This window comes from Homo sapiens, chromosome 2 (genome assembly GCF_000001405.40).
Source record: "Homo sapiens chromosome 2, GRCh38.p14 Primary Assembly".
Classification (NCBI taxonomy): domain Eukaryota; kingdom Metazoa; phylum Chordata; class Mammalia; order Primates; family Hominidae; genus Homo; species Homo sapiens.
Window position 1 is genome coordinate 130,329,346 of NC_000002.12, and position 123,360 is coordinate 130,452,705.

General features: G+C 45.5%; 3 protein-coding genes, 1 long non-coding RNA gene, 1 other non-coding gene and 3 pseudogenes across 33 annotated transcripts, besides 13 other annotated features; 4 read left to right on the top strand and 4 right to left on the bottom strand.

Annotated features, from left to right (window-relative positions):
* Nucleotides 3,050-3,600: an enhancer, noted in NCBI's record as "H3K4me1 hESC enhancer chr2:131089968-131090518 (GRCh37/hg19 assembly coordinates)". NCBI's record gives its function as "activates a minimal SCP1, AML or CMV promoter by ChIP-STARR-seq in primed H9 embryonic stem cells {active_cell/tissue: H9 hESC(primed)}" and the evidence as "EXISTENCE:reporter gene assay evidence [ECO:0000049][PMID:30033119]".
* Nucleotides 7,582-7,641: an enhancer, noted in NCBI's record as "active region_16525". NCBI's record gives its function as "activates an Ori minimal core promoter by ATAC-STARR-seq in GM12878 lymphoblastoid cells {active_cell/tissue: GM12878}" and the evidence as "EXISTENCE:reporter gene assay evidence [ECO:0000049][PMID:35858748]".
* On the bottom strand, nt 7,783-7,854 carry TRE-TTC1-1 (tRNA-Glu (anticodon TTC) 1-1). The gene has a single exon. It is a non-coding gene; the product is annotated as a tRNA-Glu (tRNA).
* On the bottom strand, nt 8,588-13,336 carry VMA22 (vacuolar ATPase assembly factor VMA22). Of its 5 annotated transcripts, none has more exons than NR_104471.1 (6): nt 12,789-13,336; nt 12,496-12,599; nt 12,322-12,404; nt 11,563-11,694; nt 10,215-10,417; nt 8,588-9,887 (listed from the first exon to the last, which is right to left on the bottom strand). NR_104471.1 is itself a non-coding variant. In NM_001321118.1 (5 exons), the coding sequence occupies exons 1-5, from the start codon at nt 12,882-12,884 to the stop codon at nt 9,775-9,777; spliced, it is 528 nt and encodes a 175-aa protein (NP_001308047.1). In that variant the 5' UTR covers nt 12,885-13,336; the 3' UTR covers nt 8,588-9,774. The 5 variants fall into 5 exon arrangements, 3 of the variants coding, with proteins under 3 accessions (NP_001308047.1, NP_001308048.2, NP_115733.2); NR_135548.2 differs by having other exon boundaries at nt 12,670-12,819; NM_001321118.1 differs by lacking the exon at nt 10,215-10,417.
* Nucleotides 12,735-13,284: an enhancer, noted in NCBI's record as "active region_16526". NCBI's record gives its function as "activates an Ori minimal core promoter by ATAC-STARR-seq in GM12878 lymphoblastoid cells {active_cell/tissue: GM12878}" and the evidence as "EXISTENCE:reporter gene assay evidence [ECO:0000049][PMID:35858748]".
* Nucleotides 13,415-13,584: an enhancer, noted in NCBI's record as "active region_16527". NCBI's record gives its function as "activates an Ori minimal core promoter by ATAC-STARR-seq in GM12878 lymphoblastoid cells {active_cell/tissue: GM12878}" and the evidence as "EXISTENCE:reporter gene assay evidence [ECO:0000049][PMID:35858748]".
* On the top strand, nt 13,552-18,622 carry IMP4 (IMP U3 small nucleolar ribonucleoprotein 4). Of its 16 annotated transcripts, none has more exons than NM_001320307.2 (9): nt 13,552-13,617; nt 13,741-13,849; nt 15,284-15,380; nt 16,031-16,140; nt 16,222-16,354; nt 16,434-16,588; nt 16,673-16,767; nt 16,856-16,929; nt 17,011-18,622. In NM_001320307.2, exons 3-9 carry the CDS (start codon nt 15,350-15,352, stop codon nt 17,121-17,123), a joined length of 711 nt encoding a protein of 236 aa, NP_001307236.1. In that variant the 5' UTR covers nt 13,552-13,617; nt 13,741-13,849; nt 15,284-15,349; the 3' UTR covers nt 17,124-18,622. The 16 variants fall into 16 exon arrangements, with proteins under 16 accessions (NP_001307236.1, NP_001307239.1, NP_001307240.1 ...); NM_001320310.2 differs by having other exon boundaries at nt 15,284-15,367; NM_001320311.2 differs by having other exon boundaries at nt 15,284-15,367; nt 16,231-16,354.
* Nucleotides 26,291-26,960: a silencer, noted in NCBI's record as "silent region_11956". NCBI's record gives its function as "represses an Ori minimal core promoter by ATAC-STARR-seq in GM12878 lymphoblastoid cells {active_cell/tissue: GM12878}" and the evidence as "EXISTENCE:reporter gene assay evidence [ECO:0000049][PMID:35858748]".
* Nucleotides 26,711-46,060, top strand: PTPN18 (protein tyrosine phosphatase non-receptor type 18). 6 transcript variants are annotated; one of them, XM_006712417.2, is made up of 16 exons: nt 26,711-26,855; nt 29,522-29,630; nt 29,888-29,964; nt 30,052-30,147; nt 30,263-30,301; nt 39,788-39,856; nt 40,420-40,482; nt 40,703-40,845; nt 41,212-41,278; nt 41,360-41,437; nt 41,530-41,619; nt 41,854-41,942; nt 42,912-43,138; nt 43,528-43,602; nt 43,812-43,875; nt 45,321-46,060. In XM_006712417.2, exons 1-16 carry the CDS (start codon nt 26,763-26,765, stop codon nt 45,334-45,336), a joined length of 1,395 nt encoding a protein of 464 aa, XP_006712480.1. In that variant the 5' UTR covers nt 26,711-26,762; the 3' UTR covers nt 45,337-46,060. The 6 variants fall into 6 exon arrangements, with proteins under 6 accessions (XP_006712480.1, NP_055184.2, XP_006712479.1 ...); NM_014369.4 differs by having other exon boundaries at nt 43,812-46,060; XM_006712416.5 differs by lacking the exons at nt 29,522-29,630; nt 29,888-29,964; nt 30,052-30,147; nt 30,263-30,301.
* Nucleotides 27,101-27,150: a silencer, noted in NCBI's record as "silent region_11957". NCBI's record gives its function as "represses an Ori minimal core promoter by ATAC-STARR-seq in GM12878 lymphoblastoid cells {active_cell/tissue: GM12878}" and the evidence as "EXISTENCE:reporter gene assay evidence [ECO:0000049][PMID:35858748]".
* Nucleotides 42,485-43,112: an enhancer, noted in NCBI's record as "H3K27ac-H3K4me1 hESC enhancer chr2:131129403-131130030 (GRCh37/hg19 assembly coordinates)". NCBI's record gives its function as "activates a minimal SCP1, AML or CMV promoter by ChIP-STARR-seq in naive H9 embryonic stem cells {active_cell/tissue: H9 hESC(naive)}" and the evidence as "EXISTENCE:reporter gene assay evidence [ECO:0000049][PMID:30033119]".
* Nucleotides 42,485-43,588: a biological region, named in NCBI's record as "H3K27ac-H3K4me1 hESC enhancer GRCh37_chr2:131129403-131130030".
* Nucleotides 42,839-43,588: a silencer, noted in NCBI's record as "silent region_11958". NCBI's record gives its function as "represses an Ori minimal core promoter by ATAC-STARR-seq in GM12878 lymphoblastoid cells {active_cell/tissue: GM12878}" and the evidence as "EXISTENCE:reporter gene assay evidence [ECO:0000049][PMID:35858748]".
* Nucleotides 46,061-55,393: 9,333 nt separating the features above from the next.
* On the top strand, nt 55,394-64,384 carry LOC105373618 (uncharacterized). Its single transcript, XR_923330.4, has 2 exons — nt 55,394-62,967; nt 64,270-64,384. It is a non-coding gene; the product is annotated as an uncharacterized LOC105373618 (long non-coding RNA).
* Nucleotides 56,229-56,328: an enhancer, noted in NCBI's record as "active region_16528". NCBI's record gives its function as "activates an Ori minimal core promoter by ATAC-STARR-seq in GM12878 lymphoblastoid cells {active_cell/tissue: GM12878}" and the evidence as "EXISTENCE:reporter gene assay evidence [ECO:0000049][PMID:35858748]".
* Nucleotides 59,409-59,468: a silencer, noted in NCBI's record as "silent region_11959". NCBI's record gives its function as "represses an Ori minimal core promoter by ATAC-STARR-seq in GM12878 lymphoblastoid cells {active_cell/tissue: GM12878}" and the evidence as "EXISTENCE:reporter gene assay evidence [ECO:0000049][PMID:35858748]".
* Nucleotides 62,021-62,090: a silencer, noted in NCBI's record as "silent region_11960". NCBI's record gives its function as "represses an Ori minimal core promoter by ATAC-STARR-seq in GM12878 lymphoblastoid cells {active_cell/tissue: GM12878}" and the evidence as "EXISTENCE:reporter gene assay evidence [ECO:0000049][PMID:35858748]".
* A 23,020-nt stretch (nt 64,385-87,404) lies between the features above and the next one.
* On the bottom strand, nt 87,405-99,201 carry FAR2P2 (fatty acyl-CoA reductase 2 pseudogene 2; annotated as a pseudogene). 3 transcript variants are annotated; one of them, NR_046258.1, is made up of 6 exons: nt 98,359-99,201; nt 96,821-96,918; nt 96,569-96,693; nt 95,746-95,813; nt 89,726-89,900; nt 87,405-88,953 (listed from the first exon to the last, which is right to left on the bottom strand). The product of NR_046258.1 is annotated as a fatty acyl-CoA reductase 2 pseudogene 2, transcript variant 1 (transcript). The 3 variants fall into 3 exon arrangements; NR_046259.1 differs by lacking the exon at nt 96,821-96,918; NR_046260.1 differs by lacking the exons at nt 96,569-96,693; nt 96,821-96,918.
* On the top strand, nt 98,386-99,880 carry KLF2P2 (Kruppel like factor 2 pseudogene 2; annotated as a pseudogene).
* On the bottom strand, nt 106,317-112,336 carry CYP4F62P (cytochrome P450 family 4 subfamily F member 62, pseudogene; annotated as a pseudogene). The gene is made up of 5 exons (NR_103761.1): nt 111,318-112,336; nt 110,646-110,926; nt 109,940-110,133; nt 108,642-108,839; nt 106,317-107,036 (listed from the first exon to the last, which is right to left on the bottom strand). The product of NR_103761.1 is annotated as a cytochrome P450 family 4 subfamily F member 62, pseudogene (transcript).
* Nucleotides 119,125-119,624: an enhancer, noted in NCBI's record as "H3K4me1 hESC enhancer chr2:131206043-131206542 (GRCh37/hg19 assembly coordinates)". NCBI's record gives its function as "activates a minimal SCP1, AML or CMV promoter by ChIP-STARR-seq in primed H9 embryonic stem cells {active_cell/tissue: H9 hESC(primed)}" and the evidence as "EXISTENCE:reporter gene assay evidence [ECO:0000049][PMID:30033119]".

Here is a 123,360-nt window from a genome sequence, read left to right on the forward strand (position 1 = left end):
CAAAGGTACCAACTCTCCAAATCATGTCCACTACTCAGTATTATTTTTTCAATCCAAAGTCTTTATTCCGACATATTTTATTAAAACATGACACATTAAAATTAAGAAATATGCTTATAACTAAATGGATGTGGTTTTCAAAGTGACTGTAGAATTTTTTATTCTAACAAGCAGTGTATGAGGGTTATAGTTTCTCCACATCTTTTACGGTACTTCTTATGGTCTGCCTTTTTTATTGTCCATTTTAAAATGTTATAACCATTTAAATTCTGATTGTAACTGAATTACAACTCTCTACTCTTAGATTTAAACATTTTATATGCAGTTAATTTGAAGCACAATTACTGCATCTTAAGTTTCCATTGATGTACATAAAATTATGATTTACCAACAACCAAATAATATTTTATTATAAAAGATAAATGGTAATATCAAGAGATAATGGATATCCTTCAACAATTTTAGCTTGCAAATTAAAAATGCTTCCCAAGAGCTAAGGGCACAATTTTTATTCGCATCTAGTAGAGTCACCAACCATAAAATCATTTCTTTCAACTTTATGACTGACATTTCTCAAATAAGCTGTTCTAAATCCTGATTGTTCTTTTTTTAAATATGCATGCTGCAAGGTTGCTAATTTGCAATAGGTGTCATCATGACAATAGACTGACAAAGTATCTCACACCCTTGAATTATACTAACTCAAGAATGGATGGGAAAGCATTGCCAAAGAGAGACTAATGCTTCCATTCTTCAATGAAACTAGTAATACATCCCTATCAAGAAGAGAGTTATCTCACTTCCAGTTTCTTTCTTCCCCTCAAGAACAACTTGAATCTCTTTGGCATCCAAAGTCTCAGAGGCCAATAAAGCCTCTGCTAGATTCTTACACTCTTTTGCATGAGTGTTCAAGATATGTTTTGCTCATTCATATGAGTCCTGAAATAGAAAAGCAGATACATAAAAAGCAGAAAATGTGGGCTGGGTGCGGTGGCTCATGCTTGTAATCCCAGTACTTTGGGAGACTGAGGCAGGTGGATCGCTTGACCCTCAGGAGTAGGAGACCAGCCTGGGCAACATGGCAAAACCCCATCTGTACAAAAAATACAAAAACAAATTAGCCAGGCATGGTATCACACTCTTGTTGTCCCAGCTACTCAGGAGGCTGAGGCAGGAGGATCACTCAAACCCGGAAGACAGAGGTTGCAGCGAGCCGAGATTGTGCCACTGCACTCTAGTCCAAGTGACAGAGGGCAGACCCTGTCTCAAAAAAATGGAGGAAGGAAGGAAGGAAGGAGAAAGAAAGGAAAGAGAGAAAGAAAGATGAAAGATAAAAAAAGGAAGGAAAGGAAAGAGAAAGAAAGAAATGTAGGGGAAACAAAACCCAAACTCAATGGGTAAAGCTATAGAAACTTTATATATCCTTAAAAATGTGAAATCTATAGATTTAAATTTATAAAAGCTTGGTTTTGTAGTGTAAATAATTTGTGCATCATAAATAGTAAGGAAAAGAGAATATGCTTTCTAGAAAGGCAGAGACCTCATCTTCTGACAGTCCCTAAACCTTTCCATTATACAAACTTTCATATACTTAACTAGTCTAAAGCATTCCTTTGACCTCCTCAAATTAAAACCTGGCTCTCTCCTGCCAAGACTACCTTTCCTAAATCCTCTCAAGTGTTATTTCTTCACTTGAGGGTGAAGCAGTGAGCTCTTCGTACCCATCACCACTTCCAGACCGTTACTAACCCATCCTCTTGTAGAAAGCAGTCTTCCTGTGAAGAGACCAAACCATTCAACCAAAGTTCTATCCAACCCCCTTTGTTGTGCCATCTAACAAATACCCTAATTAAATTCTTCATTCACTAGGGACTCTGGCACTTAGCTCAGTATTCCTCTTCATTCCAAGACCTCCCTGAAAGGATCAGTAACTTCAACATCGAGATGGAACACATAACCAACATAACCAGCCTCTCCACTGAGCTACAGACCCACATATTCTACCTTGAAATCTTTAACCAAGATAGCTAAAATTCAACATGTATAAAACTAAACTCATGAAGCTGGGTACAGGGGCACACACCTGTAGTCCCAGCTACTCAGGAGGCTGAGGTGGAGGATGGTATCCTTTCAGCCTTGGAATTCAAGTCCAGCGTGGAAAGCATAGCAAGATCCTATCTCCAAAAAACAAAAACGAAAAAACTACGCACTTCCAGTCCAGTTTAGTCTCCAGTTTCTGCAGTGAAAGGCACAAACAGTTGCATGAGGCAGAAATCTGGAAAACAGCTTTAATTGCTCTTTCACCCCTCACATCCAAAACATTGCAAAGACACACTAATTCCACTACATCAGTATCTCTTGAACTCACCCACATTTCTTCATTTCTACTTTCACCAACCTAACCCAACCATCACTGCTCTGCGAGGCCAGAGTCCAGGGGTTCTCATTCCGGAATCAACTGTGTGACCTCCTTGTTGGGGGTCTCGGACAGGGCAGGAAGAAGGTGTTCCCTCCCCTTTGATTTATTTTTTATTTTTTATTTTTGTTTTTGTTTTTTTGTTTTTTTTGTTTTTGAGACGGAGTCTCGCTTTGTCTCCCAGGCTGGAGTGCAGTGGCGCAATCTTGGCTCACTGCAAGCTCCACCTCCCCGATTCAAGCGATTCTCCTGCCTCAGCCTCCCGAGTAACTGGGACTATAGGCGCCCGCCACCACGCCCAGCTAATTTTTTGTATTTTTAGTAGAGACGGGGGTTCACCATGTTGGCCAGGATGGTCTCGATCTCCTGACCTCGTGATCCACCCGCCTCGGCCTCCCAAAGTGCTGGGATTACAGGTGTGAGCCACCGCGCCCGGCCTTCATTTTTTATTAAGCACTGTGCCAGCGGTCTCCGTGGGTGTGAGCCCTTGTACTGCACGGGGTTCGAGGGACAAACTGCGACAGCATCAAGGCAGACAACACCACAGCAGTCTACAAATACTATCAAGGACTCGCGGGATGCGGTGGATCCCGGAAGAGGCTGCTGGCGCACCGACCCCGTGAGCCACCAGGCCCTGGGCCGTCCTGGCAGTGCGGTCTCCCGCCGTAAGGTGGAATGGGCCGTAGAGAGTGATTGTGTTGCCAGCCATGTGTCCGCGTTGCCTGACATGGAGCCACTCAGCCGGCTCCATGGCACCTGGAGGAGAGCCACACCCCCTCCTCACTCCTTGCCCGCTTCTGTGGAGTTTTTTGACAACCAGAAGTAGCCAATTAATTTGAGCTGCCCGAAGCACTTGATACCTTGGTTTAGGAGAAACTCTGGATGACTCAAAGTTTCACAATTTAGGAATGAGATTCACCAGACACCCGTTAGACGGCAAAACGTAGCTGTGCCCCGGACTGGTGCTGCCACCTGGTGGGGCCAGTCTGTAAGCAAGGGCGGCCTAGTGGCCGTCATTGTAGCCCACCAAACCACCCTGCTTGCTGGGCCCGCTGCTTCAATAGGTTTTATTATTATTTAGGTAACATTATTCAGATTAGGAAATGACTGATATTGAAAAGATAAGACATGAGTGACGCTGAAACATTTTACTCACAGTTCCCGAGAGAGCACGTGTTATGGGGTGGGGAGGGGTTTGATTAGCTCAGAGTGAGAGAGTCCAGTGGTTGCAAGTATGAACTTAATCGGGTGCCCAAGAAGGGAAACTGACCTCTAGCCAGGGCCTCAAAAGTGGGTCAAGGCAGCATTTTTAAAACTTTGTTATAGGAATCCACTGTTTTTGCAGTTTGTCCCTCCACGTGCTCTGTCTTGGGTTGAACAGTGTCTCCCCATCAAAAAGAAAAAAAATATCGTGTCTACCCACAACCTCAGAAGATGATTTAATTTGGGAATAGAATCTTGCAGATGTAATTAAGTTAAGGTGATTTGTACTGGATTAGAGTAGGCTCTTTTTTCTGTGTGTGTTTTTTTTTTTTTTTTTTTTTTTTTGTCTGTTTGTTTTGTTTTGTTTTGTTTGTTTGGAGATGGAGTTTCACTTTTGTTGCCCAGGCTAGAGTGCAGTAGCGCTCTCTCGGCCCACAGCAACCTCCGCCTCCTGGGTTCAAGTGATTCTTCTGCCTTAGCCTCCCAAGTAGCTGGGATTACAGGCATGCGCCACCATGCCCAGGTAATTTTGTATTTTCGGTAGAGACGGGGTTTCTCCATGTTGGTCAGGCTGGTCTCCAACTCCCAACCTCAGGTGATCCACCTGCCTCGCTCTCCCAAATTGCTGGGATTATAGGCGTGAGCCACCACACCCAGCTTAGAGTAGGTTCTATATCCAGTGACTGCTGTTCTTGCAGGAGAAGGAGAGGACACGTGGATACATATGGAGAAGAAGGCCACGTGAAGGATGGGGCCAGAGATCAGAGCGATGTAGCTACAACTCAAGGAGTGCCAGGGACAATCAGAACCACCAGAAGCTAGGACAAGCAGAGAAGCGTTCTTCCCTAGAGCCTTCAGAGGACACACAGGTCTGCCAGCACCTGGATTCCAGACTTCTGACTTTCATAACTGTGAGAGGATAAATTATGAAGTTTGTGTTAAATTACTGTGGCAGCCTAGGAAACCAATACAGACACTGGTGCCAGGAAGTAGGATGTTTCTGTAACAAATAACTAAAACGTGGAAGGAGCTTTGGAATCAGGGAGAGGCTGGAAGAAGTTTGAGGCACGTGATAGAAAAAGCCTAGAATCCATTAAGGAAACAGTTGATGGAGATGTGGACAGTAACTCTAATGAAAGCTCAGAAGGAAGTGAGAAGAGCTGTAGAGAAGCTTCTATCCTCTTAGCAGGGGTCCCCAACCCCCAGGCCAAGGACTGGTACAGGTCCCTGGCTGTTAGGAACCAGGCCACACAGCAGGAGGTGAGCGGCCAGTGATCCAGCATTACCGCCTGAGCTCCGCCTCCTGTCATACCAGCGGGGCATTAGATTCTCATAGGAGCATGAACCCTATTGGGAACTGTGCATGCTGGGGATCGAAGCTGTGCAGTCCTTATGAGAATCTAACTAATGCCTGATGATCTAAGGTGGAACAGCTTCATCCTGAAGCCATCCCATAATCCTCCCAGCCCCCCAGCCCCTGTCCCTGGTGCCAAAAAGGTTGAGGACTGATGCTCTTAGAGAATACATATATTGTCATGAACAGAATGTTAGTAGAAACCTAATGTTAAAGGTGCCTCTGGTGAGGTCTTAGAAAGAAATGAGGAACATATTCTTTGACAGCTGAGTAAAAGAGATCTTTGTTATAAAGTGGTAGAGAACTTGACTAAATTGTGTTCTGTTGTTATGTGGAAAGTAGACATGATAAATAATAAGCTTGGATATTAAACGCTTGGATATTTAGTTGAGGGAAGTGTTGAAGGTACAACCTGCTTGCTGCTAATAGGAACTGTGAGAGGAAAAAGTTACATCGAGCAAAGAACAGTCAAGCAGAAAGGAGCTGGCACTTAATGATTTAGGGGCTCTCGGGATGTCCAGATTACAAAGACTACAAAAATTAGGAAACTCACTGTTAGAAAGTGTACTCTGGAAAGAGGACCAAGGGTGTGGCTGGATAACATTTTGCTAAAGAGATTGGACATGTGACTCATGGAACCACTCCACCACCTCAGCAGAAGCCAGAAATAGAGATGGGGTTACCAAGGAAAGATCTGTGGAGGGCCCCTTTGTCTGTTGGCTGAAACCCCATGAATTATGCAGGAGACAAAGGTTTTGAGATTCTGATAGCAGTAGAAACATGGCAGCCTGGAATCTAAGGGACAGAGATGGAATGGAATAAAGGAAGGCCATGGGGCTTCCAAAATTCCACAGGCAGGCAACTGGCTGATGGAGGCATTCTGCTGCAGAAATGTTTTATCTCCCATCTTGTAATTTTCTGTTGAAAGCCAAACATGCATAAGGTGAGAGGAACTGAGGTAAATAGGCTTTTAGTGTGAAGTTTTATATTTATCTGACTAAGGAGGGAGGCTGTGTTTCTTGTTTGCTGTAGCTGTAAATGTCAGAGGCTAAAATTTCCTCTAGTGTCCTTGTTTTTGCATCCCCTGTTGCCTTTGGGTTTCCCTAGAGACTGCTTCTTACATAAATTCTGGGCCTTGCAGTTCTTTCAGCTGCAATCCCTTGTTAATATATAGGAGCCCTAAGTGATGTGGCAGTAAGATGTGGGGACAGCAGGGAGTGGTCTATAAACCCATGATCAGGGCCCAGTCTTGTTGTGAACCAGTGGTCCCTAGGCTGTGCCACTCACAAGTGCTTCTCAGCTTTTTTTTAATGTGAGTTGGAAGACTAAAGCAGACTGGAGGTGGATATTTTCCTTCCCTTGGGTTGGGTAGGCTCTGGTAGTTGCTCTGACTTTAAGCCTTTGTTAAAGAGGACAGGACGTTATGTGTGCATTTCAAAGTGGTTACACTTTCCTCCCCTTGCCAGAAGCTCCAGCAGATTTTTCTCTGATTTTCACCCAAGAACAAGATAGAATTCCTGGAGCTAAAACCCATGAGACTGTGGGGGCCCCTTAAGGCTATGTCCCCAGCATCTTTTCTCTCTTATGCTTACATGCCCAGGCTCTAGCAGTTAGTCAGTTACCCTTTAAGTTTTCCTACAGGTTGCTGGCTGCAGCAGCAGCTTCTGTGCCTGGCAAGCTGTAGCTCTGTATTTGCCTTTCCTTCTCATTTTCAGGGGAGTGGTTTGCCACGTGACCTCAATTTTCTGAGGAATCGAAGAGTTGTTGATTTTCCAGTTCGTTCAGCTTTTTTCTTGTTGTAAGGATGGAAGTGATGATTTTGAAGCTCTTTATGTGCCAGAACAAAAATTTTCATTGGTATGCTTACTAGTGATAATTATAAAAAACAAAGGTATGAATGAATGAATGAATGAGTGTGGCAGTAATTGCTGAAGACATGACCTCAGCCTTACATACAATCTCCCTGGATTAATTGAGCAAGCCAAAAAACAATGTCTTTTTTAGTTAAGAGGTCTGACTCTGTAGCCCAGGTTGGAGGGTACTGGCATGACCTCGGCTCACTGCAGCCTCAACCTCCTGGGCTCAGGCGATCCTCCAGCCTCAGCCTCCTTAGTAGCTGGGACTGAAGCTGCCGCCTCACCCAGCTGGGTTCTCCTTTCCACCGGACATGTGTTTGTGTGCTGGCACGAAGGCATCATTGAAGTTTGAAGTTGGTTTTCTGCTGGGGGAGTGGAGTCAAGCCCGGACTGTCCCAGTGAGAAAACGGGAACCCTGACTACTGGACAAAACAAAGCAGCAGCAAGAGAGAAAGGTAAATTTTTCCAGAGTGCTATGCTCCCAGTAGACTTCCTAGGACTTCCTATCCCTGCCTTGCAGAGGCAGCTCACGGACCCGAGGTGGCTCCTGCCAACCTGAGCAAGTGCGCTGGAGCGTGATGGAGGCCAGTGGGGATCTGCCTTCTGCTGGGGGTTCCACAGCAACACATTTTGAATATTTTCAATGTTATCGGGCATTTCACTACTTCTAATATTCACATCTGCGATGTATATAGCATCTAATATACTCAGTAAGCTATTGATGGTCAAAACAACTAGCTAATGTCATGATGAAAATGGTCACTGCCATCAAAACACACAGCGATGGGGCCCGGATCTCCCTGGGCCTGTTTCTCCAAGTTCAAGTGAAGAGGAAATACCCAATCTGGCCTGGAGCGTTCTAGTGGCGAAAAGTCAAAGTTCTTCTGGCGAACATTTTCAAGTTGAAAGAAAAAAATATACACCCGCAAAAAAAAAAAAAAAAGCCACTTTTGTTCCCATACCGGGAGTCGAACCCGGGCCACCTGGGTGAAAACCAGGAATCCTAACCGCTAGACCATATGGGAACTGCTGAAAGGTGACGCCACCGTGTCTGTATACGTGACATGCGTCAGCTTCACCGCCAGCGCCTCCCAACTACCACTGCGCAGCACTGAGCTCCTGCTGTCCCTGTAGAAACTCGTATGACTGCAGCCGTGCCAGACTCGCTGCATGAACCCAGTCTCTCGACTTAGCCCTGGTGGGACAAGCCACTTCCCCACAGAAGCCAGAATCCCCTTTCCTGGCGGTCTCCCCAAGAGCTGGAGTTAGGGCAGAAGGTCAGGGCAGCAAGTTAAGGATGCTTTGCTAAAGATTTGCTGTCTTCATCCAACCCTATTTGCAGAGCCCATGGCCTCGCCCTGATAGGAGGATGGCCACCTGTGAGTCCAGCCCCAAGCCAGCAGTGGGAGGCACGTGCCCACCCCAGTGTCCGCCCACAATCAGCAGCGAAGGGCGTGCTCCACGGGGTCGCACCTCCTCCTGGAAGAATTTGTGGCCCCAGCAAAATTGACTTATTTTTTTCCTTACTTTGGCTTCAGAATCTCACTAACTGGAACCTTGTGGATAGGATCTTTGTTACAAAAGGCAACCTTTGGTGAGGTTTGGGGGCAGATACCCGTTTTTCCTGCAGTCACAGGGGTTCCATTTGAGTTCCCCCATTAGTCTTTTCCCTGGCAACTCAAGGTCAACAGGGCCAATAAACGACCCCTCAACCCAACGCGAATCTGCCATACAGGGATTATGTTAAAGTTCAAGAAGTAAAACAATGTGGTACTGGTGTATTGACAGTAATGTCCACGAAACAGAATGAAAACCCCCAAATTACATTAGGTTTACACTGGGAGTTAGCAAAACAAAAGGGCAGCATTAACCGACATACAGCACGTGGGAGGATGGTGGAAAAGCTGGACATGACTCACTGGACATTTCAACTGAAACCACAGAGGTTCTTGAAAATGCTGGAGAATTCCCTGATTGCCTTATCAGTTACAAACCCAAATTCAGAATCATGTGACAGCTGGATACATTCAACTGTACGTACAAATAATGATCAAAAAACACAAAAGTTGGGTAGTGGTTACCATAGCTTTTACTGTAGTTATTCATTAAGCTATTCAACTGTTCTGTGCAGTTTGATGTTTTATTTTACAATAAAAAGTCAAAAAAAATAAGCAAAAAGATAAACTGGAAAATAAGACTTACATCTCATATATATGGACAAAGGACCAATTACCTCCAAACATAAACAGCTCCTAGAAATTACTGCAAAGATCAACAACCCAGTAGAAAAATGAATGAAGTTCCCAGAACAGAAAACACAAGTGGCCCTTCAAAAAAATGAAGAGAGGCTCAGCCTCTTATGGTAAGACAAAGAGACAGGATTTTAAAAACCTAGGCCTCTTCCTAGAGTTCCCTTAAATATCTAGGCCAGATCATTTTTACTTCCTGGCTTAGACCCTGCCAAGGGCTGCCCAGCTACTCAGGTGTTTGTGTCCTTGTGGACTCAAGTCATATTGTCCTGATCTTTTGGCTGAGTACGGTTTTCTCCTCCAGCAAAGACAATTTGGAGGATGTACTAAGCATGAAGCGCTACTTCCTGGCCCCCATCTCTCTTCGCACAGTGTTCCATCATCCAGCCATGAAAGCACAGCTGAGTGATCCAAGAGGCAGTTCCAATTGTTGACTAACGTGTACCTGCCTATGTGAGTGTGTCCTATGGGAACTCAGGCCTTAGAATGGTTTCAAAGTAGTGGCTTTCAAAATTACTGTTTGCCTCTTCAAACTTCACACCTAAGGAAAATGGAAACATGCAGAGCAGGGACACAGAAGGGGCATTAGCTGGCGTGGGGTAGGGGCAAGAGCTAATTGTGAAGGAAGAAGGCCTGAGATCACGTAGCCATGTCGGAGAACAGCTGTGCTCGCTGCCCTGCCTCTTTGCGCGCATGTCAGGCAGCCCCAGGCTCCAGCTGCTTGAGTTTCTCTTGGAGTCCCCGGAGCTGGCTTCGACCCCAGTCAATGCGGTTCTGGAGGCTGGCTATGTCTGCGGCCAGCTGCAGGCCTGGAGGAAAGGAGAGAAGGTCACCATGGTATCTGTAGTGTAACACACGACCCAGGAGGATCTGGATATCCCCAGAAATTGGAAAGGCTTCAGGCCTCTCTGCCCCCCACACTTGTCCCAAAACATTCCAGGTACGGCCCTGCATTGGCTGCTCCAGAACCTCTGAGGCCTTACACCTCCTTCAGGTCTTTGCTAAAATGTCACCTCCTTAGACTTCCTGGACCCATTATATCACCCACCAGGAACTAAAAATTCACAGATAGTAATACCATTTCATGCCCTCATTTCCTTCCTTCCCCCATTATTACAGCATCTCTCTGCCCTCACCTGCTCTCCCTCCACTTCTTTTCTCTGTTAGTCCACACTCTGGATCCACCTCTAGATGGCTTTTGCTGATGTCTCTGCTGGAACAGCTGCTGCCCAGTCCTCCGGGCAGCTCTCGTCTTCGGCCTCCTGTTCAGCAGCAGGGCTGACCACACATTGGATCACTCGCTCCAGGAAACACTTTCTCTTCTTGGCCTCCAGGACACCTGCCCCCAGGTGTTGCTCCTCAGTTTCCTTGACTGGCTTCTCCCCTCTTCTCCCTCACCTCCCGTCCATACTCCCCAGGCCCTCTGCTGATCTCATCCTATCTCAGCTTTAAACCAGTGTTTGTGTCAAAAACTTTGGAATTTAAACACCAGTGCTATGCAGTGGACTCCCAAATCTCTCTCCAGCCCAGGCCTCTCCCAAACTCCAGATACATGTGCCCAAGTGCCCACTCAGACTCTCCAGCAGGGCGTCGGTGGATACCACACAGACCACACCAACTCCTGCCTTCTGGAATCCTCTCAGCTGCCCACAGCAGGTGAGGGTCGCTCCATCCTCCCAGGGGTTCTGGGTGGAGACCGCAGGCTCTCCTGGACTCCTTTCCTTCCCTTACTCCCATATCTTATCTGTCAGCAAATTCTGGGGCTTCTATTCTTAAAACCTGTGCAGGTTCCCACCACTTACCTCCTCCTCCAGTGACGCTATCTGCTTCTCACACTGGCTGCTCCCTGACACCTACTTCCTCCCTCTGCTCTGTGTCCCCGCCCAGCACCCAAGCATTCCTGTGACCCTGTACAGCCAGTTGCACCATCCTCTGCTCAGAGCCTCTCTGTGGGTCCCACAGTCTTCATCAGGGCTTACATCACCTGACTCCACTCTAGGCCACCGGCCTCGGCACATACCAGATATATCTGGCTTCAGGGCTTTTGTCCTGGCTGGTTCCTCCATCTAGAGCACTGTTCCCCAAAATCACCCACAAAGCTTTTCCTTCACCTCCTCAGAGAGACCTCCCCTGGCCCACTCCTGTCCCACTCCATTATGTGTTTTTCATAACAATTTTCACAGCCTGACTTATGTTAAGGGCCTACTTATTTGCACGTTGCCTTTGTCTGCTTCTAAACATTACATGAAAAGTGTTTGTCTCTTTTGTTCCCTGCTGTATCCCCAGCAGCTAGCATGAACCCGAATGCTGCCAACAACCAGTAAATGCTTTTGGAAAAAATAATGGGTGTACAACGGAAGTTTGGATGGAGGAAAACCTGCAAAGCCTTTCACAGACTAACCCCAGCCATGGCAGCAGTGCTCAAGTGTTCCCTGTGGATAGAGGGTCTGAGGGCCACAGAGCCAAACAACACGGTCCACTCACCATCCCGGAAGCTTGCTTGAGCCTGACGTAGACTGTGAGGAACTAGGATTCCAAACCAGTTCAGGGGGTCCTGAGGGGCCTCAGAGGACTCCGGTTCTGGGGTCTTAGTGGGGCCCTTGCGCCTCCGCAGACCTGAGGAAAGAAAGGTTGGAGGAGGCTGGGATCTTACTCCCTGACCTTTATCATCTTGGTGACAATGTTGAGCTTGATCTGAGCTCATGATTCTATAAAACACTGTTGGTTGGAAAATTCCAACTTTGGGGTTCCAGGAAACAGCTTACCACAAAACACAGCCTTTCCCCTTGTGATTCAGATGAGACTGTTTGTCCACTCTTTCCCGTGACTCCTGTAAGACCCACTGATGACCCTGTTTGCCTGTGACACTGATCTTACCCATTGTACCTGAACATGCCAACAGACCAGACATAGACGTTCCAACTCCCCATTCTTTGTCTCAGGATGATTAACTGGGATTAGAAGTTTGTCCCTCTGAAACTAGCTAGACACACAGATAAATATTTTCTGTTCAGCTGACTGAAATGTATGTGATTGTAAATCTATTCCCAGTGTAAAGCAACTCACCAACAATTTCTCTACTTCCTATAAAAGTCTAAGGCAAAACCACCCTACAAAAACATTCTGTTCTTCTGCTCTGGGATGCTCTCTCTTATCGCAAAAACCTAATTTAAATCATCTCCATAATTTGCATTTTGTCTTTGACACTGGGAAGGGGTTCTGCAGAAGGAAGAGGGGGCTCACCTGCTTCGCGAGGCCCCACCTCCTCTGGGGCGTGGACACCAGCTCTCACCACCTTGAACTTCTGGAGTCCCTCCTGGGCCTCGCTGAAGGACGAGAAGGGAGGATGGAGCTTTGGCAGCCCGGGCCTAGAACGCGCCCGCCCGCCCACCCAGCCCAGCATGGAAGCTTCCTCACCTGGCGTGGAGGCAGACCTGGGGCTCCATGTGGGAAGCATACTGCAGGGGCCCTACCGACTTGGCGCCCATCGCGTAGCGAGCCTTGGCGAGCGAGAGCCAGCCCTGCAGGGAGAGGAAAGCGGTGAGACTCAGTTTACGCCCGTGTACCCTCCTGCCCGCCCCAGGCGCCTACCTCCTCCACCCGGGCGTTCAACACCGTTCGTTTCCCCTCCAGCTCCTCCAGGTCCCCAAGCAGCTGCAGGACCAGCGAATCCAGCTCCGCTCGCAGGTCAAGCGCCGCCATGGACACACCTCCAGATCTGGAGCCACCTTCTTCCTTGTCACCCTCCGCAGTTTGGCAGGACAGCCAATAGGCACACGAGATCCTCCATCAAGGGGCGTTCCCATCTGGGGATCCCCACGCCGGCAGCACCAAGGCCTCTGGGTCAGCTTCTTTAAGGGCAAGCGCCCTTAGAGAAGCAGCACGGAAGCAACCAATCAACTGGTTTCTCCAATTAGCCCCCAAGTGGATCAGCCTGCTGAACTGTCGGCTAGGGTTATAGGTGGTTCTGAGTCCTTCCGGAAGCTGCCGAATCTTAGAAGTCGCGCCACTGTTGTGGCGATGGAAGAAGGCGAAGCTCTACAGAAACCATTTTGGTTGAGGGAAGAGTGGTTTTAAAGTTAATTTGGAAAGGAGCCGGCAAGCAACCTTCAGTCGGTGTGCGGTTTTTACAGTTGAACTGTTTCCAGCCGCTAATTATGATTGTTTTAGCGGTTCGTCATCTGAAAACTGCATTCTGCACGGCGGTGGTGGGGGGAGGACGAGGATGGAGAAGCCTGGGCGGACATATTTATTAGCTGCGGTCCTAAGTCACGTGTGACATTCTGTATCCAGTCTATCGGTTATCCCAAGGAGAACGCCCTGCCGGAATGGCCAATCGCCTTGAGATGTCCCCGCCCTATTCGCCATCTTAACATAGGGCATTCCCCACAGCTGCAGGCACCAGTGAAGCGTCTAAGGGACCATCTTGGTTGAGGGCGGAAGTGAGGACTGTGTCGCGCTGGAGGAGCCCACAGATTCTCCCGGACCCACGTGGAAGCGGCACTCAAGATGGTAGGAGAATGAGCTCCTGTTTCGGAGGTCCGGGGCGCGTGAAGTGCTGGGGATGTGGCTCTGGGGACTTGGAGGCTCAGCGGCTCCGGGGCTCCGGGGTTCCGGGGCTCGGGAGCGAGTAGTGAGTGACTGGGCCTGCTGTTCCCACAGCTGCGCCGCGAGGCCCGCCTGCGCCGCGAGTACCTGTACCGCAAGGCCCGGGAGGAGGCGCAGCGCTCAGCCCAGGAGAGGAAGGAGCGGCTGCGGCGCGCGCTGGAAGGTAAGGCATCGGCCCCGCGGGCGTCTGCGTGGTAAACCACCCCGGCACGCATTTGTGTTCGAATATCCGAGCGTCTTTCCAAATGCTTGCCGGCCGTTTTCCTTGCCCATTGGGTTCTCCTGTTGGTTTTGAGAGTGTTTCTTCCGTGTGATGGTATTAATTACTTGTCACTGACGTTGCAGTACCCGGGTTTTGCAGCTTGCCCGCTGTGTGCAGTGTGTCAAGTTCGTCCCAAGTTTTAAAGACTTTATCTTGTCCTGTAGAAATTCTCTTTAGAGCGGTGGCTCACTGCTGTAATCCCAGCACTTTGGGAGGCCGAGGCGGGCGGATCATGAGGTCAGGAGTTCGAGCCTGACCAACATGGTGAAATCTCGTCTCTACTAAACATACAAAAATTAGCCGGCCGTGGTGGCACGCGCCTGTAATCCCAGCTACTCAGGAGGCTGAGGCAGGAGAATCGCTTGAACCCGGGAGGCGGAGGTTGCAGTGAGCCGAGATCCTGCCACTGCACTCCAGCCTGGGCAAAAAAGCAAGACTCCGTCTCAAAAAAAAAAAAAAAAAGAAATTCTCTCTAAAGACTATCTGGATAGCGCTGGTGCTGCAGACTGCGCTGCCCATCCTCCCTGCAGGAGTTCCTCTGAGCTCCGTGGGGAACAGTGCTGGCCCCGAGTGCGCACCTGGAGCGCTGTGCTCTGCGGTAGGCAGCCTGTGGTCCAGGGCCCGCTGAAGCCATGCCTTCGAAGCGCTGTGGGCATCGTGACCAACGGTTTTGCTGTCTGAGAGCTTAAAGGTCTCTGGTCCACCATCATACGTACAGAACAGTCTATATTTCTTTTCAAAAGTAATTTTTAAGGCCGAGCGCTGTGGCTCACGCCTGTAATCCCAGCACTTTGGGAGGCCGAAGCGGGTGGATCACGAGGTCAGGAGATCGAGACCATCCTGGCTAACACGGTGAAACCCCGTCTCTACTAAAAATATAAAAAATTAGCCGGGCGCCGTGGCGGGCTCCTGTAGTCCCAGCTACTCGCCAGCCTGAGGCAGGAGAATGGCGTGAACCCAGGAAGCGGAGCTTGCAGTGAGCCGAGATGGCACCACTGCACTGCTCTGCCTGGGTGACAGAGCGAGACTCCGTCTCAAAAAAAAAAAAAATCGATGTTTAGATTTCTACCTGATTATAAAAGCAATACAGTACATTAAGATATTTTAGAAAGTCCTCAAGTCATGAGACTAAAGAAAATGAAGTCCTAGTAACCACTGTTTATGGGGGTTGGCCTGTAGAAAGTTTTGTCACCTCTATCCATGCTTTATCCAAGCTCAGAAAGGGCTGAGGTATTTTTATTTCAAGCATGTGCAGGCTAATAAGCTGTGGTGTATTGGATGAGCTGAGGTCTCCATGCTTGTGACTCACTCAGCCCCTCTCTCTTCCCTCTGCAGAAAACCGCCTGATTCCCACTGAGTTACGCCGAGAGGCTCTGGCCTTACAGGGGTCCCTGGAGTTTGATGATGCTGGAGGTGAAGGTAACTATACAAGGTAGCCCTCCCCAACACTGAGCTGGCAGGTCTCCAGTCCTTCCTCAGACACACCGGGCACCATCCCATCAGAGGAAACTGCTCCTGGAACTGTCCCCCATGCCCTTGTCACTGCACAGATGGCATTGCAGGGCTCTCCCTGAGTGTGCCCTGTCCCACTTACATGGCACACATGGGAGTGCCTCACTGACTCTGCACCTGGCTTGTTAATTACCTCCCCCACTGGAGTGCCTGCTGGGGAAAGACAGTGTCCCTCACACATTATTGGTGCCCATACGTTTATTCACTGCATTATTCAAGAAACAAGAAAGGAATCCCAAACATTATAGATATTTGTTACGAGGGAAAAGAGTTTGTCACCGTTGGCCTTAGCAGAGTGTGGATTTCGTTGTGTAATGGAGTAGCTGCTTAGCCCCATGTGACTAATATAGCTTAAGCAAACTACAATTAAACAAAAGATTCTGTTTCTCAGCCACGCTTGTGCTCAGCAGCCAGAGTAGTTGGAGGCTGCCCTCTTGCCCGGTGTGCATGTGGAGCATTCCTATTGTTGAAGGCTTCGGCAGACAGCGACATCCAGGCGGTCTTGGCTGCCCCGAAGTTAGCATTTCATTCCCAAGACTGTCATGTTCTTGCCCCTCGTGCTCCTGACAGGTGTGACCAGCCACGTGGATGATGAATACCGATGGGCAGGAGTCGAGGATCCCAAGGTTATGATCACTACCTCCCGAGACCCCAGTTCCCGCCTCAAGATGTTTGCAAAGGTACTGGTGAGCAGGGAGTGAGGGAGAGACACCCAGGACACACAGCCCCAGTCCTGACTGTACACTGCCATCCACGCCCAGGAGCTGAAGCTGGTGTTCCCGGGCGCCCAGCGAATGAACCGAGGTCGACATGAAGTGGGGGCACTGGTGCGAGCCTGCAAAGCCAACGGCGTCACCGATCTGCTGGTCGTTCACGAGCATCGGGGCACACCTGGTAAGGCCGGAGGGAGGGAGTCGGGGTGGGAGCCGTCTGAGGGCAGACGGGGTCTCTGACAGCCACCTTTCCCCGCCAGTGGGGCTCATCGTCAGCCACCTGCCCTTTGGTCCTACTGCCTACTTCACGCTGTGCAATGTGGTCATGCGGCATGACATCCCAGACCTGGGCACCATGTCGGAGGCCAAGCCCCACCTCATCACACACGGCTTCTCCTCCCGCCTGGGCAAGCGGGTGAGTCTGGGGGCCTTCAGGCTGGGGCTGCGGGCCAGGCCAGGCATTTGCCACTCTGTTTCCCTCTCTTTCCTTGTGCCCCAGGTCTCTGACATCCTCCGATACCTATTTCCCGTGCCCAAAGATGACAGCCACCGGGTCATCACCTTCGCAAACCAGGACGACTACATATCATTCCGGTGGGTCCACGGGCCATGCCCCAGGAAAGCATCCCCACCCTGTGTACCTCGTGCTGCTTGCCGTTGACCCACAGCTGTTCCCTCCCAGGCACCATGTGTATAAGAAGACAGACCACCGCAACGTGGAGCTCACTGAGGTCGGGCCCCGCTTTGAGCTGAAGCGTGAGTTTGAGGCTGAATCCCGTGTCTGGGGTGGGGAGGGGAGGCTGGCTGTGCCGGGGCTGATGCCATCCCTGCCTGCAGTGTACATGATCCGTCTGGGCACGCTGGAGCAGGAGGCCACAGCAGACGTGGAGTGGCGCTGGCACCCTTACACCAATACCGCACGCAAGAGAGTCTTCCTGAGCACCGAGTGAGCACACTCACCACTCAGTCAGGACATGGACTTGGAACTCAGGATGGGGCTGTCATAGACAGACCCACCAGTAGGAACTGTCACAGAATGGCCTGCTGAACTGGGATGTGGAACTGTGGCGGGTGGAGAGGTCTGAATAAACCGTCTGTGTCATGGCCCCGCCTGCCTCTGAGTGGTCAGGCCAAGTCTGCAGGGCAAAGCCCATGGGATCCCTTTGGGTGGGGACCTGATGGCTGTGGGACGTGCTTGGGCCTGGAGTCAGTGTGGGGGTTAACAGAGAGAGAGATTTGATGCTAACGTCCCCTCAAGAGTGAGGGTCATATGAGCTCTTCAGCAGGCAGATGTGGGTAGCAGGGCCAGCCTGTGTCAGGGGCAGCCCACCAAGTTAACTCACTGAGTGGAAGCCGCCAGTGTGCCAACGCGGAGGGGACAGGCCACACCCAGTGCTCAGCAGCTGATTCCTCATGTAAGTGGCATCATGTGGTATTTGTTTTGTGTCTGGCTTATTTCTATTAACATAATGTTCTCCAGGTTCCTCCATGTTATTGCAAATGATAGGATTTCTTTCCTTGTAAAAAATAACATGCCACATTTTCTTACCAATCCGTCCACCAATAGACACTTAGGTCGTTTTCATAGTTTGGCAGTTGTGGAAATGCTGCAGTAAACATGGGAGTATAGCTATCTTTTGAAGATAATGATTTCATCTCTTTTTTATATGTATACCCAGAAGTGGGATTGCTGCATCAAATGGTGGTTCTATTTTTAATTTTTTGAGGAACCGCCATACTGTTTTCCATAAAGGCTGTACTAATTTCCATTCTCACCAACAGTTCACTAGGGTTCCCTTTTCTCCACATTGTTGCCAACATTCTTTATCTTGTGTTTTTTAATAACAGCTATCCTAACAGGTATGAGGTGATCTCTCTCATTGCGGTTTTGATTTGCATTTCCCTAACGGTTGGTGATACTGAGCATTTTTGCATACACCGGGTCATTTGTTCTTTGTTGTTGACTTGAGTCCCTTATATAGTTTGGATACTGCTGTGGCCTGAATGTTTGTGTCCCCCAAAAATTCGTATATTGAACTCTCATCCCTAAGGTCAACAGTTTAGGGAAGCGATTAGGTCCTGAGGACTCTGCCCTCTTGCATAGAATTAGTGCTCTTATAAAAGATGCCCGAGGGAGCTCTTTTGCCCCTCCTGCCATGTGAGGACACAGCTAGAAGCTACCATCTGTGAACCAGGAAGCCCCCCTCACCAGACACTGAATCTGCTGGAGCCACCATCTTGGACTTCCCAGCCTCCAGAGCTGTGAGAAATAAATGCCTGTTGTTTAAGCTACCCAGTCTGTGGTATTTTGTTAGAACAGCCCAAGTTGAGACAGATAGTAACCCTTTACCAGATACATGGTTTGCAAATAGTTTTTCCCACTCTGTAGATATAGCCATTGAGAAGCTCCTCAAGATAGACATTAAATACAAAGAAGCATGGTGTGAAACGCCATGTGTGATATGCTGTCAGTGTGCAAAAGAGGCAGGGAGGGCCCTGCACTTGCATGTATGTGCTGCATCATCCCCAGAAGGCTGAACTCCTTGCTGGTGCACTGGGTACCCAGGGAGGAGGGAGGTTCTTTACTGTAATGTTAGCAGGTGAACATTGTATCCACTTGACCACGAAGAACTGCCCTCTTGAGTTCTCTGCCCATTTTTTGGGGGGGTACAGGCGGACACTTGGAAGACATCCTTATGATAAAAAAGCATACAGAAGGCCTGGTGCAGTCACTCACACCTGTAATAATCCCAGCGCTTTGGGAGGTCAAGGCAAGGAGGTTCACTTGAAGTCAGGAGTTTGAGACCAGCCTGGGCAATACAGGGAGAGCTCATCTCTACAAAACATTTTTAAAAACACACACAAGTGCACATGGTGAAAAGTAAACCATCATCCTCCTTCCACCCCAAAGAACCCATCCCTAGTCTCCAGAGGTCATCAGTATTGACTTTTTAAAGAAGCTGGACTGATATCTTTTATTCATGGTATCCATAAGTTTGTTGACTGTTAATTATATTTTAACCTGAAAGGGATCATGTTGTGCACACTACTCTGAACCTTGCATCTTACCCTTTAATGACAAATGGATGCCACAGGGCTCCAAGGCTGTCTAGTACACATGGATCTGCCTCCTTCCTTGTGGCTACATTGTTGGGTGGCTTCCTGTTTTTACCCCCACAAATACTGCTTCGAGAGCATCATTGAACATACTTCTGTGCATATTTATGCAAGTGTATCTGATGCATACATCCCTACAAGAGGAATTCGGGCGTGGTGGCTCACACCTGTAATCCCAGCACTTCGGGAGGCTGAGGCGGGCGGATCACCTGAGGTCCGGAATTCAAGACCAGCCTGGCCAACATAGTGAAACCCCATCTCTACTAAAAATACAAAAAATTGACCTGGCATGGTGGCGGGTGCCTGTAATCCCAGCAGCTCAGGAGGCTGAGGCAGGAGAATCGCTTGAACCCGGGAAGTAGAGGTTGCAGTGAGCCAAGATCACGCCATTGCACTCCAGCCTGGGCAACAAGAGCAAGACTCCGTCTCAATAAAAAGAAAACACTAAAATAAAATGATAGTAGAGGTTGTGTCTCTCCACAGGCACCATCACAAGATGTGAGCACCTGCTCCCCAGGTGAGCCCTGGGCATCATCAGAGGTTTTAACCTCTGTCACGCACTAGGTGCAAAATGTTTCCCCAATTGCATTTGCATTTCTTTAGTTACTCTGGAGGTTGTGCCTCTTTTCAAATACTTACTGGCCTTGTGTGTTATGTATTTTCTGTGATGGGTCTGCTCTCCTTATAGATGCATTTGTTCACCTCTAGATTGATTGTTTTAAATCTTGTTAGTTGTGGAAAATTTGAAACATACAAGAGCAGAGAAGATGGTATAGTGAGTCGCTGAGCCGGTTTTGATGTGAGCCAGTCTTCATAGCTCACCCACTCCCTGTATCCACTCCACCAGTTTTTAAAGTAGATCTCAGACATCAGAGCATTTCATCCATATGTATTTCCATGTATATCTCTAAAAGATAAGGACTCAACAACAACAAAAAAATTATTACACATAAAATTATCAATGATCATTCCTTTATATCATCAGATATCCACTTAATGTTCAGCTTGCCTTGATTAGAGTGTGCTTGTTTCGACTAAGATCGACATCAGGTCCATTCATTGCAAATAATTGACAAGTCTTTTAAAAACAGCTTTATTGCGATAGTCAACATATTACACAATTCACAGCGCAGGTTGAACTCACAGCCTTGTGCGCCCGTCCCTGTGCATCAATGATTTTTTAAAAATCATATTCATAGGGCTGTGTAACCATCACCACAATCTAATTTTGGAACATTTTTTGTCCCCCTCTGCCCCCACTGCCCCGGAGAGAAACCCCATACGCATTAGCTGTCACTCTAATCCCCTCCCTCCCACCAGGCCCCAGCCCCTCTGGCAACCACTAGTCTACTTTTGGCCAGACTCTGCTGAGACATTAGAACAGGATTTATTTATTTATTTTATTTTATTTTATTTTTGAGACGGAGTCTCGCTCTGTCGCCCAGGCTGGAGTGCAGTGGTGCAACCTCGGCTCACTGCAAGCTCCGCCTCCCGGGTTCACGCCATTCTCCTGCCTCAGCCTCCCGAGTAGCTGGGACTACAGGTGCCTGCCACCACACCTGGCTCATTTTTTGTATTTTTAGTAGAGACGGGGTTTCACCGTGTTAGCCAGGATGGTCTCGATCTCCTGACCTCATGATCTGCCCACCTCGGCCTCCCAAAGTGCTGAGATTACAGGCGTGAGCCACTGTGCCCAGCCTTAGAACAGGATTTTTTTTTTTTAATTAATACTTTTGGTCTCTATAGATTTGCTGTTTCTGAACATTTCATGTAAATGGAATAATACGTCTTTTCTGACTGGCTTCTTCCACTTAGCATAATGTTTTCTAAGCTTATTCACAGTGTAATTTATTTATGTCAGCACTTCATTTCTTTTCATTGCCAAATAATATTCCATGTATGTCCCTATACATGGGGTATTATTATATGCCACATTTGATCCATCAGTTGATGAAATTTAGGTTGTTTGCCACATTTGGGCCATTGTGAACAATGCTGCTATGAGCATTTGTGTGTTAAGTCTTGAGTCTCTCTATAAGATTGTCTGTTTCTTTGCAGTTTACTCAGTTAGGAAACTGGTTTGTCTTAATAGACCTTTCACCGTCTGGATGTTGCTGATCTTAACACTGTGGTGTCATTTAACATTTTTGTCTGCCGTTGTGTTTTCTCTGAATTAATATTGAGATCTAGAGGCTCAATCAGATATACCTGCAAATTTTTTTAGCAGTAATACTTGATGAGGGTGTTATGTTCTTTCATTAGGAATCTCAGTGCCTGCCTGGGAGTCGTTTTTGTGATGTCAGTAGGCAGTATTATTGCATAGCTCCATTAATTTATTAGGGGTTCAAACTTGGTGCCTATTTCTCAAGAAATTAATATGGAAGCTTTTTGCATTACAGTTTCAAATTCATTAAACTGGTGTGTGTAAGTACTTAGTGTAGTTTTTTTCTTTTTTTTTTTTTTTTGAGATGGAGTCTCGTTCTGTTGCCCAGGCTGGAGTGCAGTGGCGCAATCGCTGCTCACTCCGCCTCCGGGGTTCAAGCGATTCTCCTGCCTCCGCCTCCCAAGTAGCTGGGACTACAGGCGCCCGCCACCATGCCTGGCTAATTTTTTGTATTTTTAGTAGAGATGAGGTTTCACCATGTTAGCCAGGATGGTCTCGATCTCCTGACCTCGTGATCCACCCACCTCGGCTTCCCAAAGTACTAGGATTACAGGCATGAGCCACCACGCCTGGCCTAGTTAGTGTATTTTAACTAGCTACCTTATTAAATTTTCTCATAAGTCCTTACAGTTTTTCATAAGAGTTTCTAAAACTTTGTAGCTGATTATGCTATATGCCAGTTAGCATTTCTGATGGGCCCCTCCCTCCTTTCTCCTTGCCACCCTGCATTGCCTAGGACTTCAGAACACCCTGGTCAGCAGCAGCAGTGAGGGTGCCCCCTCATTATAGGAATCCTTCCAGAGGTGTTTACACTCACCCAAGCATGGATGCACACTCATTTCTCTCTGGTGTTATAATTGATGGGCAGACAGCAATGCACACGGATCCATGCATCCCTTTGGTTGTCCTGGGAACTGCACTCAGCCATGACACATGGGCTGTGCAATCAGGGCCCACAGACACGGCCCTCATCTGTGCAGGACCCTGGCCGGCATTTGCTGACAATAACATGGCCAGTTGGTCTTTTCTAAATAAAGCACCGCATACAGAGGAAGTATGCTGAAGCTGGGCTAGCATCAGGTGTAGAAACTGCAGGCTGAGGAGGCAGCAGCCTGACCCGGCCTGTCAGTCATGGAAGTCCCAGAGTGCTGCCAGCGTTGCTGTTAGAGCACTTGTCTGCCCGAGTTTATTTCCTCCAGGGGCACATCGGGGGCCTGCTCTGGGCCATGCAGATGCCCAGGCTCTGCCCTGGAGTAGTGGGGGAAAAGTTGGTATGAGCATTTTAAAGATGGGGAAGAGGGCTTTCCCCTCTATTCCTAGTGGTTTCCCCTCCTTTCTGAAGCAGAATTGCAGGACAGCTCCCGAGGGCAGCAGGTCAGCCTCCACAAAGAGCTGGGGGTTGTGGGGTTTGGTGGTAGCGCTGAGAAGGGGTAGGGTGGCTTTCTCTTTGGCCTCTTTCTCTTTGGCTTTCTCTTTCCACCGCGCTGAGCTGCTGACCCTTTCCCATGGAGCGATCAGGAGGAGTCTTTGATTCAGAACACTGAAACCTGGCACGCCTGAGGAGAGTTAGAGGAGACAGGAACAAAAGCTCTCCCAGAGGACTTAGAGCTCTCAGGCATCGGACGGGAGGGGGACACAGCCACATGCTTCCTCTTGCACTGAAGAGGGTTGCCTTTTTCCTGTTTGCTAAATGCCAGACTTGTGGATGGACCAACAGGACAACTTGCCCAGCTTGAAGGTTTTTAACAGAATGAAGCAATGGGAAAATGTTTTCAAATTTATGCCCCCCCTTCCACTTTTGTTTTAACTTAGAGGAGGGAGTAAGGAGGTGGGCGTGGCAATATCAGAAAGGGAAACTAGCAGTGTAATAATAATATTAATAGTACCAAGTGTATACTGCAAGCCAAGTGCTGTTCTATCTAAATGCTTTATATACAATGATTTCCTTAAATTCTCACAATAAAGCAACAAGAAGAGACACAGTCCTACAGAGGAGGAAATTGAGACATAGAAATTAAATGACTTGCCCAAGGTCATACTGAGAAAGTCATGGTGCCAGAATTCTAACTCAAACATTTTGGTTCCAGTCTTCTGCCCTTTTTTTATTTTTATTTATTGATTTTTTTTTTTTGAGGCGGAGTCTTGCTCTGTCGCCCAGGCTGGAGTGCAGTGGCACAATCTCGGCTCACTGCAAGCTCCGCCTCCCGGGTTCAAGCCATTCTCCTGCCTCAGCCTCCCGAGCAGCTGGGACTACAGGTGCCCGCCACCACGCCCGGCTAATTTTTTGTACTTTTAATAGAGAACGGGGTTTCACTGTGTTAGCCAGGATGGTCTCTGCCCTTTTTTAACTAAGCAAAAAAGGAAGCTGGAGAAGAACTGTACCCTGGAGATGCCAGCAGTCTCCAAGGAGCTCCCCGCAAGCATCCCAGAGGAAGGGGTGTCTGCCAGGGGTCTCCACTGTAGTTTCTCTTTTCCCCTTTGCAGGCTCAGAGCAGGCTGAACTCACAGCCTTGTGCACCTGTCCCTGTGCATCTTCCTCTACCTTGTCCTCTTGGCTCTGTTGAGCGGCCCATGTAGCCACACTGACTGGTGGGCAGGTGACAGACTGGCACATGGCACGTGGGCTTTGGTACACTTGGGGTCTCTGTAGCAGTGCCAGCAGCTCCCACTGTGCAAGACTGCTGCTGGCAGCGTGAACAGGAGGGCCACCAGCAGCAGTGAGTCTCATTGCAAGAACACAGCTGGCAGTCCTCCGGGAGAGAAAAGCCGGGGTGGGCCAGGGCCTCTGGAAGATGTGGGGTCTTCCCATCCCCCACACCTAGCCTGAGCTGAACAGAGGGCAAGCTAAGAGTTTGGATGTTTGGAGAGACATGAGGAACGGTCAGGTGTCAGGAGGACAGGTGGGTTAAACAACAAGGTGGGGCTTGGAGTGAGGGTGAACACGAGGACAGAAAGACACTCAAGGCAGCTGGAAGTACAAATGGCAGACTACAGCCTCAGCCACTTAATGTTCACAGGCCACAAGGCAGCATCTGGCTAGTCACTCAGATCCTCTAATAGACAAACCACCAAACACACACACACACACACACACACACACACACCCTGGCTGGACAGACTTCCAGATGGACAGAATCCCAGGGAAACACCCAGCTGGACAAACAGACAGATTACTGACAGATGGGTAGACCCTCAGCCAGACATCCAAATAGGCCTGTGGCCAGAGAGACACCTGGGCCCCCCAGCCAGGCAAAGGTCAGAATCCCTCAAGGACAGGTGCCCTCCCCAAAATGGACAGAGACATTACCCCAGAGGAGAGAACACCCCACCCACCTAGTCAACCAGACCTTCAGCTGGACGACATGCCCTCCACCAGTCAGACAGACCTCAGCCTATGAGGACAGGCCCTCAACAGGATCCCTGCTGCTGGACAGAGATCCTCTAGCCCATAAAGACTGCCCTGAATAACCATGTGTGCTCAGGGGCTCACATTTTCCCAGAAAATGTCTTTATTTTCTGAAAGCTTACTGATGCTTCTGTATTCTACCTCCCTGGATCTCCATGGCCATCCACAAACCCTCAATGATTATACTGAGAGTCACTATCATGCACTGAGCAGAGCTCTCAATGACTTCCCAGACTCTTCGGACCCTTCAATTACTAACACTCCAAATCCCAATGGCCCCACAATTACTTTCACTTCTTGTCCCAAGTATCCACTGGCCTCCCAATGACTGTCATTAATATCTACTGACACCCCCCCCCCCATGAACATCCAAGGGACCCCGACTGGCTTCCAATGAATTCCCTATCACCACCATCCTAAACAATTACCTCCCTGAGAATGCTCAAAGATGAAACTGATAAATGATGAACATGAATCTCACAGTGACCCCTGCGGACCCCACGATAAATCAAACAGCCCTAGCTGCTGATCCCCACAGAGCCACTTTGATCGCTCCATCACTTCAGCCAAGGTCAGCAAACGACAGCCTGTAGGCCACACACACACACTAGAATAATTCATGACACATGAACATTACATGAAATTCTGATTTCTTTGTCCATAAATGGTTTCTTTGGGACACAGCCACACTATATTGTCTGCTTTCATGCTGCCACAGCTGAGTTAAGCAGCTGGGGCAGCGATAGCAAAGCCAAAACCACTTCCTACCGGGACCTTTAAGAAAGTGTGCCCTTAAATACTCTGATAGCCCCTAGTGAATTAAATTGACCACCTGACATCATGCCCCTGTTGACCCTTCAGAGACTCAGGCACACATCCAGGCCCCAATGCTACCTTTCAACCCCTCAACGACCTCAAACTGGTGTCCACTGACGCCCCTTCCAGTGACACCCCTCTTAATTCTTCCGACCTCGGCGAGAAGGGGGCTAACCTAGGCCTGTCCTTGAAGAGACCCAGGTGCCAGTCCATTCTCTCCAGCCTCCCCTCGGTGATCCCGGAAGCTGGAACGGCGGCTCTCCTCTGACCTCTGCACACTTTCTGAAGATGGGAGTGTCAGGGCAGGCAAAAAAGAGAAGCTCTTCGTTCCCCAGAACCCACTTCCAGTGCCTCAGTTCTGTTTCCCAGCAGGCTTGTGCAGGTCGAGATGCTCACACAGGACTGACCCTGGTGCCCCAGCGCATCCGGGAAAAAGGAACCACAAATTCCTCGGGAAATACACAGAGAAGATCCCGCTGCCACTTGGCCTTTCCCACGGCGTGGCTGCCCCTCCCCGGCCTCCCTTGGGCCCGGCTGGAGCGCACAGCGCGGGACGCCCCCGACCCGGGGTCCTCTGGCACGAGGGGCAGCCTGATCTCGGCGACCGTCTCCACCCAAGGCTGCTGCCCGCCCCAGCTCGGACTCCGCGCGGCCTGGCTCCCAGGGGACGGGCGGGAGGGCCCGGCGAGACCGCTCGGCCGTCCACCCAGAGCCGGCACCCGGAGGTCGGCCCCTGGGCGCGGATCCCGATCTGAGGGCGGGTCCCAAGCGGCAGGGAGCGAACCTGGGACCGTGCCACCCCCCCACCAGTGGGCGCGGCAGCCGAAAAAAAGGGGAAGCGCCGGCGCTGGACTCTGCTCAGGGCAGCCCGCGAGGACCTAGGGCTCCGGCCACAGCGGCCCGAGCGCCCGGGGTGGGGCTACGCGGGCTCAGAACACGGTGGCTGGGGCGCCCTGCCCGCCGCTGCGCGCTTCCATTGGCTGCCGAGGCAAGGGCGGGGACTCAGTCACCGGCCTCCGCCTCCCGCGGCGTCCACACTCGCCGCGCGCGCGGCGGCCGGGCTGGACCTTGCTGGCCCGCGGCGCCATGAGCCGCAGCCTGGACTCGGCGCGGAGCTTCCTGGAGCGGCTGGAAGCGCGGGGCGGCCGGGAGGGGGCAGTCCTCGCCGGCGAGTTCAGCGTGAGTGGCACACGGGGTCCGCGAGCGGCGCGCCCCGGCCCTGGCCCTGCGTACGCCTGTCCTCCGCGCACGGCGGGCTCTGCCTTTCTGTCTCGGTGTCCCCGGTGTCTCCCCGCCTCGGGGGGTCTCTCCGTGTTTCTCTCCCCAGCACTTCTCTGTCGCTCTTGCTGTCTCCGTCTTCACTCTCTGCCCCCCGGCCCCGGAGCGCGACGTCCACGGCCAGGCCGGGACGGACCGTGCACACCCTCGTTCCCGGTGTCCTCGTCGCGCTCCCGGAACAACCTGGCTGCGGGCGGGACAGGTGGGGCGGGCGCCGCAGGGGAGGGCGGGCGGCCCTGCTGCGCTGGACAGCCCCGGCCCCGCCGCTTCTGGCGACCTGACTGTCCCCTGTGACCACAGGAAGGAAGGGGCTGCAGCAGGGCGAAGAGGAACACGGAGGCTGTGGCGTGGTGAGGGTGTGAACGCCGGGCTCGAATCCGCGTCCGGGCCCGAATCCGCTTCCCGTCCCGAATCCGCGTCCCGGCCATCCGCGTGTGGTCCAGGCGGTCTACCTGGCCCCTCTGACCTCGGCTTCTCCCTTGGTGAAATGGGGACATGAATGACCAAACTGGTCTAAGGATTAAATGATGTGGGTGAAAAGCACTTAGTACATATTGGGCGCACACTTCGTAGGGGCGTTCGTCACTGCCTATAAAGATTCTAAACGTGGGCCAGGTGCGGTGGCTCACACCTGTAATCCCAGCACTTTGGGAGGCCGAGGTGGGAGGATCGCTTGAGCTCAGGAGTTCGAGACCAGCCTGGGCAACACAGCGAAACCCCGTCTCTACTAAAAATACAAAAATCAACTGGGCATGGGCGCATGCCTGTAATCCCAGCTACTAGGGAGCAGAGACAGGGGACTCGCTTGAACCTGGGAGGCAGAGGTTGCAGTGAGCTGAGATGGTTCCACTGCACAGCTGAGATGGTGCCACTGCACTCCAGCCTGGGCCACAGAGTGAGATCCCATCTCAAACAAAACAAAACCAAACAAAAAATCTAAACGTTACAATACAGGTAGTGCAAGCCCAGCATTAGGAAGGCTCACGCAGAATGCTAGGCACTGTACATTACAGTTGATGACGTGTTTAAAGTGTAATCGCTTATGTACCAGACATAGAAACATACCATACAAACGCATAAACTGATATATGGTGACATGTATCAAGTTTAGAAATATGACAAATATATAAAAGTATTATAAATGACCGTTTATACAATAAACATTGCATAACTGCATAAAACAATACAACAAATGAATATAACAAAGATTATAATTTATAAAATGACCAAAGTTATTTGATAAATTCATAAGTAGATATAAAATATGTAACAGATGGCCGGGCACGGTGGCTCACGCCTATAATCCCAGCACTTTGGGAGGCCGAGGCGGGCGGATCACGAGGTCAGGAGATCCACACCATCCTGGCTAACACGGTGAAACCCCGTCTCTACTAAACACACAAAAAATTAGCTGGGCGTGGTGGCGGGCGCCTGTAGTCCCAGCTACTCGGGTGGCTGAGGCAGGAGAATGGCGTGAACCCGGGAGGCGGAGCTTGCAGTGAGCCGAGATCGCGCCACTGCAGTCCAGCCTGGGCAACAGAGCGAGACTCCATCTCAAAAAAAAAAAAAAAAAAAGTAACAGATAATTATAAACCTAAGTAATTTACACACATGTAGAAACATTGTATATAAGAAACTAAGAAATGCATAATAAATGTAAAATATATAATTATACAATATAAGAATGTGTGTAACAAATGTAAACATAATACCCATGTGATATATGACATCATGCGACTGGGTGGGTTCTGAACCGTGTACAGTGCGGAGGGCCTCACATGCGGAAGGCTGGGTGGCGAGGGCACCCCTGCTCCCCAAGCCTGCCTCCCGCATGTGCAGGAATCACTGCGCTCTTCTAGGTGTTCCCACTACACAAGGGCATCATGAGGGCTTAAATGACCCAATGGACACAAGTAAAGCACTTAGAATAGTGGCTGGCACACAGTGGTGGCATGGGTGTTACTTATTATCATTGAGATTACGAATACCTGACGATGATGGTAATACACGATTCACTAATTATTATTATAATCTCCCAGTAACACAGTGCCTATAGTATCTTGTACATAATATGTTATCCATTATAATGCCTATGCATTCATTGTACATTGTCTTATATGTTTAGCTACATAGCCCATAATATATTTCATTACAGTTATTGCTTACAAGACAATGTCACAGATTGAGTGTGCAGGGGGTGGGTGCCGAGAGGGTCTGAGTTCAACCCTCACCGTGTGACTTCCTGGTTGGGACCTTCCACAAGTCGCTGAACCACGTGGTGCATAAACTTTCCCGCCTGCACAATGGGGACGTCAATAATAGTACCCACGTCGTAGGAACCTGTGATGATTACATGCCCTTAGCACAGAGAGTGGCACAGAGAAGGTGCCCTGGGTCACTATTTCGGTATCATTATTATTAGGCAGGCCCAGTGCCATCAGGGTCTGCACTCACCTCCCCAGGCCACTGGCTTTGTATCCTGCAAGCGTGCCTAGGTGGCCTGGGACTCTGACCTGGCTCCTCTCCTGTCTTCTCCCCTCCCTGACCCACTCATAATGCTCTACCAGGACATCCAGGCCTGCTCGGCCGCCTGGAAGGCTGACGGCGTGTGCTCCACCGTGGCCGGCAGTCGGCCAGAGAACGTGAGGAAGAACCGCTACAAAGACGTGCTGCCTTGTAAGTCGGGGCTTCCGTAGGGAGTCGGTGCAGCCTTGCACGCCCTGCCACGTCCAGGCGTCAGTGTGCACTGGAGTCACCCACTGTGCTCTCCTCCCAGAGCCTCACCCTCTGCACTGCTCAGCAGCCCACAAGGGCACCTTGGTGGGATCTCTGCATGTGTGTGGTCCCCTGCTGGCTTTCAGCTAGGGGGCTGTCAGAGGCTCCGTCACCCTATCCTACCCAAACTCCACGTTTCTCACCTTATCTGCTGACAGATGATCAGACGCGAGTAATCCTCTCCCTGCTCCAGGAAGAGGGACACAGCGACTACATTAATGGCAACTTCATCCGGGTGAGGGTTGGGGTCACGGAAGGAGGTGGACTGGGAGTGGCCAGGGGTGGGCCGCAGAATCTCAGTCGTGAATTCGGCCTTCACCAGGGCGTGGATGGAAGCCTGGCCTACATTGCCACGCAAGGACCCTTGCCTCACACCCTGCTAGACTTCTGGAGACTGGTCTGGGAGTTTGGGGTCAAGGTCAGCACTTGGGGGTGCGGCACAATGGTGGGGTCAACATCTAAGTACCCCCTCGGCAGTTTCCCTGGCCCCCTCACCCAAATCACCTTCCTCTCCCCTGACCCTCCTTGTCTAGGTGATCCTGATGGCCTGTCGAGAGATAGAGAATGGGCGGGTAGGTGCCCTCTGCCCCCAGGTTTCATGTCCTTGTGGGAGGAGGGAGGAGGGATCTTGCTAGCTCCTCCTTGACCCCAGGACCCGAGGGTCCAGCTCTTGGAGTGACCTTATTGTAGCTCTGTGGGAAGCCCCATTGTTCCTCTAAGTTTTTGTTGATATGTTATTCATCCCCCAGTGTTGGCAACCCCTCTCCTGCTGGGCTTCCCAGCCATTTCACACCTTAGACCATAAGGCCCTATTCTGACTGCTTCCCCTGTAGGCTCTGATCTCTCTTTCCACCTCTCTTCCCTTTATTCACTCCACTCTAACAACTCTGGTCTCTGCTGTTCCCATGTTCCAGGGATGGCTCTGCCTCAGGGTCTGTGCCTTGGCTATTCCTTCAGCCTAGGACATCCTTCCCTGTGGCTTGCTCTATCACCTCCTTCAGGTCTTTGCTCAAATGGTAATTCCTCAATGAGACCTTCCGGGGTGGGTCTTCACACCATTTTAAACTCTCAGCACTTCCATTCTCCCTCCCTTGTCCTACTTTTCCTTCTTTCTTCACAGTTCTTATGAACTCCTAACACACTGGATAATCTACAAATGTATTATGTACATTGTTTATGCTTAATCTCCCTGATTTAGAAGGTAAGATCCACAAGGCCAGGGATTTTTGTTTTGCCTGTTAACATAAATTAGTTACTAAATAAATAAATGCATGTCAATATTGAAGGCTGAAGGCACATAGCTTCATGTGGTTTCTACATTCTTGCCTACTCCATGGATGGGGTAGGGGTTCCCTGGGGTGACTAGCTGATGGTGGAGGCTGTATGATCTGTAGTCTTGTCTCTTTCTCATTCCTGATTTTGGTAATTTGTGTTCTCTCTCTCTCTCTGTCTCATCTCTCTATTTCGCTATCTCTTTTTTCATGCTCCTGCCTGTTTTTTGTAAACAGTGTATTAGAACACAGCCACACTCATTTATTTACATATTGTGTATGCCTGCTTTTATGCTACAGTGGCAGAGTTGAGTAGTTGCAAGTTGAATAAATTATATGGCCTGTAAATTCTAAAGTATTTATCTGACCCTTTATAAAAATGTCAGCCAATCTTTGGACTAGAAGTTTATCATTTTATTATTTTTTCAAAGAACCTGCTTTGGTTGTATTCATTTGTATTCATTTTCTCTATTGATTTTTTCATTTTCCACTTTTTTTTTTTTTGAGACAGAGTCTTGCTCTGTTGCCCAGACTGGAGTGCAGTGGTGCAATCTTAGCTCACTGCAACCTCTGCCTCCCAAGTTCAAGCAATTCTCCTGCCCCAGACTCCTGAGTAGCTAGGAATACAGACACATGCCACCACGCCCAACTAATTCATTTTCTACTTTAATTTCAAGTGTACTTGAAAACAATGTGTATTCTGCTTTGGTTGGCTGGAGTGTCCTGTAAATACCAATTAGGTCAACTGACAGACTTTTTAAAAAGACACTTTTATATCTTTACTGTATATTTTATATCTTTACTGATTTATTTTCTCTAAATGTATGGATTGCTTAGAGAGGAGTGTTGAAATTACCAACTGTTCAATAAGTATTAATTAGGTCAAGTTTGTCAACAGCACTATTCAAGTCTTATTTCTGACAATTTTTTTTGTCTGCTTGCCCTATTATTTGCTGAAAGAGGAATGTTGAAATCTGCTTTAACTATTCTTTCAGTTTTACTTTTCATGTTTTAAAACTTTATGATTGAGTACATATACATTTAGGATTATGTCTTCCTAATGATTGGATCCCTTTCTAATATGTAATGACTCTTTATTTGTTAATATTTTTTTCTGAAGTGTACTTTGATATTAATACAGCCATTTAAATTTCTTTCTTTTCTTTCTCTTTCTTTCTTTCTTTCTTTCTTTCTTTCTTTCTTTCTTTCTTTCTTTCTTTCCTTTCTTTCCTTTCTTTCCTTTCTTTCTTTCTGTTTTTTTGAGATGCAGTTTCCCTCGTCACCCAGGCTGGAGTTCAATGGCGCGATCTTGGCTCACTGCAACCTTTGCCTCCCAGGTTCAAGCGATTCTCCTGCCTCAGCCTCTCGAGTAGCTGGGATTGCAGGTGCCTGCCACCACGCCCAGCTAATTTTTGTATTTTTAGTAGAGATGGGGTTTCACCATGTTGGCCAGGCTGGTCTCAAACTCCTGCCCTCAGGTGATCCACCCGCCTCAGCCTCCCAAAGTCCTGAGATTACAGGCATGAGCCACCGCCCTCGGCCTTAAATTTCTTTAGAGTTTGCATATGTCTTTTCCCATTCTTTTACTTTGTATCTATGTTCATCTTTATTTTTTAGTGTGTTTCTTGTAGGTGGTGTATTGTAGGGACTTTTTTTTTTTAAGACAGAGGGGAATGGAGTGGTGCAATCATAGTTCACTGTAACCTCAAAATCCTGGGCTCAAATGATCATGCTAGCGCAGCCTCCCTGAGGAGTTGGGACTACAGGCATACACCACCGTGCCTGATTAATTGTTTTTTATTTCTTGTAGAGATTAAGTCTCACGTATAATCCAGGCTGGTCTCGAACTCCTGGCCTCAAGCTGTCCTTCCACCTCGGCCTCCCAAAGTGCTAAGATTACAGGCATGAGCCACTGCATCTAGCCAGGACTTACTTTTAAATCTAATCTGACAGTCTCTGCCTTTAATTGGAATATTCAGCCTTTAATGTAATTATCAATAATGTTGGGTTTAAACCTACCATCTTGCTATTTGTTTTCTATTTGCTCTGTTTGTTCTTTTCTTCTTTTTTTCTCTTTCAGAGTGAGAATTTTTTATTAATCTATTGCATAGTAATTATTCCCTTATTAGCTATACATCTTTATTTTAAATATTTAGTTGTGGCTTTAGGGTTTACAATATATATCTTTAACTTATAGTCTATAGTCAAATAATATTCTACATTTCATGTAAAATGTCAGAACTTTACTGTAGTATATTTCGATTACCCCTTTCCATGCTTTGTGCTATTGTTACTATATATTATAGTTCTATATATAAAATATACTCCACAGTACACTGCTATTATAGTTGTTTTAGAATATCTTTTTAAACAGCTTTATTGATATACAATTCAGTCATTTAAAGTGTACAGTTCCATCATTTTTCTATATTCCTGAGCTATGCAACTATTACCACAGTAAGATTTTTGTTTTTGTTTTTGTTTTTGTTTTTGAGACGGAGCCTCGCTCTGTCCTCCAGGCTGGAGTGCAATGGCGCGATCTCAGCTCGCTGCAACCTCCGCCTCCCGGGTCCACGCCATTCTCCTGCCTCAGCCTCCCGAGTAGCTAGGACTACAGGCGCCTGCCACCACGCCCGGCTAATTTTTTGTATTTTTAGTAGAGACGGGGTTTCACCGTGTTAGCCAGGATGGTCTCAATCTCCTGACCTCGTGATCCGCCCACCTCAGCCTCCCAAAGTGCTGGGATTACAGGCATGAGCCACCGTGCCCGGCCTACCACAATAAGTTTTTGAACATTTTCATCATTCCATAAAAAAATCCAGGCCAGACATGGTGGCTCATGCCTGTAATCCCAGCACTTTGGGAGGCTGAGACTGGTGGATCACGAGGTCAGGAGATCAAGACCATCCTGGCCAACATAGTGAAACCCCGTCTCTACTAAAAATACAAACATTAGCTGGGCATGGTGGCATGTGCCTGTAATCCCAGCAACTCGGGAGGCTGAGGCAGAAGAATAGCTTGAACCAGGGAGTTGGAGGTTGCAGTGAGCTGAGATTGTGCCACTACACTGCAGCCTGGCCACAGAGCAAGACTGTCTCTCAAAAAAAAAGAAAAAGAAAAGAAATCCTATATCCATTAGCAGTCACTCCCCATTTCCCAGCAACCTCTACAGCCCCAGACAATCCCTAATCTATTTTTGCCTTTATACATTTGCTTACTTTGGACATTTCATATAATTGAATCACATAATATGTAGCCTTTTTTTGCTTAGCATTTTTGTTTTGTTTTGTTTTGTTTGCTGAATACTATTCCATTGAATGGATCTACCACATTTTACTTATTGGTTGACAGAAATTGGGTTCTTTCTACTTTTTGGCTATTATGAACAGTGCTGCTATCAACACTGATATACAAGTCTCTGTGTAGATGTGGGTTTTCATGTCTCTTGGGTATTGCTGGGAATTGCTGGGCTATATGGAAACTCTATTTTTAACATTTTGAGGAAGTGCCAAACTGTTTTCCACAGTGGCAGCATCATTTTACATTTCCACGGCAATGTTTGAGGGTCCCCATTTCTTCTCCCTGATGCTTGTTACTGTCTTTTTTTTTTTTTTAATTATAGCCATCCTAGGGGTTGTGAAGTGGTATGCCATTGTGTCTTTCTTTAAATTATGTGGTAAAATATACATAACATAAAATTTGCCAGTTTATAGGTGCTGTGAGGAATGTTAAAAATAATTTTGCCATTTAAACCATTTCAAGTGTACAATTCAATTGAATTAAGTACATTCACAATGGATTAACCATTCCTACTGTCTATTTTCAGAACATGTTCATCATCCCAAACAGAAATTCTGTATTCATTAAACAATAACTCCCCATTCCCCCATTTCCAGGTAACCTCTATTCTCCTTTCTGTCCCTATGAATTTGCCTATTCTAGGTACCTCATGCAAGTGGAATCAGGAATACACTAATATACAATACTTGTCCTTTTTTCAAGGTTCATCCATGTTGCAGTGTGTATCAGAATTTCACTGTTTTCAAGGCCAAATAATATTTCATTGTATGTATATATCACATTTTGTTTATCCATTCGCCTGTTGGACATCTGGGTTGTTTGTACCTTTTGACTATTGTAAATAAGGCGGCTACAAACATTGGTATACAGGCTGGACACAGTGGCTCACGCCTGTAATCCCAGCACTTTGGGAGGCCGAAGCAGGCAGATCACGAGGTCAGGAGATCGAGACCAGCCTGGCTAACACGATGAAATCCCACCTCTACTAAAAATACAAAAAATTAGCCAGGCGTGGTGGCAGCCGCCTGTAGTCCCAGCTACTCGGGAGGCTGAGGCAAGAGAATGGTGTGAACCCATGAGGCGGAGCTTGCAGTGAGCCGAGATCGCACCACCGCACTCCAGCCTGGGCGACAGAGCGAGACTCCGTCTCAAAACAACAACAACAACAACAACAAAAAATTGGTATACTAGTATCTGTTTGAATCCCTGTTTTCAGTTCCCTGGGTATACACCTAGCATGGAATTGCTGGATCATATGATAACGCTATGTTCAACATTTTGTTTTCCACAGTGGCTGTACCATTTTACGTTCCCATCAGCAGAGAGAGAGAGAGGGAGGGAGGGACATGTGTAGTTTAATGACAGGGATATGGTCTGCATTGTTAAGACTATCTTGTCATTGTGTAAACATCATAGAGTATACTTACACAAACATAGATAGTATATACATTTTTTATTTATATATTTTTCATATGGAAAACCAAATGTCCCAGCACCATTACTGAGTATCAATCATTTCCCCAACTTAATATGCAGTGTCAATATCAAGTGCCATGTATCAGGTTTCTACATATGCTCCATTATAATCTATGGCACCACCATTGTATATGTGGTCTGTTGTTAACCAAAACATCATTATGTGGCATATGACAATGACATATATGCCATCCTAATGAGTGGGAAGTGGTACCTCATTGTGGTTTTGGTTTTCATGTGCTTATTCGTCCATTTGTATATCTTCTCTGGCCAAATGTCTATTCATGTCATTTATTCATTTTAAAATTGGGCTATTTGGGGTTGTCTTTTTATTATTGAGTTGTAAGCGTTATTCTGTATATAAGTCCCTTATCAGTACATGATTTAAAATGTCTTTCCCATTCTGTGGGTTGTCATTCCACTTTCTTGATGGTGTGTTTTGAAGCACAAACATTTTGTGAAACTTTAATTCCAATCTATTGTGTTGCTGTGCTTTTGGTGTATCTGAGAAGTCATTGTCTAATCAGAGGTCATAAAGACTTACTCCTGTTCTTCCTTCTAAGTGTTTTATAGTTTTCTTGCTTACAGTTAGGTCTCAGATTTACTTTGAATGAACTTTTGTATGTGATGTGAGATAGGGGTCCACATTCACTCTTTTGCATGTGACTATCCAGTTGTTCCAGCACCATTTGTTGAAAAGACTATGCTTTGCCCATTGAACCGTCTTGGCCCCTTTGTTGAAAATTAATTGGCCATAAATATAAGGGTTTATTTCTGAACTCTCAATTTTATTAAGCTGATTGATGTGTTTATCCTTGTGCCAGTGTAACATAGTTTTGATTATTATACCTTTGTAGAAGTTCTGAAATCAGGAAGTATGAGTCTTCCAAATTTGTTCTTTTTTCCAAGATTGTTTTGGCTATTTTGGGTAGGTCCCCTGCTGTGCAGAAGAGTTAAACATGGCAAGCATAAATGTTTATGCTTAGAAAGGCCTTCCTGTAAGGTTGACTCTTGGGTGGCCTCTAGAAACCTAGGTTTCTGATAACAGTGGCTCACTATGCCTGAACTGTTAATACAAACAATATGCTTTATGCAGAACACCTGTTCTCCTGCTGGTAGTCTGACATTTTGGTACAGGCTAGGCAGAGTGTGCCTACATTCTGTGCAGACGGTGCCCCAATAAAAATCCTGGGCACTGAGTTTCTAATGAACTTTTTTATGAAACGCTGTTGAGTTTTGTCAAATTTTGTTCTTTGCATCTATTCAGATGATCGTGTGTTTTGTATTCTACTAATATGGTGTATGACATTGACTTTCATATGTTGAACCAATCTTGCATTCCTGGAATTAATCCCACTTAGTCATGGTGTTTAATACTTTGCTAGTACTTCATTGAGAATTTTTGTGTCTATGTTTGTGAGATATTGGTTAGTAGTTTTCTTTTCTTGTGATGTCTTTGGTTTTGGTGCCAGGGTAATACTAGCCTCATACAATATGTTGGGAAATGGTTCCTCTCAGTTTTTTGCAAGAGTTTGTGAAAGGCTGGTATTAATTCCTCTTTGTTTGATAAAATTCACTAGATTATCTTTTAAAGATGTTTAAAATGAAATATCTTTTACATTTAGCCACTTACTTTTCTCCCTGTTATTTTGTGTAGATCTGTATTTCCATTTGTATCACGTTCCTTTTGTATGCAGAGCTTACTTATTCTATTTATTTAAGAGATAGGGTCTCACTCTGTCATACAGGCTGGAGTGCAGTGTGCAGTCACCACTCACTGCAGCCTCAAACTCCTGGGCTTAAGCAATCCTCCCACCTCAGCCTGCCAAGTAGTTGGGAGTACAGGTGTGCCACTGCACTCAGCTAACTAAAAAAGATTTTTTTTAGATACAGGCTAGCTATGTTGCCAACACACCTAGCTAATTTTAATTTTTTTTTTTTTTTTTTTTTTTTTTTTAAGATACAGGCTATGTTGCTCAGGCTGGTGTTGAAGTGGCCTCAAGCAATCCTCCTGCCTTAGCCTCTCAAATAGCTGGAGCAGCCACTGTCTGTAAGCATCTGAAGAGCTTACTCTAATATTTCTCATAATGCAGATTTGTTTGTGATGAATTCCCTCAGCTTTCATTTGTCTGAAAAGGTTTTCAGCATTTTTAGGATATCATAGCATTGACTTGCCGTTTCTGACAAAATGTTGCTATAATTCTTAACTTTGTTCCTCAGTATGTGATGTGTCCTTTTGTGCATAATGCTTTTAAGATTTTCTCTTCTGGGGCCTGGTGTGGTGGCTCATGCCTGTAATCCCAGCACTTTGGGAGGCCAAGGTAGGTGTATCACTTGAGGTCAGGAGTTCGAGACCAGCCCGGCCAACCTGGTGAAACCCTGTCTCTACTAAAAATACAAAAAAAGGTTGGACATGGTGGTGTGTGTCTGTAATCCCAGCTACTCAGGAGCCTGAGGCAGGAGAATCGCTTGAACCTGGGAGTTGCAGGTTGCAGTGAGCCGAGATTGAGCCACTGCACGCCAAGCCTGGGTGACAGAGCAAGGGTCTCAAAAAAAAATTTTTTTTTCTCTTCTTCATTCTTTTTCAGTAATTTGATCATGATCTGCCTTGGCGTGACTTTCTTTAGGTTTAGGTTTATTCTCCCTCTGGTTCATTGACTTTCTTGGATTTGTGGGTTCATAGTTTCATCGAATTTGGGAAAATTTTCACCTATTATTTCTTTACATAAAGTTTCTGTTATCCCCCTTTCTCCTTTCCTTCTGGACTCCACGTGCACATACACTAGACTGGTATATTTCTACAGAGAACTGATTCTTTTTCATTTTTTTCATTTCATTTTGAATTATTTATATTGCTATGTTTTCATGTCTATTGATCCTTTCTTCTAGTGTCTACCCTGCTATTAGTGGATTTTTCATTTCATATATTTTATTTTTCCTCTTTATAAATTCCATTCAGGTTATTTTTTGTATCTTTCATTCCACTCTGCATCATGTTCATGTTTTCCTTTTCATCTTTGAGTGTATTTGTAATAGCCATTTTAAGATTTTTGCTTCTTTCCTGAACTGTTATTTCTGGGCCCTTTCCTATTGACTAATTTTTCTCCTGGTTATGGGTCACACTTTCCTGCTTCTTTGTATGTCCAGCAAAATTTTATTGGATGCTTGATATTTTGAATTTTGCACAGGTAAGTGTTGGATTGTTTTCTTTAGAGTGTTTTGCCTTTTCAGGAACTTTTGGATGGTTGATCAAGTAGCCTTTGTTCTAGAATTAATTTAGCCGTACTTCTAATGTGTGGTCATTCTAGGTTCCCTACTAAATGCCCCTTATAGTTGATAATGCCTCTACACTCTAGCTAGAGGGAATGTGAATTCTTTCTCATCATGAGCTCAAGGAAATGTTCATCCTACAGATCCCTACTATTCTTTCATGGTAAGTTATTCTTGCCTGGCCTCATGGGGTTTCATGTTGTATATATTCAGATTATTCAACCAAAGAATCAAGGAGGGGACTTCTATGCAAGTTATTGTTTTGTTTTTATTTGCATACCTCTGTTCCTTCCAGGACTCTGCCCTGCAAATTCTAGCTGCTTTTGCCTCCTTGAGCCATGGTCTCTGGCTCAACTCAGTGGGATCATTAGACTCATGTCTTACAGCCTGGTGACACTTCCATGCAATAAGCCGGAGTGGTCTGTTCAGTGACCACAGTACTGCAACACCTGCCAACCAGTGTCTGAAAATAGTGGCTCATGTATTTTGTCCAGTTTCTAGTTGCTTACAGTGGGAGGGTATCCTGGACTGTATTTCCCCTGCATGGTCAGCAGCGCACCTCCATTGAGTCTGCATGTGTTTAATCTGATGGCTCTGTTGGCTGGCGTCTGTTATAGGTTATAAGTATAGCTGCCTGTGCTTCCACCACGAGCACCTGGGGTGTCTTGTGGCATGATTGAGCTAGCTCTGAAGCTGACTCCCTCTTCTCACTCCCTGCCTTTTCTCCCTTACCTTTTGCAGAAAAGGTGTGAGCGGTACTGGGCCCAGGAGCAGGAGCCACTGCAGACTGGGCTTTTCTGCATCACTCTGGTGAGCTGTGGGAGTTTTCAAGGAAGATTCCCAGGGTGGAAAGGCTTTGGGTTGGGCCTAAAAGGTTGAATGATTTAACCCACAGTCCACTCATACTGCAGGAAACCCTCTGGTGTTAGCCTGCAAATAGTTAGAACTTACTATAGGGATAGCCTTTGCATTTTTATTTTGGCTACAATCAGTTAATCTCTGTCATGTAAATGTGCCTGGTTAGGTTGTTGAAATTCTTACTTCTCTTACCATTTCAAAAGAGCTTGGGGAACTCTCTCAAGTCATACATACAGTTAGTACTTAATAAATGCAATAAAAGTTTCATTTTAGAACAAAAGACATCTCTTTTCATTGCAAAAGGGCTTGTGTTTTTATAATAGTTCCTCTTTTGCTCCTGTGTCAAATGTTTCCTTAATGAAAGCTTTGGGGAAAGTTTGGGCTATATGAATTTTTAAAATGTTTTCTGTATTTGATTTTTTAATCAGGAATGCTTTGCTTTCTATAAATGTCTTCTGGTACCTATGATCTTTGTTCTCCTCCCTCTTCTTACTTGCCCCACCCCCCTTACTCAGATAAAGGAGAAGTGGCTGAATGAGGACATCATGCTCAGGACCCTCAAGGTCACATTCCAGAAGGTACTGTGACAGGGGAGGAGGAGGTAAAGGGGCTCCTGAAAGGGGAGAGGTTTCCTCTCCTGTAAAAATGGGCATCATACTAGTACCCACTTCCTCAGTTATTGTCTGGTAGACATAAATGGAAGATGCCTAGAAGTGGGCCTGGTGTATAGTAGATGGCCAATTAATGCTTTTTTCTTTTTTTTCCTAAGTCTTTTGCTCATCTTTTTCTGTGTTTCAGGAGTCCCGTTCTGTGTACCAGCTACAGTATATGTCCTGGCCAGACCGTGGGGTCCCCAGCAGTCCTGACCACATGCTCGCCATGGTGGAGGAAGCCCGTCGCCTCCAGGGATCTGGCCCTGAACCCCTCTGTGTCCACTGCAGGTTTTGGAAATGGGCTTCAGGAGGGTCTGGTGAGGCAGAGGGGACAGAGCATGGAGGGGAGTACAGGGCATGGGGCTAGTCTTGTAGTCTGAGTGCCTATTTTGAGAACCCTTGCTCACCCTCCATGGACTGTAATTGTGAGCACTTGTTCAGCACAGACTCAGCTGGGGAATAAGCACACAGCTCTTGCTCAACAAAATGTAAGTGATTAAAAAGGTTTTCCTTGTTCAGATATAATCTGAAGATTCTGGGAATCAAGAGGCTCTGCAGGGGATCCATCAGGACCCTCACCCCCATCCCCAAATGCCCCATCTAAAAGGGGTTGTGGTCAGGACCTGACCAGGCACACTCTGATTCTCTTGTCAGTGCGGGTTGTGGGCGAACAGGCGTCCTGTGCACCGTGGATTATGTGAGGCAGCTGCTCCTGACCCAGGTACGATACAGGCATCCTGTGTGTGCAGTGTGCTGCCCATGACCACGTGTCCTGCTCAAGTGCCTTGTCTGTCTGCCCCAGATGATCCCACCTGACTTCAGTCTCTTTGATGTGGTCCTTAAGATGAGGAAGCAGCGGCCTGCGGCCGTGCAGACAGAGGTGAACCCTGGGTCTCCTAATCTTCAGGGACAGTGGCCCACTGCTGTCATTTGCCCCTGCCTTCCCTTCTTGATGGTCCCTCACCCCAACAGGAGCAGTACAGGTTCCTGTACCACACGGTGGCTCAGATGTTCTGCTCCACACTCCAGAATGCCAGCCCCCACTACCAGAACATCAAAGAGGTACAGAGGCTCCTTTCCCACTCTCCTGTCCACCATCAGCACCCTCAGAGACCAGGACCCCGAGCAGGGTCCAGCCCCCGGGACTACTGGGAGCAGGCACTGACTATGACATCCACCTGTGCCCTCCTCCAGGCATCCTTATCAGGCTCTCCCATCTTAAGCTTTCTCCCAGAGCCCCTTGAGAGGCCTGGCCAGCTTCCTCCCTCAGGAGCCTCCCCTCCTGTTTTTCTTCAGAATTGTGCCCCACTCTACGACGATGCCCTCTTCCTCCGGACTCCCCAGGCACTTCTCGCCATACCCCGCCCACCAGGAGGGGTCCTCAGGTACCCGGCTCCATCCCCGGATTCTTCCCTGCCCAATTTCTCAGGCTAACCCCTTCTTCATCCTTGGAACACCAGTCCGTTCCTTGTTCACTTCGCCAAGTGTTCGCTGGCCCTTTCTTCGAATTGAGCTCTGGGAACCCACCCCAAGATGATTCAATTATCCCAAGATGATTCATTTACCCCTTGCCTCTGCCTCTAAGGCTTGCCCTGCCTTCTGAGTTAGGCCTTTCCTGGATCCTCTAATCAAACCTTAATTCAGGTGGCTCACCCCTGTAATCCCAGCACTTCGGGAGGCCAAGGAGGGCGGATCACTTGAGCCCAGCTGGAGACCAGCCTGGTTAACATGGTGAAACCCTGTCTCTACTAAAAATACAAAAATTAGCCAGGCGTGCTGGTGAGAGCCTGTAATCCCAGCTACTCCGGAGGCTGAGGCAGGAGAGTCGCTTGAGCCCGGGAGGTGGAGGTTGCAGTAAGCCGAGATCGCACCACGGCAGTCCAGCCTGGGCGACAGAGCGAGATCCTGTCTCAAAAAAACAACAAAAAAAATTCAGCAAATAATTCTAGACGCCGCCTTCTTGTCAGGCCGCACGTTGGGTGCTGCGGACATGGGATTGAGCCGCCTTCGCAGCGGAGACTTAAGGCCCTTGTCCTTGCGGCCATCCCTTCCTGTCTTCTATGCCACTTCCGCATTCTTTTGTTCAGTAGACGTTGACACAGAAATGACCACCCCTCAAACCAACACTCTGCCCCAAATTACCCTCCAGGCTGACCCCGTTCCTCCTTCATCCCCCTAACTTGCAGGGCGCTAGGGACACAGAAGCGAGGCCTCCAACCCAAGGAGCCCTCCCTCCCATCTAGCGCACCGCCTCGGCGGGAAGGAAGCCCGTGGTTTGCGCGCTGAGCAGCCTCCCCACTCCCGCCCTGCCCAGCGCCGCCGTTTCACTTCCTCCCGGCCCTCCCTGCCTGCAGGAGCATCTCTGTGCCCGGGTCCCCGGGCCACGCCATGGCTGACACCTACGCGGTGGTGCAGAAGCGCGGGGCTCCAGCGGGCGCCGGGAGTGGGACGCAGACGGGGACGGGGACGGGGACGGGGGCGCGCAGCGCGGAGGAGGCGCCGCTCTACAGCAAGGTGACGCCGCGCGCCCAGCGACCCGGGGCGCACGCGGAGGACGCGAGGGGGACGCTGCCTGGCCGCGGTGAGTCGAGGCTTGCTCCTTCTCAGGGCATCATCCTGCTGTGATCCGCAGGGCGGAACCATCCTGCAGTGGTCCGTCAGGCCCTGGCGGCCGCGGGGACCCCAGCCGCTAGCCTGGCCACGCCCCGACGCTGATGTCCAGGCGTCCCTGGCCACGCCCCGGAAGCGCCCCCTGGCGGTCGCAGTCGCGGTCCAGGGGCAGGGTTCCTGGCAATACTTGTCTTGGCCGCGCCCAAAGGCTGGAGGCCACGTCCGGGGTGTGTGCCTTCTCCCGCCCGGCGCCCTCGGCTCTCCCCTTCGGGCCTCCGGGGAAGCGTCCCCGCTAGGGGTGGGGTCTTGGGACTCCCTGGGGCTTCCGGAGCTGACCCGTGGGGGGTCTGCTGCCCTCAGTTCCTGCTGACCAAAGTCCTGCCGGATCTGGCGCCTACGAGGACGTGGCGGGTGGAGCTCAGACCGGTGGGCTAGGTAAGTCAGGTAGAGCCTGGGTTGCTGGGACTTTGCTGCTTTGAGTGAACCCAGGAGTCTGGGGTTGATGGGGCATGGAGCTTAGTCCTGTGGATGTGGCTGCAGTGAACCAGGAGGACCTGGAGGCGGGGGGATGGCCTTCTTCATGTCTGCCAGCTTCCACACACCTCAGCTTCTCCATGAGACCCACGGCACCCTTCTTCTCCCAGGTTTCAACCTGCGCATTGGGAGGCCGAAGGGTCCCCGGGACCCGCCTGCTGAGTGGACCCGGGTGTAAGTCTAACGCCAGTTCCTGCCTGTTGCCTCTTGTGAGCTCGGACTGCTGATGCCCCGGTGCTGCTGAGCGCCGTGCGCAGAATGGAAACAGTGGGCCTGGATCAAAGTTAAAGTTTCTCAGGGTGGGAAATGTGGGGGCTTTGCCCCAATGACTGTAGCATTCAAGGCTTGAGGCTGGAGGAGGTAGCTAGGGTATAGTGGCTGGTGAGGCTGCACAGAGCAGATTCAAGAAAGAAGATCAGGAAGGGGCATGACCCCTGAGTTATGAAGGGGAGAAGGGACAGATGAGCTTCCGGAGACTGCTCTCCTCACCACACAGCACTAGTCCATCCTCAGCACCTGAGCCTCCCTCACTTGGACACTCAGGGGACCACACAGAGAAGTGGATGGACACTTCGCCATCCAGGCAGAACTAAGCCAGGCATAACCACAGCCAAGCAGATTAACCCCAGGCAGACCGATAAAAAGACCTCCAGATAGGCAGACAGACAGATGGACCACCAACCTGGACAGACAGCCAAAGCTTCAGAGATACAGTCCACAGGTGGACAAAGGGATCCCCAGCCAGAGAGAGAGAGACCAGCCAACAGCTTGATAGACCAGTGCAGCCAGAGAGACCACCAAACAGAGCCCCCAAAAGACAGACATCTCTGCTAGCTGGACAGCCAGGTGGACCCCCTAAGTTAGATTACTAGACAGATATAAACAGATCCCCTGCTGAACAGATACACAGAGTTCTCAGACCCCACCCCCACCCTCAGGTGGGCTGGCTGGCTGACAGACCTTCTGGCCAGACAGACTCCTAACCAACCAGATGGACTGCCAGACAGGCAGACATCAGCCACATGGAATCCTGACATCCCAGCCAGCCGGCCAGACTCTCATCTTGATGTCTTGATGGATGGACCCCAGCTAGTCAGACATGATCCTCCAGATTGACAGACAAGTCCCCCAAATGAGTACACATCTCCAGCTATTCAGACAGATGGACCCCCAGCAAATCAGGACCTATCTAGGCAGACCCCAGCCAGACCCCCGCCAGACAGACTCCCAACCAGACTGACCCCTTACTATTCACACAGCCTGCCGAGTAGCTGGGACTACAGGTCTAATTTTTTTTTTTTTTAAGAAATGAGTTTTTGCCATGTTGCCCAGACTGGTCTTGAACTCCCAACCTCAAGCAATCCTCCTGCCTCAGCCTCCCAAAGTGCTGAGATTACAGGTGTGAGCCACCAGGCTCAGCCCCCTAAGATTTGAAACACTTTAAATGGCCCATGGTAGGGTTCCTGCTAGGATAAAACATTAAGCGGCTGTTAAAAGAAATAAAAGGAGGACACGTCTCTGTGCACTGGTGTGGACAAATCTCCAAGTCACTGCAAAATGGAAAAAGTATAAGATGCTCTTTCCCTGAACCTCAAGGGTCCCGCCCCTCTCACTTTCAGGTCTCTGGACCTCTGACTGACACTGTGCCTGCCCAGGTCCCTGTATGCACTGCCACAGTGCCCTGGGCCCCATGTCCACCCCTGTCCTGCCCTTCTCTGGGATAGGGCTGGCCTTCCTCTGCCTCTGCCTGGCTGCATCCATGGTCGATCTCAAGTGCCTTGGCATGAACTCCACTCTCCTGCAGCCTTCAATCAAGGAATGATGGGGATGTGTACATACCCCACCCCACCCCTTGGCAGGGTGATGCTGAGGTGTGGATTTTTAACAGTTCCCAGACTTTCCCAGGAGGCTTGGGTTTGGGTGCCCACAGTGGGAGCTGGTGTGATATCATACCTTCGCCGGCCGCCTTTCCTTCCTGTTCTCTGTGCCCCTACTCCCACTCTAGAGCTGCCCCGTTTCTCTGTTTTCGTGAAAGAGCTGACCCTGTGCTGCCTCCCACTCTCCCAATGCCCCTGCCACTCCTGTGAGCCTGCTGCTGGTGAGGTCGGTGCTGACCTCTGTGTTGCTGGATAATGAGTCATCTATCTCTGGAGGAGAAGAAAGGCAGGTCCTCCACAGCCCTGATAAAATCTCCAAGTCTCCCAGTTTCGGGTCCCTCTCCTGGGATGCAGACCCACTGCCTGCCCAGCTGGTACGATCCACATGCCCTCTTCTTGGGAATAGGGGCATGGGAAAGTGACTAAAGATACTGTTCTGGCTGCTGTGTTCACTGTGAGTAATAAACTGTCCATTTCTCCGATTCAGAGGTCTGTTTTTCCTTTTTTTCTTCCCCAAAGATGGAGTCTTGCTCTGTCGCCCAGGCTGGAGTACAATGTCGCAATCTTGGCTCACTACAACCTCTGTCTCCGCCTCCCAGGTTCAAGCAATTCTTCTGCCTCAGCCTCTCAAGTAGCTGGGATTAAACGCGTGTACCACTATGCCCAGCTAATATTTGTATTTTTAGTAGAGATGGGGTTTCACCACGTTGGCAAGGCTGGTCTCGAACTCCTGACCTCGTGATCTACCTGCCCCTGCCTCACGAAGTGCTGGGATTACTGGCGTGAGTCACTGCTCCCGGCCTTGGTCTGGTGTTTTATACACATGTGCATGTGATGTGGAGCTGTGCAGGCCACCTTGTCAGCATGCGAGGAGGGTCCAGTCTCTGCGCCTTCTTGGTTTCTGACTTCACACCCAGTAGCCTCACTCCTGGCCCAGCATGGCAAGCACAGTTTCCACTCAGGCATTTGCCCTGGTTATTCTCTCTGCCTTGGATACTTTTCTCCTAGATTCTGCCTCTAATATATTTGAACATTTACCTCTTAATATTGTTTCCTGTCTCTCCTGATCAGAATGTAAGCTGCGTGAGGGCAGGAGTTTTTGTTTGGTTTACAGCTACTGTCCCAGCTCCGAGAACAGTGCTGACACTTAGGAAGTGTGCAGGCTGATTTATCTCACACCATTTACTCCGGGTTTCCTCACTTCTAGTAAAGTATGACACCTTGTCTCAAATATTCTTTTCCTCTTTCCAGACCCATGTCTTTGCTCATGTAGATCACTACTTCAGGCTGACATAAAAACCGTTCTCTTGTTAAGAAAGCTCAGCAATGGGAGAGGCAATCCTCCACCCGTCTCTTGCTCTCCTACAGGTCTTTCCTGGAGGTAGTGGGTTGAATGGTGGCCCCCAAAAAGATAGGTCCAAGTCCTAACTTCTAGAACCTGTGAATGCGACCTTATTTGGAAAAAGGGTCTTTGCAAATGTAATTAAAACACCTGGAGATGAAATCATCCTGTATTTAGGATGGGCCCTAAACCCAATGATGTCTTTATAAGAGAAAAGAGAGAGAGACGCAGAGACAAAGAGAAGAAGGTCATTGAGATGGAGGCAGAGATGGGGATGAAGTGTCTGCAAACCAAGGAATGCCAAAGATTGCCAGCAAACCACCAGGGGCCAGGAGAGAGGCCTGGCCGATTCTCCCTCACAGACAGTAGAGGGAACCACCCTGCTGACCCGTCAGTTTCAGGCTTTGGGACCTCAGAACTGTAAGAGAATAAACATGTTTTGAGCCACACGGTTTATAGTCATTTGTTATGGCAGCCACAGGAAACTCACACACTGGGTATCCAGGAATGCAAGGCCTGGCCGCTCCTGAACTGGGCATCTCAGAGCTGTGTTTGCAATAGGACACTGCAGCAGGTGATGTTTCCTTCTGGATATGCCCTGAGCTCAGGGCTCCTCTTCTGCAGTGCAGCCCACTGGGTGCACAGCATCTGTCTGGGCTCTCACAAACCCCCATGGGATGTGGGGGTCAATGGGACCGTTGCAGGCACCATACTCGTGTTGCTTTGTTTCTGACCCAGTAGGAACAGTGAAGGCTCAGCTGTCAGTTTCCAAGTAGGATCGGATCTGATGATGCCTCCTTTTCACAGGAGTTAGTTACTTCTCCTTTTCTGCTTTCAACATCCCCTGCCTTGACTTCTCTCCTTTGTATGGCATTTGTTTGTCTTAGACCGTGACGTCCTGAGAGAAAACTAGGCCCCATTTGTGGTTAGGTTGGTTTCCAATCTCAGGGGCAGAGAGCTGCTTTACATAATTGATGAAAACTTTGTTTCTGTTTCCTAACTCTCGATTCAGTGCTTTTTTCACATACTCCCAAGCTTACATGTCCTTGCTACCTTCAGAAACAAAACATGGTATTAAAAGTTGCTGCTGGATATTGGGCAGCTGATATCTGACCTCATGAAGCAGAAGGGGAGGGTGAGGAATTGCCACTTGCAATAGGGATCCCCTGAGCTTCCCTGATACTAACATGGTGGGGGGGGGGGCTTGATAAAAAACAAAGGGCAGGCTCAAGAGCTCAGGGCTGCTGCTGAGAGTCTAATGGCTTCTCAGCCCCTGGTAACCTTACCCTCCAGGCCCTACTCCCACCTCCTCTCCTGCCTCCCACCCGGTCAGTGCTCCACCAAACTTCACTGCCTTACTGGAGTGCTCCTCCCTACCCTCTCCTTCGGCCCAGTCTCCTTCATCCCGGGAGACCCAGCTCACATCTCACCTGCCCTGGGGATGTGGGGCCTTCTCCCTCTCCAGAATTTCTCTTCCCTCACACTGCTCCTCAGAGCACTTGGTGTCCACTTCATCACACCCCTGCCCTGGGCCGGCAGGATCCGGGGGCTACAGGCAGGTTCTATGGGTCAGGGATGGGTCTTGCTCCTCTTTGCCACCTAGGTGTTTGGAGCTTCCCCTGCACAGAGCAGTGCTCCGCAAATGCTTGTGGATTTCAGCTCAGTCAGTGTAATTGCTCAGTTGTGTACCAGAGAAATGGTCTTGTTGGAAAGAGCCTGCAGAATGCCAACTGCAGCCTCAGCGAAGGTGATAGAAAATATCACTAAGCAACGATGGCTTATCACTCTTTGTTCAATTATAGCTAAGTTCAGCCCAAACATAAGGTCAATATCTGAATAAACTATGCAGTAAGTGGGAATTGTTTCATTTATTTTATGGCATAGTTATTTTAGAATATACAAAATGGTCGAGGAGACATGAATCCTTAAGAGTGTATGAAAAAGACAAGTGTTTATAAAGCCATACCAGCATCCAATCAATGTCAGAAGCTTTAAGAGCTGAGAAATGTCCAAACATAAAGTGTACTTGAGAAGTGATTTCCATTGGATTCCATTGCTCTCAAACAGACCCTGGCTCTGCAGCCTTACTTTTGAGGATGACTTCTCCAACAGATCTGTCTGCCTGTCTGGGGACAGATGATTGATGAGGTCAGCAAGCTGAACGATGTCACCTCTCCAGCCCCAAGCCTTTTTCAGGTACCAGAAATGGGAATTTTTATATTATCTCATTTAACATGTCTTGGCGAGCAGGACCCCAGGTTTTTAAGTCTTTGGGTTCTCCCATAGGTTTAGCACTGAGTTGTTGATCAATAAACATTTTTTGAATTTAATAAGAAAAGAAAAGCTTGGTGGGAAAGAGCTCTAAAGTTGAACTTTCTCCACCCTGACCTTCAAACCAGTCAAAGAGCCCCACCAGGGTTTGGGATCAGTAGCTCTGCCACTGCCAGCCAATGTTTCAAATTTGCATTGTCATATGTACAGCAGATGCCTCTAAGCAGTCAGCATCCAGAATATCAACAATTACTTGCAATATTTTGGTGAGATAGCCGACTTCCCCAGAAATGTGCCTACTGTATACACACCATCCCCAGTGTTGACATTTGGAAAATGGGAGAATCTCATGATCTCCTTGAACCTGGGACAAATGTGTTTGGTCCCTTCCTCACTGAGGCTGAACAAAGTCCATTCCAACCCTGCAATACAGAAATGTGGCCCAAGTTGCTGAGTGAGTGGGGAGGAAGTAGTCGCTGCATAGGCCGCTGGCAACTACTCATTCAGAGGCCTTTGTTCGTTTGATTTTGCTTAGACAAACCTGACCCCATAGGCACACTCAATTCATCAGCTCATGTGTCCCATGTGCCAGCAACAGAATAGTGTGCCTAAGATGTGTTCTCTAAGTGACTGAACTTTCCTGCTTTTCAGGCAGTCTAGTGATGGGTCAAGAGAGCCTAAGAGCTATTTGAATTGAGGAGGATTTTGATTACACTAGAATAATCAGACTTCAAGAAATTTACCATTAACACCAACTATGTGCAGCTCTCACCATTAGTGTCTGTCTTCCTACACAAGTTTATTGTTAAATTATATTTGTCTTTTTTTTTTTCCTGGAAAGGCAAGTTAGATGTCTAGGGGATTTTATGTCTGATAAATGCCTCTAGTTGGAGATGTATTACAAAGAAATTTAGACTCCCCAGGACTGAGTGGAGTAATTAGTGTATTTCTAGAATGGCTTCACCATTTGCTGGAAGACAGAATATGCTTCATGGCCATCTCCTACCAATTTTTGGCTCCTTCTTTCTCCTCCCCAATGCCCCACCCCTACTCTTTCCAACATCAGCTATTTTTATGTTTTCCCCAAATCTGAAGCTTCTTGATATATGTAGTTTTGAAGAGAGACGCACAACACTGTTTTCTTCTAGATAGCTGAGTTCTGTGGTTCTAAGATGAATAGCTAGTTCTAGCTTTAATGTGGAATTGAGGACATGGTGTTTTGGGTAGGTGAGAGACAGAAAATCATGATATGTTAGAACTAGAAAGCACCATGTTTCCTAGATGAGGGAAAGGGGAGAGGATGCAGGTAGTGGTGGTGAGGAACTCAGTCAGGAGACAGTTACCAGTGGATGTGAAGAAGGATAAGGGCAACAGAAATGGAGGTGCGACTACAAAGTGGTAAAAGAACATTGACTACCTGCTCAGGGCCAATGACCTGCAGGCAAGCAGGTCAAAGCAGGGAGTTCTTGGCAGGTGAAATTTATAACAAGATAGAGTGCTTCTTGCAGTGTCTGTTCTTTTTTTTAGGGACAGCGTCTCATTCTGTCACCCAGGCTGGAGTGCAGTGGCTGGATCATGGCTCACTGCAGCCTCGGCCACCTGAGCTCAAGCAGTCCTCGCATCTCAGCCTCCCAGGTTGATGGGACTGCAGGCACATGCCACCATGTCCAGCCTAGTGTCTGTTCTTCAGGTTAGCAAGAGCAGGGTGGATCTAGGGCTCTGAGCAGGACTGGCTGATCAAATGTCTTATTCACACTGGGAAGCTGTTCCCCCGCATGAGAGCAAGAGATAAGCCCACATCCTGTGTGGCCTCTGGATGCCCTTTGAAGCTGTATCTGGGTTCCAGCTTAGGGAGCTAGAGTCACTGGGAGGGCAGAGCAGGCACAGGAGAGTCAGAGTTGCCAGTCTTGCTTTGGTTCCACAGGTTTAAGGGACAGAATTTGCTTCAGTGGCTTTGTCTCCACCTGGTTTCATTCCCACATTCACACCCACAGGGGTGACACTCGGAATGTGTGGAAGGAGGAGCCAGGGTGTTGGGACAGGGCAGGCTGGGGGCAAGGCCAGTTTTCAACCCCATGGACCTGCGAGGGGGTGGCATGCATTCAGCCCCTGCCTGTGTCTCTGGTCTGGAAGGAATTGTTGGCATTAAAGGACGTGCCAAGGGCTAGGCACACTCAGAGAGCAGGGTGCAAGTGGGAGGCGAGGAAGGAGGGGATGCTGTGCAGGGTACTGGGGGCATGTGCAGCCGCTCACCTGACCTGCTGGACAGGCCATGGCTCAGGCACCGGCCTGCGACCAGCACAGGTGGATCAGATTGGTCTCCCAGTCAGGAGTTGGGAAGTTGAGGGCCAGGAGTTACTGGATTACCCAGAATACTCAGACTTAAAAAGCAAGCGGAGAAACTTGCTGTGTGTGCTTAGATGTGGACATGGAAAGGCCTTGCTGGAAAAAAAAAGAGCAGAATGTAAAGTATACGTTGCAGGAGATGAGTAGACCCAGACGTGGGGTTGTACTGTGCCTGAGATGCCATGGGACACCCTGTTCTGGAGGACCCCGAATAGCCACACCCAGATTCCTGACTCAGGGAAGCTGTGAGATAAGAAGTATTGTTGTTCAAGCTTCTAAGATTGGGAATAATTTGTTTTACACAGTAGATATGAAATGTAAAACATGTCACCTGAAAGGACATGGACTGTTTGGGGACTCCCCTAAAATCCATCCTTTAGATCAGGAGCCTGCCCAGGATTTGCTCTCACCCTCTGGGACCTGGTGACTCTCGTCCAAGATGCTCCTTCTCACCTGGCTTTAATTCTGGGGCCAGCCTGACCCCTGCCAAGGCCGAATATTAGGTCTTTCTGCTACCAGAAAGTTCCTGAGCACGACTGAGCTGTCCTCTCACTGGAGAAGTCATCCCCAGCTGGCAGTCAACAGAGTGGATTTACAACTGTGCCCATACCCTCTTGGCAGTCACCAAAACACGAACTTGGTTGTCATTGTTTGGTCCTCAGAAGCGTCATCAATTTGGAGTATATGGGGAAAACATCCAATTTCTGGACCTCAGCAGCTGGTAGTTATGCCTCATGAAGCCAGGTCCAGGAACTTAGCCAGTCTCCCTCTAGGACATTCTATGTCATCTCCCTATACCATCATCACAGTGAAAAGACGGACAAGGGGCAGGTCTGTCCCCTAGGGAGTCAGTCCTCAGGAAGTATTTGTTGAATGAATAAAGATTTTCCCTTACATGACTGATAGTACACTATATTTATAGTCGTATGTCTCACTTCTCTATTTAGCACTGTCCTTGAGTGTCTCTGGGCCAGTGAGCCATCTTTGTAGGGCTGCATCACACACCAGCTTATGGTGGCCACTCGTGGTCATGCCATCCTCAGCCTTGTCTGCACTCTGCCCTGCCCAGCATGGCCTGTGGCACGTATTTGCTTTGTAAAACTTCTTTACTGCACCTATATATGGAGGGCATTTTCTCTGTTAATAATAATGGTGAGATGTACATACATTTTTTCTTTCTTTCTTTTTTTTTTTTTTTGTTGAGTCTGTCGCCAGGCTGGAGTGCAGTGGCGTAATCTCGGCTCACTGCAACCTTCGCCTCCCAGGTTCAAGCGATTCTCCTGCCTCAGCCTCCCGAGTAGCTGGGATTACAGGCGTGAGTCACTGTACCCGGCCTTACATTTTTCATTTGCGTGTGTATCTATTTGCTTATGATTGATGCCCAAAAGTGGACTCCTTGGGTTAAAAGGCAGTGAGAAAGAGAACAGCAGCCCCTGACATGCAGGAGCTGGGCCCTGGTATTCTGCTGAATGTAAACTATGTCATGGAACATAACATGTCAGGCAAGTCCACCCCGACCATGAGGGATCGAGACAGGACCAAGCCCCTCTGGACTCACATCTGAGCACAAATGCACCATCCCCGCCACAGAAGCCACGATGCCCTGTGCTGGCTGCTTGAGCATGGCGGCTGCCTTGCTGGGCAGCTCTTGCCTGGCTTCCTTCCTCCTGCTTGTAAAGAAAGACCCCCAACCCTAGAGCTAGCCCCACTTCCTGACAGCATCCATCCAAGCAGAGCCCGGGTTCCTCAAACCCCCTTGCAGGTCACCCAAGCCCTAATCCTATCATCGTTTCTTTCTAACAACCTTACTGAGTGGGACACACAAGGCTCCCCAGGGTATGCGTTCTTCCTTGCTGCAATGAGGAACAAGCCCAGTTTATTAGCCTACAGTGTGCTCTGGTGGTCTCTGACTGAGGGGTAGGGGAGAACATGGTTAAGACACATTAAACCAAACTCTTTTTCCAAAAGGTTGTACCAATTTACATTCCCACCTGCAGGTGAATCTGCATTGTCTTCCTTCCAGAATTGTTGAGAAGATCAAATTAAATGAAATGATGTGGTGTTGACCAAACAAAGGCCTTTCTCCATGGGGAAGTTGCTCTTCCTCAACAGAGAGCACCTTCCCAGGGATCTTACCCCTGGAGGGGAGTTAGCCCTAAAACCAAGGTTGGTGTTCAAATAAGATGGCAAATTTCACATCTCAAATGCCATCACTCCAAATTCACTCATTCATTCTATGAATATTCAGTGTCTATGATATGCCTTGCAGATAGATCAGTGAATAGATCAATGAAAGCTCTGCCCTTTTTAACTCAAAGTTTTCACTTATAGCAAGAAGAGATGGACAATAAATCTAAAATATGCATAAATAATGTTGACATATTATTTGTTGCTGACCAATGCCATAAAGAAAACTAGAAAGTGAGGGAGAGGAAGGCTTCTGGCATGGGCAGACAGATTGCTCTTGGCCAGTGACCAGGGCTGCATGTCAGAGGGAGGCCATGTGGAAATGGGGGCTGTTTGGGGAGTGAGGGAGGAAAGCCCATTGACTCACCTCCACCTTCAGACTATATTGTGTTCTTTGTCAGCTTAGAAAATACTGCATATTTAATCAAGTTACCAAAATAATTTGAAAATGAAATTTGACAAATGGATTCTACTATTCATCTGTGAGAGAAAATGTCCAGGAACAGCTTTAAATTTTAAGAGCTGTAGCAATTAAGGCCGGGCGCAGTGCCTCACACCTGTAATCCCAGCACTTTGGGAGGCCGAGGCGGGTGGATCACGAGGTCAGGAGTTCAAGACGAGCCTGGCCAAAATGGTGAAATCCCCTCTCTACTAAAACTAAAGAAAATTAGCTAGGCATGGTGGCGGGTGCCTTGTAGTCCCAGCTACTCGGGAGGCTGAGGCAGGAGAATCGCTTGAATCCGGAAGGTGGAGTTTGCAGTGAGCCGAGATTGCACCACTGCACTCCAGCCTGGGCGACAGAGTGAGACTCCATCTCAAAAATAAAAAAAAAAAAAAAAAAAGAAAGAAAAAAGAGCTATAGCAATTAAAATGGCAGAGATGGAGCAATGGAACAAAATTTAGGTCTGAAAAAAAGCCCATGTATATTGGGAATTATGGGATGTTTTGAATGGGTGGGAAAAGTGAATAGATTGGTGTTTAGAGAACTGATTACAAAGGTGGAAAAAAATAATTTGGCAGCTCTGTTTTTCACCTTAACAAACATACATTTCACAAGGATTTTTTTTTTTTCTTTTTGAGATGGAGTCTCGCTCTATAGCCCAGGCTGAAGTACAGTATGGCACAATCTTGGCTCACTGCAACCTCCGCCTCCCAGGTTCAAGCAATTCTTCTGCCTCAGCCTCCCAAGTAGCTGGGACTACAGGTGCACGCCACCACACCCGGCTAATTTTTGTATTTTTGGTAAGGACACGGTTTCACCATATTAGCCAGGCTGGTCTTGAACTCCTGACCTCATGATCCACCCGCCTCGGCCTCCCAAAGTGCTGGGATTATAGGCGTGAGCCACTGCACCTGGACAGATTTCACAAGGAATTTTTAAAAGCTAAACATTTAGGGCCGGGTGCGGTGGCTCATGCCTGTAATCCCAACACTTTGGGAGGCCAAGGCGGGCAGATCACAAGGTCAGGAAATCGAGACCATCCTGGCCAACATGGTGAAACCCCATCTCTACTAAAAATACAAAAAATTAGCTGGGCGGCGTGTGCCTGTAATCCCAGGTAATTGGGAGGCTGAGGCAGGAAAATGGCGTGAACCCAGGAGGCAGAGCTTGCAGTGAGCCGAGATCGTGCCTCTGCGCTCCAGCCTGAGCAACAGAGTGAGACTCCATCTCAAAAAAAAAAAAAAAGCTAAATATTAAAAAAATTATAGAGGTATATCTGAAAATATGGAATATTACATACCCTTGGGGTAGAAAATGCCTATCCACATATCTAGCATCTGTCTCTCTTATGACTATATTTGGAAGTAATACATGTGATCAAAATAAATGAAAAGAATGGAAGAACTTTTTTTTTTTTTGAGACAGCGTCTCACTCTTGTTGCCCGGGCTGGAGTGCAGTGGTATGATCTTGGCTCACTGCAACCTCGACCTCCCAAGTTCAAACAATTCTCCTGCCTCAGCCTCCCAAGTCACTGGGACTACAGGCGCCTGCCACCACACCCAGCTATTTTTTTTTTTTTTTTGGTATTTGTAGCAGAGATAGGGTTTCACCATGTTGGCCAGGATGGTCTCGATATCTTGACCTCATGATCCACCCCCCTCAGCCTCCCAAAGTGCTGAGATTATAGGCGTGAGCCACCGCGTTCAGCCAGGAAGAATTTTTTAAAGGTTAAAATATATGTATGTGTATATATGTATATATGTATATGTCAACTAAAATTGGCTTACAATTCTAACTCTCTTTAATAATTATAGAACACTTAACTAGGGTCCCTAGATGAATTATCAGGCATTGTCAATACTATTTGCCTTGAAAAGGGTCCAATATATTGCTCCCTTTGGGAAATGCTAGTGCACACCACAGATGGTGCAGGAAACCACTGGCAGAGTGGCCACTCTCTCTCCCACCCCGTCATTGACATGACAAACAGCATCCCCTCGTTTTACACTAGGCCAGATCATGAAGAAACTAAGCTATGCTTCATTTTGTGCAAATCCATTGCATCCAGATTTGTAAGCCATCATGTATGAGGTAATGATTTGTTTTTACCAAACTATACAATAACATTTTTGGTTCCACATGTAAGAGCCAGGAACAGCCAGAGAGTGTTGGTTAGCTGATCCAGCTAACCAACTGTAAGGCACAGTCCCCTGCTCTGGTTCTGACAAGTACTGATGGCCACATCTGGGACCTGAGGCAGCAAAGACCCTTCTCGGTGGCCACTCAGCCAGACTTCACACAGGCCCGGGGTGCTGCTCATGGCCATTCAGATATACAGCTGCAAGGCCTGGAGGCCACACTTCAAAAACGGCAACAGGCAATTCTCATTCTTCTCCTCTGCCTCTTCCCACTATTTCTCTGTTTTCAATTCCTCTTTCTTGTTTTGCACACAAAGTTCCCTGAGATGTGCTTAACTCAGCTGGCTTAGCCACAGCCCAGCATAGGGCACTCAGCTATGCCCTGTTCTCAAAGCAGACCCATCACAGGCTGCTGGGCTTCCTAGAGCCAGCATCCTTATGCAGGTGTCACTTATCTAATACAGGTGCCACTAGCCATGTGTGGCTATTTCAATTCGTTTATTAAAAGCAAATAAAAATTTTAAAAATCCAGTCCCTCCATTGCACCAGTCACATTTTTTTTTTTTTTTTTTTGAGACGGAGTCTCGCACTCTCGCCAACGCTGGAGTACAGTGGTGCCATCTCAGCTCACTGCAAGCTCCGCCTCCCAGGTTCACACCATTCTCCTACCTCAGCCTCCCGAGTAGCTGGGACTACCGGCGCCCGCCACTACACCTGGTAATTTTTTGTATTTTTGGTAGAGACAGAGTTTCACCATGTTAGCCAAGATGGTCTCGATCTCCTGACCTTGTGATCTGCCTGCCTTGGCCTCCCAAAGTGCTGGGATTACAGGCATGAGCCACCATGCCCAGCCTCCACCAGTCACATTTCAATTGCTCAGTAAGCACACATGGCTTGTGGCAGCCATGCTGGATCCAGGTCCAGAACATTCCACGGTGGCAGGAAGTGCTACTGGACAGTGCTGCTGTCCCCAGCACTGAGGACAGTGGTTGCCAAGTTATCCTCCCCTACAGCTTTGTCCATTGACATGTCTGCAGAGCACAATGACAGTGACTGTTCCCCAGACCTTACCATCGGGGCTATTACCAAACTTTTCAGTCCTTGCTTATAAGACTTTTTTATTTTTTTGCTTGAATTTGCAAGTTTTTAATTATCAGTGAGGTTGAGTATGTCTCATATGCTTGTGACCAAGTGTATTCTTTTTTTCTGAAGTAACATTCATATCCTTCATCATTTTTCCACTTTTTTTTATCTCATTGATTGAAAAGTTTCTTTGATAAGGTCCTTTGCATATTGAGAACAAAGGTCACCATTGTTTCTATGGGTGAAGAGGCCTCAAGCTTAGTGGGGTGGGCACTTAAGAAGTGTGAACATTTATGCGCTTTGACCCACTTGCAATAATTTATTCTCCAAAAACAACTGAAAGTTCAACAGAAGGCAAGAGCTGTGTGTCCAGTGGTATTCATTTAAAAAGAAAAAAAAAAAAAGCAAAGGAAACAGGCTGGGTGGGGTGGCTTATGCATTTGGCAGGCTGAGGCAGGAGGATGGCTTGAGCCCAGCAGTTTGAGACTAGGCTGGGAAGCACGGTGAGACCTCGTCTCTACAAAAAATTTAAAAACTTTTAAAAAACAGGAAACAACCAACCCCTACAGTTGAGAATTATTTTGGGATGATATGCACCATGGAAAATGCTTCCGATACAATATTGAGTGAAATAAGCCAAATGCAAACTCGCTACATGAGAATAACAGCCACAGAGAAATATGCAAATTTCCTCATGCAAATAGCCTCTTCCCGGAAAAGAATATGGAAAAATAGAAACAGCGATGTGTAACAGGTGGAGTTGCAGGAGACCCTTTTACCAATAAACTTAATCAGGAGATAATGTGCCCAGAGGTGGAGAGGGATGGAAGCAAGTGGGCAGAGGTGCACGTGTCCTCTGAGAGAAGGTATTCACTGGACATTACCCCATGTACTGGAAAGGAGCCCTCCTTCCTATCCGGGTGCCCCAGCATCAGTCACAGGGCACAACTATGTCATGTTTGTCGTGGCTGTCTCTGATTTTTTTCTGTTTTTCTTAACATTTTTCTTTGGATGTCATCTGATCCTTCTTTTTACTTTTCACATCACAAATACCAGTACAATTAATAAAATAAAAATATTTTCATCAGAGTACTCTGTAATTATTACATCACCCCCAGAAGTGCACACGCCAGGGTCTGGGGAATGCAAGAGACTAAAGGAACTACATGTTGGCTTGACACTTTTGTTCTGCTGAATGAGCTCAGTTTAGATGGTGCTCAAGCCAACAGAGGAGCTTCCTGGACACAGCCTGTTTGCGGCTTTGCCCTGAGCCCCCTGCCAGGTCAGCAAGACTGCAAATGCCTGGAGCCACACTGAGCAGATGCTGGGCCTCCGGCTCGGCAGGGCTGTCAGCAATGGACACTGGGTGGAGAGCCTGGTGTTAGAGGCCACTGACTACTGATGATGATTTAGCAAAGTACAAGAAATGGTTTCTTTCCAGAGTCTCTTACCCAAAATTAAGCAGTGGGTAAGATAAATATTCTTAGGAATGAACCTCCTGGATAAAAGCACCAGCTCTGGGAGAACTCTGACAAGCAAATGGCAAAGGTGCTGGGTGACAACCATGGCCCCTAAGCCTGGTTGCAGCTCCCCAGCTTCCAGAGTACACCTACTCTCTAGCTGGAAAAACTTAAGAAATCGTTACTACTGGAAGTGGGGGTATGAGTCTCCACTTTACATTTCCACGTTCCCACGTTATCTGCCTGGCTGCTCTCCAGAGAGTGGGTGGACATGGAGAAACAGGAGCACAGCATTCAAAAGGGATCATCTCAAATCCAAGGTTATCCATGGACATGACTTACCTTTTCTTTGGGTTAGCACACACTGTTTCATTGTCAGAGATATTAAAAATAGGATCGGGGAAAGAGGGGCCTAGTTTGCTAGTTTGCATGGCAGCAACAGTGAGCACAAGCTCGTGACTTTCTGCTCACAGCAGTTGCTGTGGTTGGTTCCTTGACAACTCAGAGGTTGACTGTGTGCTCACACCATGGGCACCTCACACACAGATGTGAGTGTCTCAGGCAGGCAAGCGCTGCCTGTTGTTCCTGAGTTCCATGTTGATCTCAGACCATATCTTCATGCCTGCTCTCACTCCCCATCTTAGCTCTAGGTCAAATGTCTGGTATGTTGTCTAGGCCCCTGATTCTCTCCCGAACATGCGGATGCCACACTAGACATTTGACCTGGGGATCAGAAGTCCCGCATGCATCTCACTTGACTAACTCAAGGAATCAGCAAGACTGCTTTCCTTCTGGGGTCTCTAGGGGAGAATCTGTATCCTGTGTCTTCCAGCTTCCAGTGGCTGCAGCAGTCCTTGGCCTGTGGCCCCTTCCTCCATCTTCAAAGCTAGCTGCATAGCATCTTTAAATCTCTCTCTGACCTTGCTTCCGTCATCGTCTCTCCTCTGACTGACTTTCTTCCTCCCTCTTCCACATTTGAGGACCCTTGTGATTCCACTGGGCCAACCTGAGTCACCAGTATACCCTCCTTATCTGGGATCAGCTAGTTGGCAACCTTAATCTTACCTGCAACCTTGATTTCCCCTTTGTTATATAAACCACTATAGTCACAGATTCCAGCAATTGTGACAGGGACATCTCTGAGGGGCCATTAATTTGCCCACCATAGATGTTAATTAATATTACATGAATAAAAGGAATGGAGTTTTCTGTTAAAGAGTTTTATTTTCAAAGGGACATACAGCTGTTGATACATGAAGGTATACTATATCTTTCCAAAAGAGGAATCTCATAGTCAGAGTTCTCCAAAGTGATGTCACCACAGAACCTCCTTCCACAGAGTTGCTCCCAGGCCCAACTGTTGGGAAACACTGTGACAAAGCTAGAGTGCTCCAGGTTTTCAACGAGGCACTTACAAGGTTCCCTCATGATAGCTCTGTGTGTGACAAGGAGAAACGCGCTGGATGACTTTATTATTAAGTGGACTTTCAACTATTCGAGAGCCAGTAAACAGAACGATGGCAACCTGGGAGCAGGGTCTACAGTGCGTGCCATGGGGCTTCCTCCTTGTCCAAGGGATGAATGAGGACTTTCTCATTCACTTAAGTATTTTCAGTTAGTGCAAACAGTAGGCTGTGAATGCTCTGGGTAACTAGGATCTTGACAAGCTTGGGAGACCATGGCAGTGCTCTGGGCCCGCAGCACCACTGAGCATAGTGTAACTCACCCACCTCTAAAGCCTTTGCCCTTAGATGGTGTCCTGCCAAGCGGCTCTTTTGGGAAGAGTTTAACACTTGCTTGGCTCGTGTGGGGTGGTTAGCTGGGTGGATCACTTCCACCTCTGAAGGCTCAAGCCCTGCTAAGGAGCCCAAATCTTTCATGCTTTTAAAGCCTTTTACTTAGGAGGAAAAAATGCTAGAAGATGAGCTAACCTGGTACTTTAGAATCACTTCAGTTGTAACTGGGATCTTTCTCCAAGCCCAAGATGTGAGTGTTCCCATATCTCAGTCCCAGAAGCCCCAATAGTGGACTGCATACTTTCTGCCCAAATGACAAGCTCCCATCGACTGAGCGTCATCATAGTTTAACCTGTGTTTAAAAGCAGATTCTTTGCCAGGCATTCTAGGGCACTGAAAAACTGTGATGAGCAATGCAGACTACCTACCTGGAGTGCATTGCAGTTTCTGGGGTCACTGGTGACCCAGGCCCTCACAGTGTCCTCCCACCCAGCCACCCCCACTTGCTGACATACCTCCCACCCACCCGGCAGCAACCGTGCCAGCCTCAGATGGGAATCGAGGGTGTGCCCATCAGGGCTGCCCACTTTTCTTGCAGCTGAGAGGAGTCAAGTGACTTAGTTCTGGTCTCCTAGGGAAGTGGTTTCTTCCACACAAGACAGGCTTGCAAGGCGGCCTGTGTTCCTTCTACTTCCTGGTGGAGTGCAGCCATCTGCGGCCATGAAACAACCAGTCTCAGGACAAGATGGCTTCCAGCTGCTCCCTGCCAAGCAGGAAGAAGGAAACACACAAGGTGCTGGTGGCCTTGGGCAGCTGAACACACCCAGGGATGTCTGCTTCCAGCTTCCTTGTTTAGGGCGGCTGAGTGGCTGGGGGAGCTACACAGACCTGCGGGGGTTTAGGGCTGCAGCCAATGCGCCCTGGCTGGGGTCTCCCTTCGGACCCACACCCACCCTGGCCACCTGCCTGAAACCCAGGAGGTTGGCTGGGGAACCTCCAGGGTGTACAGTTACACGCTGTACTCTGGGGTGGCGGACAGGGGGTCACTTGCACTCTGTCCCCAGGGTACCCGTGCAGTCCCTGCCCTTCCGGCCCGCGGTGGGAGTGTGCTGCAGCCTCGGGCGCTGATCTGCAGCCTGTCACCTGCGCCAACGCCCCTTAACGCCCTTCTTCTCATCCCCATTTTCCGGTGCCCACCAGTCCCCTCGTGCTGACAGACGACTCAGCGTGTCTCCCCAGAGCTGCTCTGCGAACTGCACCCGTGGAGGAGCCCATACTTTCTGAACAGCCGCTTTGATCTACTTAAGCACTGCCGTGTTTTCATAGCTATGGCCCAGCTATATCATAGGACATATATCCTATGTCATAGCATAGCGGTGACAGCAGCAGGCGGCGTTGGGGCGGGGCGGGGCCAGAGTGACAGGCAGCCCTGCGGGCCCCTGGCCCCTCCCCACAGCCCCTGAGACTTGTGCGGCCCGCAGGAATCTTCTGGCGGCCACCCGGTTCGCCGGCAGCACTGTATCAGTTTCTACATGGCTCCTCTCCCAGCCCCTTACGTGGCTTATTTCGTGTCAATTCTAGGGAGGTTCTACCGTTTCCGTTCGCCGGGGGTCTGGAACGCGCACGGGCCCTGGGCGAGCCTCCCTGAGCGCCGCCACGTCCGCCTTCGTCGTCCTCCCAACCGGACCCCGCACCCCCGCCCTCCCTAGCGCTGTGCTGGACGCTTCTCTGTGAGGAGAGTCCCTCGCCCCTTCTTCAGATTTGGGAATGGACTCTCGGGCACCTGAAGCGCCTGCTCAGGATCAGGCCGGCACCTGGACATGAATCCCAAACAGAAAGCCTGAGCCCTGCCTGGCGCTTTCGCGGCTGCTGGCACGGCTGCGCAGAAACGCCAGCGTCCCTGGACCGAGCGCGGGGAGGGGCAGGCTTCCAGCAGCGCTGTCCACTGGGAAGAAGACACAACCCACATTTTTAGATTTTCCAGTTTCCACGTTGAAAAAGCAAAAAGACATGAGATTGATTTGTGACCCAGTGTATCAAAAATATTATTTAACCGATTAATCAATATGAACAATTGTTCATTAGATATTTTACTTGTTTTTAGGACTACGTTTTCAAAATCCGGTGAGAATTTTATACTCACAGCACATCTCAGCGCTGCAGCTCACGCAGGGGCGCCTCCAGCGTCAGGCTTTCTGGGCTCCTGGCTGCGTGCTGCTGGGCACGTTGCTTAATATGGCAAAGTCCCCATTTTTCTCATCCAGAAAACGGAGATCAAAGTACAGGTGCCAATTTCATAGGACTACAGTGAAGATCAAATGAGAGAGCTCAGCCAAGAATATAAGACCCATGCATGGTCTGTGGAAGTCTCGTGGTCTTTAAGGTAATTTGCATGATTTGGGGATTCTGAAAGATTTTGGAGTCAGGACAGATAGATTACAGCACCACTCTGCCACTCACCAATCACTTATTAGGCTGGTCACCTCCTCTAGCCTGGCCCTTCCATCTGCACAGCCTTTGCCCCTGGGCAGTGAGCCTTGGGTCTCCTTCCCAGCCGTGGCTCACGCCTGTAATCCTAGCACTTTGGAAGGCAGGGGCGGATGGATCACATGAAGTCAGGAGTTGGAGACCAGCCTGATCAATATGGTGAAACCCCGTCTCTATTAAAAATACAAAAATTAGCCGGGCATGGTGGCATGTGCCTATAGTCCTAGCTACTTGGGAGGCTGAGGCAGGAGAATCGCTTGAACCTGGGAGGCAGAGGTTGCAGTGAGCTGAGATGGCGCCACTGCACTCAAGCCTGGATAACAGAGCGAGACTTTGTCTCAAAAAAAAAGAGAATCGTCTAGAAGGGTTTTAAAACACCCGTGTCAGGGGCCCACCAACAAATATTCTCTCCAAAAAGATACACTTTGTGGCTTTTTTTTTTTTTTTTTTTTTTTTTTTGAGACAGAGTCTCGCTCTGTCGCCCAGGCTGGAGAGCAGTGGCACCATCTTACTGAAACCTCTGCCTCCCGGGCTCAAGCAGTCCTCCCACCTCAGCCTCCCAAGTAGCTGGGACTACAGGCACACACTACCACGCCCAACTAATTTTTTTATTTTTTTTGTAGAGACAGGGTTTCACCATGTTGCCCAGGCTGGTCTCAAACTCCCAGGCTCAAGCAATTTGCTGGCCTCGGCCTCCCAAAGTGCTGAGATTACAGGCATGAGCCACTGCACCTGGCCTTACCTTATGGCTTTTCAAAATCAGGTCATGGCCAAAAATCAGTTTTAAAACTAAAGAGTTGGGAGTTTCCTTGGTTATCTCCAATCTCATCTCACTTCTAACTGATGGCAGGAACGGGGGTCTGCCCTGACCCAGGGTCCTCCCATTTAGGACCGTCTTGGATCCGTCTCCTTAAGTCTTGGCCTAGCCTTCTCCTTAAGATTTTGATGACACAATCATTGGTTTCCCTGCAGCAGTCAGATGTGGCTTCCCTTTTACAGAACAGTCAGGTAGGGTGCCCAGCTGGTGTTCTGGCCTCCACGGGCAGGCAGCAGGGAGGGTTTCCAGGTGGCCCAGGGCTTATCACAGCTTCACTCCTCAGACCATCAACAAATGCCTGAGATGACACATTTCATTGGCATTTCTTCTCTCTTAAGTCTTCTGTAGCACTTCCCAGTTTACAAAGCACCTCCTCCGCAGGCTTTCTCCAGCTACACAACTTTAGATCAAGTCACAGGAACCTGAAGGACACCACAGGTGCTTCCAGCAAGGGCATCTGGAAGGCCTGTGGTCCGCGGTGGCTCAGGAAGGTAAGTGCGTTCTGACACCCACTAGCCTGCTCACCTGGGCCTTCCTAGCCCAGGTTCCTCACCTGTGAACAAGGACAGTGGGAGCAGTTCCTTACAGGACTCTAATGAGAGCTGTTGAGGAGATACATCCCTAGCAAGGCAGAGTCCTCTCCACAAAACAGAAAAGGAAGAAGGCAGTTTCGTTAATGACTAAGCATATCTAACTACAGTGTGTTGCAGCTCACCTGTGAAGAGAGCACACACAGACAGAAAACCCAGCAACTTTTTTTTTTTTTTTTGAGATGGAGTCTCACTCTGTCACCCAGGCTGGAGTGCAGTGGCATGATCTTGGCTCACTGCAAGCTCCGCCTCCCGGGTTCACACCACTCTCCTGCCTCAGCCTCCCAATTACCTGGGACTACAGGTGCCCGCCACCACGCCCAGCTAATTTTTTGTATTTTTAGTAGAGATGGGGTTTCACCATGTTGGCCAGGATGGTCTCGATCTCCTGACCTCGTGATCTGCCCGCCTTGGCCTCCCAAAGTGTTGGGATTACAGGCATGAGCCACCGCACCCGGCCCTAAGTGTTTAGCTTTTAAAAATTCCTTGTGAAATCTGTCCAGGTGCAGTGGCTCACGCCTATAATCCCAGCACTTTGGGAGGCCGAGGCGGGTGGATCATGAGGTCAGGAGTTCAAGACCAGCCTGGCTAATATGGTGAAACCGTGTCCTTACCAAAAATACAAAAATTAGCCGGGTGTGGTGGCGTGCACCTGTAGTCCCAGCTACTTGGGAGGCTGAGGCAGAAGAATTGCTTGAACCTGAGAGGCGGAGGTTGCAGTGAGCCAAGATCATGCCATACTGTACTTCAGCCTGGGCTATAGAGCGAGACTCCATCTCAAAAAGGAAAAAAAAATCCTTGTGAAATGTATGTTTGTTAATGGTGAAAAACAGAGCTGCCAAATTATTTTTTTCCACCTTTTTAATCAGTTCTCTAAACACCAATCTATTCCCTTTTCCCACCCATTCAAAACATCCCATAATCCCCAATATGCATGGGCTTTTTTTCAGACCTAAATTTTGTTCCATTGCTCCATCTCTGCCATTTTAATTGCTATAGCTCTTTTATCTTTCTTTCTTTCTTTCTTTTTGAGATGGAGTCTCTCTCTGTCGCCCAGGCTGGAGTACAGTGGCACAATCTCGGCTCACTGCAATCTCCACCTTCTGGGTTCAAGGGATTCTCCTGCCTCAGCCTCCCGAGTAGCTGGGACTACAGGCGCCTGCCACCACGCCCAGCTAATTTTTTGTGTTTTTTAGTAGAGACGGGGTTTCATTGTGTTGGCCAGGCTGCTCTCGAACTCCTGACCTCATGATCTGCCTGCCTCAGCCTCCCAAAGTGCTGGGATTACAAACATAAGCCACTGCACCCAGACCAGATTAGATTTTTTTAAAAAACATGATGCAGACCGTGGCTCATGCCTGTAATCCCAGCACTTTGGGAAATCGTGGCAGGCAGATCACTTGAGGTCATGAGTTCGAAACCAGCCTTGCCAACATGGTGAAACCCCATCTCTACTAAAAATACAGAAAAAATTAGCCAGGAGTGGTGGTGGGCACCTGTAATCCCAGCTACTCGGGAGGCTGAGGCAGGAGAATTGCTTGAACCCAGAAGGCAGAGGTTGCATTGAGCCAAGATTGTGCCACTGCACTCCAGCCTGGGCAACAGAGCAAGACTCCATCTCAAAATAAATAAACAAATAAAAACATGATCCATCTATATGCTGCCTATAAAACATTTAGATACAAAGACATTCAAAGTAAAATGATGGAAAAAGATATTACATTACAAAGGTAAACAATGGAAAAAGATAGCTGATAGAAAAAGCTGAGTAGGCCAGGCATGGTGGCTCATGCCTATAATACCAGCACTTTGGGAGGCTGAGGCAGCTGGATAACCTGAAGTCAGGAGTTCAAGACCAGCCCGGCCAACATGAAGAAACCCCGTCTCTACTAAAAATACAAAACTTAGCAGGGCATGGTGGCAAATGCCAGTAATCCCAGCTACTTAGGAGGCTGAGGCAGGGGAATTGCTTGAATCCAGGAGGCAGAGGTTGCAGTAAGCTGAGATCATGCCACTGCTCTCCAACCTGGGAGACACAGCGAGAGTCAGTCTCAAAAAAGAAAGAAAAAGCTGCGTGGCCATATTGTAATCAGACAAAATAGATTTTAAATCAAAAAGATTACAAGACACAAAGACTCATTTGATAAAAGTTTCAACCCACCAAAAAGATATAGTTATAAAATATAAACACCTAGCAGCAGAGCCCCAAAATATATGAAACAAAAATCAACAGAATTGAAGGAAAAAAACAGACAATGCTATAATAGTTGGAGACTTCAATACCTCATTTAAAATAATGGATAGCACAACTAGAGAGAAGATCAATACAGAAACAGAGGCCTGAACAACATTCTAATTGATTAGACATAACAGAACACTCCACTCAACAATAGCAGAATATACATTTTTTCTCATGTCAATTCTACAGAACAAACCACAAAAAGATAATAAATTTTAAAACATTGAAATCACAAAGTATTTTGTCTGATTACAGTGGAATGAAACTAGAACTCATTCTTAGAAGGAAAACTCACAAATATGTGGAAATTAAACAACATAAACAACCAGTGGGTCAAAGAAAAAGTCACTACAGAAATTAGAAAACCCCTCCATACTAATGAAAAAGAAAACACAAAGTACCAAAACTTCTGGGATGTAATGAAAGCAGGGCTAAGAGGGAAATGTAAGCTGTAAATGCCTACATTATGAAAGAAGAAAGATTACAAATCAGCAATTTAATTATATATTTTTAGAAACTAAAAAAAAAAGAGAACAAACTAAACCCAAGCAGAAGGAAGGAAATAATAAAGATTAGAGTGGGCCGGGCGCGGTGGCTCACGCCTGTAATCCCAGCAACTTTGGGAGGCCAAGACAGGCAGATCTTGAGGTCAGGAGATCGAGACTATCCTGGCTAACACGGTGAAACCCCGTCTCTACTAAAAATACAAAAAATTAGCCAGGCGTGGTGGCAGGCTACTCAGGCTACTCAGGAGGCAGAGGCAGGAGAATGGCGTGAACTCGGGAGGCGGAGCTTGCAGTGAGACGAGATCGCACCACGGCATTCCAGCCTGGGCAACAGAGCAAGACTCTGTCTCAAAAAAAAAAAAAAAAAAAAAGATTAGAGTGAAGATTAATGAAATAGTGAATAGGAAAACAATAGAAAAATCAATGAAACCAAAAGTTGGTTATTTGAAAAGATTAACAAAATTGGCAAATCTGTAGCTATATTTACTAAGAAAAAAATAGGATAAATTACTGAAATCATAAACGAAAGAAGAGACATTGTTCCTGATAATACAGAAATTGATAGATTAGAATATAATGAACAACTGCATGCCTACACACTGGATAACCCAGTGAAATAGGCAAATTCCTAGAAATGTACAAATCTACCAAAACCAATGTGAAAAGAGTTAGAAAATGTGAATAGACCTATAAAAAGTAAGAAGGTTGAATCAGTAAGTCAAAAACCTCCCAACAAAGAGAAGCCCAGGAGAAATGGCTTTACTTTTAAATTATACCAAACATTTATGTGAGAATTAACACCAGTCCTTCTCACAATCTTTCAAAACAATGAAAAGGAGGGAACATTTCCAAATTCATCTTATGAAGCCAGCATTATCCTAATACCACAGTCAGACAGAGACACTATACTGTCTGACTGTGGAGACATGAATGAAATGAAAACTACAGACCAATGTCTTTTAGGAACTTTGATGCAAAAATCCTCAACAAAATGCTAGCAAATTCAGCAGCATAATAAAAGGATTAAAAACCATGACAAAATGGAATTTATCCCTGGAATGAAAAGGTGGCCCAGTATGTGAAAATCAAGCAATCACTCCCATATTAACAGGATAAAGCAGGGGACCATGAACAGAATGCAGAAAAAAAGCATTTGAAAAAAAATCCAACTCCCTTTCGTGATAAAAAACATTAAATTAGGAACAGAAAGGAATGTCCGCAACATAAAGTCCACATACAAAAAACAGTTAACATCATACTTAATGGTGAAAGACCAAAAAATTTCCCTGTACAATCAGGATGAGGACAATGAAACCCACTTTCACCACTTCTATTCAACATAGTCCTGAAAGTTACGGCTAGAGCAATTAGGGGAAAAAGGGAAATAAAAGATAACCAATTTGTCGGGGAAGAAGTAAAAGTATCTCTCTTCACAGATGACATATGTAGAAAACCCTAGAATTACTTTCACATGAGCGCGCACACACACACAGGGCTAAGTAAACTAAATCAGCAAAACCAACACCCATAAATGAGTTGTATTTCTACACACTAGCAATAAGCAATCTGAAAAGGAAATTTAAAAAACAATTTCATTTACAGTAACACCACAAAAGTTAAAATAGGAATAAATTAAACCAAGGAGGCAGAAGACTGGTACTCTGAAAAGTACAAAAGAGTGCTGAAAGAAATGAGAGAAGACTTGAATGAATGGAAAGATATTCTGTGTTCACGGATGGGAAAACTCGATATAGTTAAGATGACAATACTACCCAATGTGATCTAAAAATTCTGTGTAATCTCTATCCAAATCTTAATGGCATTTTTTTGCAGCTTAGAAAAAATCCATTCTAGGCCGGGCGTGGTGGCTCACGCCTGTAATCCCAGCATTTGGGAGGCTGAGGCGTGTGGATCATGAGGTCAGGAGATCAAGACCATCCTGGCTAATACACTGAAACCCTGTCTCTACTAAAAATACAAAAAATTAGCCGGGCGTGGTGGCGGGTGCCTGTAGTCCCAGCTACTCAGGAGGCTGAGGCAGGAGAATGGCGTGAACCTGGGGGGCAGAACTTGCAGTAAGCCGAGATCCTGCCACTGTACTGCAGCCTGGGCGACAGAGCAAGACTCCTCCGTCTCAAAAAAAAAAAAAAAAGAAAAATCCATTCTGAAATTCATTTGGAATTTCAAAGGACCCTGATTAGCTAAAACAATCTTGGAAAACTTGGAGGATCCACATTTCTTGATTTCAAAACTTACTACAAAACTACAGTAATCAAAAGTGTGGTACTGGCATAAGGACAGAAATATAGACCAATGAAATAGAATACAAAGCCCAGCAATAAACCCTCACATTGATTTTCAACTGATTTTCTACTATACTGTCAAGACCATTGAATGGGAACAGTCTTACTAACAAATGGTACTGAGAAAACTAGATATCCATATGCAAAAAAATGAAATTGGACCCTTACCTCACCTCACATACAAATATCAACTCAAAACATATCAAAGACCTAAACGTAAAAGCTAAAACTACAAAATTCTTAGGAAAAAATAGGAAAGAATCCTCATGACTTGAATTTGGCAATAATTGCTTAAACATGACCACAAAAGCATGGCAGCAAAAGAAAAAATAGATAAATCAGATTCCATCAAAATTTAAACATTAGTGCATAAAAGGAAACTACAGTATCAACAGAGTAAAAAGATAATTCATGGAATGGCAGAAAGTTTCAAATCATGTATCTGTTAAGTGATTAATATCTGGAATATACAAAAATTCCTACAGCTGAACAAAAAAATTCAACCAAATTAACACTGGGCAAGGGATTTGCATAGACGTTTCTCCAAAGAAGATATACAAATAGACAACAAGCACATGAAAAGATGCCCAACATCATCAGTCACTAGGGAAATACAAACCTAAATCACACTGAGTTACCACTTCATATTCACTGGGATGGCTATTACAAAAATTAAAATAATGGGAAAAGGAAAATAACAAGATAACAGTGTTGGTGAGGACATGGAGAAACTGGAACCTGCATGCAATGTTGATAGAAGTTTAAAATGGTGCAGCCACTGTGGAAAATAGTTTGGCCATTCCTTAAAAAGCTGAACATAGAATTACTCTGTGACCCAGAAATCTCACTCCTAGGTATGTACTCAAAAGAACTAAGTTGGATGTGGTGACACATACCTGTAATCTCAGCTACTCAGGAGGCTAAGACAGGAGGATGGCTTGAGCCCAGGAGTTTGAGACCAGCCTGGGCAATATAATGAGACCCTATCTCTAAAAAAAAAAAAAAAAAAAAAAAAAGAAAGAAAGAAAAAAAGAAAAAACTGAAGAAGATACTTGTACACCAATGTTCATAGCAGCATTATTCATGATAGCTAAGAGATAGAAACAACCCAAATGTCTATCAACAGATGAATGGGTAAACAAAATGTGGTATAGCCATACAATGGAGTATTATTCAGCCTTTAAAAAGGAAGAAATTCTGACACATTGCTACGGATGAATCTTGAAGGCATTATGTTAAGTGAAATAAGCCAATCACAAAAGGACAAATATTGCATGATTCCATTTATATGAGGTATCTAGAATAGGCAAATTCATAGAAACAGAAAGTAGAATAGAGGCTACCTAGGGATGGGGAGAGCATAGAATAGGGTTTAGTGCTTAATGAATACAGAGCTACTGTTTGAGGTTATGAAAAAGTTCCAGAAATAGTGGTGATAGGTGCACCACATTTGAATGTACTTAATGCCACTGAATTCTGCACTTTAAAATAAATTGAAATTTACACTTAAATTTAGGTCTTTGATCCATTTTGAGTTAATCCTTTTCTCAGCAACTGATAAAACAATGATGCAGAAAATCAGCAAGGAGAGAACATCAGAGCAACACAATCAACCAACAGAACCACTGCACGCAACAATAGCAAGCTACAAGTTATTTTCAAACATCTATGAAACATCCACCAAGGCCGACATTGTCCTGTGCCATAAAACAAGTCTCAACAAAATTTAAAGTACAGAAATCTGCAGAGTACATTCCCTGACCATGGAATAAAACCATAAATCTATGACAGAAAGAAAACAGAAAAACTCCAATCATGTAAAAAGTAAGCAACATACTTCTAAATAATCCATAGGTGAAAAGGGAAATCTCAAAGGAAATTAAAAATACATGGAACTGAGTGAAAATTAAAATAGAACATATCAAAATATGTGGGATATACCAAAAGCAGTGTTGAGATTCTTATATCACTGAATGCTTGAATTAATTAAAGAGAAAAATTGTCCAGTCAACAATCAAAGTCCCTACTCAAGAAACTAGGAAAAGGAAAACAAAATAAAGTAAACATGGGAGGGAAATAATGAAGAGGAGAAATTTTCATCTTACTGATTTCTCCTCTTCATTATTTCCCATTTTCTCCTCTTCATTATTTCCCTCCCATGCTTGCTTTTTGTGTTTTCTACTGTTCTAGTAAAGAAAAGTTAAAAAAGAAAAAAGCAATTAACAAATCTGTTTTAAAAGCTGACAAAAGAGAAAAGACACAAATTACCCATGTCAGGAATGAAGCCGAGCCATGACTGCTGCTCCCGCCGCCACTGAACAGCTAATAAGGGAATATCTTAATATCTTAATATCTTAATCTTGTAGATATGTGAGGATGGCTCTTTTTCCTTCATAATAGATTACATGTATAAGCAAGTCAGGGCCATGTACTGGAGACAGGCTAAAGCTGCTTTTCCCTTAAAGAAAGTTTCCTACAGACAAGGTATTTATGAGCATTGAGAAAGTCGGGACACGTACTCTAAATCACAAAGAGTGTTAATTCCACAGGAAGGCAACGCCAGACATTGGAAGAGGATCACATTCGACTTCTAATAGTAGTTCAATAACAAAACCTTAGCTTTTCAGAAACAATGTTAACATACGTTAGAATTGCCACATCCATACCTTCAAAACATGCAATGTGTGCACCCCAATCACTGCTTACAGTATAATCAGTATGACGATGAGATTGAGGGGGTCTAAATTTAAGTGTATCATCTCCTGTGTTATGTGAAAATATCCCTCAGTACAAAACATTTGTGTATTTCACAGATGACTCTTGTTTTGCCATAACGCTACAAAGTTTATGGAAACTAGTCAACTGAAGGATTTTTCTGTTGTGTGATATGTAAAGGTCTGAATAGTAAAATCATCTTTGCATTCCTGAAGTGTTAAAAAATAATAATCAACATGTCAGATTGTTGGGCTTTTCTTAGCAGATGTTTTCTAATTCAAAGTTTTTGGTTGTGTTTTTGTTTTTTAGTTCAAAGTTAATTTGTTTGCCTCTTGAAGATTAATTTGTCTCAGCTTTCTAGGAACTGCCAAACAGTGATATTCTCAAAAGGATTCAATAAACTAGTTCAAAAAATGTTCCTATCTTCTATTGCCTTAAATCTAATCATGTTCTGTGAACTGCAGTCCTAGTGTGTAGCACGGCGTGATTTATCACCCAGAGTTCTCCACTGTATTTCAAAGTTGATTTACCTCAGGAAAACTGAGGGTTTATTGAGTAACTCAAATTTTTCCAGAGAAACTGGTTTGAAGTATCCAGTGCAACTTGCCAAGCTCTGTCTTTGTTTATAAACTCACTTACTGGTGACATCATTCAGGGTAGTCCCTCTCTAAAAACCTTGAATTTTGTCTGGTCTTCTCGGATGAGGAATTCTGAACCTGGTACAATCTCATTCTAACTCTTCTCTTATGTACTAAGTACTTATATTATATACCTTTCTGTAACTTAACAGGAAAAGGCTGACCATTTTTGGTATTTTTTCAGTGACACATTTTTCAGTGTCTAAGCTCACACTCATTTGTAATTAACTACATGATTTTTAATACAATTTCTACTACTTTGGGTTTTATTTCCCAGGTATAGACATTGTCCTCTTAATGTTTTCTTAAGGAATTATTCAGAGTAGATTATTAACAACTTAAGGTCCTAAACAGATATACATGGGACATGGTTGTTGTAAAAAGAAACAAATCTGTAAGACACTAGGAAATTCAAAATGCTTTCAAGCTTTCTTTGAACTTTACTACTGAATGATTTATTTGCAACTCATTATCTGGTGTAGTGGGGAAGAGCTACTTATGTCTCTTTAAGCCAAGATATATTTAAGATAACAATAAAGATAAAATATATATTTCACTATCTAGATTTGATTTTGACACAATGAAAAGCTGATTGGTTCACAATTAAATGGACAAATTTTCCACAAGTAAGAGATGAAACTCCTGGCTTGGAAATCCTGGGGATTGACAGGTTGAATGTCCTTGGTCTGTGGTGAGCATGTTCACATTTCAACACATGAGATCTGGTGTGCTTTCCGTATCAGCTCCTCAGATTTTGTGAAAAACTAGAAGATAATTTTTTAAAAAGCAATGTTGAATACTTAGAATCATATTTCTAATAAAAATAAGTCAAACTATTTAATTTTGATAAACAGTTTCAAAACAAACATGAACTGAACTTATACTTGATGACATAATTTTGTAAATTCATGATGAATTTGTCTTATTCTGATTTATTTACTGTTTTAAAAGATAGATGTTTCTTTTCTACCACTGTGAAAGTGTAATGTGTTCATTGTATTTGGAAAACGTGGAAAGTAGAAGATGACTGTTCTTACTTTTTCACTTTTACAGAGGGTAATTTTTTCCACACCATAGAAGTAGAATAATCATACTTCTAATTTGAAAATTTGAAAATGTGAAAAAAAAAAATTAATCCAAGATCATATGAACATTTAGGGCTAAGAGTTGAGATTATACTGAATATGGTTTTGCATTGAATATATTACAAGCCTTTTTGTGTCATTTAGTATTTGATAAAACATGATTTTTAATGCCTGAATACTCTTCTAACACTTGTATGTATTGTTGTTGATTGAATCTTTCCTCTATTGTGGAACATTCAAATTGGATCCAAGTTTACCATAAGTAATAATACAATAAAAATATCTATACATTATTTGTGATGTCTCTGGTTGTTTTCTTAGAGTGCCACCTTAATTATCTTTGTGAGAAAGTCCTCAAGAATCCTGCCATTAATTCAGATACTTTCCCTGCTATTGATATGTCCCTTTAAGAGCTCTGAAAATACTTAAGAAACTTAGTAAGAAGAAAGAAAATTAATCCTCTCTTCTGATTCTTCAGTTCCAATTCTCTGTGGCCACTGGATTTTTAAAAATCCTGTTGTCCAAAGCAGCTCCCATTTAATTGTTTCTCTCTGACAGTAGGGAAACTGGAAGTCAGAGGTGATACCATAAAAGGAAATGAATGAAGCAGATGTATGAATTTTGATACATACAACAGATGTCTTTTGATGACACTTCCTGGGCAATATAGTAGTAATCAAAGGAAAACTGGTAACATTTTTGGTTACTATGCTTTAAAGAAAAATTTATAAGCCTCACACAGCTGACATGGTTTATTTACCTTCAGGAACACGGTAGTACTTAGCGTAAGTTAGAATCCATTCATTATTACGTGTGACTGGAGAGATATATTGCTTAAAAGCTATACCAGGCCCTACTTAGGAACAAGTTACAACTGCATTTAAATCACTCTGTTTATGTCAAAATAGTTAAATAGCAGAATCTAGAGGGGGTCTTGATTAACATGAGACAATAAATATTTGCAGAATCTGATGCCTACCAGAGGAAACTCTAACCCAGACAGGAAAGTTCTTCAGAGTAAAAATCAAGAAGGGTGAGAGTGGCTATGCAATAGAAGTAAGCCTTGGCCTGGACCCAGACAAGATCATTGCACAAGAGATTGGTTTTGGAAGTAGATTTGGCTGAGATTAAAGTCTTGAGTGACATGAAGACAATGTTAAAGATAAATCCAAACTCTTCTTTATTGCTTGACACTTTTCCAATCAGCATCAACTTCATTCCTGGTAAGTTGGTGTAGCATGGTGAGTTCTGCCTTATTTCATACTTTATTTGGTTAGAATCTGGGGGAGGGGGTAAAGGTGCAGGTTGGTTATTTCAAATGTGCAGACGACCTCCACCAATTTTGCAGTATAGTGCTATTACTTCAGGGAATACACCCATAAAACTTTGATTTCCTAGTAATTCTGCTTTTGTGCATTCTTAATTTGAGACTCAGTGAGGGTGAAAGAGTTGTAGATTTGGCAAACGCTGCACTATTTTCTCACATTTTTTCGATTTGCTAAGACCAATAACAAATGTATTACTCCTTTTTTTCCTTTAATTTTTAAATCCATGGCCTTTTCACTGCCTTTACTTTCCATGTGTTGCCACTGTATCCTCCACTGTATCCCCCACATTGGTCCCAGCACTTGACACTTAGTAGGCACTCAACCAATACTTGTTGAGTGAACAAGTTTAATGCATTCCAGTTTTTTTAGTTTTTAGATGATGTTGTGCCTAATGCACACTCCTTCCTTCTTTCACTCCTTCATTAATCCTTTTGTTCATGTCTTTTACTTATGCCAAGCTGTCACACTGTGTGCATGAACTGAGGGATTTAGTTTTTCTTCCACAGCCCCAGAGCCAGCAAATGACTGACCTTAAATCTAAAACTGTAGGAGTTTGGTCAGGGTGGTGGGAAAAGTTGTAAGAAAAGGTTATAGGGAAAGACACAAATCTTCTTGGAAGAATGGGAGGTTTTGCAAAAGCTTCAAAGGAGAATTTAGCTGAAGGCAGTTAAATTCTCTTAAGAGCAAGGGTTAGATAACAAGGGAATGTAAAGAAACTTATCTAGATAAATTGTTCTACTTATATCTCTGGAAACCAACCTTTGATCATTCATGTGCAGGACTGCTCTCTACTTGCAGGGGTTGACAATGTTAATTACCCACAAATTGTGTTTGCTCCAAGCCCTTGTCATTAAATCTGTACTAAATAAATTCAAGTGGGGCCAGCTTAGGGGGCTGCACTCCTTTTGGCTGCTGCACTCTCTCATTGGCAGTGCTGAGTGGTGCAGTCCCCTAGCTCACTGTCAGGAAAAATACCTGTGTCAGGGAACTCCTTTCATTCATCGCTTGGCCAGAGTCTGCGGGACAGATCAGCATAAAACACCCATTAGTTTTCACCTTTACTCTTGCAGCATGAGTTATAAAGCCAAAGACCTCAAGAAAAGCACACTCCTTAACAGCCAGTTCAGAGGTGACAGCCAGCGAATAAGAAATAAGAACCTTCCAGAGGATGGAGCCACCACCAAAAATGACAGAAAAGAGGGTTCCTCCCAGAGAGTAGATTCAGAGGCTATTTAAGGAATTTCTCCATGCCCAGTGTAGGGAGCTTCTCACTACTTGCTACTCAGGATTTCCTTATGATTATAATCTAGGGACTGCTGCTTGCCTGCCTGTCTTCTCTTTCCTGCATAGCAGGTTTCTTTATTTGTTTAATTTTATTTTTTTCTTCAATTATGGTGGTCTTTTCACTGTTCTACCATGACAAGAGGTAGAAGAGAGACATTTTTTACCCCTACATGGGAGGCAGAAAATTGGCCTTTTTATTCAAGAATGCCAAACCAGAAGCTGACATATCAGAATCTGATACAAAGGATAGTCTATTCCCCTTTGGACTTTGGACCTTGGACTTTGAACTGGATGCAATAATGGTATGAGACCCTTGGGTAGGAATGAGTGTCTTGTATGTGTGGGAAAGACAGGAAAGCAGATATTTGGTGACCTAAAAAGAAGGCCATGGCAGAACCTCATTAGCTATTCAGCAATCCTATTTTCCTTTCCTCCTGGGCACACAGCTATGTATTTTCCAGCCATCCTTGTACTTAGATGTAGCCCAGTGACACTTCTGAGAGTGGAATATGGACAGATGTGATGGGCACTGCTGGGACTGGACCATAAAATCCTTCCACATTATGTCAGTGCCTCTTTTACTCCATTGGCAGCTGGATATTGTCATCCAGAGAGATGGATGACTTAGAAGCCACGTGCAGAAGATGGCAACCTTCCATCAGCATGGATCCTTGAGTGACTGTGGAGTGCAACGCCTTCTACCAGTTAGAACTACTGTGATTGACAATCACATTTCATTTGTATTAAGCTACTGATTTGGGGGGTTTATCTCCTTCAGCTCCCACATTAGTACAACTCATGCAGAATGGAGAGTGACTGTGAACACACATGGCACAGGCTGGTGAAACCTAGGACTTTATAGATGAATTTCTGATTATACTCTCCTTTCTTGCAAAAAGCTTTTTTCAAATTAAATGTTATAATATAAATGTGAATACTAAATGTCTTTCTAATGAAATGATGACTAACTGTAGAAAAGAAAATGTAGGAATGTATACATCCTTGATAAGAGTGTGAAACTGACACAGGCAATGTAGAGAGTCTTGCTTACGGATAATGAACAAAAGAACATACCTGGGTAAAAGAAATGAGAGGTTACTGATAACAAAACTAATATCTATATTGCACAATATAAAACATTATTTTATACTTAGGATTACATTTGATTTTTGCAAATCCCTGTGAAATAGCTATTATTATCAGATCCACTTTATGCATAATAAAAACAAGACTCATATGGGTTAGCTAACTAGGCTATGGTCTCTCCACCAAGCTCTACTTCTCTGATTGAGGAGATAGTAGTATCTAGAGCTTCAGTGTTCTTTCTACCGCCCTATGCTACCACCCAGTGCAGATGTAAGAACAAAACCTACTAGTAACCTGCTATTGACTGTTTAGAACTTTAGCAACTTTAATTATCCAAAACATAGCTGTGAGACCAAAAAGAGGAAAACAGTTTGCAAAAGCCCACATTTATTACACCATGAAAGAGCCAGGTCTGTGAAATGTTGCCTAGAATTTGTGTACTAAACTCAGCAAAATGAATTAACAAACTCAGTGACCTCATTTTCTCCTAAATTTCAGTAAATGGAAGATTTAAAAGATGAGAAAAATAAAGACAGAAAATTTCAGTTGACAGGGTAGAGGACCCATTGAAAGATTGGATGTCTATGTGTGGTATGTAAAGGCAGGTCCTACGAGTGTTAGGCCGGCCTAGGCACGTGTTCTCTCTTTTTTGTTGTTTGATTCTCAATTTATGACAAATGAAGAATGAGGCCTTTACCTGGTCTGGATCGACTTGTTATGGAGCTCACGTGAAATGAAAATGATTCATAAACAAAACTGATCCATCCCCAGCAACAGCAGAGATGACCATGAACAATTAGCCACCTGAGAATCCTCAACAATTCTTGGGGAATGCCATTAATTACATTTTATTAAAGGGCAGGGATATCCAAGCTGACATATGGGTTACAAAGGCAAAGTATAATTTCTTTATGGGTTTTGATAATGTGAAATATAAATTAATAAGCTTTTCAATTTTACTAATACAAACATACCCATCAATTGGTCATCTTCAATTCAGAAATAACTAAAGTTTGAGGGTATCTTAAATCCAAAAAATAAAAACAAAAACCTAACCAGCAGCCATTTGCTGAATTCCTGAGTGCTTAGGACTCTCCATTTCTAGTCTAGCAAACATCTTCCAGTTGCAATTTTAAACTTTTTTCCCACATCTTTCAAGAAACCTCTAATAGTATCAAGTTCAGCACACAAAGCTAGCTTTCTGTAAGCAGTCTCATCTACCCACCTTTACTTTAGACAGGCCCCTAAAGTCAACCTTAGTATAAAAAGGACTTTTCTTTTATTATTAAAAGTCTGTTCTCTAGCCAGGTGTGATGGCTCATACCTGTAATCCCAGCACTTTGTGAGGCTGAGACCAGAAAATTGTTTAAAACCAGGAGTTCAAGACTACCTTGTACAATGTAGTGAGGCCACCATGTCTACAAAAAAAAAAAAAAAAAAAAAAATTAGCCGGGCATGGTGTTGCACACCTGTGGTCCCAGCTACTTGGGAGGCTGAGGTGGGAGGATCACATGAGCCTGGTGGATGAGGCTGCAGTGAACCATGGTCATGCACTGCCCTCCAGCCTTGGTGATAAGAGCAAGACAGATGTTTCAATAATTAAAAAAATAAAAGTCTGTCCTCTGCCTCAAACGGACTTTGCTGTTATATTAAAATGATTGAAATATGTATAAACCAGGTGTGGTGGCTCACACTTGTAATCCTAGCACTTTTAAGAGGCTGAGGCAGGAGGATTGCTTGAGACCACAAGTTCAACACCAGCATAAGCAAGATAGTGAGGCCCTATCTGTATAAAAAGTATGAAAACTAGCCAGCTGTGGCTGTGTGTGCCTATATTCCCAGCAGCTCAGGAGGCTGAGACAAGAGAATCCCTTGAACCCAAGAATTTGAGGTTACAGTGAGCTGATTGTGAACTGCACTCCAATCTGGGAACCAGAGTGAGAACCTGTCTCAAAAAAAGAAAAAAAAAAAAAAAGAAAGAAAGAAAAAGAAAAGAAGAAAATATGTATAAACGAATGTTTTAAATTGGAACAATTACTATAGCATCAAAACGCACATTTGATGAGATGTGAAAATTTATTCTTAAGTATTTATCCATTTCTGGTTTTGTAGCAAAGGCATTATTATACTTCTATAACTTGTCTAATAGAATCAGATAGAATCAAGCAAAGTTGGCAGAGCCTAGGCATCTACCTAAAAGAAATGCTCTCTCCCATTTCCGTGAACACATTAACTCCTCCTGAGTTCCAGTGGCACTATTTCTGGAGTCCTTTTCAAGGCACATAATCCTAAAGCAGGTGTCACTTGTTACTCTCTTTCAAAGCGTCTTGCTCTTTTTCTTCACAGTACTTTTCAAAATATTTAATATACACTTATTTCTTATAGAAGTTGCCTACCTCACTGGACTTTAAGATCTATGAGGTTAATCCCATGTCTGTTTTGTTTTCTACCTTATTGCCCCTGCTCCCCAGGCACAGAGCAATATGTACCTGACGTATATTTGGCTCTCAATACACATTTGTCATATTTGTGTGTGTGCTTGTTCAACTTCTCTCACTCTGTTTGTGTGTAGGTGTGTACTTTCTTGTCATTTTGGGACACTTAGGAATTTCCTTATTTTGCTTCAAGTTCAGCTATGCATTAAAACTATTTTATAAAAACTTTTTTTTTTTTTTTTTTTTTTTTTTTTCAGAAAGAGTTTCACTCTGTTGCCCAGTCTGGAGTGCAGTGGTGTGATCTCGGCTCACTGCAGCCTCTGCCTCCTGGATTCAAACCACTCTCCTGCCTCAGCCTCCCAAGTAGCTGGGATTACAGGCAACTGCCACCATGGTCACCTAATTTTTGTATTTTTGGTAGAGACAGGGTTTCACCATGTTGTCCAGGCTGATATGGAACTACTGGGGAGTCTGAGATGGGAGGATTCAGCTACCTTGGCCTCCCAAAGTGCTGGGATTACAGGGGTGAGCCACTGCACCAGGCTTAACATGTTTAGGTGTTTTATATCAGAAGACATTTTTCTGGTCCTCTATTTCAGGAGTTGGCAAACTTCTGTAAAGGGCCAGATAATATCCTCAGCTTCATGGGCCATGTGATTTCTGTCCCAACTACTCAACTAATTCACATTTCCTGTCATCATCAGCATCACTTGAGTTCTAATCTTTTATTATTATTTAAGTAGTAGGAAATCTTCTAGCTGTCAAGATACAAAAGACCTTCAATGGGAGTGTCAGACTCTAAAAGATAAAGCTCAAACTCCCTCCCATATTTGAATATGAATTTAAAGCTAATATTTGCTGAGCGCTTACTGCGGTTCAGGCACTATTCTAAGTGCCTTTCCTACGTTAACCTCTTTACATCTCACAATGGTATGAAAGAGAATGACCATTATAATCTCCATTTGGAAACTGAGGCTCAGTTACATAAAGTTACACCACGCAGTGGTGGATAAAGGACACCAACTCAGGTCTGACTCCAGAAACCATGCTCCACTCAGAATGCTAACCCCCTAACACCCAGTCTTCTATCTCTTGATGAGTTCTGAATTATCACGCAGGTATTCACCCTTTTCCAGTAGCCACCTTGCCTCAGAAACACATAATCTCACCCCATCTTCAGAGAAAAGCTGATTGATCTCCATGCACTCTTACACTCTCAACAGTGATTGGCTTATATCTGAGGTTTCTCAACAAATTAGTACATGGTATAATCTCAGGCCACAGGGGCTGGCCAGAAATGGACAGGTAACCTTAACTAGGCTGATGCGATGGGAGGGAAATTTGCTGAGGGTTTTTAGAGAACAAGTTTCATCAATCTTGGGAGAAAATCTTGGAGAGGGCCAGCCTCTCTTCATCCAATCATTGCCATGTATGTCTGTAAAGCTTGAAGCTACAGCAAACATCTTATTCATCATGAGGATAAAACCAGAACAAAGTGGCAGAGTTGAGAGACTCAAAGACCAAGGCAGCCAGAGCTCTAGTTGAATCACAGCTGCTCACCACTCTAGTGCTGGATTTTTTCCATTGTACATCAATACACCACCTTTGTGTTTTAAACCAGTTTCAACTGGCTTTTCATTCATTGGAATGTAACCTGACTGCAGTTATTTGAAATCTTTCAAGATCTGGCCTCAGCATACCTTTCTAGTCCTTATTTTTACTAGTCTAGGGCTAAATAAATTACCCAGAGTTTCCCAAACACACCACAGCTTTCATGGATTTGCAAGCGTGATTCTTTCTGCCTTCATTGTCCTTTGCTCTCCTCTCCCTGGAGAATTCATGTTGGGTTGCAATTATGTTTTAAATGTCTGTCTCCACCACTTGATTTGGCTACATGATTTTTGTCTTTACACTCTTTGCACTTCTCATGCACTTAAGACATAATAAGGGCTCCATTAAGTGTCTGTAAGATTAATTAAAAAGATGGGCAACATGGAAATCTGAATCATAATATAAACTCTCTCTACAAGATACTTGGCCTGGCGCAGTGGCTCATGCCTAATCCCAGCACTTTGGGAGGCCAAGGCTGGTGGATCATGAGGTCAGGAGTTCAAGACCAGCCCCGCCAAGATGGTGAAACCCCGTCTCTACTAAAAATAAAAAAATTAGCCGGGTGTGCTCGTAGGCGCCTATAATCCCAGCTACTTGGGAGGCTGAGGCAGAAAATTGTTTGAACCTGGGAGACAGAGGTTGCAGTGAGCTGAGATTGCACCACTGCACTCCAGTTTAAAAAACAAACAAACAAACAAAAAAACCAACCATTTAGATCAATGCTGTCTGGTTAAATATTCTGTGATACCTGCCCTGTCCAATAAAGAAGCCGCTAGCCAAGTGCGTCTATTGAGCATTTGAAATGTAGCTAGTATGACGGAAGAACTGAATTTTAAATTTCATTTAATTATAACTGATTAAAAGTAGCTAGTGGCTACTATACTGAATATCACAGATGTAGACAACAAATTTTAAAAATTTTCCAAACATGGGAATGAGTCACCTAAATGATTTTAGATACCAAGCTGAATAAAAACATCTCAAGATGGTACTACTTCGGCTCTAATAATTTTTTTGTTGAAAACAATATCTATATATTATATATACAAACACATATATACACACATATGCATATAAATATATACACATATGTATATATATATAATCTGGAGGTTTCTTTCCTTTCAAAAATACTTCATACCTGTAACTTAAAAAATATAATTTTATCTTTATTGTCTTTATTTTGAATTTTCAGTCATTTCAAAATTAATATGAGCAATATCATTAAAAAGTGGGCAAAGGATATGAACAGACACTTCTCAAAGGAAGTTGGCCAACAAACATATGAAAGAAAGCTCAACATCACTGATCATCAGAGAAATGCAAATCAAAACCACAATGAGAGACCATCTCATGCCAGTCAGAATGGTGATTATTTAAAAGAGTCAGGATACAATAGATGCTGGTGAGGCTGTGGAGAAATAGGAATGCTTTTACACTGTTGGTGAGGATATACATTAGTTTAATCATTGTGGAAGACAGCATGGTGATTCCCCATGTATCTAAAACCAGAAATACCATTTGACCCTGCAATCCCATTACTGGGTATATACCCAAAGGAATATAAATCATTCTACTTATTGCAGCACAATTTACAATAGCAAAGACTGGAACCAACCCAAATGCCCATCAACAATAGACTGGATAAAGAAAATGTGTTACATATACACCATGGAATACTATGCAGCCATGAAAAATGAATGAGAGCATGTCCTTTGCAGGGACATGGGTGAAACTGGAAGCCATCATCCTTGGCAAACAAACACAAGAACAGAAAACCAGACACTGCATGTACTCATTCAGTGGGAGTTGAACATTGAGAACACATGGACACAGAGAGGGGAACAACATACACCATGGTCTGCTGGGGGATATGGGGGTGAGGGGAGGGAACTTAGAGGACGGGTCAATAGGTGCAGCAAACCACCATGGCACACGTATACCTATACAACAAACCTGCACATTCTGTACATGTATCTTCTTTTTAGAAGCAGCAATAAAGAAAAATAAATGATCGCTTCATTTCAGGAGGTGGAGTTTTCCTCTTAAAGTTTTTCAGATTTTTATCTCAAGGGTTTGGCTTTTTATGCATCTCACTACATGTAATTTGCAGTTAATACATCCATGCCTTCTGCTCTTACTTCTCTCCTTAAAACATTACATCTTTTTGCTTAACTAAAGTGGTGACTCTCTCTCTCATTTTCTTTTTTTTTCTTTTTTTTTTGTCAGTTCCTATTGCATTTTTCCCCACTTCGCACTCTGGTATTATAACCTGACACTGAGAATGTTTGCCTCAAAAAAACTGGAAAAACAATGTTTTTCCAGTATAGACGAATTCTGTACTCGGCTTTTCCTGATGTATCCAAATTGTTCTATGCAACCAGGAAATTTCACATGCTCTTACTTTTTCTAAAAGCCATCCATTCCACCTGGTGGAGGTACTACTTGTGTGTGTGTGTGTGTGTGTGTGTGTGTGTGTGTGTGTGTGTGTGTGTGTATTATTATCCTATAATATGGTTTACTTATAACCTTAGACACACACTCTTCCAGTGTCTAATTGAATTAAAGTAGTTTTTCATGGGGTTTAATTTCCAGCTTACTCAAAAGGGCATATACCAAGAGAAATGGTCATACTACAAAAGGTTTTTTTTCTCTCTCTCTAAGTAATCCACCTAATAAGCAGGTATTTTATGTTTCAAGATAGCTTCCTGTGGTTTGGGCTGTCTTTATTCGGGTTTTGACCACCTGAAAAAACTAAGTCATCTCTAATACAGGTCTAACTATTTTTTTTCTCTTGACTATGTAACTTTTGAATTTGTTTTTGAAGTCTTTCCATTATTACTCTGGTTAAATAAGTGACCATTATCTCTCAAGGATATGTAATTCTACTTTAATTAAATATTTTTAGGCTTTTTGAATCCAAACAAATGACAAACTTCCCCAGAATCAAATTCAAATTTAACTCTTTTTCACCTAAAATTGACTAAGGGATTTTCTAGTTGGGATCCTGGGAAGTCTCAAAAGATTTGTCTCCCATTAGGCTTGTTTGACCAGCTCCCAAATTCTTCTCTAGTGTCTGTGAGCTTTCTTTCAAAACAATATGTAGCATTTCCCTTGCTAGTAAACCCCCAATCTTCTCTTTGTCCTTCACACATATAGAAGACCACCGTGGTTTTCAGTTTTGTTCAGAACTACAATTCTGTGATTCCCAAATAAATTGCATACTTTAGAGATTCATCTTTATTTTGACTTCAGTAGTGGTGATAAACTCTGATACAATAATCAAGAATATGTTTTATAACAATACTAAGTAAATTTAGAAATGCATTTTACTGCGATATAAAATCCTTAACTTTTCTCCTCCACTGACATTATGTATGATTTTGTTATTAATTTACAAGCACCTAAAAATTCTTTTACATAAGGTTTATATTAATTTTGTGAGGAAAATAAAAGGTCGGTTTTCTATTTGCATTGTGCTAATTCAGACTGCACTTGGTTCTTCATGCACACTGGTATAAGCGAAGTTTAGACAAATTATTGTAAAAACTGATAAACATATAGACCATTATATTGTTATTTTTAAAAGCACAAGAAACTAAAAGATCACAAGGAGATTACAGCAAATGAATCTTCATATTCATTACCTCAATGAAATTAATTTAACACTAGTTTCAATGTCTTTTTTTTCCAAAAGACTAATTTTCAAGTGAAACCTTTAGATCTTTGAAAGTAATAGAAGTAAAGATAAAGATAGAAAAGATACATAATTCATTTCAGTAGTTTTCTGAGAAATACCACATTTTCCAAAATATATATATTCTTATAAGAAATGGATTCTCTTTAGGCTACTAGAATATCAATCTTCTACAATAGGCCAATTTTCAAAGCACTAGGCCTATGTTCACTCAACCAGTCTCATGAAGCAAAAACTGAATTAAGATATTCCATTTATTTTATTCCACGTATTTATCAAGCAAAGAAACTGTGGAACAAAGACTCTTTCTTGCTGAAGTTGCTGGGATTTCCATGGTGCTTAATGTGTATTTTTTTAAATTGTGAGATCAAAGAACACAAATCTTCAGCCATTGTATATGTTACCTGGGTAAAAAAATTAAACTTGATCTTTTCAAATATCTAATGGAATCCCAGGCATAGTGATTATTAAAATATAAAGTTAAATATTTAAGAGAAAATTAATCACTAATAATGAAATGAGTTGATTTTCTAAGAAAAGCAAGTATGTAATTAAGGAATCATTAGCAGACACTCTCAAAACCATTACAACATTTAAAAGCAATCAACATTACAACTCTTAGGGTGTGTTTTAAATTCCTCATAACCTAAACATATACATTCACTAATTATTCACTTGCCATGATCAACAATGAAAGATGAGTTAGAAAAACCAGAGGTTTTAATTCTAAAATAACAATCTTTGGCACTGCAGCAAGGAAATAACTAGCTGGTGAAATTAATGACTCCACCTGGCTTTATCTTGGTAATGTTCTGAAATACATGCAATGAACAACTTGACATTGTTTGATGTTCTTAATTCTTTACAGCCATCTCTATGGGTGGTCATAATAGATAAGATCAATCAGAAATGATCATATTATGAAATGTAAATCACTTCACATGACTTATCTGGAAAATGTCCTTGTACTTTACTTGCACCATCTCAAGTTCCAAGAGCCAAAAACATATACATGCTCATGGAGGAGAATTTCCTTTCTGATTTTAGAACAGTCTGAAATGGAGTGAAAAAATGAAAAAGAAGGGGGAGCTTACAAATAACAAAAATGTATATCCCAAGTGAAAATTAGAATGTCTATGGAACTAGTAGCAGTAACAACAGTAGACGAAAGATAGGCTGTAGATGTGAAGAAGATGTCTACAAGGGAAGCACAAGACTCCAAATGCTCTTGCTACTAAAACGCAGATTCAAGCTTTACCATCTGTAATACTCTGCTGCCAAGTACATCTATGGCCACTGCTACTATCTAAAATGAGGATATATATTAAGAAATCATCAAAAAGGACTGCATAGCAGAAACTTTTCTGATATCAAGGGATCAACTTAACTACAATTATATGCAAGTGCCAATTTCCTCTGGAGTAAACTACCACACGGGGCCTCATGTACCAGTTAGATAATCCAAGTCAGCCTTTATTGCATTGGACTCTACATTTTGGCTCTGCAGAACTGAGACAAGAAATGTATGAATAGGATAGTGATATTGCCTTTGTCTATGGGAATTCTTGAGTCTAATAAAAAAAACTGGGAAAAATCTAACTTCATGATTACACTTGGGCACATAGGTGATTAATACGAATGAAGTAACAACCATAAATACAATCATAACCACAAGAACAACAGTAATTCAAATTTTCTCACTTCATAGATGTTCTTAGAATGCTTTATTGGTATCTTGTAGGTGCTCTCCCCAAGCCTCAGGTGTTCTTCCATAATCTCAGTTGATGCAGAGGCAAACACCACACTCTCCTCTGTTCAATGTCTGCCATTCCTGTCTTTTTGGCCTCTGACTCTTCCCTATACTACTGTCCATGCACTTGAGATCTTCACTGACATAGCTGGGCTCTGTATTTATTGATAAGAATATCTCTTTTCTCTTAGACTAGGCATGACCAAAAGGTTAATCTGGGTTCAAAGATTAATGACAACGACCACTCACTTTTTATTCAAGATCAATTTTATTTGTTGTAAAAACAAACATGGGTTATGTTCCAGACAAACAGATATAAGTGAGTAGACTTATGCCCTGGTGCCTCCTTGGCTCTTCACAGGATGCAAAAACAAATCCTGCCAGCAGGAGGTGGCAGATTGCAGAGGTGGCTGGTTGCTCTTTCAGCCAGCTTGGCCTTGTCTGGCATGCACAGGTCCCAGCACAGCAAAACATTCAGGGAGTTAGAGTGTTGCACAAAGGATTTTACCAACCTCTCACATTAAGCAGCATTCAAGGATTTGCTGACCACCACTTATGCAAATTTTGTGTTATGCTATAGCAATGAACTTACTTGTTCTATTTCTAAACAAAACATTGGGTTCACACACAGGCCTGGACAAAGCTTCCCACTTCTGAACTATTTACTGATCTTCTTATTCTCAAAGAATGCAAGATGAATGATGTGCAATACCATGGCTATGGCATGTGACTTTTCTTGACCTGGATGGTTAGTGTCCCAATATTTAACTGATTTTTGTGGGGGTGAAAATATGCCATAAGTTCTTCCTTCTATCATCCCCATCACTACCATACATGTAATGACATAATCATGTCACAGTGTGCCCTCAGAATCACTATTCCTAGCTGAGTATACTAAGGCTTTCTATCTAGGTCAGTTCATTGTGTCTGTGTCTCCTCTAAACCCTCCTTCATCATGCCTACCTTGAGGAATTCAGCAAGTGATCATTCACGCAAGCTAAAGGATTTTAGCTTTCTCTGCCATAAAGATTATTGCTAAAATACATACCATACAACAAACCAACCCATTTCCCACAAATCTTACTGTCTGACTTCTCACAGAATACATAATGACTTTTATTGTGTCTCTTCCTTCTGTGTTTCTCTTTCCTAACTGAACTTTGTTCTTTATCCATGCCTTCTTCCAATCCTGACATATTTTAAAACCTTTAGCATTTCTGCCTATAATATTTGAGTTTTCTTCTTTTCCTATCTTTATTTGATAAGTCCCGTACAAATATTTTCCCCATAATCACAATGTTTTCTTTTCACTTTGCTCAAGAACTGAGTTATGAGCTCCAAATTTGGACAAACTCTACATTGGCTAAGTTTTAGTCATTTGCACTGCTAAGAAAGATGACAATTCAGCATGCTGAAGATGACTTCCTCCCTTATAAAGGGGCTAACACAGAGGGCAATACTGTTCATGCTTCTGATTCTTGATCACAAGAATTGCTTTAGGCAATTACAATCATGTCTCCCCTGACACAACATATTAGTCAAGTGAGACAGAGAAAGAAGATGTCCTATGTCACACAGCTGGGTGGTGACAGCCGCTTTAGCATCAGCACACTGCGTTCCCTCTGATTTCTTCATTCATCTCTAAGTAGCAGTAAATCCGGTCTTGAATACTGACTTTGACACTCAGCTTTCTCCACATCCTTCCTGTCACTTCCTTTGAGACTACTTCAGATTCTTCCCTGAGCTTCTATTTCTCCATTTGTAAAATTGGGTTGATGAGGGTATCTTCCTTCGGTAGCTGTGACAATAAAAATGGGATCATCACGCATCCTCCTTAGCCCCACGAGTAAGCTCCCAGTAAGTGAGGTTGTCATCATTACTGGATATTTAAGATTCTCTACCTATTTGAAAAACCCTAGTGACAGCGTCTCAGTTGGTTTTCTTTTTGTGTGAATGATCACTTGCTGAATTCATCAAGCAGGCGCTTTAACATTTACCTTCCTTTATTATGCTGGAGTATTTTTAATGTAGGAGGCTTCTGTGGCTTCTCACTATGACTGCTTTGTTTGTTCAAAACTTACACAGATTGAGTATCCTTTATCTGAAATGCTTGGGTCAGAAGTGTGTTGGGTTTCAACTGTTTTCAGATTTTGGAATATTTGCTTCAATGCAATGAGGTATCTTGGGAATGGGACCCATGTCTAAACACAAAATTCACTTACATTTCATACACACTTAGCCACATACACATAACCTGAAGGTAATCTTATACAATATTTTAAATAATTTTATGCATGAAACAAAGTTTTGAATGTGTTTTGACTGTGACCCATCACATGAGGTAAGATGTGTGGAATTTTCCACTTGTGGCATCATGTCAGCACTCAAAACTTTTTGGATTTTGGAGAATTTCAGATTTTGGATTTTCAGAGTAGGTGTGTTCAATCTGTATATATGGGTCAGATTCAGCTGTCTCCTTTAATCTTTGGCTGAAGGAAGCCCTAAAGACTTTGGGGCCTCAATCTCCCATATGCAGTGACATTCTCAAGGCCATTGACTCAGCTTCTCACCTGGGTTTCCTTCCAATGAGCCACAGATAGAAGTCACAGATAATGGCAGGGGCCTGCTGGCTGATGGCATTCCAGTACTGGGTTGTGAAGTTGCTTGTGGTGAAATCAGCATATGGCCTCCTCAAAGCTCTCGCAAATGGAGTTGGAATTTCAGAGGTTGCCAAGACCTGGAATCCTGGGGAAAAAAAGAGAGTAAGTGATAGAGGAGAATAGGAGAATATAAGCCCATCACACTGGAAGGTATTTATAATGGGTCACAACAATAAAGATGAAGGATTTGCTGTGTAGAGTCAAGAATCAATTTCTGAGAACAACGTAAAGATTTTTATGCTAGGCAAGTGGTTATCTGCAAAATGAAACAATGTGAATGGGTTAAGAATTGGACCCTTTATTTGAAACACCTACTCTAAAACAAATTCTTGGGGAAACACATGTAGTCAACAAAAGGGGGTACTCTTCAGAAAAACATAAATCCACATTTAATTCTAAGGTTACCTAGTCTATTCTGAAAGCCCCAAGACACAGGCTAGAAACTTTATTTCCTTGGCTGGACCATTACTTTCAGAACCATTTAGAAAGTTTCTTAATGTTTTATTTGAATCTTTATTAAAAGTTTAACTTAAAAATTCTAAAGGCAAGATTTTCTTGTGTTAGCTTACTTTAAATATTTCTCTGGGAATATGTCAGACTCAGTTGTCCACTCTGGTATCCAGGGTTTTATTCATAATAGTGTTTTTCTTTTTATATTAATACTTAGATTAAGCTTAATTAAGAACTTTTTATGTACATTTGTGAATTCAGTAGTTCTTTTGAAAAGATACTCATTTGAATTCAATTTTATTTAAGGTATGTAGGTTTTTGCAAAGCATATGCCTAAGCTCATTATTCAATTATGATGTCAGTTATTATAGTAATACGATTATTGCCCTACTTAAAAAAATGCCAGCTAAAAATCTATCTGAAAAATATAACTCCTCTTCAGAGAAGATTCTTAAGAATCATCTGTTCCATAGGGATTTATACTTTAAAAAGATGGTGGTAAATAAAAAAGTTATGTACAGGTTGATAGCATAAGAGATTCTGATCTCAACACTGATGTTCTGATCTATATATCCATATACTTGTTCAACATTTCCACCTGGAGGTGTAAGAGACATTCACATTTAACAGCTCTAAAATGGGCCTCCTGATACACCCACTGCTAACCACCCCCCTCCCAATACATACACAAACTTGCTATTTCACCAGTCTTCTACCTCTAACCAAATGCTAATTCAATTTGTTTAGTAGTTCAGCCAAAAACTTTGGGGTTATCCTTGATTCTTCTCTCTCTTTAACAACCCACACACAATTGAACAAAATCTATCAGCTCCCTGTTTGAAAAATACCCAGAATCATAATTTCCACCTGCTATCTCTCTGATCCAAACCACTACTGTAGCCTGGAATGTTGCAATACTGTCCTAAGTGGTCTCTGCCACTACCCCTGTAACCCTAGTTGGACCTCCATGTAGCAGCCAGAGGGATTCTTGTAAAATGTAACTCAGAGTGTATTACAGGAACGTCCCCATTCAGAGCCCTTCAACGGAATCTCTTCTCATTTAGAGGCAAAGCCATGGTCTGCAAGGGCTTGCACTCTCTGCATCCTCACTCTCTCTGCCCACCACTCTGACTTCACCTCTTACCGCTCTCCCTCTCGGTGCTTCTGCTGCAGCCATACTGGCCTCCTTGCTGTCCTTGAATATTATTAAAGAACTTCAGCACTTACTGTTTCTTCAACTTGGAATATTTCATCCACGTGTCCCTCTGATTTGCCCTCTCACTTCTTTCAGGTCTCTACTAAGATGACACCTTATCAGAGAGACTTTCTTTGGCCATCACTTATCAAATAGCAGCCTTCCCACAATACTGTTTACTTCTTTAATCTGTTTTATTTTTCTGCAATCACTCAACCATATCTGATGTATATTTCTCCTTTCTAAGATTTAAGTACCGTAACAAAATTTTGTCTGTTTTGTTTGAACCTATACAGTACCTTGAAAAGTGGCTGACAGGTAATCAGTGCCTAATAAACATTTTTTGACTAAACGAATGAATAAATATCTCAGCAAAATACACTTACTTTCCTTTTCCTAAATCTGTATCAATCCTTCCTTTAGTCATTCCAAATATATTTATTCAGCATTTAACACTTGCCAGGCACTGTGGTAGATGCTGAGGTAAAAAAAAATTACATATGATATATTCTTTGTCTTTAAAGAACTGGCGATCTGGTGGGAGATGTGGACAATTCATGATTACAATCTTTTGCCTGAGTATTCTGCTAGAGGCCGGTACAATACGCTCTGGAGGAACACAAAAGAAGCATCTAGCTCTGTCTGGGTGCCCGGAAGGGGAGGGGTGGGGCTGGGTTAGGAAAGGCTTTCTGAGAAAGCTGTCCATATGGTAATAGCAAGCATTTACTAAAATGTTCACTGTTCTAACCACTGTACTAAGCACTTTATCTCACTACGTTCTCCCAAGAGCTCCCTAGAATAGAATAATTATTATTCTCACTGACAGATAAAAAAATTCATCTACAGGGAGAAACTGAGAGACTTTTTCCAACTGATACAACTAATAAGTAGTGGAGTCTACTAAATTGCGGGATGCATACCAGCAAATAACATCTATGTGAGCACGGATTTCTGTTTAGTGATATGTCCTCAGCACCAAGAATAATGTCTATTTAATAAATACAGGAGTGAGTGAATGAGCTATGATTTGAATCCAAGTCTATTAGATCTCAAAACCCAAGACTTTTAACCATTAAGCTACTGTCTTTCTGATGTGAGGGACAAGGAGAAACTCATGCACATGTAGAAAATGTAATTTGGCAATTGAAAACTGTACTCTACATCCTCAAAGGTCAAAGAAGAAATTCAAATGAAAAATGTTTAAGGATTAGAGAGTAATGATAACATAAACATCATACAACAAAATGTGTGGGATACAGCCAAAGTGGCATTGAGGGAAGTATAAAGCCATAAATGATGTATTAGACAAGCCAAATATTCATGGGCTATATTTCTAAGTTAAAGAGAAGAAAAACATAATCAAAGAAAACAGGAGGAAGGGGAAAAAAGACATAAGGCAATACATCTATGCAATAGAAAACAAAGCAGCATAATAAAGAGTCAATAGGCTGGGTGCGGCGGCTCATGCCTGTAATCCTAGCACTTTTGCAGGCCGAGGTGGGTGGATCACCTGAGGTTGGGAGTTCAAGACCAGCCTGACCAACATGGAGAAACCCCATCTCTACTAAAAATACAAAATTAGCCAGGTGTGGTGGTGCGTGTCTGTAATCCCAGCTACTCTACTCAGGAGGCTGAGGCAGGAGAACTGCTTGAACTCGGGAGGCAAAGGTTGTGGTAAGCCAAGATCATGCCATTGTACTCCAGCCTGGGCAACAAGAGCGAGACTCCATCTCCAAAAAAAAAAAAAAGAAAGAAAGAAAGAAAAAAGAAAAAAGTCAATAAAGCCTGAAGAAGTTGGTTCTTTCAAAAAAAGAAATAAAATAAAACCTTTGAAGACTAGCTGAGAAGAAAAGAGAAGACACACAAATATTATGAATTTAAAAAGAAGCATAATTACAGATACAGTTTAGGACAAAAATATGAATATGAAAAAAAGAATGTAAATACATTTTAAAACAGACAAAATCTTAGAAAAAGAGACAAATATAATTTACTAAAACTGATTCCAGCAGAAAATGAAGCCCGCAAAATTCTTTAACTATTAAAGACACTGAAGCAATAAAAAATCTTCTCACAAAAAATTATAAATCCAGATAATTTAAAGGTGCTTTTCCCAAGTTTTCAAGGAATAGATTACTCCACTATTACACAAGCACTTTCAGAGAATAGAAAAACAAGGGAACTATATGATTAGCAAACTGAATTAAACAAAATATAAAAAAAGATAACATGGTATGACCAAGTTGGGTTTATCCTAAAAATGGCAGGTGAGTTTAATATTTGAAGTCTTCTGCTTAAAATTAGCAGCAAGACAACAATACGTACTCTTGCCATTTTTATTCACCATTATAGTAGAAGTTCAACAAGAAGGCTGGGCGCAGTGGCTCACGCCTGTAATCCCAGCACTTTGAAAGGCCAAGGCAAGTGGATCATGAGATCAGGAGATCGAGACCATCCTGGCTAACACGGTGAAACCCTGTCTCTACTAAAAATACAAAAATTAGCCAGGCATGGTGGTGGGTGCCTCTAGTCCCAGCTACTCGGGAGGCTGAGGCAGGAGAATGGAGTGAACCCAGGAGGCAGAGCTTGCAGTGAGCTGAGATGGTGCCATCAACAAGAAAAATAAAGACCTAAAGCTTGAAAAAATGGGGATAATACTGGTATTTTTGCAGATTAAATAACTGTCTACATAGGAAATCATGAGGAAATATTATACAATTTCTAGCAATAATAAGTTTAGCAAGATAGGGGAATATATGGTCAATATACAACAATCAATTGCATTTGACATCATCCACAAACAATTAGAAAATATATTTTTACAAAACACATTTAAATTAGTAAAAAAACAAACAAACAAAAAGCATCAATTACCTAGGCCCTAGGTATAAATCTGATAAAAGATGCTTAAGACCTGTATGCAGGAGATCAAAAACTCTTCTTAAGGGACACTAAAGGAGACAATTCCATGGAGAGATAGCCCATGTTCACCCACTCAGCTGTCTATCACTCCTTGTAATATCACCTGAGACTATATATGCTCAACCTCCTGTTAACATGGCTACTGCTCCCAGTAGGCAGCATTTTTATCCCTCCTAAGAGTCCCAGATAGGAAACACCAATGAGTTTAATTTGAATGCGACATCAAATTAATAGTAATAGCTTCCAGAAATGCTGTTAGAAGGGAATCTAGAACAGAGCCTTGGCACAGGGATAACCAATGTCTTATCAGCCCACAGTGTTTGCTATAGGTGTGAGAGAGGTAGAGGAAACAGGCATGCCAGGCATTTTTCATTCCTGGAAAGCATTTTCCAATTCAAAGTCACAATATATAAATCAGCCACAGTGTCTAGCTGCCCTGCAATAGAACTTTCAGTGCGGTACCATGGCTTATCATTGGAATATGAAGAGCTAGTGGTACCTATGTAACAGGGATAGAAGGGGTGCGTTAGTTAGTAGGTACTAAGTAATCCTACAGAATAGCAAAACTCCCTACTTTTATCTTCTACCATCATTAGATGTTTAAGTTGTACTCAAATTGATTTCCATGGTTTTTGTACATTGACCAGATTAAATCCCTTACATTCAGACAAATTAATCATTTGTATAGTACAGGGTTTCTCAAAGAGCATTTCCCCAAGCATCAAGAATCATTTAGATGCTTATTAAAAATATAGTTTCCTCAGCATCACCCAAGACCTTGGTCCCAGGGTCCAAGGAATCTGCGTGTTGTTTTTATTTTCCCATAGTGATTCCTATTCACTTTTACAAATCACTAGTAGAGTAGTTAACACACACCCAAGAGAAACAAGTTGCATAAATTAGTGATCAGTATTACACACTCAATAAGGAAGGAATAACATCACCCGACTTTTCTAAATCTCATTGGTCATTGATCACATTGCATTCTCAGTGACATATCAAGAAGGGAAGGGGTGTGTATAGGACCCACTGCCCCAGCAGGGAGGAGTATTTCAGTATTTTATCACTGAGATTTTTTATAACTATCAACTTTTGCTTTATTTCATCATTGTTTTTTAAAATCTCCATAGCCAATGGACCCCCTACTGCTTACAATCACGTATGTGTTCCCAATGACTGCTTTCCTTGGTAACCACAGTACATTCTAGTTAACTACCACACATTTACAATTTCTCATTATTTTGCCTCTTTGCTTACTTTTTGTCTTTCTCCCCATGTAGGCTCTAAGCTCCATGACACACTGTCTATTTTTTCTCTGTGTCAGACACTAGTAATTATGCAGTTACATGGCTAAAGTACTTACACATTTTGCTCCGGTTGCAGGGATTGAGGTTACCAGACGTACAGTGGTAGACTAACATTGACTTAGGTCTGGAAAATGAAATAAAAATTAAATAAATACAACAGAATGGGAAACTAATGAAGGAAAAATAAGGGAAAATAATATTTAGACAGAGTGGCTTCAATAATTCATCTGATTAACGCAACCTATGCAAGAAGGCTTCCATATTTTTTTCTTTCTTTGGGTTAATAAGCAAAATGGAAGAAGACTAGCAAAAGGGTATGTGTGGGGGGGATGACTGTGTGTGTGAAAGAGATGTTAAATAGGAGTGACATATTATGAAGCACATATGTGTGAGTTCACATAAGAAAAGTTTAATTCTGTTTACCACTTACTAACACAGCCAAGTGTATGAACAACCTGTTTTTTTTTCCTTTGTACCAGGAAACTTCCCCACACATAGTGATTGAACACTTTTGGCATTAATCAGAGTTCAATTAAAAAAATACTCTGTCATTTCATCCACTTCTATCTCCTTTGCCCTAAAAAAGAAAGCTGAATGTTAAACTACTGAATAGAAAGAAAAGCCTTTTGGTTATCAAGAATTGTATGGTTAAGTGATTTAAATGTTTTATTACTTTGTGAGTAGCCAAATACTAAACTGTATTTTGAAAACAACTGAATGTATATATGATGGCATATTAGGAACTCTATAAAACACTGAAACAAACACCCTCTCACATTTGGGGTCTTGTACAATGAAATGCCTATATTTGGAAAATGTGCCTAATACATTACCCCTCCCTCTCATGACATCTTTGAAAGCCCACTTGAGCATCCACACCTGTGAACTGCAGCACACCATCCTACAGCTAGTGGGAGACTGACGGCTGTATCACCTGGAATTGGAATTAAGTCTCCCACAGCCATTGGAGTAGCTTTTATGGACAGAAGAAACCCTTTCCCAGCCTGCACAGAAAAAGAACATAAAATGTGAAACCAGGTCTTAAGTAACAGCTGGGGCTGAAGTATGTACCATCAAACTGATTATACTAGTGCAATAAGTGAAAACAGCTAACATCGATCCACTGCTTACCAGGTTCCCACACTAAGTCTGACTTCGTCAGCCTATCCTAGCTTCCCAGCCAAGCGCATCTTCAGCATTTTCTTGAACTACTCGTGTTCCTCACGTTCCTTTAGGGAATAAAATTCCTCATATTTGTGAGAGATTAATAAACTTAATTACCAAACACCAAGAATAAACCTTCACATTTTAAAAATTAACTCATAAGACACGTTAAGAATTAAGATTACATAAATTTCCCATTAATGTTTGTTTTCCATTTCCTTAATGATTTTGTTTTCTGCTAGGGTTTACTAACCTACAAGCAATAGTAGGCAGTAAAAGTTTAAGAAAGTTTTATTTGAAAAAAAATTAATTGGTGAAATTCCACAACTAATGACAAAAACTTTTTTGGCTTAGAAAAATGGCCTTATTATTTACTTTTTCTTCAGAATCTCATTTCACCTCACAGATCACTGATGTTATATAGATACAAGAGTTTGGAATTATTTATGTTAATAATTTGTTGAGTTTATGAAATTCATTCTTTCTGCTTTGCATGTTTCCCACTTTAATTTGAAATGATTAGCACTTTCTTATGTTACTCAGTTCTCTTTTCTTATAACTAGCTCCCCTTCTTTTGGACATAAGAAACCAATTTAGAACATTTTTTAAAATGTGAATAAATATGCAGCTTTGCATATAATGAAAACCGCTTTGGGATCACGTTAAAATAATGATGTTCTAAGTCATCAAACGTTCACCCCAACTGAACTTTTTTAGGAGAAAGAGTTGAAGGCAGGTGGGAAGCAGAAAGAAAGGGGCTGCTAGAAAAATCCGGAATTCGAAGGAAGGTCTTTGTCACTACCATAATTCATTGTCTCATATTTCTATTTGAATTCATGTTGAACCCAGCTCTGGGAGGAATAGAGACAGAGTCTGAAGGGCAGTCTGAATCCCTAATAAGATTTAAACTCATTTAGATCACTGATTTCCCATTCATTGTACAAAAGAGTAAAGTGGGGTTTAGGCCCTGAATGCCTCAGTGTGAGCTGTGAACCCCACAGCTCTGCCGGATCAATGTGGACTTCAGGGAGATGCGCACTGAGGGCTGCTCACCTAGAGGAGCCACGTTTCTCCTTGTAAGACATTATTGAAAAGGCGTTGCCGGCACATGTCGACCTATGTAACAAACCTGCACGTTGTGCACATGTACCCTAGAACTTAAAATAGAATAATAAAAAAGAAAAGGCCTTGCCTATATTCACTGATGTTTGTATTTGAAAAATTTGCCCCAATATTGGTAGTTCTTTCTTGTATTCATTAAGAATTATTGATGTATACCTGCTTTCCATACACACACATAAACTCTTCTATGTGTTTTATAATAACGAATTTAATAATCTTTGAAGATATTTTTACTGCATCCTCAATTCACTGCACTAATTCATGCAATTATAAACTGCAGGAAGGAGGAAATACCCCCATCTTGCGATAAATAAAGCAAAATCCTTGGCAGAACCATGCCCGCCTGTCCGCGCCCCGACCAGCCCTCCCGGGCAGCCACTCACCGGTGTCCGTCTTCCCAGCTCCCCGCCATGTCGCCAAGTGAATCCATCCTGCCGTCCGTCTCCACTTTCACCAGCCCGTACCGCAAGCGCCGCCTGCAGGAGCGCTGACCCTGCGCCGAGCCCGAGGCCAGGGGAACCCACAACTACCTCAACAGCGTGTGGGACTCCATTCGGTCCACAGGGCTGGATGGCCTGGGGCCGAGGCCACCCCGAAGCCCCCGGCGACCCCACCGTCTGCGTCCTATTACCCGAACACTGCACGCCGCTGCCCTAGGGCGCCCTGGAGCTGGACCCGCTGCCAGAAGGCCCGCGCTGCTCAGCTGGTTTTTGTTGTTTTTGTTGTTGTTGTTGTTGTTGTTGTTGTTGTTGTTGTTGTTTTGAGATGGAGTCTCCTTGTGTCGTCCAGGCTAGAGTGCATTGGCGCGATCTCGGCTCACTGCAAGCTCCATCTCCTGGGTTCACGCCATTCTCCTGCCTCAGCCTCCGGAGTAGCTGGGACTACAGGCGCCCGCCACCGCACCCGGCTAATTGGTTTTTGTACTTTTAGTAGAGACGGGGTTTCACCTGTTAGCCAGGATGTTCTCCATCTCCTGACCTCGTGATCCGCCCGCCTCAGCCTTCCAAAGTGCTGAGACTACAGGCGCCCGCCACCACGCCCGGCTACTTTTTTTTTTTTGTATGTTTAGTAGAGATGGGGTTTCACCGTGTTAGCCAGGATGGTCTCGATCTCCTGACCCCGTGATCGGCCCGCCTTGGTCTCCCAAAGTGCTGGGATTACAGGCGTGAGCCACTGCGCCCGGCCTGCTCAACCGCTTTCAACTGGCGCTGCCCAGCCGCCTGGTCAAAGCCCAACCCCCTGAGGCAGATGGCGGCAGCTGCGGCTGCGCACCCAGGTTCAGGCATGGACCGCGCGTCCTCAAACACTAGGGCGCCCCGGGCCTGCGGCTTCATGCATGCGAGGTCCCGGGTCCCTCCCATTCCGCCCCCAACACCCGCCCCTCAGCCCCTACGGCCCGCACGCCTCCTTCCCGCTGCCTTTCCGTGGCCCTGGTTTGGGACACCCAGCCCGGCCTTCATGAGGCGCCCCCCACCCAGCTCCGCCCCTCCACGCCCCTGTCTTTAGTCTCTTAGGCGTTGGCCGCCACCGCCACAGCCCTGGGCCTGGCACCCCCAGTCGCCCGCAGTCTCCTTGTGGTGGCACCGGCGTCCCCGCTGGAGCGGCTGGAGGCCAAGCCCAAGCATGACAGCTGCTCCTGGCCTGGGAACCGCAACACCGGGCATACCTATGCGGCTACGGCCAGACCTACAGCAAGAATTCTCCCTTGCAGGCACATCTGCGCAGCACACAAGTGACAAGCCCGACCACTGCCACTGGGATGGAAGCAGCTGGAAGCGTGCTCACTCAGACAAGCTAACGCTCCACCACCACAAGCACAGGGGCCACTGGCCATTTCAGGGCCATTGGTGCCACCACGCCTTCTTGCGCTCTGCCCACCTTGCCCTGCACAGGAAGCGGCACATGCAGCCCAGAGGCCTCCCCACCTGCACACGGCCCCCTCCCAAACTGTGACTGGTATTTATTGCACCCAGAGAACTCGGCAGGGCGGTGTGGCTCCATAGGGTCTACCTCGACGACGAAGACGGCGCCACTGCCCCAGCCCCCATCTGTGACTGAAGACCAGGTGGGAAAAGACCACTATCCGCCTTGACGAGTTCTGTTTTTCAAAATGGTGCAATAATTAAGTGGCATCTTCCCTCCCACGGGGCATAAGACTTGATGTCCTTTGAGAAATAAGTGCCTTAATTTGTACTGTCTGCGACATTTTTTATAATATTGTACATAATAACTGGGACAGATATTGTTATTACTGTACATAGAGTGGCAGGGCTACTTGCCTCCTTTTCCTAAGACTTTTGCTTCTTTTATTTTTAATTTTTAAAAAAGTCTTTTTTAAAAAGAAAAGAAAAATCCTTATTAAAGACTTTTCAAAATAGAACTCTTAAATAGTAATTGATAGCACTTTACCTCTGTTTTCCTGATAAAAAAAATTCTAAAAGAATAAAAACAATTTCATCCTGCCTCCATATTATAACCAGAATAATTGAAATAATATGCTTCAATTGATAGTAAAGTAGCATTTATGTTTTTGGATCAATGAAGCTAAGCCAGCACTAAGAATTTTCTTACTATTCCTCCACTACATTACAGTTACTTCTTCATCCCTATACATACCGCAATAATGAGTCAGCTACATCCATTTAGATTATCAACCCAACCCTAAAAGAAAGAAAATTTCCATTGGTTACACATTTCAGAAAATTGTTGTATCTTTGGAGCATCTGCCGTCTAATCTTAATAAATTTCAAACAAGGGCACTGAGACTCCAGCCGATAGAACTATCTAATTCAGTATGATTAAGATCCCAAAGATCAATGGCAAAGCATTGGCTATTTTCTGCAGTTTGTGCAAGAATTAAAATTTGGCCAGGATTGTTGTTTGTAGCAGGAGTCATGAATGGTTTTGTGGCGTTTTATGACAACTTAAGGGCTACAATGGACCTTGTCCTTATATCATGATCTGCTAAGCAATTCACCAACCATACTTCACCTCATTCCTGATTTTAGCCTCCTTAGGAGAACATTGAAAACATGATTGGTAATAATGTGTATTGACTTGCTTAAAGATGTTACAGGAAAGATTATGCTTAAGAGTAGTTAGAGGGAAATGTATTTTTCAGTTTGTTTCCTAAGCCCTAAGCCGTCTCTTTACCTTACAGTATAAAAGTCGAAATGCGTATAATGGGAGACCAGATATACGGGAAGAGAAGATGAAGGGACTAATATTCGTTGAGCCTTTTAGTAGGGATCTACCTTTTACTAGAGATTGAGCACTCCTCATACATTGTCTCATTAAACCAACTCTCCAAAGTAGTATCTGTCCTGTTCTACCGAAAGAACAACTCAAAAATGTTGCATTGCCAGTAAGTGGTGGAGCTGGAATGTATCTGCCCTCAAAGCTTCACGGACTTGCTTTGAAGAAGATGGTATAATTCAAAGTACTTTCAAAAGGACATAGCAGTATACTGAGGTTAAAAAAAATTAGTATTCCCAAACTGATATCCTTCTGTGAGCTTTGTCACCCTGGCAGTTAGTTGCAATACTACCAATTTGGCCATCAAGAACATTCTGATATGTTTAAGCTACAGTGGGAAAGCCAAGATATGAAAACATCACCCATGGGAATTTTGAGACTAGAGTAGTTAGAAGCTAATTTAAGATCTCCATCCAACTCTAAGATAGGGTAACTGCCAGAAGAGCCGCATGATCCCAAAGTGGAATTTTGCCCTAGTATAATGGGTTAATATTTGATTGGCTGCACTTAACTATAAATCCTGAGGAGAAGAAGAAGAAGAAAGACATCAGAAAATAATTGGGCTAGAAGAACCTTAGTTTGAAAGCAAAACACAGAATCCAGGTAAGTGGGCTTACCAGGAAAAGCTGGTGCCACGTTGCTCTGCACAATGCAGGGCCTTAGGATGGCAATGGTTAGGTTCCTGCTCTCCTGCTGCACCACCATTTCTCCCAAGGCCTTGCTATAGGTCTAAGTATTGGGACAATCTCCAATCCGCTTGGGAGTGATCTCGTCAATAATGGCGTTGTCTATACATAAAAGGTAGTCAGAGTAAAAAGAATTCTAGCAACATGTGTTAGACAATAGACCAAAAGGAAAATGTGAGACACAGTCAAACAAAACTTCCACCTTTTAGCCTTGGTTCTGGAATTCAGAACAGTCACATGATACCAAGTTTGAGCGCGTACCTGTCCAAAGCATGCATGAGCTCTTTTGTCTTCACTGCTAAGCCCAATCTTACAGTCAAATCCTATGCCCTCCCATCCAGACAGGTAGGTAGGTAGACGGATAGAATCAATAGCGATGCCACTTTATTACTACTACTAGTATAGGGCTATTAGTACTACTTTAGCGCTACTATTACTTTGTCAGTACTGATTACTACTTTATCTGTAGTAGTATTAATTTGAGGTAATTACATACAACCTCTTTACTTCCTTTCCAACAAGCTCGTAAGTACATTCATTGCACATATTTTTGAGTCCCAATCATTCTCCCAGTAGTGTGCTGGAAGCTGTGTTCAGGGAGTTTGAGGCTCTCCTCCAAGGTGTTTCAGTGGCAGCCCTGTTCAGTGTTGTCCTATAGAAACCCAGTGCAGTGATCCTGAAGAGTTTAGCTTTACATTTTAAAATTTTCCTTCAATGCAAATCAAACCAAGGTGATTACTTTTGGCAGACTGACAATCTGTTTTACCAAATCTATGTAATGCATTTTGAAGGTCTGTTTAGAGTCTATGATAACAAATTGCTAATTATTTCCAGAGATTTTCAATGAATTCTGAAGTCTGTCAAGTGTGGTGATTATAGTACTCTGAAATTGCTTCAAAACCATGAATATTGAATACTCCTACTTACAAGATGACATGTATCATGAATAACTGAGTTACCATAGCATCAGCCTAGTCTTTCTTAAAAATATGTCAGAACCAGCCGGGCACAGTCACTCATGCCTGTAATCCCAGCATTTTGGGAGGCCATGGCGGGCAGATCACGAGGTCAGGAGATTGAGACCATCCTGGCCAACATGGTGAAACCCCGTCTCTACTAAAAATACAAAAATTAGCTGGGCATGGTGGCGTGCGCCTGTGATCCCAGCTATTCAGGAGGCTGAGGCAGGAGAATCACTTAAACCAGGGAGCAAAGGTTGCAGTAAGCTGAGATCTTGCCACTGCACTCCAGCCTGGTGACAGAGCAAGACTCCATCTCAAAAAAAAAAAAAAAAAAAAGTCAGAACCATTTGATAACCCCAAAATCTATCTACAACTCTCTGAGAGAGCAAAAAAAATTATTGTCAATTAAATATGCAACATGTATTCTAGCTGACAGATCTATGTGGTTAAATTGTTAATATAACATAGCTTTTTAAAAATTAAGCTGTCGGAATATGCTAGGGTGATTTTTCTGATCAATGTGGTCCATTTATTTCTATTTTATACAACAGAACATAACTATACTATTTTGATTGTAGAAAATCTTCACTGTTACCACCTTGCTGACATGACACATTTTTGAACAACTAAGATGTGCATGAGGTTAAGACTCATTCAGAATCACAACTCTCAATATTAATGCCTCATTTGATCCTGGGGTAGAACATGGGCATTGACCATTATGTTTCCATTTTTCTTCCTTTGCTTCTGAGTGCTGAGTGTCTTCTGGATACTAAATGTCTTTTCATTCAAGTTGAATAGAGAAAGATTGAGGGGTTCTAGAATTAAAAACTTAAACTACATAGAAATATCAAGGATATTTTAATTATATGGTCACCTGGGGGCTGGGAAAGAGCATAGGATGATTCATACATCTCTCAATCTTAACAATAATCCTACCGTTACCTCATTTCATTTCTGTGTCAACAGTGGATTGACTGACCTAAGACCATTTCCCCTCAACTGCAAAACTATACAGTTTATGAAAACCAGGTCTTGAGGGAATAGAGCTTAATTTCAATAAGTCTGTAAAGAAAAAATTCCTAGAAAACATCAGAGCCCAAAAATGTACTGGGATTGTATGTCAGATGGCTAGTACCAGTTGCTGTCATTAATGTTGGGGCAGCCGGAAAGGATAATACTTGGAGGGATGGGGGCCTTATAAAGCTTAGTGAGTTTCCTTGTATTAGAAAATGTTGGGTTTTGTTGTTGTTCTTGTTGTTTGTTGTTGTTGTTGTTGCTGTTTTGAAATGAAGTCTTACTCTTGTCGCCCAGGCTGGAGTGCAGTGGCACAATCTTGGCTCACTGTAATCTCCACTCCCCGGGTTCAAGCAATTCTCCTGCCTCAGCCTCCTGAGTAGCTGGGATTTCAGGTGCCCACCACACCTGGCTAATTTTTGTACTTTTAGTAGAGACGGGGTTTCACCATGTTGGCCAGGCTAGTCTCGAACCCCTCACCTCAGGTAATCTGCCCGCCTTGGCCTCCCAAAGTGCTGGGATTCCAGGCATGAAAAAATTTTGGTTTTATAGATTTCTAACAACACACATGGAAGAAATTTTAATATTCTATAGATGGCTTACCTCTGCTACTCTTAGCTGCACCTGTATTCCACTGTTTTATATTCTCGTTCCAATTTTACTTGTGAAAATGGCAATAATTATATTCATTCTAAATTCTCAGGTTATGAGGGTAAACAAAAATATTCACAACTGCATTTAAGTTGTTTGATAAAACAAAATGAGCCAATAAACCTAAGGCACTCCTATTTTTAGATAAAACAATCAGAGAGCATCATATATCTGTGTACGTAATAGTTGGTTTTAAAATGTCATTTCTGGCCATATGTGGTAGCTCAAGCCTGTAATCCCAGCACTTTGAGAGGCCAAGGAAGGAGGATCGCTTGAGTCCACGAGTTTGAGACCAGCCTGGGCAACATAATAAGACCCAGTCCCTACAAAAAAAGTTTTAAAAATTAGCTGGGCATGGTGGTGTGCACCTGTAGTCCCAGCTACTCAGAAGGCTGAGACAGGAGGATTGCTTGAGCCTGAGAGTTGAAGGCTGCAGTGAGCCATAATTGTGTCACCATACTCTAGCCTGGATGACAGAGTGAGACCCTGTCTCAAAATGAATGAATGAGTAAAACAAATAAAAATAAATTATCATTTATAATGCAGCCAGACAGGCCATCTGCTAGCTCATTCAGCCAGTTCCTAGGTTCAGACAGGAGATTAGTGTAAACATGCACATGCACTGATTGGGCAAAGCCCTTCTCAGGACTTTCATTCAATTCAGGGTTGCTGCTGTTGTTTGTTCTCAATATGTTTTTAAACAGTAAATAAGTTACCATGGATAAAAAACACTATATAAACCAAAATACATGTCTGAAATTAATCCAAATGTTCTTCAGTATACTCAAGAAGATGTTTTGACCCAGGGGTCTCAAATACTAAACTCGAATTGCTTCAGAAGAAGCATAAAGTCATTGAAAATTTCAGAAAGCAATATGTATGTCTATGTATGTACATACATAGACACATATACAATTTCTTCCAAAGATTACTATCAATTTTGCTTTCAAACTTATTGAATCAACATGATGATATCATTAATGGTTTCATTATTTATGTATTTATGGAATGAAATACTAAGAAGCATATGGATTTCCCCTCCCCTGACCCTCCAATTTTATCTCATTCAACAAGTTGGCAAGCCTAGTGGTTTATGAGGAAATCTGTTAGAGAGTAAGTAGTGGACACACTGTCTTATGATAACGTTTGCTCTCTCTTTCTCCAGTCTAAATTATATAATTCACTTGATTGTTGTAGTTATCAAGTTGTATTTGTTCATCTGTCTGTCTCCCCACTGGACAGTGCATCCAGGAGAGCAGGGATTATGATTTTTATCTCTGTGTCTAATCACTTTTCTGCCCCCAGGAGCCAGCTACCTTATTCAGTAAATGGATGCTCTTCCACATGGTAATCTTGATTGGCCAATTTCTGTACTATATAAGGTTTTGGGAAGCAGAGATGGACAATGATGAGACAGAGTGGATATACTCAAAAAAAGACAAGGTTGTAGGGAGAATGCAGGAAAGGAAGGAAGGGGGTATCTTTGTAGAGCAGGTAGCAAAATTGGAAGTCAAAGTGTCCAGTGGCAGTGGTGAAAAGTGTTGACCAACCTCGGTTTGATGAAGGTGGCGTGAAAGTCAACTTAAACTTTTCACTGGGAAGCAGGATATTTCTGAGCCTAATGCTTATGGAGAATTGGCCTCTGTATTTCCCTCCAGACTTTCATGAGGCACCCGGCTTGGCCCAAACATGAGCCAGATGCTGAATGGCCTGCCAATGCCTGCCAATGTGAAAATTATTCAGTTTGGTTAAGAAACAATTTACTCATATTCTGGTTTGTATTTGAAGCCTGCTAATATCAAAGTACACAGAATTTTCATTTTTATGTCAGCTACTTAGATGTCATTTTGAAGCTGTGCCACTATGAAATTAAAAACACAGGCCGGGCACAATGGCTTATGCCTGTAATCCCAACACTTTGGCCAAGGTCAGGAGTTGGAGAACAGCCTGGCCAACATGGCGAAATCCCATCTCTACTAAAAACATAAAAATTAGCCAGGCACACTTGCGGGCACCTGGAATCCCAGCTACTCGGGAGGCTGAGGCAGGACAATAGCTGGAACCCAGGAGGCAGAGCCTGCAGTGAGCTGAGATCACGCATTGCACTGTAGCCTGGGAAACAAGAGCAAGACTCAATCTCAAACAAACAAACAAAAAGTACAAGTGCTAGAGTCAGCTTTCACCATTCCCCTAGAACAGATCATCTTTTTCAGTGTTAACAATGTGTTCTATAGCAGGAAGTCAAGACTACTGTCCAAGGTCTGACCTCCTTTGATATCTCCTGGAGGGCTGTGATGAGGGCCACTGCTGCTGGCTGTTGGGGTCTCCATTTCCCTGCCTCTCACCCCTGCACCTTCAGGGCACACGCCACCTTTCCTTTTTTACATGGCAGACTAGCTGTGTCTTCTGGTGGCCACGTAGCTTCAGAAGTGTGGTTTTTAGTAGGTACAGATCTACTAGGAACTTTCATTCAATTAAAGCTTCTAGGAACTGAAAGACAACAGGAGACAAAGAGAGCAGGAGAAAGAGGAAGCATGGGGTATTAGAAGATAAATGATCCTCTTTTCAAATGAAGACTGCTTAATGAAAAGTCTCCTTAAGGCACAATTTCCCAAACTTGCCTGGTCATCAGTGTGAATTACACAAGGCCCCTGGGAAAAATCCAGACTCCTGGGTGCCATTTTAGAACCACTAAATACATCTGCAGAGGTAAGAGTCTGGATAATCTGTATTTTCAACATGGCCTGGAAATTCCAACTGTCAGGTAAATTAGGGAATCACTAATTTAAAAGAAGTCCACTCCATCAACTTAAGTCGTTAAGATTTGAATATATCAGGATTAGCTCTCAAAAACACATTGCTTCTTGGAGTAAACATTTCAACAGAATTGAATTTTAAAATTATTAAATCCCCTAATGCTATCCCTCCCCCACTCCCCTAGCCCCCCACCCACTGACAGGTTCTGGTATGTGATGTTCCCCTCCCTGTGTCCATTTGTTCTCATTGTTCAGCTCCCACTTATGAGTGAGAACATGTGGTGTTTGTTTTTCTGTTTCTGTGTTCGTTTGCTGAGAATGATGACTTCCAGCTTCATCTATGTTCCTGCAAAGGACATGAACTCATCCTTTTTTATGGCTGCAGAGTATTCCATGGTGTATAGGTGCCACATTTTCTTTATCCAGTCTATCACTGATGGGGATTTGGGTTGGTTTCAAGTCTTTGCTATTGGGAACAGTGCCGCAATAAACATATGTGCGCATGTGTCTTTATAGTAGAATGATTTATAATCCTTTGGGTATATACCCAGTAATGGGATTGCTGGGTCAGATGTATTTCTGGTTCTGGATCCTTGAGGAATCACTACACTGTCTTCCACAATGGTTGAACTAATTTACACTCCCACCAACAGTGTAAAAGCGTTCCTATTTCTCCACATCATAATGTAGCACCGAATGTAGATGAGTGCCTAATGTAGATGAGAGGTTGATGGGTGCAGCAAACTACCATGTCATGTGTATACCTATGTAACAAACCTGCACGTTCTCCACATGTATCCCAGAACTTAAAATATAATAATAAAAAAGATTGAAAATTTAAAATTTTAATACAAAATTAGGACTTAGTTATTTGCAAAATACACTGTATTTTCAATTTGAAAAACAAAGGGTTATTGTATGTATTATCAATAAAGTTATATAGTTTCTCATAAAAATAACATTAATAATGGAAAATTCTAAAAGGAAAATAATTAAATTTATTTTAGGACAATTTAAAAATGTATCTGTCAATTTTAACATGAAAATTCTCTTACATTTATACATCCCACATTCTAATAAGGACTAATTTTTATGAGCAGTAAAGAAATGTGTGTATGCGTGTCTGTATACTTACAGGTATATATCTGTTTCTGTGAAAATCTCTCTTTTAGAGTCAGAAAATCTGTTTGGTCCCAGTTCTTACTAATAATATATGATCTCACTAAAGATACTTAAATTCAATAAACTCAATAAACTTTACTCTTAATGAGGTAAGAATGAGAACACAGGTGCCAGCCATGAGCTGCGGTTCCACTGGCACAGGCTTCAGAGATCCTACCTTTAACATCCTCCTTTCATTCATTTGAGCCTGATAAGAAAGTTGTCTCTTGGGAGAGAAGCAAGCATACACCTTGGGGCCAGACAGCCCACGGTCAAAGTTGAACTCCACCACTGTTCAGCTGTGTGACTTTGGGCAAATGACTTTTCCTCTCTGATCCTCATGATCCTTTTTGGTAAAAACAGCAGAATGACAGGTCTATGAAGATTGGAGGAAAGAAAAATGTGTGTCTTAGTTTAAGTTTCCTGGAAGTAGATCCTGAGGCAAAGATTCAAGTATAAAAATTTTATCTGGAGATGACTCCAGGACAGTAATTCTACTGCCAGTTCTTCCTTAGAGTACTAATTGCAGGCAACACCAGTAGAGGAGTGGGGAACTGAGACAGGAATGGAATGTAGCAGTTAAAGGGACCTTCATCAAGAAAGTTTCCACTGTGGGCAGCCAGGACTCAGCCCTGCCGGGTACCTCTGAGAGACAGCATAGAACATGTGCCTCAGAGTCATCCCACCCAGAGCAAGGGAGCTGGGTTATTTATCCACCAATACACACCAGTCACTCCTCAGGGCTTCTTCCAAGGACATGATTCCTCCAGAATGCCCTGCCTGCACTGCAAGAATGAGACCTGGAGGGTCAATGGCAAGAGCCCTGACAGCGCCTCCAGCAGTGAGCAGGACCACAGCCTGGTGTGGAGAGTTTCAGTCCCTCAGTGACCCCAACACACACACACACACACACACACACACACACACACACACACACACATTCTCTCTCTCTCACACACACACACACACACACACATTCTTTCTCTCTCACACACACACACCATACTCCAACACCAACAGAGAACATACATACATACACATACATGCATAGATGACTGTTACCCACTTACATCCTGGTGAATCCATGGGAAAGAAGATAAGGTGGGAATCAGAGGGAAAAGCAAAATTAAGGGGAGTGAGGGTCTTGGGAACAAAATGAAAATATAGGCAGAAAATCAAGGGGGAAGAGTGGTCTGGACACCAAACGCCTGCTGGCTGGCACCTGCTCTACATACACTGTCAGTCATTCTCCAAGCAACCTCGTGGAGTCGAAGGAATTCCCCTCAATTAGAGATGGCAGAAATGTAGTTCAGAAAAGAAAACTGATTTTACTAACTGATTTTACTGCTTCTGGGTTCTGCTCCTTTTCTTGCTAGGCAATCATGACAGAATTGACAAAAACATTTTCCCCCTTCACCACCCGGAGCAGAGCCAATGAGAGGGGCTGGGGAACAGGCCATGAGGCCCTGCACCCACCATTCAATGTCTTCAGGATTAGGACTCTTGCATCACAGGCTGGCAGCACTCCCGATGTCTGGGTGTTTTGTGAGGTTGTACAGGATCTAGTAGAGGCCACTGGCTCTGCTGTCATATCCTAAGAGGCAGCCAGGCAGACTTGGGTCTCTTGGCTGCTTCAGCACCAGAGGATGAACAGCGCCCATACACTGAGGCTTTCGGGAGAATGGGAGGAGGGAAAGGAAGGGCAGAATGGAGTGATGTAGGGTCCATCCATCATATCCCTGGATGGAGAGACCCCTGTTCCCACAGTAGTCCCACACCGGGACCACCACCAGCACTCATGAATATGCCAGCCTCCATTTATATGTCCTCGTCTGACAACTCCTTCCCATTTTCATCCTGGAGGCAAGACTCTGAACACACTAGCTCTGAGGACACCTGTGTGTAACCTGAGACAGTCCCTGAAGACCTTTCATCCAAGCAGGATCCCTCCCTCGCCATCTCCAGACCTGCCCCACAAGCTCCCTCCCTGGTCTCCTGGCTCTTGTTCACTCCTTCCAGGCAGGCTTCTACAGTCATCTCGAAAACATAGCTGACTGTCACTCCTTTATCCAGCATCTTCCATGGCTCCCCAGAGCCCTCCAGATCAAGTTCAAGTACCTTGATCAGACACTTGATCTCAAGCTCCATTCTACCTCCTGAATTAAGATCCCGGAGAAGCCACCTTGCTCAGCACAAGCGCATCAATGAAGTCCGAAGCCTTGAATGTGGCCTTGGCCTTGAGGAAGTCATCAACACCCTGGCTAGTGAGGGTGCGGTGCTGCTGCAAGATGATGGTGTCTGAAGTTGTGCACCAAGTCACAGGCCCTGCAGAAGCATCGCCCCTCAGGAATGGGTAGTACAGGAAGTCCCAGCACAGGCAGATCTGCTGACGCCGTTACACTATGAGGGTACTGAGCTCCAAGATGTCAGCAATAAGTTCACTGGCATTCCTGCAGGGTGAGGCTAGGGAGAGGAAGCAGCTCCGTAACACATATGAAACTCTGGAAGCCCTTCCCAGCCAAAATCTCTGGACCACATTACACCCAGAAATGGGTGCCCTCTCAGCACACTTCTCTCTGCCTCCCTCTCTGAGCTGCCTCCTGGCCCCACATGCCCCAGCCTGGACCAGGGCTTGGAGCCCAGCAGGTGTTCAGTTCATGGTGTTGACTGCTTCCTGGCACAGGAGAGCCTTTGGTAGCTCTGTGACTCCTCCTGTGGAACCCCTGCCTCTGCCTCAGGACCTCCCTATTCCCATGGGAAGACTCCAAGGATTGCCCCACCTGCCCAGGGATCCTCCAACCCCATAGGCCTTACTTGATGCCTTATCCCTCCCAGAACATGACATGCTTCTCACAAGGTGACTTATTTCCAAGGCCATCTGTGGATGTTTGCTGGGGACCTCTTGCTCTTCTCCTTTATGATCTGTAGGGCAGGGCCAAGAGGAGAAACCAGCCCAACCTCAGAACAAACAAAGGCTCACTGCCACAAATGGCAACCACCAAACAGTCAGCAGTGCTTCTGGGAGGAAAGGAGGTTTCATTCCGCACAAAGCTCCTTGTTTGGTTTCTTTCTGAATCCGGGGAGGGGTAGGTACCAAGCCCAGCTTACCTGCGGTGTCTACATTACCATCTGTGCCTAGGATGTGCAAAGGGCCCCTGCTCCCACCGAAGGGTTGACGTTCCCTCCAGCTGGAGACCTGGGCTCCTGACACCGCCTGGCCTGTTTGTCCTGCTCTGGATGAGCATGGAAAGGCTGTACCTGGTATTTCCCTAGGTCCTTGGTTTCTACCACCTAGACATCCAGCAGGAGTGACCATGTCTAGCACCACACCTGAAAGGGGACTCCCTTGTACAGCAGCCCAGACATCTACAGATGGAAGAGTGCTCAGTGAGACAGGCCACAGGGGTCCCCAGGGAGGATCAGGGGGTGGAGGATTCTGGAGGTTTCCAGCCTTGGGCTCTGTGGTTCCTCAAAGAGGTTAGGTCTACCTAGTACCAGGCCTCCCCTCCCACGATTCAAAGACTGAATGAGTGTCCAGCATCAGGAACTCTGTTCTGGACCTGTTTTTTCATTTAGGTCACCAAGGGACAACCCCTAACCCCTGAGCTAGGGATGGTCCAAGCTCTGGCATGAGATTTTCCTCCAGCAATGTGATGCTTACAGGGACAGGTAGAAAAGCTGGTGACCAGGCCTGCTGTCCTCTGGGTAAGGAGTGTGCCACCCACCCTCTGAGATGCAGGTGGTGCCAGGCCACAGCACTGGGTGCCTGTACCCCTGGCTCTGCAGACACCGGTCATGGAGGTCCCTCCCTCCACATTACCTTCTTGCTGCTCCTAGATTTCTTCTAGTCATTAAGCACTTTGAGTCACTTTTCTGTGCATCCAATTTTACATTTTTGCTCTCAGATGAAACAGAATAAAGTATGCTGAGCTGCCAGGATTCCTGGAGGGGACCTTGGATGCTGAGTCTTGGGATCCAGGGCCCTGATGGGACTGAACCAGAAAGAGCCAGGGAAGGACAAAGATTGGGGCTGAGCCCCTATGATTTGGGGCTCAGCCCCCAATGGCCATTGGTGGGCTGGCCTTATGGTCCCAAGACACCTTGTCCTCAGGCCAGAGGCACCATGGGCTTTGGTCGGGTCCCAGCCTCCCAGTAGTGTCCTGGCACTAGCAGGAGCTGACCCCTGAGCCACAACTGCAGTTCTGGGTTTGGGGTTTGGTAAAACCACCTCAAGGACAGAGTCTTGGGATCGGGTTTGCCAGGAACCATGGTGCCTCCCAGAGATGGTGTGTCACTCCCACTCGCCACGAAATGTGCACACAGGCTGTCCCCATGTCCATCCCATCCCGCTGGACAGGATGGAGGAAGTCAGGGAACAGGCATGGTGGACAGCTGGGGTGCAGGGAGAGGCAGGTGCATGCTGGGAGGTCAGGCCCTGCGAGGGCTGTGGAGGCATCAGGTGGAGCGGGCTCCAGGTGCACCTTCAGTGTACTGGGCACGTCTGAGGCCAGGCTCACTGGACCCTGGATGTGTGATGTGGTCAATCACTGGGGGAATGTTGTCAGGTCCCAGACACCCACCCTGGGCAGCACTGTCTCATCTCAGGACTGGACTTTCTGAGTCCTAAGACAAGACAGTGCTGCCCAGGCCTGACAGCCTGGGAGGACCTGTTACGTCCTCCATCCCTAGACTAGCCTCCCAACAGCAGGGACAGTCTCTTATCTTCACCTTCAGGGAACTGACTGATCCATCTCACTCTAAGCCAATCGAGGCAGAGCTGAGGACCTGCACCAGTCTGGGAGCCAGTCCCCTCCCCAAATGGGCCTGAGGGAAGCACCATCCCTGTCCCAATCTGCCACAAGTTTCAGCCCAGGAGACACATGGGGAAGGGAGGACGGGGCATCCCTGCTGGCTGACACTGGAAAAGTGGGACCTGGGAGAATGGGGAGCACAAGGCTGGCAGGGGATGCTCCAGGCCCATGGAGAGCTCAGGCTGCACCATGGGGTTGCCCCTCCTGGGTGGAGGCTGTGCCCTCTACAGGATCTGAGGAAGTCCAGTCCTGAGATGGGACAGCGCTGCCCAGGGTAGGTAGCCGGGACCTGAGAGCAGTCCCCCAGGGAGTGACCACATCACCTGGCTGGGGTCCAGGGAGCTTGGGGTGAGACCCACCCAGTGCACTGAGGGTGCACCTGGAGCCCAACCCACCTGACACCCTCACAGCCTTCACAGGGTCTGACGTCCCACCATGCACCTACCTCTCCCTGCACCGCACTGCCCACCCTGCCTGTTCCCTGGCTTTCTCCATCCTGTGCAGCCCATAGACTGTGACCATCTCTCCAGACACTCTGACCCTTTCTTCACCTTTGTCCTGTCAGAATCTCTGAGCAACATCTCCCAGGTCCATCCAAACAACTGCTTTGTCCACTTTTGACCAGGCCGTTGGGCATCACTGGGCCATCCCAGCTGTCCAGAGGGCCCTTGATAACGTGCAATGCACCTGGCTTCTCCAAGCAGCACTCAGCAGTCCCCACTGACCAGGTTCCTGCTGACCAGACCCCACACATCAGGTCTTCCCTGACCACACCCTCACTGATTAGATCCCCATCACCAGGACCCACTAACAAGACCCCTGCTTCCAGGCCAACAATGACCATGACTCCACTGACCAGGACCTTACTGACAAGGCCTCATGGACAAGGCCTCACTGAACAGGACCTTACTGACCAGGCCTCCCTGACAAGGCCTCACTGACCAGGTCCTTACTGACCAGGCCTCACTGACAAGGCCTCACTGACAAAGTCCTTACTAACAAGGCCTCACTGACCAGGACCTTATTGACAAGGCCTCATGGATGAGCTCCTTACTGACAAGTCCTCACTGACCAGGACCTTATTGACAAGGCCTCACGGACCAGGTCCTTACTGACAAGTCCTCACTGACCAGGACCTTATTGACAAGGCCTCACTGACCAGGTCCTTACTGACAAGGCCTCACTGACAAGGCCTCATGGACCAGGTCCTAACTGAGACCTCACTGATCAGGACCTTATTGACAAGGCCTCACTGACCAGGTCCTTACTGACAAGGCCCCACTGACAAGGCCTCACTGACAAGGTCATTACTGACAAGGCATCACTGATCAGATTCCACTGATCATGACCCCACTACCTGGCCCCACAGATGAGGCCCCACTGACCAGGCCTCCAGGGAACAGGCTGCCACTGATCAGGCCCCTACTAACCAGGCCTGAGGTGACCAGATGCCCCTGACTGGGACCCTAGTGAGTAGGCCCCACTGAACAGGCACCGACTGCTCAGGTCCCCGCTGACCAGGTCACCCCGTAGACCAGTGGTACAAAAGCCACCACTGACCAAGTCATCACTGACCAGGCCCCCACTGATGAGGTTCCACTGACCAGGCTGCCCTGATCAGGGCCCCACTGACAAGGGCCTCACTGATGAGGACAAGCCCACCAGGCCCTGCTGACTAGGTCCCATGTGACTAGTCCTCCACTGAATAGCAGCCCTTGACCTGGTCACCAGTGACCCAGCCCATGCTGACCAGGCCACCACTAAGCCCAGCTGACCAGGTCGCCACTGGTCAAGCCCCACAGCCCAGGTCTGCACTGACCAGACACCAAACAACTGGCTGCCAATAGGTCCCCACTCGCCAAAACCCCCACTACTGGATCCCCCTAATGAGACCCTCCCTAAGCAGACCCCTGCTGGCCAGGCTCCCACTAAACAGGCCTCACTGACCAAGTCCCAACTGACTAGGTCCACTGAGCAGGCCCACACTGATCAGGCCCCTCCTAACCACATCAGAAGGCCAAGTGGCAATGAGATGTTTCATATGGCAGAAATAGAAGCAAGACACAGAGAGAAAAGAGGTGCCACAGCCCATTATACAACCAGATCACATGAGAACTCACTATCAGATCAGCATCAAGAAGATTAACCACTGGTGAAGGATCCACCACACACACCACCGCCTACTGTTTCCAGGCAGAAGCCTCCTGCAGAGGCAGAGCCTCTTGGGAAACTTCTACTATGGCAGTGCAGAAGGGAAATATGGGCTTGGAGCCCCCACACAGGAGGCCACCATCCTCCAGACCCCAGATTCATAAGCCCACCAACAGCCCGCACCCTCAGTATGCAAAAGCACTCAACACCAGCCCAGCCCATGAGAGCAGCCATGGGGGCTAAAGCCTGCAAAGCCACAGGAGCACTGCCCTAGCAGAGGTTTTCCATGAGGATGTGACTCTGCAGCAGGCTACTCCCGCTTCCTAATACCCACCATCCTCTCACCACCCTACTGACAACCCACTCCTCCCAACACTATCCACTTTATTTCCTTCCAACTCCAACCCCCTCCCATCCATGGTTAAATCACCTTCCACCAGGCCCCATCTCCAACATTCAAGATTACAATTCACATGAGTTTCTGTAGGGAAACACAGCCAAACCATGTTATTCTGACCCTGACCCCTCTGAATCTCATGTCCTTCTCACAGAGCAAAATACAATCACACCTTTTCAAAAGTTGCCAAAAGTCTTAACTCATTCCAGCATTAACTCAAATGTAAAAGGTTCAACGTCTCATCTGAGACAAGCCTACAGTCCCTTTTGCCTATAAGTCCCTGAATTTAAAAGGGTGTTCTTTTAAGACACAATGATGGTACACCCATTGGGTAAGCTTTCTCAGTCCAACGGGAAGAAATTTCCCAGCAAAATAACACAGATGGGACCACAGGACCAATGCAAGTCCAAAACCCAGGAGACCAGTATCCATTCAATCTCACTGCTCCAAAATCATGAAGAGAACTCACCATCACAAGGACAGAAATAAGGAGATTGTGTCTAATCATTTGTGAAGGAGCCACCATCACTTTTCACCCCTCACCCCCAACATAATCTCCCCATTCTCCCTATCCCCCACCTCCCAACCCCCACTCTCCACCATGATTAAATCACCTTCCACCAGGCCCCACCTTTAACATTCCCCATTACAATTCCACACGAATTTTGGTAGGGACACAGAGCTAAATTTTATTATTCTCTCCCTGGCTCCCCAAATCTCATGTCCTTCTCACATTGCAAACTACAATGATAGCTTCCCTACAGTCCCCCAAAGTCTTATATCATTTCATCATTTATACAAATGTTCAAAGCTTAAAGTCTCATCTAACACAAGGCTGCAGACCCTTAGGCTCATGAGCCTCTGAAATATAAAGAAAGTTAACTACTTCCAAGGTACAATGCTTATACAGGCAATGGGTAAGCATTCCCAGCCAAAAGGAATAATTTTGCCAGAAAGAACAAAACACAGAAAGGACTCACAGGCCCCATGAAACTCCAAACCCAGAAGGCCAGTCACTCAATCCTACAGCTCCAAAATTACCCTTTTTGAAACCTTGTCCCACATCCAGGGCACAGGGATGTAAGGGCTGGGCTCCCAAGGCCTTGGGCAGCTCTGCACCTGTGGCTTTGCAGGGTTTATACCCCACGGCTGTCTTCATGGGCTGGGCTGGTGTTGAGCGCCTGTAGCTTTTACCCACTGACGGTACAAGCTGTTGCGGGGTGTATTAATCTGCGGTCTTCATGATGGTGGCCTCCAGTGTGGGGGCTCCAACCCCATATTTTCCTTCTGCACTGCCCTAGTAGAGGTTTCTTATGAGGTTCTGCCTTTTAGGAAGGCTTTTGCCTAGACACCCAGACATTTCCATACATCCTCCAAAATCTATACAGAGCCTCCCAAGCCCCTAGGCTCATGCTCCATCCAACCAGTGGCTTAACACTATGAGGAAGTTCATGAGAACTCACTATCACGAGGTCAGCATCAAGAAGATGGTGCTTAATCATTAGTGAAGGATCCGTCCCCAACCCACCTCCACCCCCTCCTGTTTCCGGACAGAAGCCTGAGGCAGAGCCTGAGCCTCTTGGAAAACCTGTACTATGGCAGTGCAGAAGAAAAATTTGGGCTTGGAGCCCCTATGCAGGAGGCCACCATCCTCCAGAGCCCAGATTCATAGACCCATCAACAGCTCGCACCTTCAGTATGGAAAAGCTACCGGCACTCAACACCAGCCCAGCCCATGAGAGCAGCCACGGGGGCTACACCCTGCAAAGCCACAGGTGCACAGTCCTAGCAGAGGTTTTCCACGAGCCTCTGCCTCTGCAGCAGGCTACTCCTCCTTCCTACTACCCCCACCCTCCCACCACCCTACAGCGAGCTTACTCCTCACCACGCTACCCACCTCTTTTTCCCTCCAACCCCACCCACCTCCCATCCATGATTAAATCACCTCCCACCAGGCTCCACCTCCAACATTCGGGATTGCAATTCCACATGAGTTTTTCTAGGGAAACACAGCCAAACCATATTATTCTGACCTTGACCCCCTCCCCCGAATCTCATGTCATTCTCACAGAGTAAAATACAGTCATGCCTTTTCAAATGTTTACAAAAGCCTTAACTCATTCCAGCATTAACTCAAATGTAAGAAGTTCAAAGTCTTACCTGATACAAGGCTACGGTCTCTTCTGCCAAGGAGTCCCTGAACTTAAAATGGAGTTCTTTTAAGGTACGATGATGGTACAGGCATTGGGTAAGCTTTCTCACTCCAAAGGGAAGAAATTTCCCAGAAAAATAACACAAATGGGACCACAGGCCCAATGCACGTCCAAAACCCAGCAGGCCAGTATTCAAATCTCAAAGCTCCTAAACCATGAAGCAAACTCACTATCAGAAGGACAGCATTACAAAGATGGTGTTTAACCATTTGTGAAGAATCTGCCCCCCACCTCTGCTTTTCCCCGCAACCCCAACACAATCCCCCCCAATGCTCCCAACCACCCCCACCTTCCAAACTCCACTCTCCACCATGATTAAATCACCTTCCACCAGTCCCCACCTTTAACTTTGCCCATTACAATTCCACATGAGCTTTGGTAGGGACACAGAGCCAAATCATATTATTCTGTCCCTGGTCCCCCAAATCTCCTGTTTCTTACATTGCAGAATACAATGATACCTTCCCTACAGTCCCCCAAATCTTAAATAATTCCAGCATTTACTCAAATGTCCAAAGCCCAAAGTCTCGTCTGAGACAAGGCTACAGTCCGATCTGCCCCTGAGTTTCTGAATTATAAAGCAAGTTAACTAATTCCAAGGCACAATGATTGTACATGCAATGGGTAAGCATTCCCAGCCAGTAGAAAAAAAATGCCAGAAAGAAAAACAAAACACAGATGGGACTCACAGGATACATGAACATCCAAAACCCAGCAGGCCAGTCATTCAATCCGACAGCTCCAAAATCATCCTTTTTGAATCCTCGTCCCACATCCATGGCACAGGGCTGTGAGGGCTGGGCTCCCAAGGCCTTGGGCAGATCTGTACCTGTGGCTTCGCAGCGTTCAGCACCCACAGCTGCCTCTCATGGACAGGGCTGTTTTGAATGCCTGTAGCTTTTCCACACTGAGGGTGCAAGATGTTGGTGGGTCTATGAATCTGGGGTTTGGAGAATGGAGCCTCCCTGTGAGGGGGCTTCAACCCTACATGGCCCTTCTTTGCTGCCCTAGCAGAGGTTTTCCATGAGCCTCTTGGAAAGGCTACTGCCTGGACACCCAGGCTTTTCTCTACATCCTCTGGAGTCCAGACAAGAGGCTCCAAAGCCTCTAGTCTCTTGCTCTCTTCACCTGCTGCCTTAACACTATGTGGAAGCCATCAAGGCTTGGAGCCACATCTGAAGTAGTGACCCAAGCTGTACCTGTGCATCATTCAGCCATGGCTGGAGCTGGGGCTGCAGGGATGCAGGCAGCAGTGTCCTGAGGATGCACACAGCAGCAGGGCCATGGAGCTGGCCCAGGAAGCCATTCTTCTCTGTTAGGCCCCAGGGCCTGTGAGAGCAAGGGCTACTGCAAAGGTCTCTGAAATGCCTCCAAGGCCTTTTACCCTTTGTCTTGGATACTTGCACTAAGCTCCTTTTTATGCAAATACTCTAAGCCGTATTGAATTTTCCCCCTGAAAATCAGCTTTTCTTTTTGACCACTTGACTAGGCTGCAAATTTTCCAAACTTTTAAGCTCCGCTTCTCATTTAAGTAGAAGTTCCAACTTGAGGTCATTTCTTAGCTCATACATAACAACACAGGCTGTTCGACGCAGACAGGACACCTCTTGAGCTATGCTGCTCAGATGTTCATTCCACAAGATACATCCTAAATCATCACCCCCAAGTTCATAGTTTCACAGATCTCCAGGGCAAGGTCACTGTGCAGCCTCTGTTGGGCAAATCAAATGTAGTATTGGCTCCTATTCACAGGAAATTCCTGGTTTTCATCCGAGAACTTTTAAGTCTGGCCTTCACTGTCCATCCTTCTGTCAGCCTTCTGATCACAAGTATTTAACAATTCTCTACAGTGGTCCAAGCTTTTCCTCATCTTGCTGTCTTTTAAGCTTTCCCAACTCTCCCGACCTCTGTCTTTTACCCACTACTGAACCTGCTTCTACATTATCAGCTCTCTGTGTCACAGCCTGGCAATGTGGTAAAAGAAGAAAAGTCCATTTTCAGGGAAAAAATTCACATAGGCTTCAGATATTTGCATGAAAAGAAGCTGAGTGCTGCTTGCCAAGACAATGGGGAAAAGGCCTTGAAGGCATTTCATAGGGAAAAGACCTTGAAGGAATTTCATAGCTTCCCTTCACAGTACTAACCTTCTGTATGATCAAAAAGAAAAGAGGTTTCATTGGCTCACAGTTCTGCAGGCTGCAAAGGAAGCATAGTAGTTTCTGCTTCTGGGAGGACTCAGGTGCTCCCAATCTTACTAGAAGACCAAGCGGCAAGGAGATGTTTCATACAGCAGGAGAAGGAGCAAGACAGAGAGAGGAAAGAGGTGCCACATCATGTTATACAAGCAGATCTCATGAGAAATCACTATCACGAGGTCAGCATCATGAAGATGCTGCTTAACCATTGGTGAAGGCTTCCACCCTGCAAAACTACCTCCCATTGTTTCCAGGCAGAAGCATGCTGCAGAGGCAGAGCTTCTTCGGAAACCTCTGTGAGGCCAGTGCAGAAGGAAAATATGGGCTTGGAGGACTAACACAGGGAGCCACCACCCTCCAGACCACAGGCGCACCCTTGCAGAGGTGACTGGTTGCTCTTTGAGCCAGCTTGGCCTTGCCTGGCATGCACAGGCCCCAGGTAGCAACATGCTGCTCCGAGTGAGCTTGTCCTGCCTTGACACAAATTCTAAGTCTGGCCAGGGCCACAGAAGGCCGAGTCCCCTAGATGCTAATCCTGGCTACTTTCTGCACTTGAACATGAAGTCCTCCTCAAGACGGCCTGTGGTCTGCCTCTTGGCAACTAAGAAGCCCGCAGTGCCATATGACACCTGAGGCATGGACTGCAGCCCCAAAGGCAGCGCACACCCTGCTCCTGAGCCTGCTGCTTGTTTCCTCTCTGTGGCTCCATTTGTAGCACTGTTGTTGCACTGAGGCTTGTGCATGCCAGGCAAGGCCAAGCTGGCTCAAAGAGCAACCAGTCACCTCTGCAAGGGTGCGCCAGGAGCCGGTGCACCAGCCACCAACCTCACTTGCTGCCAGACATGGCACATCAGTACTTCTACCCTAAAGGTAGGGCCACAAGGCCATCTGCTTTTCCTAAGGCCTCTGCTCCATCAGCCAACAGGAGACAGCCACTCAGGCTGTTGGAACCTGGCCATCCCGGCTTCCTTCAGTGAGTGAAGCTGGTGGCTGGTCCAACTGGTCCAGGCGCACCCTTGTAGAGGTGGCTGGTTCCGCTTTGAGCCAGCTTGGCCTTGCCTGGCATGCACAGGCCCCAGGTACTAACACGCTGCTCCAAGTGAGCTTGTCCTGCCTTGACACAAATTCTAAGTCTGGCCAGGGCCACAGAAGGCCGAGTCCCCTGAGTGGTAATCCTGGCTGCTTTCTGCACTTCAACATAAAGTCTTCCTCAAGACAGCCTGTGGTCTGCCTCTTGGCAACCAAGAAGCCCGCAGTGCCATAGGACCCGAGGCATGGACTGGAGCCCCAAAGGCAGCGCACACCCTGCTCCTAAGTCTGCCACTCGTTTCCTCTCTGTGGCTCCATTTGTAGCACTGTTGTTGCACTGAGGCTTGTGCATGCCAGGCAAGGCCAAGCTGGCTCAAAGAGCAACCAGTCACTTCTGCAAGGGTGCGGCAGGAGCCGCTGCACCAGCCACCAACCTCACTTGCTACCGGACATGGCACATCAGTACTTCTACCCTAAAGGTAGGGCCACAGGGCCATCTACTTTTCCTAAGGCCTCTGCTCCATCAGCCATCAGGAGACAGCCACTCAGGCTCTTGGAACCTGGCCATCCCTGCTTCCTTCAGTGGCTGAAGTTGGTGGCTGGTCCACCTGCTCCTGGCACACCTTTGCAGAGGTGGCTGGTTGCTCTTTGAGCCAGCTTGGCCCTGCCTGGCATGCATAGGCCCCAGCTACTGACACACTGCTCCAAGTGAGCTTGTCCTGCATTGGCACGAATTCTGAGTCTGGCCAGGGTCACAGAAGGCCAAGTCCCCTGGAAGGTTATCCTGGCTGCTTTCTGCACTTGAACATAAAGTCCTCCTCAAGATGGCCTGTTGTCTGACTCTTGGCAACCAAGAAGCCTGCAGTGCCATACGAGTTCTGAGGCATGGACTGGAGCCCCAAAGGCAGAGCACACCCTGCTCCTGACCCTGCTGCTCATTTCCTCTCTGTGGCTCCGTTTGTAGCACAGTTGTTGCACTGAGGCTTGTGCATGCCAGGGAAGGCCAAGCTGGCTCAAAGAGCAACCAGCCACCTCTGCAAGGGTGTGCCAGGAGCAGGTGCACCACTCACCCACTAGCGGCCGGACATGGTACATCAGTTCTTCTACCCTAAAGGTGGGCCACAGTGCCATCTGCTTTTCCTAAGGCTTCTGCTCCATCAGCAATTAGGTGGCAGCCAAGGCAGGACAAGCTCACTCGGAGCAGCATGTTAGTACCTGGGGCCTGTGCATGCCAGGGAGGCCAAGCTGACTCAAAGAGCAACCAGCCACCTCTGCAAGGTCTGGCCACGGCTACAGAAGGCCCCCCTGGATGGTAATCCTGGCTGCTTTCTGTACTTGAACATAAAGTCTTCCTCAAGACGGCCTGTGGTCTGCCTCCAGGCAAGCAAGAAGCCCGCAGTGCTATATGACTCGAGGCATGGACTGGAGCCCCAAAGGCGGCGCACACCCTGCTCCTGAGCCTGCTGCTCGTTTCCTCTCTATGGCTCCATTTGTAGCACTGTTGTTGCACTGAGGCTTGTGCATGCCGGGCAAGGCCAAGCTGACTCAAAGAGCAACCAGTCACTTCTGCAAGGGTGCGCCAGGAACCGGTGCACCAGCCACCAACCTCACTTGCTACCGGACATGGCACATCAGTACTTCTACCCTAAAGGTAGGGCCACAGGGCCATCTGCTTTTCCTAAGGCCTCTGCTCCATCAGCCATCAGGAGGCAGCCACTCAGGCTGTTGGAACCTGGCCATCCCAGCTTCCTTGAGTAGCTGAGGTTGCTGGCTGGTCCACCTGCTCCTGGCACACCCTTGCAGAGGTGGCTGGTTGCTCTTTGAGCCAGCTTGGCCTTGCCTGGCATGCATAGGCCCAGCTACTGACACACTGCTCCAAGTGAGCTTGTCCTGCCTTGACACAAATTCTAAGTCTGGCCAGGGCCACAGAAGGCCGAGTCCCCTAGATGCTAATCCTGGCTACTTTCTGCATTTGAACATGAAGTCCTCCTCAAGACAGCCTGTGGTCTGCCTCTTGGCAACTAAGAAGCCCGCAGTGCCATATGACGCCTGAGGCATGGACTGCAGCCCCAAAGGCAGCGCACACCCTGCTCCTGAGCCT

Bases quoted from the DNA above. Each gene is read 5' to 3' on its own strand.
- PTPN18 (XM_006712417.2), top strand. From the start codon at position 26,763: ATGAGCCGCAGCCTGGACTCGGCGCGGAGCTTCCTGGAGCGGCTGGAA. The intron at 40,846-41,211 runs GTTTTGGAAATG...TTCTCTTGTCAG, and splicing joins CCCCTCTGTGTCCACTGCAG to TGCGGGTTGTGGGCGAACAG. The intron at 41,620-41,853 runs GTACAGAGGCTC...GTTTTTCTTCAG, and splicing joins ACTACCAGAACATCAAAGAG to AATTGTGCCCCACTCTACGA.
- VMA22 (NM_032357.4), bottom strand. From the start codon at position 12,780: ATGGCGGCGCTTGACCTGCGAGCGGAGCTGGATTCGCTGGTCCTGCAG. The intron at 12,600-12,669 runs GTAGGCGCCTGG...CTCTCCCTGCAG, and splicing joins TGAACGCCCGGGTGGAGGAG to GGCTGGCTCTCGCTCGCCAA. The intron at 9,888-11,562 runs GTGAGTGGACCG...CCTTTCCTCCAG, and splicing joins TCAAGCAAGCTTCCGGGATG to GCCTGCAGCTGGCCGCAGAC.
- IMP4 (NM_001371725.1), top strand. The intron at 16,141-16,221 runs GTACTGGTGAGC...ATCCACGCCCAG, and splicing joins GCCTCAAGATGTTTGCAAAG to GAGCTGAAGCTGGTGTTCCC. The intron at 16,768-16,855 runs GTGGGTCCACGG...GTTCCCTCCCAG, and splicing joins GACGACTACATATCATTCCG to GCACCATGTGTATAAGAAGA.